General features: G+C 39.7%; 1 protein-coding gene across 3 annotated transcripts; it reads left to right on the forward strand.

Moving 5' to 3' along the window:
- The first annotated feature begins 32,438 nt into the window (after nt 1–32,438).
- Nucleotides 32,439–103,663, forward strand: NECTIN3 (nectin cell adhesion molecule 3). Of its 3 annotated transcripts, XR_012621546.1 has the most exons (10): nt 32,439–32,741; nt 61,694–62,032; nt 69,158–69,454; nt 71,268–71,385; nt 74,194–74,345; nt 87,530–87,668; nt 89,025–89,106; nt 100,065–100,127; nt 100,656–101,022; nt 102,515–103,663. XR_012621546.1 is itself a non-coding variant. In XM_074811908.1 (9 exons), exons 1-9 carry the CDS (start codon nt 32,504–32,506, stop codon nt 100,830–100,832), a joined length of 1,605 nt encoding a protein of 534 aa, XP_074668009.1. In that variant the 5' UTR covers nt 32,439–32,503; the 3' UTR covers nt 100,833–103,663. The 3 variants fall into 3 exon arrangements, 2 of the variants coding, with proteins under 2 accessions (XP_074668009.1, XP_074668003.1); XM_074811908.1 differs by having other exon boundaries at nt 100,656–103,663; XM_074811902.1 differs by lacking the exons at nt 87,530–87,668; nt 89,025–89,106; nt 100,065–100,127; nt 100,656–101,022; nt 102,515–103,663 and adding an exon at nt 82,382–85,203.
- The last annotated feature ends 40,516 nt before the right edge of the window (nt 103,664–144,179 follow it).

A 144,179-nucleotide genomic window follows, 5' to 3' on the forward strand; every position in this document is an offset into this window, starting at 1 on the left:
GCCCTGGCATTTTAACATAATCATTTCTATCTAGTTGTGATTCTATCAAGACTGGTAAATGTGTACACATTTTACAAATAAGCAATGAAACACTGGTGAGAGCTGATGAACACAGTGATGAATTTATAATCTAAAGCCAAGCTATGGTGTACTAGTGTAACAAGAGTTCATAATTCTTTCTGCAGGCTAAGGAATGTCAATAGGCTGCTTTATAAAATAATGAATGCTTGTAGTAATAATTTCATGGGTTGACTGCAATTTAATAGCCTTTATTTCCAATATAAGTTCATGAAGAATATCAGTGGTAAAGAGGTTCTTATGAAATATGTTCTGTCAGAATTACTATTAAGCTGTTGTTGGTGTGTATGTTGAAGTTTTTACATGCTGTTACTGTTTATGTTATGATTCAGTTTCATAAAACTTTACGCACCAATTAAAAGCTGGACATTTGCAGTAAATTGCAACTGAATATTCTGATCGATCAGATAGGAGCTGGCATGACTCTGGGTTGCATCAGTTTTATGCTTGTCCAATATAAACTACTTCTGAGTGGCTTTTGATTTACGCAGCACGAATCTATAGATGCTTTGCATTCTTTTCCTCCATCCGCCTGTGTGAATCTGTGGTGTCGGAAGGTGTCACATTCACTACCCAAGGGATTAATTTCCTAGTTATTCAACAGGGACAAAGCGAGCAGCAGCATCCTACACACAGACCTGACAACATGCTCAGCCCTGACCTGCCTCTGGGGCAGAGCGGGTAATGCATTCCCTCTGCTGTTACCTCTTCAGTAAGAGCACTGAGAAAAGAAAATCAGTGCTATTAGCACTCTTCCACTAAGAAACAGACCTCGGATCTTTCACTTGTGATTTGAACTAGCGAACTAAAGATAAAGACTTTGTCTGCTTTTATTGAACCTTTGAGATACCCGGGTTCAGCAGTTAAAATACGTAATTATTTTATATTCAGTATGTCCAGGACGCAACAAATTCAGTGATATATTCATGGATTTTTTTTCACTTAGCAAAGCTGGCCAGGGCAGTTCTCACTGCTCGTTGCCACTCCCTCCCTACATCCCACTCTCTCCATTGTGTATCAACAACTGTTTGTGCAGTGAACCAGATTTTGAAGTGGAGTGCCATGAAAAAATTATACAAGAGAACAAAGTGAACGCTACGTAAGCCAGTGCTGATGCCAAAAGAAAAATATGTGCTACTATGTTCTTTGTTCATCCTCTACTAGTTCTGATGAAGCTGGCCCTAAGTATTTATGAATTAACTGTACAGGATGGTACAGAAACTATTTTTACATTCCAAAGCTTGCAGGATAAATCTATATAATGAAGTAACAAATTATTCCGCAACTGCTGTAAACTTATCCTCTGTAGGCAAAAAACAAAAAGCAAACAATAAACTATTAAATTGGTAGTGAGGAGATTGCAGCAGCGCACAACAATGACAGCAGGAGACTGACCTGAGTTCTGACTCAACTCTGTGCAAGTTATTTACAAGTGCTTCAATTTTTCCTTTAAAACGTAAGTGAAGAAAAAAATCACCTTTCACTGTTAAGAAGCTCTGAGCTCTGGAGGAGATGAAAGGAGTTATATAAGTGAAAATTACTGTGCTTACTCATTTATATTAAGAAAACGTCAGTTTTTCATTAAACGTTTTGCTTTGTTCAGAAGAATGAGATCCTATCTTGATGTAACAAACCTTATTCAGCCACTCCAATGACCAGGAGGTGTGATTCATTCCCTGTGTGCAGCAGCATTAAGCTTTGCAATAGCTTTGTCTGTGCCCCATAGTGAGATGGGCTATGATCTCAAAGTCTGGCAGCCTAGGGCATGATTTGAGCTTGGATGGGAGATCTTTATGAATGCATGTTATATAGTCTTTTTACTTCAGCAGGTGTCACATTTCCTTGAGTCACTACTGAATTAAGACCTTAATTTGGCATTAGAAAGCAGTGTGCTTTTGGAAGTGTCCTTTACTCGATAATAAAGTAATGTCAGGAACCCGGCCGCATGGGCAGACTTCATTTGCTACGGTGGTGTTTTATCAGGGATACATGTAGGGCTTATAACCCTTATTAGCTGCAAAGCAACAGCACGTACTTGTTTTCTTTCAGAGAAACACCAAATATTACAAGGTCTTATCTTAACTACTTTATCTTATCTTAATCCCCTTGGAAAAAAACAGGTTTCTACACCTCCTGGCTGTAAAACCAGCCAGACTGCTAATTCTTACACAGTGTGCCTGGCCAGCCTGTTGCTCAGTGTTTCTGAGGTTGATATCCATTCTTGCTTGGTCTATTCCATTTTTATTGCTGTCTCTCATCTCCGTTCCTATCGGCAAACTTTAGATTTCTTCCTCCCTAATCCACTTTGATGTAACACCATCCACTAACTGACTCACCATTTAGCAACCACTGTCAGATAAGGTCCTGTGTTCAGGGCAGCTGTTTCCAGCTGTCTGAAGTAGGATTATCTGTAGGGCCAGCCCAGAAACGTTTATGGACTGTGCACTCCAAGTAGTTGCATGTTGCCTACACATATATCTTTTAATTTACTATTCAGCATCTTCTAATGTGATGAATAGTAATATTGCCAACAGTAAAAATGAGCTGTATGTACTAGAATGGGGACAAGAGGTTGAAAAATTGAGCAGAGAACTCCACACCAGTTACAGAGTGCTAAAGACAGCAGGAAGGGGAAAATAGTCTCTACCTGCTTAAAGTAGGTTTGAACTTATGTTGTGACCTGCCCCATCCAGATGCTGCTCTCAACCCTAGTGCATCAGAATAGCCTCAGAGCTGCTAACATCAGGAGTGAATCTACCCTCACTGGCGACATCCTGCTAACTTAAGATGTGTCCACTGGCCTTGAGACAGAAAAACAATCTAGAAGCAGGGTGGAAGTGTAATGTATTCTCATTTTTCTGTTGTTTATGTTGTAAAGGGTATTGATGTGCTCGGTATGCTAACAAAAGTAATTAATGCCTACTTGTCATTTCCAGTGACTTGCTTCCGGCATCCCAAAGCACATCCATGAGTTCTAGTAAGTGTATACATTACCAAAGACTTCCCTACAGAAAGCTTGTTTATCACAGCAAATAACAATTAGCTGTTTAACAGTTGCTGTGCAAGTTGTTGAGCTTGCTAGTTCTTTCATACAAAGCTCAAGAGAGATCTAAAATTCAACCTGACAAAGGCCAAACACCTGCAAAATGTTCAGTGTCTGTTAAACCAGTGGTATTGATGTAACCTCTTCTGGATCCACTGGTGAAGCCTTTGCAAAGACATCAGAAATATGGCACTCCTCACTTCTCCTTCCTTAGGCTTGTGAAGTATTTATATGCTTACAGATGATGGCTTTCTTGAGATGCTTAGATGAAAATTAACAAAACTATCCATGACATGATTTTCTAAATTTTGTGTGACTGTACGTCTGTACGGGCAGGGGATTTATACTTGAGCTTTGAACCCAAGTATGGGAAATTATGTTTGGCTGTGTCAGTGATGATGTATGTCATCACAAAGGATTTTGAACATCAATTACACCAGTGGTGAATGTAAACAAATCTTTCAAAAGGATATATGGAGATAAATATACGAAGGAGTACATACCTTAGTCGCATGGAGACCCAAGTCTGGAGTTAAAAATGAGGTTCTGTATCAGTTGACACCTGAAGTGGATTCTGAACTGAATCCAAATCTGAGAGAAGGTTTCATCTTGTCCACCCCCATGTCTGCTTTCATGTCTGAAATTTTGTGAAGTCAAAAAGTAGGTCTCTGCATCATTGAACCCAAGGCTATTTCCTGAATAGGCTTCACACTCGGACTCCTTACCCCGGCAGAGCAGAGCTATGCATGCTGACTCCCTGTGCCAGAAATATCACCAGGGCTGGGAGCGAAGTGGGATTGCTTCCATCAGCCATGGGGCTCATATATGGCAGTTTAAACTGATCATGAAATTACAGCATTTTTCAAAATTCAGTCTTTAGCAGTTGTAAAGTGAAATAATTGTATTGCATGAGTCAGGTAAATGGTTTAGTTATGATCTAAATAGCTGAGCTTTGGATCAAGACTGTAAATTCTGTTAACAAGTTCCAGTTCAGCAGGGCAAAACAGGTATGAGTGAAAACACCTAAATGAGTCCTAGAAATAGCCCCGTCCCAGGGCAGGAGCTGTAAGTCTTCATAGGCCAAGTGAATCACCAAGCAAGAAGTCTGAGGGTCTCCTGTCCATGACTGAAATTGCTGAATACGTTGATAGTTAAGCACAGTTGCAAGTTGTGAAGCTATTAAGTTGATCCCTCTGCCAAATATTTTGGACACATTTTGGGCTTACAAAATAGTCATCCTTAGAAGAGAAGCCTGAGGCCATCTGACATGGTTAAAAAATGGTTTGTAAGCATATGCACATGCCACTTCACTGACTTCTCTTTTGTTCTTATTGCCAGCAGGAACTTGTCAAATCAATATGATTCAAACATATCAGCCCACAGACTTGTTGGGTTTATATTTTTATTAGGAATACATATGTGTGCTCCTTTGTCCTCTCCTTAGCTCATTTTTTTCACAGTAGGAATTCTCTCAGCATATCTGGCGTGGAGACACATCAGCACAGTACCACCTCCAGTGAGTACCAAGAGCCTTTCCAACGTGAAGCTGATGAATCCGCAGGACTGGAAAAAATAGACGTGAGAGGGGAAGCGTGGTTCTGTTTCATCGTGCCGCTCAGTTTGGAGACCATTTCCCAGGCAGCTGTTTCCAAGAGGCTACTTGCCCCATCTGCCCCGCTGCCGGAGTGCCTGTGCCAAGCTGGCCCTGCAGGTCCTGCAGCACCAGCCTCCTGCCGGGGCATCACTGACAGCGGGCTGGGGGGCTCCGGGGGACAGGGGTAATTACTCAGCAACAGTAATGGAAATGTCCACGGAGAGACTGCTTTGCAGCAATTCTTTGCCTTGGGGATGTCCTGTAGCAGTCGCTGCACTGGAGGCCTAATTTATTGCCACCCCTAGGATAAGCATTTCTGCCCCTGGAATGATGTTTTCTCCCTGCAAATCCCAAGAGAAAATAGAGAAGATGGGTACCGGCTTCATCTTTAGTCAGTTCTTTCATGTGTCACCACACTCAATGTGTGTTTCTCTGCCAAAAGAGTCCTTGGGCACTTCTGATAATTCCAGTCAGTCACTTTTCCATGCTTTGCTGGGTCTTTTTTTTTGCAGTCTGTTATTGCTGCTTCATTCTTTGTACTGTTTTACGCAGTCAGTGGCAAAGGCACGTTACCCTGCAAGCTAAAGGTGGCGCGGGCTGTTCTCAACAACATCACTTTAACATAAACCTATACAGATAGAGGTTTTGTTATTCTGTTTTGAGCTGCAGGGAACTTTCCTGGTTACGCTGCTGCTGCTGCTGCTGCTACAAAGTGTGCACCTCCCTGAAATGGCTGACTGCCTGCTAGAAGCCTGCTTTCAGGAGACAGGAACTGGCATTTAACACTCATTCCAGTACAAGACCTTAAAGGAAAAGGTGCTTTTTAGTCTCATTTTCACATACAGCTTTTTGTTTCTCCTCCCAGACTGAAGAAAAGGTTAAAATTAGACAACTGCAAGGCAAACATTCCACTTCATTTGCATGAATGCTGTATTCTGCTTCCATCACTTAGAACAGGCATTTTTCTGTTGACCACTTCACATAAAGACCTACTAGAAAATAAATGACTGGCTTTTTTTGATTGAAACTGTAGTCTTTTTTTTGTTTTGTTTTGTTTGTGTTTTCCTCTTAATAGGGAAAGGAGGATAGAAAGAGGGAAATAAAATTGATGAATGACATCGTTGCATGGGAAAGTTAGAAAGTTCCAAAAATAAGGGCACTGAATTAGGATCACATGTGTTAAGAAGTAAGTGTAATAGAATTAAAGCAAGATGTAGATTAGAAGTTCACATTCCTGGGGTATAACACAAAGGAAATGATAAGTGAAACAAAGATTTGAGGAGGCAGCAATGTACGTTAAAGTTAATAGTCGTTGAAGAGAGAGAAAATGAACATCTAGGCTGAGTTTGTTTGGACTGAGGTAAAGAAAGAAAGTGGTTTCTGATTGTGGTATGCCTTCCACAGGAATGCAGACAATTGAGGATCTGAAAAAGCTGCTACACTGATGACAAGGCAGGAGGATTAAAAAAAATTTGCTGTATTCTACTTGCCTGTCTTTGCCACTGAGTGCATAAGCCCTGGCTGATCCCTTGACGGCACAGCTTCAACGCAGCGGTGAAAGGTGCAGGAGGAAAACAAGCCTGGGTTCTGAAAACCCATGAACTGCTGAGGGGGCACATGCAAAACAATGAATCAGATCTTTTTTAAGTGAGAAAAAGCAACACTGGTCAGGGCAGGGAACGATTTTCATTTATTTCATTGCTGGCTGACAGTTCTATTTAATCTATGGCTAATGTAAAACCTTTAGACAATATTTTCAATCCTAGGTACTTAAATGAAGGCTTCTAAGTCCATTTTCATCCCAGAAATGAAGGAGGCCTGGTTTTCAAAGGTGATGACTTCAGTGAGGTTTATTGGTGCTCTGTCAGGTCCCAGCTAGCTGCCAAAATATGGATTTAGGAGCCCAGCCATAGTCAGCCAAGTATGAAAAGTCTGGCTGCAAAATCTACTGTTGAGTCTGGGTGGGTGCCTTAAGTTTAGAGCAAATCTTTGGAGGGAAACACAGTACAACAACTTTTTGTTTGTTGTTGAACTAGCTGGGTTGATTTAGACAGTTATTTCATGCGTGTATTACACCACTGTATCAGTACGTGGGTGTGCAACAAAACTCTGATTGTTCACAGTCCCTTTCAACTGTTGGGTCTTCTCCCACCCCCCACTAAGTCACCTTAAAGCTTTGGCTTTTTAAAAATCTAGGATGCATCTATCTGTGAGAAAAATTAGTCACTACCATGCCGCAGACCAACCCCACCAGCGAGTCTCAGGGCAGTGGGGGCAATGCAGGTCCCTGAGCAATGCTGGGTGGAGAAGGCAAGCCTTGGACCAGTGTTGCCCAGTACCGGGCTCCATCCGCAGCCCAGCCTACTTCTCACACAGCTCTCATTTCCCTCTCCTCATGGAAAGCCTGTTGAGGTGTGTCAGCAGGAAAGAGAGAAACTCGTCCATAAAATGCAATGTGCTGAGAGATGGTCAGAATGACTTACTTATTCACTGCCCTTGCTCTGTGTGGTGTCTAGCATAGGCAGACGTGTTGGGGGGCAGGAGAAGGGAGGGGAGTGAAGCAGAGGGATCTGTAAAGTTTTCACCTATTTGAAGTTTGTGTCCCTGGGAACACAATGCATGACAAATCCTAGGATTGCTTACATTGCTTCTTTTTAATATATTCCCTTGAATATTCTTTTGTTTGTCTCTACACAGGCAAGGCACAAACAGCTCAGGGAGTAAATTAAATGGTTATTTTGTTTCCTGAATTTCATTTTATTTGCACTGCTCTCTGGAGAATAAAATTTCCTGTAGGCTTCCCTTCTAATCAGAAGGCAAAAGTCTTTTACAATATTGAATCATTGACAAATTAAGTGAAAATATTAAAAAAAAACCCCAACAATCAGAACAGAGGAAGTATCATTTAGTTCTTCTGAGACAACTGTCATTAATTTATTCTACCCCATTAGACTCTGGCTTGCTAAAAACCTAGGATGCATCTATTTGTGTGAAAAATTAGATTATCGCTCCTTGTTGACTCATGACTTTTTCACATCATTGGCACAAACCCTCAGTTGAAAAAAAAAAAAAAAAATGAAGCTTTTTTAGTATGCATTTCTAAGGTTTATCTGAAAGCAGTGTCCAGTTCAACACTTTTTCATATTTATCAGTCTGAAAATCATCAAAGAACATTCAGCCAGTTAAAGTCAACTGTAGGTATGCTGAGGGACCAAAAAAGAAAAAAATAATTTGGTCCTTGGTAGACAAGGAGCATTGTATGCATTGTTATTCTCTGGCAAATTACGAGATGATACCTTACTTACAGGGTCCTAGCAACACTATCAAGGACCTCATGGGAGTTATGAAACCAGCTGCAGAACTGCCTTATTGAGCATGATGTATTCGATCAATGAAAAGTTGGCAAACTTCATCCTATGGATTACGCTGGTGCTGCTGCATCTGGGCACATCTTCTACAATCCTTTAAAGGTCCAGATTAGCATAGTCCAGATTGCTTTCACATACCAGCATTTGGACATCTCTCCATGAAAGGGGCTGGCGAAAGTGAAAAGCACCAGAAAAAGAGAACAAAGTCTGAAGAGCAGATATAATTGTCCTGTAAATAGCTGATAGAGGCTTTTGATAGAGACATTGTCCTCACAAGTGCATTAAAAGCCATGCTGAATATCCTTCAGTGTAACTAGCTGCAGGATGAATTTAAGTACCAGTTGAATAGACGGTCAGCCAGGACGTGACATCCATGTTTCAATCCCTGGATTACTCCTGCAGTTTACACAAGGCAATCCCTGAGGTTCACTTTGTAACTGTTTCTCATCATCCAAGGATTTCCTTTGGATTAATTAAACGATTAATGTCTGGAAATCCTTTGAATTTCCTTTCAGCAGCATAAGGAAGCAGTGAAGTTATTTGCCCAATTAAACATCTCTGTTTGACTTTCCACTCTAATTTAAAAGTGGTGATTTGACAACTCAGATAAATTAATATTAATGACAGTTGTCCACCCTTCCTTCGCTTATCTGTGCTTCATCCTCAGCTGCTGCTGTTATGATGATTTGGGATTTTATCTGTATTTAAACTTATGTAAATGGAGGTGCAAACTGGACATGATGTTGCAGTTCCTGACACACAGCCTATAAAACCCTCATTCCAGAGATACTTCTTGTTAAATGTACAAATGTGAACTTTTTTTTTCACAAAGTCCTCCCTAGACAGTGAACTACTGCTCTCCTTCACAAATTTGTATCAGAGGATCTTTCAAACAGCTGACCACTTTAAAATCCTGCTATTGTCCCTACCTCCTACAAATAGTTTAGCCAACTTTGAACCAAAACCAGCGTCTTTTCACTGGATTATGCATTGCAAAAGGCTTTGGATTATTTTATATGACTGGACCCCTTATTTATAACAAGAAGATTATAGTATTAAACAATAAAGAATTTTTGGACTCATGAGCGTTCAGATCTTTTAATTAATTTGTTAAAAACTTCAGGATAGAAGGCTCTTGATAATCTTCTAATGCAATTGATACCACAGTAATTGGTACATTTCTGAACACTCTAAAAAATACTGCGCACAACACCTCTGATACTCTAGGTGGCAAAACAAGTCCCACTCATGCTGTGTAAACACTGGCTGCAGCACTGAGGCTTGTTAACTTGGCTATTAGTTTAAAAAAACACTGGAGAACTGATAAATTTCAGCACTACTTATTATTATTTTGTTGTTATCAGCATTTACATAGGGCTGGCTGTCTCACAATCTTTCCATTTATTCATGGTTCTTTACCCATAAGATGGGTAAATCAGATGAAATTCACAGTGACAGAAGAGGGTCCCCAGTGAGAAATCCATCACACAGGAGGTTCTACAAGCACCAGACTGATGAAGCCTCATTTTCTATGAAGTGTTGTCTCATGGTTGACTGTCTTTGGCTTTTTCATTCTGAGCTCAAGGTGAAATTTCTGCCATGGACAGACATTTATCACACCCTCTGATGTGTGCATTCTCATGTTCATAATAAGATAGGAGCTTAAATGGTAACATTTACCATAGAAAGGCACAAAAAGGATCTTGTTCACCTCTGTGACCACTTATTCCCTTTACATTTGTAGGAATTGAACTATCTTTTAAGACTATCTCTCTATCAAAGATTACTGAATTTGGCTGACTAGTTCAAATCTACTCAATGGAGGAAAAAAAAAATGCAGTGGGATTATATTATCCTGTTTCCATAGGAAACAGAGCTAAAAATTAAGTGGCCTATATTATACCAGTGGTACAGATGAGGCATGTTCCAGGACCATGACCCTGATGAGGTAAGGAGTAGAAAGGACTGGAGTCAGACCCGGTGTGAATGAGGGGAGAGGAGGAAATCTGCAATGGCCCGTATAGGCAGGCTTGTACCCACCCATGTGACTAAGGGGACATGTACAGGTCTCTGAGGCTCACACGATCTTTGTGAACCAAAGTTTCTCTCTGTCTTTTCCAGAGCATAAACTGTCAGAAGAGATGTTAGAGGAAGAATTAACAGAGATCAAACAGGCAAATGAGGAACCAGTTGGGAGTGCATGCAGTCAAGGACTGCTTATACATAACGTGATTAAATTGGTACCCACACAGGGATAAGTACTTGAGCAGTGGCAGGAAAAGATTTCTTTTTCAGATGGAATAAGTGTAGATTCCCTCCCAGAAAGCCAACTACTTTATTTATACCACTACTGAACTCAGCTCATGACCCCTTGCCCCATAGCAGTTTTGGTCCAGCCTTCGTTTTAATGAATTTGGCCCACACAGAACAGTAACCTGGAGAAATTTCTGTTTACTTGGAGCAACTTGCTGCTAAACTGTGCGATCTGCATTGCCTCACAATGTCTTCTCTTACTGTAATAGGCAGTGACCTTGGAGGGATTTGAACTGTAAATAACTTCTAGGGCTTATCAGACAAGGAACGGTGTGGAGAATAAAAAAACAGTTACTGTACTTGATAGTCTGAGAACTCCAGGTTAGCCTCACCTCCAGTGAGGCCACTAACTACCTTCTCATGAAAAACAACAGCAGCCCCCTTCCCTGAGACAAGGATCCATGCTTTGAGAACAGATGGTGCTGCTTTTTATGCCAAGCATTCTGCACTTCACTATTTATTAAATTGGCCAGAGAAGACTGAAGACCAGCTCTCGGATAACACACGTGAGCTGTGATATGTGCAGTGTTCACACTGAACCCCCGTTTACTCTGAGGACCTCTTATGCTGTTAAGGAGTGGAATACTCACGTGACTGGAAATCAGGTCCTCTGTGATGTTTCCTCGAGCTGATTTGTTTTTAACTCTGTTTCTATTTTATTCCTTGTTTCCTTTTTATTTAAATAATTTCTGGAATTGCTTTATTATGCCCCTAGTACAGATGGTGTCAGTGCCTAAAGCTGGTGGAGGGGAAGCACTACCGCTTTGACTTCATGTCTTTCTGGCGTCCCCTTTGATTCCCTCCTGTGACTTAGGTACATAGTTCTTCATGATTGCTCTACTTCCTCCTAAAATAAAGTGCCAAAACTCCTATGTCTTCAATGCTAGCATGCCTGTAGTTTCCATCAGAGTAGAAAGCAAACCTCCTAGCTTTCCTTTGACTCACCTCCCCAGTAGTGACACAATACACTGGGACACCCCGCATGGGTTACAAATATTTGCTGTTCTAGAGGGAGAAATTGAGACATTTAGATGCTTAGTATTTCTTAGGATTCCGCCTAGTTGCTACCGTATTAATCTTCTCAATTTCAGTCGCCTTGTCAGCACTGTAATATACCTCAGTATTATGATCCGCACAAAAAAAGAGGCCAAACTGAGCTAATTTCTGTGAAGCTGCAGTTTCTGGAAAGAACAATTCCTGTTATTGATTTTGGCTATTTGATATTCTTGTGTTTTAGAGATTGCTCTGAAAGGAAAGTAGGACCCTGGAATAGAAGTTTAAAGCACTTCACAACGGTGTCAAGTACTTGACAAATGCAGTTATGCATAGCCTATAATCACCGTCTACAGGGGGGCCTACTCTGCCCTCAGATGTGAAAAATCACACACCGTGTTTCTTTACGAATGCAGGCAATCACAGTGGCAAAGCTCCTGAGAGAGGCAATACGAACCACAGGTGCTGGAGCTCTGGCCTGTGCGTGTTGACTGCCAAAAGATGGAAGTTGTTTAAGAGAGCCTATTCCCTCTGACCATTTTTGCGTTCACTGCCTAGGCTTCTCTTCTTTTTCCTTTTTTTTCCTTTAAATAAAAAACAATTCTGCCTTGTGTTGCATTAAATACCATGCTTGTGTTTTCAGTCTGAAGACTGAAAACGGATCTCGTTACAAACAGACGTATGTTTCTGGACAACCTAGCTCCTTAAATAAAGGGATCCCAAGCCTGCAAAGATCAAAGGGGCTAACAAGTTGGGGAAGCTGTTTAGTGGTCAAAGTCCTAGATTTACAAGCTGTCTAACCAAATCAGGTCTCTTACAGTTGGTTCCAAAGTCACATCAGCAGGCGGGTTTGAGGACCTGCAGGATGGGTTTATTGAAACTCCACCACCTCTGGAAATGGCACCCAGCAGTGGGAGGGCATGGAAAAGGGAAACAGCCGAGCTGGCAGGGAAGCAGCAGAGGAGCTCTGACTCAAGAGCACTCACTTTGCTTTCTGTGTGGCTGGAAGCTATGCTTATTTCAGATTCATTAGTCCTCACTAGCCAGAAGACTTCAGGAGATCAGTTCTTTCCTTCTTTATTCAGACCCTGACTAACGCACAGACAGAGCATTGGACAGTATGCTTGTTACAAGGGAAAATTACGTACGGGGATCTTGGCATAGGGTTGGGCTCGCACAGGGAATCAAATCTTCCAAACAGGACAATCGGGCACTGCCCAGAGGCAATGGGGGTGTGTCTTGCATGGGTCCTTGCAGTGGCATCTTCAGCTCAAGCAGGAGAGACCCCTCAAACCACTGTTTTGCTCAGTTCTCATAATCCAGCAGGTCACAGTTCTAGCATACCTGTTTTTTCCTCTACTTTGAGAAAAGAAAGAATTGAGAGCATGATGTGGACTTCCATTAGGCTGCTTTAATTAAAAACATATTGAATCTTTCAATTCTCAGCAAGGCTGAAAGAAAACTCAAATTCAGTCTAATCATTTTTCTATTGGAAAAACGATTTATTAGGATGAAGTTAGCTTCTTCCTATTTGAGAATTACAGTATCCTATAAAGTCTATTACTCTTGATACTCATATTTCATAATGAGTACCTGTCTAAAAAGAGCCATCCAGAAAATGGTCTGAAGGGAGGAGGAGAGGGAGAGGGAGAGGGAGAGGGAGAGGGGGGAAGGAGAAGGGAAAGGAGAGGAGCGGAAGGGAGGGCAGAATGCATTTTCTATATATTTCGATGTAGTATCACTTATTCCAGCAAAACCACACTGTTCTACACTGCATGAGAATCTAAACTGACATAACTGAATCAGCACCTAAACCCCTGACTCAGTACCTAAAACCCCAAAAAGGAGAGCACCCATTGATTCTGGCACTATCTCTTTCTTTATGCATGCATGTAAAACAATCGTTAAAGGTTTTTATGATTGTGCATTTACCTCTTCCTCTCAAAATAATGACATTTCCATGGTAATCTTTCTTATCTTCAAAGCTTTTATCCTAGCTTTACAGGATTTCTACTGTACAACAGCAGTGTTCACCAAAACCTATCAGCAATGCTATAACTCATCTGTAGATATTCCAGTAAATGTTCTTTGGGACAGCCACCTTCTAACATGAAAGGAAACAGGTAGTGAGTGGGAAAATAATACGAACCTTTTCCCTTGGATCTGGACTCTGCAAACTCTTAAACACCCGCAACAGTGACCAGCTGACACAGGAACATACAATACTTGGTTCCCTGGTGGAAAAGATCTGCAGCTTACAGAATCAGATACCTTGTTTTAATATTAAAGTGGCTCGAGTAATACAGATGCAGAAAAATAACATTCTCTATTGCCAAATTATATGACTGCCTTTTATCAAAGCAACATAAAATGTTTGCTTACAAAGTCCTAACAATAGGTATGCAGACAGCTTTGTCTTTTTACATGAATGTTCATCAGAATGTCCAATAGCTTTCCCAGAAGATTAGTGATATTTTACTCTATGGTTAACTAATAAAGCATTAAAATAAATTGCTGAACTCAAAAGCAAGAATAATTCTCTAGGGGAACACACTTCAGTGAGAAGCATGTCATTTGACTGGATGAGAAGAGTTCTGATACAGTTCTTGGGGACTAACTCCATTCCCTCTTCCTGCAGCCGTCGCCTTCTGTGCAGTACACCAGTCTGTGTACAGTGTTACGTGCGATTTCCCAGATCATGACATCAGCTTCTTGTTTTTACCTGTTGCCAACGCCATATGATGGGATCCATGCATTCACTGAAAACACAAACATATTGGAAGTGATTCTTATCTCACCTTAACCATCAGCAACATAGTGATACAAGAAGAAATCAGTTAAAGCTATATACCTCACCTTCTAAACACATCTGCATTTGTCCAGCTATGAATTAACTACATTCAGCAATTTATTAAGTCACTTCAGGTAAAAAGATGAAGTTTGCTGGAACAAACAAACACGATATCAGTAAAACACAGCAGACCTTAATGTGTATCTGAAAAGACACTTTATTATTTTAGTGTTTGTATTCTATGACTAAACTTTGTTCTTATTATATGGTTTATACTCAGGACTGGTGTAAGTCAAGGAGATCAGAGCCCTAGCTAGCTAGTTGTCTTAACTAACATTCTTTCACCAAGCTTTTAGTTTCTGCTTTTCTATCCTTGTTATAACAAACATCTTCACATTTGAAGTAATAAAATGCCATGCATTCCCGTGGACAAAACCAGAGCTTAAAAAAAGCTCAGAAAAGATTTTGCACAGTTCACATGTCAGACAAACTTGTACAGGCTCAAATTGCAACAGAAGACAAAGATCAGAAATTCCTAGTGGTCTGTACATATGCATTCACTAAAGTTGTCTGTAACTCTTGAGTAATATTGGTACAATGTTGTACAGACACAGAGAAAACACTGAGCAGTTTATAAAAACCTCCCTTACTAGGAGTTTGAGAAGACAAAAACAAGCAAAGACAATGAGAAGCCTGCATTCATATTCCAAGGCTGTTTCAGTCATGGGAACACAAACATGGGTCAGTCTCTTGTTTTGCAGTAAGATTTAATGAAGTGACTCATAATACAGAGAACAAGTAAGAATTAGCATGGTATTACAATGACATGGATACTGAGCATGTGTGAATTATATACAAATGTCAGAATTATATACAAATGTTACTAGGTGAAAGAGAAATCTCAAATTACGTCAACATTATCTACATAAATAAATGTATGTGCATATGTGCATCATGTGCAGCCTCCCTCTGCCTGACTTCTAGCACAGAAAAGTTTAAACATAATTAATTTTTTCTTATGTTCTTATACTTTTTGTTACACTGGGTCACTTTGTGATCCCCGACCCCAGAATTCCCACAGAAAGGTGAAAATGGAAGCTCCATCAGAAAATCCAGTCACATTAAACTGAATGGTGCATAGGAGTGATTATCATCTAACAAAGAATTCACCTAAAAGGTTTACTTTCCGTAGGCACCTGTTCTGCAACAAACATAATTCAAACGATAATCTGTAGTGTATGGGGGGATACTGTCTTTTCAGTGACTATATTAAGTTGTAGGAGTGCTTCAAAAATACGGTCCGTTGTATGGCTGAGGTCCTAGATCTCCCTGCTTTGCTTGGTCCCCAAATTTATGGCTCTCGGAAAGTTTCACAGGATGGAGTCTTAAGCTTTGGCTCTGTTCTGGCCCTTGGGTGTCAGGCACCCCCTCCTCCTCGCCAGCACCGCTGGGTAAGGTGACCTGCCACGAACTCCCATGCTTCCATGCTGCAGGAAATATTGCAAATATTATTGCTGCTGCACACTGTGTAAGCTGCTTTGTACATCTCCTGGGTCTCAGTGAATAGCGAGATAATAAAGTGTTTCTCTATAGAGTGCTTGAGTGTGCACTTATATTTCCTGCACTTATTCTGAAGGCCTGGACAGAACTGTGATACAATTGATGGTGATGGCAATGTAAATTACAGTCTGGATAGAACTTAAAATATCCAAGATAGAGATTAGATTTATTACTGATGTGGCTTCAAAATTATATCAATGTGGTTTCAGAGGTATGATAAATATCAAGACTAACTGTAACACGGAAACGCTAATGCCTGCAATGGCTTTTTAGGTCTGGCTTTTTAGCATAGGGAGTGCCAAAGGAAAGTAAACCGAATTCTTGAACTGCATTTCTTTCTCTCATACATATGGACATTAAGCCGTACCAGACACTGAATTTCACTTTCAAACTGGTCATTTTGTAATTTGGCCACATACTACATCAACATGAGGAACATCAATTAGACTCACAGTTTCGACACAGGTATTCACCATAACATTTGTGATTAAAACACTTTCTTGTTTTCACTTACCATCGCCGTGTGGAACTTTGCAATTCTATACAGTCAGTACTTTGAACAATAAGAAACCATTTTAAAAATGCTTTTTTTTCAATGAATATCACTTAAATAATAAAGATTTTAGCTGCTGTGCATGAGAAGTAATGACCCAAATTGCAATAACAAAAATAAGCATCTGGGGTGATGCACATAACAGAATGATTTTAATGTACCTTGTCACTATACTGATTTAGCATGAATTTGGGGGGAAACATGGCATCTATTTAACAATCAGTGTTGTCTCTTTTTTTTTTCCCTAGTTCAACCTTTTAGGTTCCAGAGTAAGCAGTGACCATAAGTAGTAATGGGATAAAAATTTTTAGAGCATACTTAAGTAGCTATAAGAAATTTAGCCAAGATGTCTTTCTGACCAATATTTAATTAATTCTTAATCATGACAACAGGATATCTTCTCTGCTTAAGTTGCCATGCTCTCCAGACAAACTTGCCCAAAGAACTTAAGCTTCTGGTCACCAATTATGTTAAAAGTACCTAATAAATTAATTACAAGCATAAATCTCAAATGGTCAAATACTCTTTTAGAAAAAATTTTTCCACTGTCTTCTCAAATTTTCCATTGGATTTCTAATTTTCATTACCTCTTTTAAAATATCTCAACCATGTCACCACCCTTTCCAAAAGTGTAGTCTTAACTCTGCTAAGTTGATCTCATAACTTTGAAGAAAACTGCTGAGGACCTAGACACCTGTGAAACACCACCACGTTTGATGGTAATTTAGTAAGTTTTTTAATTATTATTTTGCTTTCTGTTATTTTCTTTGGTAGTTAGTTCTTCTTCAACAGAAAATGGTTGCACTCTATCAAAATATCAAGACATTCCGTTGTTCATTTCAATATAAATCTTAATTGAGGTAAAATGGAGAAAATGTTCCCTTTCAAGTAAATCCAGAAAAGATGATAAAACAGTCAGTGAAGTCAGCTGGTAATGAATCACTACGGTTTGGTATGGATATGAAATTTTCATAATAACCTGACAAGTGTTCATGGTCCAGGTTCAGGAAATACAACTCAGTGTCATTCCAGAAGTTTTTGTGTATGGCACTAAGCTGAAAAAGAAATCAGTAGGAGGTCAATAAAAAAATACTGTGATTGCATGTCACTGTGCATAGGTCTCCAAAATGTTAATCTCATGAGCTTCATCCTCCAGTGGAACTAAAGGGTTTGTCATGTGGATTAAAAATGTAGGGTATGTTTTGCAAATTACTTCCCTAGTGGGGTGCCAGAAAACAGAAAACACCATCCAGATTTCACATTTGAGATGGATGCCTCTAAAGGGAGAAGTCTTAGAGTGGAAAATGGGTTTGTAGCACCATTTTTATAATCAGTTAAGGGCAAATCTCAGGAAAGGGTGATTTTAGACATTAACTCATGTGCACACGTATGCTCATGTCCTCATACACATGGATAGAATAGTAACAACCCACACCATTATACCAACATTCAAACAAGCCTGTGTGTCCTTTAGAGCCTGACACTCCTGAAAGTGTGTCATTTTAAAAGATGCATATACAAAAGCTGCATATACATAGTTATGTCAGAGAAACCCTCAGCATGGTAAGAAGACAGATGGTTATTACAGCCTCCAAGGTTTCAACGCCAGGCTGTTAGTGTAGTCCATGAAATTGTTGTTCTCAATAACTTCCCTGGATGCTTACGGTGTTTATGCTCTAGTTGGACAGCAAAATAAGAGAAACAAATTGACAGGAATCTAACTTCAGTTAAGTGGAAATAAGTAAGAAAACGTAGAGCTTTCAAAAAGTAGAGCTACTGCGTTACTTGTGCATCTGAGAAAACAGGAGTCACTTCTGGCAATTAGTGGAGTTGGTGCTCCACTATGGAGTTGCTCAAAGATTCAGCGCTGCGAACCAGAGGGAATGAAATCCTGTACTTTCCCTTCTGCAGCTGTTCTGAGTCTGGGCTGGTTACACGCATGGTGCCTACCACTGGCATTATAGCACAGTCAACAATGCGCGTACCTAGAAATGACCAAAGAGGGTTGTAACATAGTTAGTCAAAGGATCTCTTCTCTTTGCCTTGTAAGCTATTGCGCTAGTTTTCAATTAAAGTATGCTCACGTCTCAATTTCCTTTTCACACCTGTGCAAAGGGCACTAAGCTCATCTCCAGCCACCTAAGTCTGCTCAAGCGAATACTTAGAAAAAGATGTAAACTTCATAGGTAAATGACTTACAAAAATTATGAGTCTTAGTCCCAATTATATTCATAAGGACTGGACTTCCCTTTTCCTAATTTATATGCCTATAATGCAAATGCCTACACCTGAGCTAGGTTACACCTGAGCTCAGGTTTTCTAATTGTTCAAAGTGAGAAGCAGACACTTTTAAGGGTATGTTCATTCTACCCTATTTTAGTTGTCCACCTTCTGCACCACAGAATTGCCTTTTCCTCTCCGTCGTCTATGAAGGAAATCCAGACTGGCGATAACAAATTTACATTTCATCAGATTAATCCCCCTATGCTTTTCAAGTCCAAGAACACCTTGTACAAGACACTTCCTCTAGGTGTCCATGGTGTCATCCTGAGCCTTGGAGTTTTTATCTACAATCCATGTGACAATTTAGTGGCCTTAGCTGGGTTTTTCTTATCCCGTTGTGACATTTTTTTCCTGGAGGGGTACATTGGGGGGGCACTCCTTGTTAAACTACTAAACTTTCTAGGAAGTTATCACCTGCTACATGACTTCCATGAAGCTATATAATGTACTTCCAAGGGAAGTTGTCATAACCTTCCAAAAAGAGGCTAGCCATAAGCTGTGTCTGCATTGCCAAGCACCTTTCCAAGGTTTCCTAGCGGCAGATGGATATGCCGTAGGGTGCAGTCCATGGGTGGGCAAGTGCAGTTTCTCTAGCTCTGTGCTTAGTTTCACCCCAGGAGGAAGAAGCTGTCTCAGCCATTCAAAGGCTGAAACTGGATCTGTTGTGTTGCTGGGGCTCCATCCATTAATTACCCCAAGGATTATGAGTCCTTCAGCTGGCTTTGCAAATGGTCTGGAGTCAAAAGAAGGAAAGAGGCATGAACCTCTTGCATTTGCAAAAGTCTGAAGCTAGTAGTAGAAGGTGCTACACTTTACAACACGTGAATTTGTCATCCTCAACTACAGCTGCAAATTCTGTGAATTATAGTAACCCTACATGGAGGTCAACAATGCAAAAATCATTGTTCTACCTTTTTTTGTAACTAGTCCAGTGAATTTTACTCATATAAAATATCAGAAAGTTACACATTTGCACATACTTGGGTATTTTAATATCATTAGTTATCTACTCTGAATGAATCTGATTAACTACCAGCTGAATTTTATATGGAGAACAACAAAGAAGTTCTTCCTGCTAGCAGGAGGGTTGGTTTTGAATGTTCACATTCTTGTTTGGAGTGATCTATGGATATTCTGGAATCCTATAACAGGAAGGATTTTGTAGAAAATAGCTGGCTGCCTGATGGAGTCAAAAAGTAGCTGCTGCAGCAGTAAATCTCTGCCATAGTTTTGCATAAAGGCATATCTAAATGGGGAAACTGAGCATTATATTTTAGAAACACATAAGAGAAATGAAAGTGTCACAAGTGACAAAAAATGGCTGTTTCACCTGGGAAGGGATACATATAAAATCAAAGCATGCTATGAAAGTGAATTCTATGATACATTTCAGAATGGGGAAAAAACCAGCAGATTAATGTTGTTTGTATATTTTCAGCAGTCCTGCAGTCACCTTGTACTTAGCATTGGCCATGAAATGATGGCAGAATCAAACTTAGTAAATATTTATTTAGCTCTAAGGTATTAAGACTAATCCCCTTAGTTTTCCCCTCTGTTTTCCTTTTACACAAATGTGAAAAAGTTGGCACATGCAAACTTTAATTCACTAGTGATAACCCAAGAGGATATAGAGCCATTTCAACTTGCAGAGATGCTTGCATAAGTGGTTAAAAAATCAATATATTTTTGCTGTAATATAGGAGAAAAGGTTTAAACTTTTCAGTGTGGTGGCTCGTAACTGACTGGTGGAACAGAGGTCTTCTGTATAAAGGCCTGAACGCCATCATTTCATGGCGAGAATTTTGTACTGAGGATTTCTGTGCTGCAACCAGGAGCCAACAGATGCTTGGTGGGGTTTCACTGGATCAGCTTTACATCAGTTCAGAAAAAAATAAGTGAAAGAACACAATCCAAATCTTTTTTTTCTTTTGCATCAGCACAGTTTCTTTAATAGTTAACACTTGTACACCCTGGAATTGGGCCACGCGTCTTAATTCTTTGCCCAATTTATGAGATATGCGTGTTGCACTTCCATGCCAAAGCTCTGAAGTGGGGCTCTGGTGTCTTTCAAACATGTCTTCCAGATATCCACTTCTGAGTGCAACAAGCTTTCTGCTCCCGTCGCTGTTCCATTCTGCTTCTTCAGCAGATCTCCACGACCTGAGGAAATAAAGCAAGCCCACGCCTTCCCTTATATCTATCTAGAGAGGATGGCCTTAAGCCAGTCTTTCAATGACCTCTGTGGGCTCTTGATGAGGTCCTTACCATGACAGTTTTTTCCTGCAAAGCTTCTTCATCATACCCTGTACATCTTACAAAGGACATAGTGAATTAAGCCAGATCTCTTCAGAGCCCTGGGTCATTTCTTGCTCTAATATACTTCAGTCCTTAGGAGCTAGATAGGCTAGTTATGCATTCACACATGGTGTAGCCACCTTTACTTCATTGTGTTACCTGCGAACATTGAAAACCATATTAATTGCATTTTCACACAGTTAGGGGCTTTTTTTCCTTCCAAAATGTAACTGGATCTAAATTGATACACGTACACTGAGTTATTGACACCTACAGTCATTACTAATACAACAGAGCAAATTACGATTCTTTTTAGTTAAATAATTGCAATAAAAAATAAGAGGAAAAAAAATCTTTTGGTGCACTGAAATCAAAATGGACTTTTTCTGTGTATTTTTCATTGAAATGTTGCGGTTTGTTCTCAGATTATGTGCCTATAATTATTTTGTCTTTAAAAAATATAGAACACTCGCCAATGAAAAATGTTGTCTGAAAAGAAAAGACAAAATGATTCATTAAAAAAATGTCAAAATAAGCAGTTGGTGTTTCTGAAATGAAACATTTCAGGTCTTTTTATCATGCTTCCGAATTTTTTCAGTCGTAATTATTTGCCAAATTACACTCATTGCTGTGAACAATTTCGGTCACTATAGAACCGTACTTTCACCAACTTAATTGAAAAAAAAATTATCTATCCCTGCTGTTATAACAATAAAGGATGTAAAAATATTCACTGTAAAATGGAGCAGGAACAATAGACACAGTCATAACAGCTAAATAAGAAACAGTATTTCTGTTTCATGAAAGTAATCCAGTAGGCATTTTCCAAGCTGTCTACACTTAACAGTTGTGAGTGGTCTATAGCTATATCTAAAAGCAAGCCTTTTAGCACCTCACGTAAAACACTCCTTTACCTCCCAGGTTGAGGTTCCTCTGGCCTGATTCTGCATTTGGGTCTCCAACAGCATATCCCCACATCAGTACTTTAGTGACTTCTTCTTTTATCAGTGCTCCTGCCATCTTCTCTGTCTACTGAAGATGTCTAATGTAGTAAACATAACCCAGTAAATGGAGTTTTACATGTTTCATCTAACTTTTAGTCTTAGAGATTCTCACTCGCATCAGAAATTCCAGCTCTTCTGAAAATGGTGTATGCTCTCTTGTGAGAAAATCTGATTTAAATTCACCTACATTTTCTGATTAAAAAAAATAGTTTTGGTGAACTTTCCCAACTCACTGTAATCAAGTCAGATCAGGACCTCTATATTGCTAAGGTTAACACACAGACTGAACTCTCTACATGTGTTTGGGTCACACCAGCCATATAAAATAAAGCATATGCATAAGTCTTTGCAGGATCAGGTCCCATAAGACAAGTTGAATCTAATATACCTATTAAGATAAATATATCTGTACGCAGGTAGATAAATGCTACACATTAGAATGATGACTGGATTACAACCATAATTTTATTTTGCTTAGAACACAAGAAATGTTCCTCTAGTAACATATAACTCAAAAACCATAAATCACTGTCTGTCTTCTACCTCTGTGCCCTTAACTCTTAAAAGACATACTTATGTATTACTGGTCAGGGACAGGATCAGATAAATATTTAATGGCATAAATCTCTGCTCATAATACACTGAAATTAAGGACTATAGCATTTTTCATCCTGGAAAGGAGTTGCACAGTACATAATTTATACTGTTTTCCACACATATGAGAGAGGGTGCAATGTCTTCTGTTTATCAACCAAACAGGCAGAGAGAGCACCAAAATCAGCTTTTCTTCTCATATTACCTGCCAGACTGCCAACACCCCAGTTCTTACCCAGGGTTCATATCCTTACAAGTGAAATTGTTTATTACTGTCTCATGTAAGTTGGGTTCCTTCCTCATTTCTAAGATTACTAATAAGAATATTATCAATAAGAATACAAGTCATTCTGATTCTGGAGAAGCTTTTTTATTCATCTGACTTTCCGAGAGCTTACGACCTTGACGAAGGCTTCTCATGGGAAACTGAAGTGATACAACCAATAAACGATGCAGCTAAAAATGGCTGTCAGGGTTTGGACTGAGTATGCTAGATCAGTCTCAGCCAAGGATCCATGGAAAATTTGATTACAATTGGTTATGCATTTTGTGCTACCGAAGTGTGAATATTTTGTGTCCTAGTGAAAATGCACTTGCTTTCTCCTTGAAATCCTACGTGTTTGGGGGGGCTAATTTTTATGCTGGCATTTATTCTTGAACACCCACCTCTCCGAAACAAGATCAATTAGAATCACTATGCTACTCATATAACCACAAATATTTATGCAGTTTATTTAAACCCTGTGCTAGTAAAACATTTCTAAATCATTGCACCATTATTCAGCTCACGGAAAACCATCAGTTTTTGAAATGCTCAAAAGAGTCAGACTTGGGGTGGCAGGGGTTAAGGATGATTGGGACTACCTGTTACTTCTCTGTATTTCCTATTTTACTTATTGTGAGTTTCATTCAAGTGTTTGAAAGCAGAGGAAGAACATAACGGATAAAATTAAAGAAGCTCTAAAACGAACATAAAATAGCCATTTCAGCTTGAAACGATTAAGTTAAATATACAGCCCACTCAAGGCTAACAGCAGAAGTCTATAGTGGGAACGTGGAGTCTTCTCTGAAAATGCAGCTCGTGAACTGGATGGTGCCCTTCCTGAACCATGTGAATTCACTTATATAACCAGACTAAATATTAACAAATTTCTGTGTTCATATAACTATAAACAGGTAACAAAATGGAGAGACTAACAGAAAAATCATGCAGTTCCACGATCTTGCTTCTAGCCTTGCAGAACCATGAGAAAATGGGGCTGATGGCTCTGACTGCCCCAAAAGGGAATACAGCCACTGTTGTGGTGCTTCACAACTGGGTAACTCCAGGAGAAAATCCGAAAAACAGGATTTGTCAGGTTGGCATCATTCTTCATGCTCATCAAATTGTTTAGAGAGCTTAGCTGAAGCAAAAAGTGAAACAGGATAGCAGCTGGTGCAAAAAGATCCTTAAACAACATTTGATAGACGATGTACGTGAGAGAAAGCATGGCTCTTTGGCTGAGGGAGGGAGAATTGCAACAAAGACCTCAATTTATTTTTGCCATTCTACCTATTATACCTAGGATTACCACAGAAAACAATGAAATAATGGCGTTGTTCCTTTCAAGTGCAAAGCGTGACTGACTGCGTTTCTTTCTGCTCTATTCCTTCTGCAGATTAAAGCCCAAGAGTTACGACTATGTTTTCACACCAAAATATAGATACATGAATAAATCAGTAAATAAAAATGATCATCTGCTGCAGGGCAGATGTTAACAAAGCACTTGTGGTACAGAAGTGAAATTGATATCAAAAACATTTGCAAACAACTCTAGGATTGGCAACCGTCAAAAGCCAAGAGATTCATATTTAATGCTGGTACTTTTCTCTAATTCACATGTATTAAAAAAAGAGACACCATATGCTCAGGGGTGGGAACAGGGTGGATATACCAAAGTAACATTATATAGAAACTATAATAAAATCACTGTTGAAGAATTGATCCCAGATGACATGCTGTTGAATGTACTTGGATGTAGATGAGCTGACAAAAAATAGATAATTAAATATATAATTAGGCCTTGGAACTTGCTGTTGAAGGATAGTATTGAGGATGCAACTAATTTTAAGAGGCATTAGCAGGTGTGAGTTTGTGGGCAGGAGAAATATGTTTTACAGCCTTTGTTTCTCAAGGTATTTACATGTACATGCAACTTAGAGCAAGTTTTCTTTCTTTTCATTGGGTGTGTGTTTTACCAGTTAAGCCTGTATTCTTCCCTGATTGTGTCTGCTAAAGGATGACACTAGAAAAACATCAGGTGTTTCAGTATTGCACACCTCATGTAAAATATTCCTTTAAAACTGATTTCTTTTGTGTAAACTGAAAAGAGGACTTTTGTATTTCTGTTGCAGGGTGGCCTGTTTTAGATTACTTAATCCTTTCTGAGTGGATTACTATAAATTAAGGGGGAAAAAAAATCTCAAGTCTTGTGAACTCTTAAATAAGGCCTAGGTGTACCCTTGCTCCCCTCCTTCCCCACGCTCACCCCCCAAATAATATTACTCCAAACCTCATTTTTGCAGAATCTGAAAACATTTGGGAATTTGGGACAGTTTCCAGCAAATGGCAGAATGTATCATTCTGGAGGACTGAAACAATGAGACAGTAAATATTTCCAAAATGAAACATTGATACTTCACATTCAAATGATGCTTTTCTTTAGACCTAATTTGAAGAGGTCAGAAATGTATATAAAAGCCAAAAAAAAATGAGGAACATTTTTTTCGGCACAACTGAAATTACATTTTTCCCATATTTTGGCTGGACAACCAAAGAAGAAAAATCCACTATTCATGTGCCCTTAATCTACACAGATTTTTTTCTTGTTATATAACAATTTTGATCATGAGGTGATTTCTAGGTAAAACAGTTACATAATTGCAATTTAGGTGTACTTATTATCAAAAATGTCCCCTTACAGGAATAAGGGTACTTATTTCTTTATAAATACAGCTTTCTCTTGTATATGGGAATGGTTGAAGTGCTGCAAGATATTTACGTAGATGAAGACTTCAACCTCAGTAATACCTTCCGTGTGCACCAGTGCATTTCTCTTTGGGTAAAGACACACCTTGGGACAGACCAATGCATGCTCAGGTTAAAGCAGAGCTTTAGATATTTTCTGTATGCTTCTAACAGCATCTATTAAAAAGCTGTATAGAAATGAAACACTCTTTGTGCAGAGAGACTTGTTTTTAAAGTTTAATAAGGTTCCTTCCGTTTACATGTTTTTTTTCAAAGGATCAAAAGCGTGTAGGTGCATTCTGGGCTACTCTTTTCAGGCTGAAAGTAGAAGGGCAAATTCTGAATTCAATTATACATGTAAAAGTGTAAAAATAGCTGTCTAAAATTAATACGCATTCCTCTTTGCCACTCAAAGTTTTAAACTACTTGATCTGTAAGTGACTTAAAATGTGCACAAAAATCATTCAGAGACGGAAACCTTCATTTAGTTTCAGGCTGGTAATAATTTTTAGAAATAATCAAAAATGGCATCACAGAAACTGCAATGTACACGGGCTTCACACAGCAGAAACCTACAGATACAATAAGGTGACTTTTTCTTAGTGAACCAATGGCATGTTTCAGCCTTACACTGGTTTTTGAATTCGCAGAAGTTAATATGGTTTCAAGTACAAAACATGGATGTAAGCAGCAGGAATACAGCGTGTTACTGCAGTTACCTTGTGACTTTACCTTGATGCATCTTTCATATATTACATATCCAAGCTGTACCCCTAGGACACAGGCAGGCACAACCTTTGGGTTCGTGTACTCCACTCATCATACTGTGGAAAACCTGCTGCATTTAACAATCAGTCCACAGAGGAAAAGACAGCGGAGAAGAAGAAAAGCAAAGTAATAAGATTACACCATTTATAGTAGTTAAAATCCTGCCAAGATGCACTCATTTCTAAGGGTAAGAATAAGCACTCTCAAGAAAAATGAAAGGACTAAGGGAGGAGCAGTTGAGAAGATGAAGAGAGTAAGTCTGAGAAGAAAAAACAGCAACTTCCTCCGGGGAATTCTAAACCTGCTTCTTCTTCCATAATTAAGTGAAGCTGGTGTAACAGTGCTGATACTAAAAATGAATAAAGGTTCCCATTAAAATGAATGTTAAAACTCTCTTTTCCTTGAATCAAGAACTAACCTCCTGCTGGGGCTGGGATCATGTCAGCGAATCGGGGCAATGAAAATATCATCATGAAATGTAGGTATGCACTATAAAATTGTGACCTCATTGGGATATAAATTTATTTTTCCAGAAGTCATCTTTCTTCTTTCTGACCCTGCAGAAAAGCAGATTCATTTCAGTTTTCTTTAGTCATGAGAGAAACATCTACCAGGACAGCAAGAATCCTCTTACAGAGCTGAACCAGGACTATCTTCGGTAATTATCCCTCCTCCACCACTATACCACGCAGGGGCTGGATGAAGCGGCAGGTCAGTGGCTCTCTCTTGTGCAGGGAAATCAGCCGAACCGTGGAGGTGTGTCTGGGGGGTGTCTTTTTGGCCACTGGAGAGACCACTGCCAGGGGCAGGGAAGTGGGACTGCAGTACAGGGATGTCCAATTGGCACCCAAGCAGGCTGGCAACACCCTTGGCTTCTGGCTAATAGTCTTGGCTAGGGAGCAGCCCCAGGGGGAGTGACACAAAAATTGAGATTTAGCATCCTTCCTCTGCTACACCAGCTACTCCCCAGCTATAAATCAGGGTACAGTCCTTTGGGTTTCTTCCTCTCTTTCTAACTGTACCAGTACACTCCTGCTTCTGCAATATCATGGTAACAGCCCCTGCTCGCTCATTCTCTCTTTTTCCTCTCTTTTCCACCCGTTCCCTTCACTTTCCTCTCTCTCGCCTTCCTGTGTTCTCTTTCTGCTCCTCTTAAGTATCTAATACTTGTGCCTAGAAAGAAATGTGGCAGTTACAGAACAAAATAAGCAAACCGTGCATTTGTCCATACAGACACGTACAAATCAAGGGTGATTTGTATTTATTAGTATAAAATATCACAGTTCAATATAAGTATACATAAACAGTTAAAGAGGAAGAGGGAAAGGCAAGAAAACAGGCATACAGGAGAGCAAGAGACTACACTAAAGGGAAGCCAAGCAGAAAGAAAACAGAGGAAGCATTGTCTTGCAAATACTCTTCCAAGAGGAATCCTTGAGTTTTCTGTTCTCTTTCTCAATGAGGTAAGTGGCAACCAGAGAGATCTAACTGAAAACCATACCGTTTCCTCACCTATTATTTTTCATCTGTCAGAAATGCATGAGGAATTTACTTAGTTGGCTGGGAGTCTTAAACCTCTTGGCTGAGACAACGGGAATCTCAGTTGCATTGTAGACTGGGTGATATGTACTCCTAACCATGGTACGAAACATAACGTTGGAGGGTGATTATTGTCAGTAACTGCATTACTCTTTTGTGAAAAAGCATGAGCTTTGGGACTTTTCTGAGACATAAAAGTTCTTGCACAAACGTGTGAGAGCAGGGCCACTCTGTGTGCAAGAGAACCAGTTTTTTAATTGTACTTTGCAATAAAGAGGGAGTCAGTCACTCAGGTTTCTCCTTAAAGGGATAGTCTTTGATTAAAACAAGACTTAAGTATGTCATCTTTAATAAGCAAAGTACTGGGCAAATGGATTTTAAAAATATCATATACCATGTGACTGTATGTATGTTATTCTTGGCTAAGCTTGCTTATGATCTGAATCAAAATATTATGATAGACTTTTCCATGAGATGACAACCCAGATCATTTTGCATTATACTGTATGCAAAGAGCTGGGAAACATGAGAATAATCCAACTTTACAATATATTCTTAATCTTAGTCATTTCTTAATAACAGTCAATGTTTATAGAGCATCCTTCCCCCCAGAATGCCTAAGTGTATCCAACACTATTAAAAACATAATTTACCAGCGATAAGCCAAACTCTGTGGATTGTGGGATGTTGTCTGAGCCCTTCCCTAACACATTCGTGGACAATCAGAGCACCGAGTCGACCGCTGGGTCAGGAGACGCACGCACATAAATATGCAGCCCACGTTCTTTGGTCTTGCTGGAACCGCTGTCAATCATGCCTGCTGCAGAGCCTACAGAGATGCTTTTCTATGGCTTTCTAGACGAGGAATTGGACAGGCACCTTTCTCCATACAGCACAGAAAACAGCAACTCTGGCTCAGTTTTGCTGAGGCACACCCAGAGACACAGCTATTCTGACTTCAGCTGGAGGAACAATGCAGAAACACAACCACCTGTTAGCAAATTGCAGAAACTCTGTGCAATAACGGCTAAATGTCTCATCCAGCTGGAAGCGTGCGGAAAAAAAAGGCAGGTTTTGTTTGGGGTTGGTTTGGTGTGGTTTATTTTAAAGGGTCATAACGGGTGGTGGTACGCAAGCATCGCCAGGGAGGCCCCGTCCCATCCATTGGAATGGAAGCGAGAGTTTTCAGAAGAGCACATTGTTCTGCTGCAAATCTATTTGCCGATTCCCACTGAAGTGAATAGCCCTTCATTCCAGCGGGAATTTGTGCCGTCACTTCAAATGTTATGCATATAAGTTAATTTCACACTGCTTCAGGACTTTGTTTTCAAATGACCAAAAGGGTTAAGAACGGAGAAGTAAACGCTTGCCAAACACTCCGCTCTAAATTAAGGGTAAGGGCTTTTTTTTTTTTTTTTGGGGGGGGGGGGGGGGAAGGGGGAGGGCAAGTGGGTGGACAATGGCCAGAAAGAGAGGGAAATATGGACTGGAAAAAAAGGACAGTCTTTTGTATTTCTACAGCTCAAAGATGCTTTTGAACAGGACTGCTGCCAACAGTGGAAAACCATCTTTTTATGGAAAAAATATGCCAGTAACAACGGGTTTACAAGAACCGAGCCAGTGTGTCCTATATGCATTTATTCAATATTATGCAAGATTAATTGTTTGGAGCATCATGCCTTCAGGAGTGTTCTAAGCATTGGGGAGCCAAATTTAGCCTCAATATCATGAAGTCAAATTTCCTTTTGTATCACAAAGTCCCCAGGACGCCTGATTACAACAGCGCTGAATCTGGCACTGGAAGGTGTTACCTACAGACTGGGCACAGTTCTATTTAAATATGACAAACTGCATTTGCTTCCTTAGCCTGCATGAATCGATGTACATATTTTGGTCCTAGATCTTCAAAACATTTTATTTTAAACAGATTTAATGCCTTTTGTTGTTTTGGAATGAGAAGAAATGAAAATATTATAGCAGATGACAATTTGATTATAGTTGTCACAAATAGGATTTTAAGGGTTGCACTCTCAATTACACTATGGCCCCATTATATTTCCTGCCCATCCTAAAAGTGCCTTAGACTTGGTGTAAATGTAATTATGAGATGTAATTTGCTTCGACTGTTAACTGTAAAAAGGGATTTATCTGTATAGGACTCATCTATACAAGGAAATGGAATAATTACAACCAATTAAAACATCTACCTGGAATGTTACATCAGCAAAGCCATATCACTATAAATTATTCTCCTACAATTATGCGCATTAATTTTCCCATGTAAAAAGGCTCTTAGCATAAATAAAATTGGGCTCTAATGATTAATTCAGCACTATATTTATCCAGGTTTATTGGCATGGTGGAATATATCGGTTTCCGCGGAATCAAAACGGCAGAGTCTAACAACAGAGTATCGGACCAGGCTTCAAAAGTATCAGCAGAGTGGGAAAACCTCTTTTTTCTTTTAAAGAAACTGTCATACAAATCTGTTTACGCACTTTTGGACAAGATCCTGTGTACTACCTGAGCAACCCCGAGTCCCAGTCGCAGAGGAAATTGGCACGAGAACAGTTTTGTACTAGCTGAGGATTAGACTTATGGAATTAACATTGATTTCACAAAGCTTTGAGACTCTTCTGAGTTCTGTTGGTTTGCATAGCAAAATGTTGACGAACGTCGAACGTCCATCACAACTAGCAGTTTGCCTCTAGTAACTCTTCGACTGAATTCTGCTTTGTTTCATAGTTACAAATTAATGAGGCCAGTTAATTGGCAAACTTTCAGTGTAGCTGAAGACCAGATGAACATAGCATTGCGAGCATCTGATAAACTTAGCCATGCGTAGCTTTGAGAGAAACTGCTGTTTGTGACCACCATTGAAGGAAATTATCAAATATTACACTGTATTGTGGAAAATGTGGGGCTTATACGGAACCTGCTCCCAGCAGTTGTCTCAGCAGCAGGTATGGCATAAACAGCTATTCACTATTTTCCTCAAAGTTTTGCAAAGATAGTGCATCTGAAAAGATTGTAAAGAACGAAGACTCTCAACCCAATTCCTTTGAGAATCTTTTGCTATCGAAAATCTGATTTGAGGATACATCCACTGACACTGTGCCCACAACACTGACGTCCAGATCAGCGCTGAGAAGCGGCCAGGAAACTGTGTTTCCTAGAAAAGTCACCTCCAATTTGGTGACCTGGTTAGAGCCTGCTCTAGTTCCGACACAGCCCTTGGCTGGACTCCCGCGACCCTGGGCAAAGGCACGAGTCCCCCCTTCCCCTCAGAGCGGCCACCGTGCCTTGCCGCCTCACACACCCGTGGTGTGGCACCGCCGCTCCCTCGGGAGCAGCTCTGCCCTCCCCGACGACAGCCTCCCCCCGAGCAAAGCTCCGCTCCGTGCCACAGCCAAGGATCGCTGCAGGCCTTGGCGCGACAGGGCCCTCCCGCTGCCCCGGGCCCCGGCAGGCCCCTCGGGAGGGCTGCACGGGGCCGTATTTGGTGTTCCTCGGCGATGCCTGCGCAGCGCTCACACGGCTGCCAGAGGGTTCCCGAGCCCTCAGCCCTGCCAGCGCCTGCCCTCGGGCGCAGCCATCTCCATCCCGAGGATGGGCTCTGCCTCTTCTCGCTCCCGCGCTCCCCTTCGGCTGCCGAGGCCGCGCTGGGAGGCGCTGGGGGAACGGGTGCCCCCGGCCGGCACCCCGCCTGCCCCTCCCTCGCCGGGGGTTTGCCGAGGGCAGCGCAGGCGGTGAGGGGGCAGCGGCGGGAAAGTTGACTGTTGTAAAACCAGGGGGCCACAGCCCAGCGCCCGCTGCCAGGGGTCCGCCGGCCCAGCGCGGGAGCGGGCGGGCGCCCCCGGGCAGGAGGAAAAGGCCCGTCCCGCCGAGGCGGGAGCCGCACCGGCCGGTCCCCCGCGCCTCCGGGGCAACCCTGACCCACCCCCCCTCCCCGGCGGCCGGGCGAGCGGGAACGCCCGTGACCGCGCCCGGCGCCCGGGGGAGCGGGCTGTGGCCAGTGCGCCGCGGGACCCCGGCCGGGGCGCGCGCCGCTGACCGGCCCCCCAGGCCGCGGGGCAGCCGCCCGGCCCGGCCCGGCTCCTCGCTCCCTCAGCGGGGCCGGCGGCCGGGAGGACGCGTGGCGGCGCCTCCCTCCCCTGCCGGGGCGAGGCGGCCGGGCCGGGCCGGGGCAGCGGCGGGGCCGGGGGCGGGCGGTGAGTCAGGCCGGAGCGCGCGGCGCCCCCGACCACGCTCGGGGCGGCGGCGGGGCGGGCAGGGGGGAGGAGGCGGGGCGGGCCGTACCAACAGCCCCCCGGGGGAGGACATCGTACCACCCCCCTCCCACCAGCTCCCCCCGCCGTCCGCGTTGCCAAGGGGAAACCCCCCCCACATCCCCCACCCCACACCCCCCTCCCCCCCCCCCGCATCTGCCCGTCCACACAGCGGGCCGGGAGAGGAGCGGGGCGGGCGAGCGAGGCGACTTGCCCCGGGGCGAGTGGAAAAGGGGTGGGGGGTCGCGGTAGAGGCGCGCGGCACACGCCTCCCTCTCCCCCCCTCCCCGCGGCGGGGTGGTGCGGCCCGCTCGGAGGAGGGCGGGGAGCGGCGCGCGGCGCCTCCCCGCTCAGTGACACACGCACCGGGTGCGGGGAGGCGGCGGCTGGGCGGTGAGCGGGAGCGGGCGGGCGTCGCAGCGGCGGCGGCGACTGGGAGCCGAGCCCGGAGCATGGCAGGGGCCGGAGCCGCTGCGGAGGCTGCGGCTGGTTTCCCCCTTTCGCCGGCTCCTCCCGCCCGTCGGGAACTTTTTCCAGCGGCCGGCGGCGGTGCCTCCCCCCGGTGGTGGTGGTGGTGGCGGAGGCGGCAGCAGCAGCAGCAGCGGCGGCGGCGGCGGCGGCTCCGCTCGGCGGTGCCTCCCGGGCCGGGGCTGGGGCTGCTGGGGCTGGTTTTCTCTCGCTTCTGCTGCAGTAAGTGAAACTTTTTCCCGTTGGCGGCCGGGGCAGGGCGAGGGGCCGGGTGGAGGAGGAGGAGGAGGAGGGAAACCCGAGCCCCGGCAGCGCCGGGGGACGCGGCCGAGTTGGGGGAAACTTTGTGTGCGCGCCCGGCGGGGCGGGGGGTGGCGGTTGCCCGCCGGCCGCCTGCGGGCGGGGTAGGCGGGTGGGTCGGGGACGGGGTCGCGGTAGTCTCCTCCCCCATTCCCCCCCGCCCCGGAGCTGGAGGTGGGGGCGCCGGAGCCCGCACCGCACCGCGGGGACGCCCGGGCGCTTTTCCCCGAGAGCCCCCCCGCTAGCGGCGGCAGGAGCGGCCACCGGGAGGCCGCGGCGGGGCCGTTGCGAGCGCGAGGGTCCGTGTCCGCGGGCGGGAGCCGCCGCCCCGCCGAGCGCCTCCGCCAAGTTTCCTCGGCCGGCGGCTCCGCGCCGCCCGGCCGGGCAGCAGTGCGGGGGGGGGCGGGGGGTGACCGCAGCCCGGGGCGGGGAACCGGGGAAGTTTGTCCGTCGGTGGCGGGGCCGGGGCTTCCCCTTGCGGGCGGCAGGTTGTCCGCCGTGATTCCCGGTCTGAACGGCGGGCTCGCTCTTGTTTGCGGAAATTGGCGGCTGCCCGCCCCGGGGCGCCCGCAGCCAGGGGGAAGGGCAGAAGGGTGGGTCTCGGGGCTCCGGCTGCGCCTCGGGGGGGCTGGGGGGGCTCGTACGCGCTTTGCCTCTGGCGCTGCTGGCTTGCCTCGTTGTGCCCTCTTAATTAGGGTGAAATCGGGGCTGGTTGCTGCAGGCTTATGGTTTTACATCGCTTATCGTTGCTTGCGAGAAGGGATTTGTGCGCGCTACATCACCCGGTTCCTCCGGAGCAGCTACTCCGGGGGAGCACTGCGGTGCGGGCCCCCCCCGGGGGCTCGACGTGACCGCTCGTAGGAAAATACCAGCAGCCCCACCACCCACCCCCCCGTGCCTTTGGCTGTGGAAAACAAGCAAGCGACGAAGCAGTCGGAAACTAAGTCAGAACAGGATTTTATTATTTGTTTTTCGTTATTGCATGCAACGTAGTGTCATTTTTACAGCAGTGGAAGATGAGGGAAAAAAGTGGACTTGGGCAAGAGCACGTCGAAACCCATCATCCTGCTGTTGTGTTGTATTCCCAATGCAGTAATGAGTAGTTGGCAAGGCAGTTTTATTATAGGATATGCTGTGTCCTTTCCCTCTTGAAGGAAGGAGGAACAAGTTAGAGGAGGTAATCTCTGGAGGTTCATGTGATAAAAATACCCAGGAACTTGCAAGCCGTGCCACCATAAAGCCAGTTGTATAGTATCCGAGAAATGCTTTTTCAGGGAGGGAGTCAGGCACTGCTTAAGATTGTGCTCTTGCATGTAATAGTCTCCCCCCTCTGGCAATGATGTAGCTTTCAGAAAAGATGATTAATACTAATTTAAGCTTAAACACACGCGTTTGCTGAAAGAGAGCCCTGTTAAATTGTGTAAGTTCTATCTGTTCCTAAATAAAGGAAACGACGGGAAAGAGAGAAGGGTGGGTCTTCTTGTACAGAGGACTTATTTCGGAGGAGGAAGAGTAGTTCACTGTCACTCCTCCTTCTGGTGGTGAACCTGTTACTGTTTCAATGTAGTGAGAGCTAATGTGCTCACATAAATTCTGTTGAGAGGACAGCTTTGGCCCTAGTCAAGCTGAACACCAACTGCAGTACTTGCTACAGCACAAGAGTTCCGTGGGACTCGGCGACTGTCGCCTTAGCCGGAGATTACTGGGATGCTGCTTTAGAGAAGATGAACTGGATGTTAGTGGACCGGTCTAAAAGTTGAAGTGCTCTTGCAGAAATTTTTCTGTGTTGCCTAGAGTGTGTCCTGGCTACAGGATTAAGTCTCTAAATTGACGGTTTTCTTATTTTTTTTAATAGGTCTAAACTAAATTGCTGTTGAAATAACTGAAACAAGATCTATTGCCTTCTTGTATATTCTCTAGAGATACTTGGCTGAATGTTTTAAAAAGTATTAAAAGACCTATTTTTCTTCCTCCTTAAAACAGATCCAGCAGTTTAATTTCCCACGCATAAAACTATGGAGCTCTTAGTTGATAACAAACACTTACTAGGCAGTATTTGTTTTTATTAGTGTAAATCAACTTTTTCAGTATTAAGAAGGTGCCACATTTCAAAACCTTAAGGCTTGAGGACTTAGTTTTCATAGTGTTGGCAAACTCCTTGCACTAGCTGTTTTTTCCCCTCCCTTTGTTCAGGGTGATTTCTGCTCTTTTGTGATTAAAAGGTGAAGTTGCAGCTTGACATAACCTTGCCAAGCTATTTTTACATGTAAATGTGAAGATAATAGTAACAAGGAAATTAAGAGCATCCGTGTGCCGTGTCATGCGGTGGCTTACTCTTTTAGCCTTGATGAGTGTAATTCAGATGTCAGTCTTCCCAGATTCCTTTTGGCATATGTGAACTTGACTGATAACACTTCAGAACGTCTGCCAAAAGTGAGAATGTTTTGTTGAAATAATGTTCTTTTTCAAGTTCAAAATTTTGAAGTACAATCTATGGATAAAAGGAGAAACTTAAACTACTAGTGACTTCTGGACTGTGAGGGAAGCAGCAGGGGAAGATGGTTTTTCACCAATATCATAGTTTTTAGATTACTTATTTTTTGCTCCTGAGATTTCCCACAATTGTTTTCATTATCTCTGTAACTGTCGTAGGTGACTGTGGATTTTAAGAGTGCTTGTAAATACATTTTGAGCGTGATTAGATGTTGATGGAACCCAAAACTGCTGACTACTTTTGGTCACTATTCTACCCACTGGTCAGTCAATTCTGATACTGCTAGTGAAAGGAAGAATTGAAAACGGCACAAAAAAAAAAAAAACAAACTCTAGTAGAATAACTTCACTATAAAATCAAATCGATTTTTATGCAATTATGTTGTCTGATTGCTGGAAATGATGATATATTTGATCTATAATTCCTCAGAGAAATACTACCAAAAAGACCTCAGCACTCAAACCAAAGAACTGAAGGGGGAAGGAAGAGAGAAAATGTATGGAATCTGAAATAACTGCAACTTTTGGTTTTTTTCAAATAAAAATAGACCTTTAATAAATACTGCTCTTTTTAGGAAAATGAAACCTATGAGGTTCAGCTTCCATGCACAAGTAATTCTTCCACTTCTCAGTCGAACAGTGTGTGATGCAATGAAGTATGTACTAAACTTAGATCAAACTTAGTGTAGCTTTGAACTAGGGGAGATGTATGGCATCCATAAGAAACATCATAACCTTCCGTCATCCGTAAGAAACATCATATACCTTAGTATACGTTGTGGCAAATATTTTTCAGATATGCTGTATATAAGGACCTGTGCGTTACAATATAATGAATTCCTCATAATTTCAGTGCCACATCAGTTTCCACACAGTGATAAGTTTTTTGGAATGTAAGCATGAGTTAAAAATTAAGCAAAATTGTAAAATGAGGCAAATAGAAAGCAAGAATATACAAGATGGATTTTTCAGGGTCTTTGTTGAGGAAATAATTTTTTTTCTATTTGAATTGTTGGTTATGCTGAGCTTCTCAGGCTAGGAAAACAAGTGTTTGTGGGGCATATGTTTTTCAATTCCCATTGAAATTTTTTTTTCCTTAAAGCAGCCTGGAGTACAGAACTCCAGACTGTAGTGGAGCTAGAAGGGTTGGATTATAAAGATGTGGCTAACAAACACAAGTATGCAGTATACCATATACAGAAATGGAGTTGCAAATAAAAAAAAAAAAAAAAGGAAATTCCAAAGTAAGTATTGACCAGAACACTCTGTTTGGCAACTTTTTTTGTTATTTTCAGGTTAAGTCATGACCAAAATGTGAGGTCAAGCAAACCAGGTTACTAACTTGGAAATGGGAAAATGTGGTAGTCTTCAAAAAGACAACAGAATGTATTTTTTCCTCATTGTATTTAAAAGGCAGTGATAATAGTTTAGAAATTCATGTCTGAATACGCATTTATTTTTTGGAAATGGTATGGAGGGAAATGCACTTTTGAAAAGGTGTTAGGTGAGCCAATATGACAATAGTAAGAGGAATGGGAAGGCTATAGAAGGTATTTGAAAAGTTGGAGAGAGTGAAATGTTGGTGAACTGTGTAGTAGGTAGGGCAGTGTGTGAAACTGCTGTGTGAAGAAACAGAGCAACTGCGCTGGTAGAAATAAGAGAGTAACTTCAAATAGAGGGAGAGTTAAACCTGGATTATTTAATAATTAGCATTAAAAAATGAAGGCAGTAGTCTGTCATGCCCATACTTCAGCATAACTCAATATAATAAGAGGTGGGCTGTTTCGAAACAGTTCTTGGCTCTCTTTTGTTGTGGTAGATCTGTCATGTTCAAGATCACTGTGAAACTGTGGTGCCCATGTAAAATAAAGAGAAAATAACAAAATGTAGATGCTAACATTTTAATGAAATATACTGCATAGGCTTATAATTCTTGACTGCTCTTTAAATATTAGACAAGATAGTTTCAATTTATCTGTAGCACTGCATGAAAATAGTGCAAGTTGCAGTTGCTCTGAAAGAAGTGGTTATGAAACTTGCATGGACAGGGTGAAAGCAGGTTACAGTAATCATATTTTAGGATGAATGAAAAATGAGGATGCCAACCAACATTTTGGCTTCTAGTGTGCAAGAGCTCCCATATACATGGAAGTGAAGTGTAATGTTACTTGAGTTAAGATCTGAACGTTTTGAGTATTATAAAAGAATTGTGATGGTTGTTTAGCCACTTGTGCTATATACAGGTTGAACGTTTTCTTGATTTAAACAATGTGTTTCCCCCTTGCCTCCTTAATTTTATGTCATGGAATATGAAGATTGTTCGATATTGAATGAAAGAAGGCTCTAGCAGGATTTATTTCTTGTAACGTTAGAGAGTCGAGTATCCTGTTTAGAAATATGGTCAAATCTAGGTTGTTTCTTCCCATCCCCTTCATGTAGTGTTGCTCCCAGAATGATATTGGGGAACAAAGGACTGTTCTGTAGCAGGAGAAGCAAAAATACCTGTGCTTTACAGAGCATCTGTTCCAGCTGATTACCCTTCAGGTGCTGGTGGTAGAACTTTTAAGGTATGCCAAATCACAGGTGTAAATGCATCTGCTGGGAAAAGGAATGGGGGCTGTGTTACTTCATTAAGCAGTGCGTGGGGCTAATGAGTAGCATTTGTGGAGCTCAAAGAAAAATCAAGTTAGAAGCTTTAGAATCAAAAGTCTACATTTCAATTTTTAGAAACAAAAATCAGGTAGTGAATGGAAGTAGGATCAGAGAATTACAAAAAGTGGCATACAGACTGGTAGAAGGTAATCTTGCTAAGTGCCAACTACTTGCAGTGATGTTAAAATGTTGTCCTTTTTAGTGTTGATTCAGTTATCTGTTGAAGAGCAATAAACTTGGAGTCTTTACTTTTCATCCCGTGTTACACCAGATTGTTGCTGTGGCGGTAGCTTGACCTGCTGTCCTGTGGCTGAATGCAGCTTTGTCCAAACAGAGTTCTTTGTCAGACTGTATGGCTGCAGACTGGTCAGATAAGTCTGCAAAGAAGTGAGAGCACTGAGACTGCTGATGTTGTCTGCTTGCTCTGGAGTCCTGGTACACTGCCTCTTAAAGATGAGCTGTCTGATGACAGATTACTTTGCTCTGGCACTGTTTGTGTTTGTATTTGTGCTTCTTATTTCCAACTTCGAATGAATGTCTTGTATTGAACCAGGATTATTTGAATGGGTTTTTTTTTTATCCTGATGACTGGTATATAGATACTAATGCAGAAGTTCCTTTGAGGAATTTTCTTAGTGACCTGATGATTGGATACTAACTGAATGGCTGGATTGTCTTAGTGAAGAATAACTATAGGTGCAGTTACTTAATTATTTTGGTATGCCATGTGTTGTTGGTTTTTTTTGTTGTTGTCAGAAGAGGAGGAGGTGTATATGATCTTTAAAGGTACCTCCTAACCCAAACTGTTCTATGTGGGGCTTTGTATGGGATTTTTTGATAGGGTTAGCCTATCTAAAACAAGATTTTTCTGAAGTACTTGAAGGATAGTTGCATTCAGAGCCTCAGAGATCATAGCTATTTGAAATAAGTAATGTGTTTCTATTGAGAGGATGGAGAAGATGATGATTTATTTGATTAGGCATGAGATGGGTTGATCAAGCTTTCTTGTTAGAGGTGAAGGGGCCATTAACACTATTCTCTGTTCCTGGTTAGAAAGCAGATGGATTGCCTGGAAAAGTGTGTCATGTGAGTATGGGCAGAAAACCCAAAAACAGCTAAGAAAGAAGAGGTGAGAATAGCTGAATGTGGATAGAATACAAGGAAATAGAGGAAAAGCAATTAAACAATGACACGTACCATAAAGAAAATGTCAGGGAGGATGATTATTGTGTTTCCATCTACAGAGTGAGGAGAGATGAAAAAGCTGTTGGGTGAGAGGTTGTCTTACTCCCCTGGGTGTGAAAAGACAGTGAGGGTGTAAAATAGTGGGTTAAAGTGAGGTGTAGGTATTTATGAGTTAATACTTTTGGGAGCTCGTGGCCAATATTTACCTTGGTTGTGGAAAAGACAGGTCAGTTGTTGCTTAGTACACAGGCTCGTAGTGAAGAGCCTCAAGGTGTAGCACAACTTCCAAGTCATAGTAAAAACACCAAACAAACTTTTTTTAATTATCCAATAGATGAATGCTTAAAGAGTTATTTTTCTCATCATTCTTTTCAGGTAATTAACTTTTAGACTTGGGGCTGTTTCAAATGTGAACTCAAAAATTGTTTCTTATGTCCTTGAGTTACCAATAGAATAAAATTAATAGCAAGAATAAAAAAGTCTTGAAACTTCCATCTCTCTCCTCTATCCTTTTACCTCTGTTTTCCTAAGTGTGAGGAGCTGAGTTAGGTAAAGTTTGGACATCAGCATATTATCAAGAAGGTCATTATTAGTTCAAATAGTGAAAAGTAACAAGCTTCCAGACTATCCTCTTTTATTATTACTGCATTCTTCTGTTCAATATTTTTGCTTCTTTTCATTCTTTTCCAGAAATGTACAGAAGTAAAAGCAATTTTAATTTTGTAATACCTTAAAATAGCATGGTTTTGCATTCTCAACATGAAGGCTAGTCAAGTGTAGCTGAATCAACTGGTACACTAGGATTACCTGCAACAGTAGATGGGTCTTGCTGATTTACCCCCCCCCCTCTCCCCCCCCACCTCCATCAGATTTTCATTATCTGGTATTTAAGATACCTTTGTATGTCTACAGGGGATCATTGTATTCTCCTTTTCTATTAGTCAAGGCTGGTATAACATAGCTTTTAAACTCATCCTTAGTATCTTCCAGGGATTAGTTTGAACAGAATGTTTTCCTTCAGTGACTGTTGCCTTATATACTTAGAAGGTGCTAGTGCTATCACTGTGATGCAGTGGTACATGCAGAATTTGGAGTTGCTGAAATGGCAATCTCCTGCCAAAAAACCCATACTCCCTAAAAGGTAAGGGCTAGTCAAACAGGTCTCTAAAGTTGATGTGTGTGCAGATGAGCAGAAGAAACAAACTGAACTAGCTTGACAAGTTTATTAGTTACTTTTGGATCTGCTACTTTCACTAACCCTTGAGTTAGAAGATTACAGATTAGTGTTTGATTTAAATTTTCCTTAATCCTGTTTTGCACAGGCATTCTTTGCCCACTTCTGTTGCTTCTTTTTTACTTGCAATACCACCCATGCTGCATATGGTTAAACTGAAAGCTAATTATTGCTGGGACAAGGGCACTTAACAGCCCGTTGGATGAAGGTATGCTGGAGACAGAATGTGAAAAAGTGGAGATTGTTAAAGTTGGGTAACTAGCTTTACATAATTTCTTTGCAGTGTACATAATCTGGTAGAACCATAGTTTAGTCAAGCCCAAGTTAAATGACATCAAATGCGAGGAACTTCTTCAAAATAAGAGTAACTGAGGGTGCAGAACTTTTTGACTTGTATTAATGAGGTAATTTTTTTTCCCCAAAATTCCTTCTTTAGTTTCTCCTATGTCACCTGTGGCCGTTGCCACAACAAAAATATACTTAGTTAACTCTGCTAAAGATTATTACTAGAGGTCAGAGAAGCAAAGATCAAGAGCTGTTAAGCTTAATTCAATTTTTGAACATATTTGTAAAGATTGATAGTATTTGCATTATAAAAACCCACTGTTTGACCCTTCACCAGTAATGCTACTTCCGTGCTTCAAACCAATATACTTCTAACTTCAAAAGGTAAACTTTCTTGAAACAGAAGTTATGTTGTTATGACTTCATTAAGTTACTTAACATTTAAAGAGGCACTATAGATCTAAAGAAATCAACCATGAGAATTTGATGGTTGTGACCATACTGTTAATCACTTCTTAGGAGATTTAAATGCATCCTGTTGAAAGTTTTAATGTGTTAGTGGTAGCTGAGGTGTAGCATAAAATAGTCTACCTCTGGTAACTAGTAAGTGCAATATATCCATTTATCCAGGATATCCTGTATAGGAAGAAGTATACCAAGTTCTGTGTATATCAGAGGTAGTCCAAGCTTCTGTACATAGCTTGTGTGGCAGGGGATTGGAACTAGATGATCTTTAAGGTCCCTTCCAACCCAAACCATTCTGTGATTCCTGAAGACAACTGTTAAGTTCAATGGCCATACAACAGTAGGGCTTTTGACTAACCAGATCAGCTAGCACAGTTGATGCATCAGTGTTTTCACATGAACATTTAATAACTTGTTACCCTCTGACAAAACAGAATGTAGTCTGTTGAGAAATAGTTTTGTGTAAGCTTCATGTGAGATCTTTTTAAAGATTCTGCTGAGTGTTCTGCCTTACAGAAAGAGGTGAGGACTATGGAACTTGATGGAACTGTTAGTGAAAGTTCCCTGGTGATGTATCTTGAGAGTCACTCTACAGCTGTGTCTTCCAAGAGTCAAAAGGCATGGCTTGGGTGTAATACATTGACGTGGCTGCAAATAAGGTGAAAACTGAAGTGAGGAGCAACTGTGATGTCTCCACAATTTGAGACTTCTCTGAAAAGAGGTCCTGAATTGATTGCTGTAAGTACATAGAACAAGACTGGACAGAGGAAGAACAGTGAGTATTATTAACCATGAGAGGCTTTTAACAAGGTTTCTTAAGATGTTCTTGTAGACAAATTGATGAGATATGGTTTAGGTAAGTGGATTATTAAATGGGTGAAAAATTGTGTGTACTGCTGGACTCAGAAGGTTCTGATCAGCTGTACAAAGTCCACCTGGGGGCTTGTTACTGGTGGCATGCCTTCAAGGATCAGTGCAGGGACAGTTTGTCTGCCTTTCAACCCCTCTTCCAGGTTGGTAATGCACTTTCAGCAAGTGTGTGGATACTACCAGATTGTGAGGGGCAGTTGATATGCTGGAGACTAGGGCTAATTGAGCCAGATGTCTAAGGGCTGGAAAAATAGCTGGCAGAAACCTCATGAAGTTCAACAAAAGCAACTGCCAAGTCTTTCTGGGGCAGAATGACCCCATGCAGCAGCATAGGTATGGTGCTAACTGGTGAAAAGCAGCTTTACAGGAAAGAGCATAGGGGTCCTTGTGCGCCTGTATGTGCCTTTGTGGTGTAAAAGGTGAAGAGCATACTGGGCATGGTCAGCCGGTTGAAGGAAGCCATTTTTCTCTACTATTTGGAGCTTGTGAGATGGCACCTGGAGTACTGTGCCCAAGTTTGTGCTCCCAAGTACAAGGCACATGCTGAGGTGTCTGTGTAAGGCTACTAAGATAGGGAGTCAGCAGCATGTGATGTATGAAGAGGAGCTGAGAAATGAGTTTGTTCAACTTGGAGAAAAGTCTGAGGTGGGGGATACTAGTTGCTAGCTATGTTTAATAGGAGATGGGAGAGAAAATTAAGACCGGCTCTCCTTAGATATGCACAGGGAAAGGATAAGAGGCAACAGACACAAACTACAAGGGAAATTCCAATAATGTGTTAGCAATATGCTTTCCCACACAGGGAATGAAGCACTGAAACAGGTTGTGGAATCTCTGTCCCTGAAAATATTCTGAACCTGACTATGCTATGACCCTGAGCAACTTGATCTGACTTCAAAGTTGGCCCTGCTTTCAGTTGGGGATCGGATTGGATAACCTCCAGAAGTCCCTTTCAGTCTAAATGAGCCTCATTTTGTGCATGGGTAGGCAGGAGCTAGTGTGCTGTAGTCTAGCCCTGGAAGAAAAGTAGCAGTTGGAAGTCATTTTCCATTAAGATTAAAATGTCCAAGTAAAGTCTGAAACAAGTTTTTCCTATAAAGCAATTTGACTGCTAAAAGCTTACTTTAATGGATCCTGTTGTTAACTCCTAATGTAAGTAGTAATTTTTAGAGAGTTTCTTAAAGAAAGACTGGCCTTCATGTTTTCTGTTACTTGAATAAGTAGCCAGTGAGACCAGTCCCTTACAGCCCAGAGCCGAGTGACACTGTGACAGATCCTGAAAATGTAGTCTGGCAGTAAATCAAGCAGCTATTATACAGCATTAATATGGTTGGCTGTTGGTTACCTAGACTTTCTGTCTTGATGCAGATCCTGGACAAAAAGGGGTTAACTTCCTCGAATAGCTTGTGCTAGAGGGTGGCCTGAAGAGCTAAAAAAAAAAAAAAAAGCCAGCAGTGTCAGCAATGCAGGGGGCAGCAGGCATCTGCATAACTCTGTAATGTAACTGGGAACTCATCAGATCTTGTCACGGACAGCTGAGATTTAGGCATTGCATTTTTGTGATTTGCTGCTCCTGACAAACTGTGTTCATTTTATATTTCATAATATGGCTGCAGTTGTTAAATACTGGCAGGTAACAGTCAAACTTTACAAGTAATTGAAAATGTGAAGTTAATGTTTAGCTGTCTTCTTGAACTTGCGACTTTGCTATTTAATGTAGCGCAAAGTACAACCTCCCTTCTCCTCCCCCAGACCTCAGTTCTTCCTACAGTAGGTGGTACGTGGGAAGACAGCATATAAAAAGTGGAGGAGTGGCGTGCTTAAGGGAATAGGGGCTTTCCTAGGCACTGAAGGTCTTGTTCCTTCATCTAGGACATGACACATCAGAGTTCCTGACCAGTTTTTAATGGTTTTCTAATTTCAGTGTAGGAGGTACAGTTGTGGGGGCAGGGAACGCTGTATGCTTCCAACTGTTGCTGTCTGCTTAGCAGAATTTTAGGTCTGTCCTTGAAATTGATTTCACAAAACCCACTAAAAACTAAGACACACACACCCCACCCCACCCCCAAATCCTAGATGCTTATTTTAAGAAATTCGGAAGTTTTTTGCTAACTTGTCCTTGAACTTTCTGTAAGAACTGTGTACACTCACAACACCAAATGCAGTGGGCAGTCTCTGTGTACCATGTTCCTTTCTCCATTTAAAGATGGAGTGTTGTCCATTTCAGCTTGAGTTTAATTTTTGCTTTAATCTTCCTATGTAAAAGTAATATCCTATTAAAGATAATTAAACACGTTAATATAACAGAATTTTCCCGTTGGTCTTGTTCCCCCCAAAATGGCTGAAATGCCTGATGTAGTTTGTTTTTTTTAAGTTACTCTAAATCAGGAGTTGTTATTTGTACTTAAAACTTAATTCTTGGTTAAGTTTAATAAGTGTTTAATAGACACTGTTTTTTAGTATGCTCCTCCTTTAAATGACCATCATTTTGGCTTGTTAATACCAGCCAGCATTTCTGATAGTATATATTAAATGTTGTTTGGGGGTTTTGTTGGTTTTTTAATAAACTATTTGTGTTTAAACTGAATGAACTTACTTGCCTAAGGAAAGCAGTCTGTGTACTTGACTGTGTACAGTTTGACTTGATTGGCTGTTACTGACTAAACAGTTCAGAAATCCTTCTCCCTCCTACCCCTTCTTTTGAGTAGGTAAAATATGGCTTAGTTCCAGGGAACTTGAACATGATCAAATTGGTGGCTGTTTCTTGGAGCCTATAGATTAAGGCAAACTTAAGCTATTGTTAATAATGTATGGAGAAGTGCAGTGTAGCACGGGAAGAACAGAAAGTACATAGGTGTGGAAAATGAAGTTGCTGTAGAACAAAATAATTAAGTACTGCTGTAGTACTGCACATGCCTATAAATAAGGCGTGGAAATATACTAATTCTTGATGTAGATCTTTATTGCTTGTTATAGCCAGCTGAACTGACTGTCATTCCAAGGAGTATGCTGTGCAGACTGACAGTATGTAGATTCTGGCTGACCACTTCATCTTGCTTGTGCTGGCTGGTTTAAATACTGGGAAATGCCTGAAGGATCAGGTATTAATTCACGATCACTAAGATTTCAGCAGTTGCAGCCCAGCCCAACTACCCAATGTTACTGGATTGAAGATATCTGCTGTAGGATTCCCTTAGTTGCAGTGTAGTTTTATAACGTTGCTAGGCATTGAAACATTTGCAAATGGAACTGAGAAAGAAAAAAAATTTTAATTTCTGAACCTTTAAGTAATATTCTACTTGAACTAACAGCAGAAAGACTTGCTTGTGAAGATGCCTCAGTCAGCTGTTGCTTTTGGTAACATGCAGAGTCAAATTCTGGTTTGCTAATTCCATAGGTCATGCATTTGCCAGTATCTGCTAGGCCTGTCAGCATAGTAGTACCTTGACTGTCTTTCAGAAAGGTGTCAACTGAGAGATGTTGTGACAGAGCACTTTTTTTTTTTCTATTTAAGAAAGCTTATTAACTTATTGGCTACTAGCTGGTATTTTGTACTGCTGGGGGAGTACCTAAAATGGTAGTCTTAGCACTTTTAATTATCAGACAGAGGACGTAAATATTGCTTAGCGGTTTCATCGTATGTTGGCACCTAGTTCTGTGCATCTTAATTAGTCTCGTGTTCTGTGTGAAGGACCCAGTATTGTTGGAAAGAAAAGGAGGATGATAGTTGTCAGAGTTTCCTGTGAAGTTTGAAGGCACCCCATCTGCTGACCTGACTTGATGTCTTGAGTTCTTTCCCCCTTTCAGGGCCATCGGATCCAGGATGTTATGGAGAGACTAAGTCTGGTCTTTTGACTGTTTTGCATATGTCCATATGGTCACCAGTGATTCTGCCAAGGGTAACCCTGAGTATCATCAAGAGTGACTGAAGAACTCTGAGGGCAAAGGTGAGGGGCATGAGCACAGAGCCCACAAGCTGGGTGTCTATACCAGTGAGGGAGGAAGACTCAGCTAGGAGTGAATGCATCTGGCTGCTGTTGAAGGTAGGACTTCGACTTCTCTGACCACTGAGCTGAGGAACAAGAACTGCTGAGCCAGAGTCAGGGTCTATCTGACAAAATAAGATAGGAGTTTCTTTTCCAATATTGTTGCTAACTTGTGAGAAGGGCTTTAGGTATGTTGGGATGTCCTCAGATTTTTCTCTCATCTGGAGAGAAGAAATGAGGAGTAATAAGTGTCTGAGGACTGTGCACAACTGCAGACTTAGGATCTCATTGGGATTCTGGCAATGTGGTGGGATAGCTTGCATGACTGGAATAGTGCAATTAGCTGGATTCATGCCTTTCAGGAACAGCAAGCTGGCAAGGTGAGAAGTGCAGTGCTCTACAGAGGAGTGGACAGAACGCATGGACCTTTGCCCTTGAGCAGGTGACAAGCCAGTTAATGTTATCCATAAGATTTTAAGAGGACAGACTAAAACAGTTGACACTAAGTGTCTGCTACTCCTGGCCTGATCAAAAGGTAGATGAAGCCTTCTTTAGGCACCTGGAAGAAGCCTCATGATTGCAGGCTATGATGATCAAGAGAAATTTCAGCCACCATGGCATCAGCTGAAAGAGCAATAGGGCTGGACACAAACCATCCAGGAGATACTTGGTTTTGTTAAAGACAATTTATTGATGCAGGTGATCATGGGCTGACTGGGGAAGATTCTCTAATTGATCTGTTATGCGTAAACAAAGAACAACTGGTTGATGATGTAACAATCAGTGGCACTGTTGGCTGAAGTAGCTTTGAGACTGGAGTTTGAAATACTTAGGAAAGTGATCAGGACTGATAGAATCATAACCCCAACTGTAGAAGAAAAGGTTTCACCTTATTTGGGGATCTGCTTGTAATGTTTTCACGGGGAAACTGCTGTGGTGGGTAGATGGGCTGGGGACAGCGGGCTAATCTTCAAGAGAAACCTCTTCAAACTATAATAAATGTCCCCTGCAACGTGCAGGAAGTCCAACAGATCTGGCAGAAGTTCAGCATGGAAGAACAGGGAATTCCTCAGCAAGCTTCAAATGTACAAAGGAAGTCTGCAGAAGGTTGAAGCAGGAGGAACATAGATGGTATCTGAGAGCATAAGGATAATGCTGGGAAAGCTCAAGCCCAGCTGCAGCTGGAACAAGTAAGGGATGTTAATGGTGACAGGAAAGGCTGCTGTAACGACAGTCAGCAAAAGAAAAACTGAAGAAAATGTGTGCCTGCTGCTCAGTGGGGCAGGGAGCCTAGTGAGGAAGGACATGGGAAGTGCTGAGATGTACAATATCTTGTGTTTGCTTTGGTAAGGTCTGCCCTCTGGCTTCTCAGTTACTTGAGTCTACTAGCAGAGTCTGTGGGATGTAGCATTACCCACAGTAGAGAAAAATATAGTTTGAGACTACTTAAGCCATTGGACTGTTCAGAACCATGGGCCAAAAAAGATGCTTCCGAGTGATGTGTGTGTGTTGGCTGACGCCATGTTCTGTCACCTTTGAAAACTCATAGTGACTAAGGGTTGTTCCTGATGAGTGGAAGAAGGCAGACATCACATCCATCTTCAAGAAAGGAGAATCCAAGTTGGAGAAGACCCTTAAGATTGTCGAACTACAGCCTGGTCAGGCTTGCCTCAGTCTCTGGAAAGATAATAGAGCAAATCTTCCTCTAAGCCTCCTCTGGGCACGTGAAGGGCAAAAAAGTTGGTTGGGAATGGCTTGAAGGGTGAAATTCAGTTGTACAGAGTCCAACTGATGGCTAGTTGTTAATTGATAGTGAGGCAAATACCATTTCACATCTTTGAAGGCAGAATATAGCGCTCTTAGTAAGTTTGTGGATGATACTGAACTGGGGTACAGCTGATACACTAGCAAGCAGGACTGCTACTTCAAGGGACCTCAGCATGCTGGAGAAACAGGCTGGCTGGAACCTCGTGATGTTCAGCAGTGGCAAGTATGAAGTCCTACAGCTGGACTGGAATATCCCTGTGCAACAGCACAAGCTGTGGTCCAGCGGGCTGGAAGGCAGCTTGGCAGGCACAGATGTGGGGTCCTGGTGAACAACAAATTGAGCATGTATCAGCCATTTGCCGTTGCAGCAAAGAAAGACTTGCCTCATCCTGGGCTGTGTTAAGCATGGCAGCAGGTTAAGGAAAGGGATCCTTCACTTCTATTTGACACTGGAGCACTGTGTCCAGTTTGGGGTTCTCCAGTACCAGAGAGACACTGAGGTACTGGAGCGAGTTCAGTGGTGGACCACCATGTTGGTTGGGAGCTGGAGCACAGGATGTGTGAGGAGACTGCAAAAGCTGGGCTTGATCAGCCTGGAGAAGGGAAGGCTGAGGGGAAGGAGATGTTATTGCTGCCTGATGGGAGTGTGTCAGGAAGATGGAGCCAGGTTTTCTTCAGAGGTGCAGCACAAGAGGAAATAGGAACAAACTAGAGTGAGGGAAATTCCAAGCCCATGTAAGGAAAAAATACTCGTCTGAGGGAGATCAGAGACTGGAGCAGGCGCTCAAAATGGTTGAGGAATCTCATTCTGTGGTGATACTCAAAACCTGACTGGATGAATCTCCAAGCAGTCTGATACAACTGGACCTACATTAAGCGTGACTAGGTGGCCTCTAGAGGTCCTTTGCCTCTCACCTACATTAAATCATTATTCTCTAAATCAACATTAGAGCTTGCTTGCCTTTGCCGATGAGAAATGCATTGTGAAGAAACCTGTACTTAGGACTTCACTTGTATATGTGGTAATTGGTAGGTGTCTTGCTTGGGAATTAGGAATATAGTTTATACCTGTGTCAGAGATGACCTGTTGAACACTTTGGAGACATCACAGGCTTTCTGTGAATGCCTTTTCTCTACAAGCTGGTGCTGACAAACAGATTCCTGGTACTTGAGCATTCTGAATGCCTGGGTCTGACAGATGAAGTCAGAATGATTGCTTGAAGAATGTCTTGCTGCTAGTGACTTATACCCTGGGGTAGACATGAGCTTTCTAGGTAGTCTAGCAAGATACACATTGCGGTTACCCTTATGATTAGTATGGCAGTGTGTGTATCTATCACTGTGTAGCAGAAAGGCAACAAACAGCAATGAAAAAAATCCTATACTGATTGCTTTATATTGCATTTTTGAATTCAAATTGTAGTTGCCTTGTTGTATTTCTGTTAGTCTGTGTAATGGCAAGTTTATCATATGGTAGTGCTGAAACAACCATATAATTTGGAAGGGAAGTTGTTTGTTGGACTTAGTGTGCAACTCCTGGAATGCCAACCCACATTTTTTTGCAAGTTTATGGCTAGGTGGAGGAGGCTATGCTGCTGTGTCACTGGTAACTCCCAGATTTTTTGAAGTGAAGCACAAGTGATGGGCAATAACTCTTCCGACTTCTGTGATATTGAGTGCCCGATCCCCCACCCCCAATTTTCTTCCTCCCCTCTCAAAAAAAAAAAAAAAAGCAGCTGTTGGGTATTGTGATAGCATTAAATAACATTAAATAGCTTTTCCAAATAGAATGGAGAGGGTTGTAGTCTGGAAGGAAGTGTGGGAGGAGATTTATTTGACCAAACCTTCAGTTAGCAGTCACTGCAGTCTTGCTAGGACCTTTTTCTGGAGAGTATTCATCTGGTGGAAGCTATAGTTTTGGGTGGTTCTGGAGGATAGAAGGATCTTGTATATTGGATTTCTTGGAGTATGAGGTGCCCTAATTATACATAATTACTTGGTGCTGGTAGGAAGTTGGAATAATGATGAATTACAGAGTTACGGAGGAGCTTATGAAACTGAGTGAATAATGAAACAAGCTGAAGTGTAGATAAATGTTCAGTGATGCCCAGGAGGCCTCCTTTGTGGAGGGGAGGAGTAAACTTTATATATATACACAAATGTATAATATTTATAATATATAATACTTGGAAACAAGACTTTGAGTATGTGATGGTCAGTTCTGTGAATTGATGATTTTCTGTGTCAGTCTTGGGGGCGGCAAATCAAGTGTTGGACTAAGAGAACAGAACATGCTGTTCTAATGAGGGAATAGGTTGGTGTTTTTTCAGATACTCTGTTCACTTTTGGTTGCTTGATCCTAAAAGTAAACAAAAAACAGAAAAAAACTTAGGATTCAAGTAGGTTCAGAGGAGGGCAGCAGGGATCAAAGATATGAAAGTGGACTTCTGAGTGAAGTCGGATAAGACCTCTCAGTTGAGAAAAGAGGCAGTTTCTTGGGACAAGAGGAGGAGAGGGAGGAATATGGTGGGATCTGTGAAATCATGAGTGATATCAACAATGTGTGTACAGATAAAGTTTTACAGTGCAGAAAGTAGGTGCTCATCAGATGAAGCTAAAAGGAGGTGAGTTGCAAGCAAAGAAGGTGTTTTTAGAACTGCTGGCAAGATATCTGGCACTGCTTGCCAGAGGATGCTGTGGATGCAGAAGGATTGTGAAGTCAACAGGAGGTACGTAAAAATCAACTGAGGGTTAAGCTGACAGGTCAGATCAGGTTTGGAACAGCTGAAAGTATTAGGAGTAAATGCTGGTCTTGACAAACCACCCTTGCCCCTGCATGTTATTGCCTATATTCCTGCATGTGACTACTCTTGGTAACTTTTTCCTTGGTGAGAGCACAAATTTTTTATGACAAGCTATGCTGTTAGGTTTCCAGGTGATGAGGAAGTATGTGGAGTGCAAGGAAGCAATCTCCATCTAGAACTGCCATCTTGAACAAAGTGTCTTCCATTTTTTGATGTCTTTTATCTAAGTTATTGAAAGGTGAAGCTAGAGGTGGTATCAGTGGTTAACACACTCTTCTCTTCCCTCTCCCCCCACCCCACCTCCTGCCCTGTCCCCCCTGCCCCAGTCTACAATAACTTTATATAAAGTGTTCAGGTCACACGTTTGTTTTTGTAGACAAATATCAATCTTTTGATGTCATCTTTTGGTCTATACAGTCAATTGTATAGGCCGTCCTGTGCAGGTCAGGTGTGTCTTTGACTTAAGTGCTGCTCTCTCCTGAAGGAGAATCCTCCAGTAAGCCTTGCCTCCCCTGGATTGGCCTTCACTGGCACCGCTGAGCATCTCATACAGTTCTGAGTGTGGTAGGATAATGGCGTCTTACAGCAGCTTGAATATCTTGTGCTTATCTCTGAAGTTTGGACTGTGGTCTGGAAGCTGTGTAGCCTTCTGAATTTTACACTCTTAAGAGGAAAGATTGTCCTTGTCAGAGGTCTTGCACAAAGGCAGCTGCACGTACTAGGTAGCGTACTGCTTTGAAGCATGTTCTCTGTCTTGGGTATTATGTTGGCATCTGCTTTAAACTTTCAGTGTAGTAATGCCAGTTTTGGAACTTCTAGACTTAGCTCTGAAGAGCATACTAGAGTTGAAACCTTTTAAGAATTAACTGGTGTCCAGAAAGTGATGATTTTTGTGTGATGTGTGCAACTGTCTCCTTGTATCATGAAAGGCAGCTGGTGCTAGGTGATGGGGCTGGCTTAAAGGCAAATGAAGCTCTGTGTACTTGATTTATAGAAGGTAGAAAAGCTGAAGCACTAGCTGACTTAAAACTAAGTGATTAGGTGTTACTCTATATCTCCTGAGTAGAATTTCTGTCATCACCTTCAACTCACAGCCCTGCAAATAAATGAAGAAATGGAGCTTTTAAGATAAATTTTAAGCAGGCAACACTTAACTTATGTCTGAACATCAGGTTATAACATAGCTTATTAATCAATATTCTCAGAATGAGTTACTTTTCTCAAACCTGAAGGCTGGCTGTTGTTTCTCCAAGTCTTATTTGTGGCTGAGAACAAGAAAGCTAGTCTCTAAGGACTGATATGAGTATGTCACAGTAACTCAGTTGAGGACAAACTGATGCTAATAGAGATTTTGTGGATTCATATATACAGCTTTGAAGAGTTAAAAGCTTTTAAAGAATACATAACAAAAGTTGAATATCTGCTTGTGGATCAGAATACAAGAAATAAGTAATAGAGAAGACTGATTACCTGCTGTGAGCTGGCTGTCCCTCTGAAGAGGAAAACCTGTACTGACAAGGAGTGACTGGAAAGGATACAAATGATGAAAAACATTTGGTGAGAAAACAGCTAATTGAACAGGTTGAATATAACATTCAAGTTAAACTCCAAATGCAATAGACCTGAGGGGGGAAAAAAGTAATTGAGTGCTCTGTCTTAGTAAGTAACTATGTGCTAGCTAAAAGCACTGGTGCTCTTGAACACAGAACTTTCGGTTTTATAATTAAGTGCTACTAACAGTGTTAAAAGTGAAATGAATCGGCCATCCTAGATGTCTTGTGAGTTAATGTCTTCTTGCTGGATTTGGTAATTCCTACATGTGTACCTGTGTTAATTACTTGATTTGCAATGCAAGTGAGGACAGTCTTGAAACACAGGTGGAAAAGGTATGAATCAGCAGGTTGCTAGTAAGAGGACTGGGAATGAGAAGACTTCTAAAAGCCATGTAGTCTGAAATCTTCTCAGAGCAGTGAGGTCTGGGTGAACCAAATGGTCATGAGAGAGCAAGTGTATGGAATGGATTGTTGCAAACATGCTCATGAAAGGAGAGCTTTTAATTGAGTCCATCAGCATGTGTGTTAGTTAAGAAGAATTTGAAGGAAGACCAGATTACTACTAAAAATTAACTTATTAAAAATGTCTGTTAATAATCTTATAGTAATTAAGCTGACAAAACCATTGAACAAGAGATCATGTCTCTACCCTGGTGCAGGATCTGCTTGGGTTAGTTTGGGTGTGGGGTTTTTTTGTAACTAAACATCAAACATTTCTAAAAGTGTTTACTGTTTTGGCCAGGATGTTCGTTTGAGGAGTTTGCTTTCTGTAGCATCCAAAGTTTTCTTGATTTCAGTGGGTTTTGTTGTTGCTAGTCTTTGTGGTGAGGTTTTTTTGTGGCTTCAGTTTATCTCCTTCCTAACCTCTGCAGGCATATTCAGCAGTTCAGACATTCTCTTTTTGCAGTGTAAGTACTTCAGGACCTTTACTGGGTTGCCTTCTTTGAGAACAATGATCGGTTCTTCCAGTCCTTCCTTATAGATCATGTTTTTCAGGCCTTTGAGCACACTTTGCTTTCAGACTCTCTAGGTGGCTAATATCTAAACTATGATGTTCAAGCTGAACAACTCCAGATGGAGCGTTACTGATGTTGGCTAGAGCACAGAGTTTACGTCTACATTAGCATATTCTAGAGTGGCACTTTGAATTCTTAAAATATAATTACCATATACTTGCTGTAACTTTCAGAACAGTTTTTGCTCTCTAACCAGTTACTTCAAATCCTGTGTCAGTTATTTATACTTGTTCCTGCTGACTGTTTTCTAATTTGAACCCACTGGAACTTGAAGCTTTTTTCAGGCCCACTGGGAAAGACTTATGTATAACTTGACTTGGTTTTTTGTATCTAATGCAGTTAGTTGGCAGCCCCACCAAGATGCAGAACGGAAGCACGATGCTCCTTTTGACCTCCCGCTATATCTGTTAGATATTTTGGTTATGTGTTTAAACAGGATACCACATACGAGGAATTTAACCTTTTTCTCAAGGTCAGTTTGTCAGAACCATTGACTCATCTTCTGTGTTTCAGAAGATCTTGAAGATCGTCTGGAACTCTTCAACAAACTTTCCAATCAAAGGTTTGAGTTACATGAATAATTGCTATTTTCGATGCCATTTGCTGTTCTTTTAGTGTATTTATATCTATTGCTCTGGTACTTGTTAACTTAAATTTATTTAAATGGGAACGTGAAGGATTTTGTGATGTTTAGGGGGAGAGGAAGTGGTGTATATTTGTATGGATAACTTGTGAACTACTTGTTTACTCTTAGTAATAGTTTTCTGAGGGAGTGGGACTAAAGATGAGATGTTCTCCTCTGGTCCTGCTTTTGAGCCTGACCCATTTGTTGAAAAAAGAGTACCTTGTCTCACTTGCTTCCTTTTAAAGAGAGTGGGATTGGGAGGTTTGTCTGGTTAAACAGAGTTTGGAATGTTCATTGCAGAAGAACTTCCAGCTGCATCAAAGCTGGCCTCATTTACTAGTTCAGTATGTCTTGTAACTATCTGAATGCTTAGTATCAGGATAAACATGAATGTATTAATTTGCTGTGCGTTAACATACGTAGAAGATTGTAATGTTAACAGAGTGTAAAACAGCGCTAATACGGTTTAAATTGAAATTCCAGATGACATTTTTAAATTCATGGGACTTTGTAAAGGTTCTTGGTAAGTAGTTAGATTTGAGGCTTTAACCTTAGAAAATTGTCTTTCTAAGTGTCCTTCACAACTCAATTGGAATCATGAGCCTAACCTTTTATAAACTTTCCTCTAGTGTCTTAGATTGTATTTGGTTTCCTGCTGCTTGAAGGTCTGTGCAGCATGGTAGGAAGCAGAGTATGCAGGGACACAGTCTCTGCTCTATGTGGAGGTGGTGAAACTAGAACAGAAGCACCAGTTAATGTGTGAAGAAAATGGCATTGTGAAATAAGAATAGTGGGTTCCAGCCATGCCTGACTTCAAGTCCAGAGGTGCAGAGCTTTTTTGAAGCTCCAACTCATGATTCTGAGTTGGGCTTAAGCTATTTTAATGATCGTCTACGTTTAAGTACTTTCTTTGACTTTGTGTCGCACTGGAGTAAAATACCTCTTTCTAATCTGTCGCCTTGTTTTCTGTGATAAAAACTTTAATCTTGCCGATAATAGGTGTTTATTGTGGTGCTGTAGAGCTTTGCATACTTTATCATCTTGACCCAGTTGTATTAGGATGAGAGTATTTTGTCCAGTATTGCATTATCTGGCCTTTTAACAGGCAGTATGCATCTTCTCTCCATGGGATCTGGATGCTATCTTGTGAATGGTAGCTGTAGTCTTCCCCACAAATATCAGTATTCCTTGATATTTAGATGTATCTAAAAATATACTTGTTGTTTCAGCAGCTAGGGGAAGATAATTGACTGTCCCTTCCACCAGCTGTGGGGAATGAAGGAGTTCAGTAACACGAGCCTCGTGGTGGAATGGTGTTACATGTTGTCAGCTCTACCCTTTGGAGCAACAGGTGGGGGTTCAAAGTACTTAAAAATTCTGCAGAACATCCTATGATACCCCTTTACAGAGAATTTCTTTCTTGAGCTTGATGTTTTGAGTAAAACCCCTGCTTCAGCAACAGTCAGCTTTTGAGACAGTACTGAAATTAAGAGACTCATCTTTTCATGTATTCTCAAACTCAACCAGTTCTTGTGGCCAGTATCTTCAACTTCTAGGTTGCTTGAAAAATTCTACCTTTGTGGAACTTCTTTTACGATTTTCAACTAGAAATGGTGTTCCCCTTACTCTAGCCTTTGTAAGCATGTAGGCTATAGTCACCTAGAGGAGAGCTGCTTACATGCTAGATAAAGTTAGGACTGGAACCTAGTTTTGGTCCACTTGTAGGTGTAAAAATTTAACATTCAGAAGTTAATAGATGCATTTCCAAGTGATGAATGTGCATGAGCCACAGTGGTGATATATCAGTGCAATGGGAGAAATCTAGGAATATGTCAGTATTTAAACAATTGTCATCATAATGTTCCTAGTTTCCTTTTCATATCAGGTAAAGTTGACCTCTGGATTCAGAAGAGTCCCTTGAACATTAATGAAATGAAAAAGCAGCCTGACAATGCCTTTCTCTGCATTTGCCAGCTAAGAGGATTTCAGTAGTCTTGGCTTCAGACTGTTCAGTTGCTACACTTCGTTTCACCAGAATTTTTTGCCTTCTGGTAGGCTTTTGTATGCCTGTTACACCATTGTGATAAACCCTGAACAAGGTTTTAAGATGGAAATAACATACCTCTGGTTTGCTTTTTTAAAAAAGGCAAGTGCCCTACAGAGGAGGGAACTTGAGCTGAGTCCAGTAAATGTAATGCTTATAGAACCCAACCTCATGCCCTGTTTGTGCTCCCAGCCCACTTCCCCCCCAAAAAACTTCATTGACAAACTAGCATTCCACTTCAGGTGAGGACTGTGATAAAGCAGATCCTTAGGCAAGAACATTAGGTTATAATACTATCTCTTTGATGTAAGTGCAGGTGTTGTTCCCTAAGTGCTTAACAATTCTAATTGGAAGCTAGTGTTGAAGCATTTTGTACTACTTAATCCTGAATCTCTTCCATTGCTTGGTTCTGATCTTTTTTTGACACAGTAATTTGATCATGCTCTGGTACTCAGAAGAAACACACACACTTACTTCCCAGTAATTTAAGCATATATTTTTATAAAGCCTCAAGTTGAGGTTTCAGACTTGTTTTCTGCAGTGTCCTTAAGTGATTTGATTCTCTAGCTAAAAAAAAATCTGAAAATGCCACTAGAATGTGCAGCTGTGTTCCTGTTGCCTCTGTTGCATTGCCACTTGTGATTGACTGAGCAGAGAATGAGCCAATTCAGAAGGCTAAATCAGGAAGAAAACGAGTTTTTGTACACTGGGCTCTCTTAGGTACCTGATGAGTGCTGATGCAGGAGAAGGCGGACTGGAAGAATGAGTCTAAGCTTTCTGATGTTGGCTAAAATTAAACTGACCTAACAATAAGGCTTAGCGTGACCTTAAGAGTATTTCATGGGAGTTCTGCTGACACAGCCACTTGCTGTCACCAAAATGGGATGTTCCTGTTGTTCTGCTCTGCTCTTGATTGGAACTCTTCTTAGTTCCCAGTGTTAGTGTGTGCTAAGGCCAGATATATCCATGAGCTGAATAACTTGCTGATATAGGGAAAAACTTCACTTTTTCTGCTCTTTTGCAGTTTGGCTTTATTGTCTTGTGGAAACGGTTGACAGCTAGTGCAACATAAGTGGCTACAAGTGTCAGTGTGGTTTCTCTCTCTTGCCAGTGGTGTGCTGTTAAGCGGGGCATGGTTCTAGAGCAGGTAGCAAAATGGATTGCTTTTATAAATAGGCTCATGCATGGCTGGTCCATATAGACGAGTCTCTAAATCTGCTGTTGATTAAAACAAATATTAAGCCTGGAAGTGTAGAGAGTACTCTCTCATTTCATAGCATGAGTACTTTTTTGTATGCCAAAGGCCATTATATGTTCAGGAACCCATAGTTCCTCAGTATCTTTTTTTTTTCAGTTACTGAGTGAGGCTTGGTTAAGAATTACTAGTGAACAGCTTCTGTTACCATGGTCAATATTTGATAGTTCCTAGTACTGTGGCTTTTAATGCTGGAAGTGAGTTTTAGGGATTTTTTTGTTTTGTTTATTCTCCAAACTGCTCTTTGACAGGTTAAGTGAGAATGGTCAGTGCCTTGCTGTTTTGAATAAGATTCTTGCAGTGGTCTAAAACTGGAGGGCTAGTGAACGCAACATAAAGCTGATGAAAATCTTGTTTGAAAAAAAGGAAATTAGGTGTTTATTTGAAATAAAACAATAGGTTGTACAGTTTGGACTGAGATACATTTGCAATACTGGGCCTTGAGATCTGGTCTGTGTGGCGATGTGAGGAAGGGTGGGAAAATGAAGAGATACTGCAGCTCATTTTGGGGAGGGAGCAGGGTGTGTCAGAACTCAGAGGGCCAAAAACATGTTCCTCTGGAAGGTGTTTTACCAAAAATGTTAGAACAAGAAGCTTATGCTTTCTCTCCCTGCACTCTCAAATGAGATAATCAGCTTTGAAATTATTTTAAAATTATTGAGGTAGAACAGTCTCATGGTATTAATATGTAAGTGTGGAGCCATGAATAGTAAATGACTGCTTTGTTACCAGTCCTCTCAGTTGTTAAAATTAGGAATAGAGAGGAACTCTTGCAGTTTGAGACACTGAGATGTGGACTGTTAGTGTATGCATGCAACTAACAGTATTATTGGTGAAATAGGTGGAGAGTCTTAGAGCATGTTTGCAAATAGATTGGAAAATAGGTGTGTCAAGTAGGTCATCTAGGAGGAGCATCCACCTGCTTAACTTCTGTTAGCTTTAGACAGAAGGTGGTTTTGTGGTAGACTTGGCTGTGAAGTATTACCGGCATGGATTGGATCGCTGTGTGATCAAAAAATCAGTACATAGGGACTTAGCTAAAATTGAAACATCTGAAGGTACTGGAGATAGCAATTAATAGCAGGCTGCATATGAAACAGTACTGGACAATCTCTTGCTGATCAAAACAAGGTAAATCCACTGTCTGTTGCCTATGCAATCTGAACAGTGGTATGAACGGTTTCGTTAAAGGAGGAAGTCTGGCTGACTGGTACAGACAAGTTCTAAAACATTTGTACAGGTTGAATGATGAAGTTCAGTTAGGTTTTAAAGCTTTGAAATGAATGGGATTGGGTGCCCTATCACAATACAATACTCAAGTAATTATTGTAACCCACCAGTAAAAGTCATCTGACAGTGACTTTAATTAAGCGGCTTATGTGAGAACCTCATTCCATGTTTCAAAGACATGCTGGAACATATGACCTGTCAGCACACATGATTAGGAAATGAGAGGGAAGACACAAGCTCTTTTTACTGTCTTCCAAGTGAGCAAAAAGGGAAAAAAGATCCACAAAACATGTCAAATCTAAGGAGAAATGTAAGAAGACTTCATGATGCTGCTTTTGTCTTGAAGCTAGAGTAAGATCTTGATTAGTAAGTGAATACAACTTGTTTCCTTAAGGGATGTCAAGAATTATGATAGTCAAGGCCTTCAATGTTGTAAAAGTGTGAGCGAAGGCGGTCACGTTTCAGTGTTAGATTTCAAGAGGAGAGCTAGACTTTATTACAACAGTAAATGTGTCTTATGCATCAGTACCTTGGATCAGTTAAGGAGATGAATAATGTGGCCTTGAAGTGTCTTGCTCTTTAGAATCTTGTGCATTGTACACCTCTAAAGCTTTATTTTGTAGTAGACATGTAGCTGCTATTCATTATTCAAGTACAATCTTTGAGCAAAATACTGGTTCTCAAGTGGAAGTCTCTATGTCAAAGGAAATACCTATCTTGGAGTGGCACAGCAATTAGCTCACTAGTTTGAACTGTTAGCTTGATTGCTCAGCAACCAAGAGAAGTTAGTTAAATAACAACTGGCTGAAGACTAAAACCAGAGACACTATTGCAAATTAAAGATGTGGTTGTTCTCACTTGAGCTTTAAACTACTTTTAAATTTTTAAACACTTTGGAGTATATATACTGTTATATAAACTATAGCTCAAGTTAAATGATTAGCATAGATTAGTGTTTTTTTTTGTCTTTGAACATGTCAGAAGATGAGATAAACATGTAAAATTTGGTGTAATGATCTGTTGGTTCTATTTCATTTCTTGGAGAAGGCGAATGAACAAGATGTAACTGAGTAATGTTCTATAGCTGCAAGTAATGTTCTATTGCTGCAAGTGTATGTACATGTATAAATATATATGAGGCCTGCTCAGTTCAGTCTGTAAATCTTGAAAGTAGCAGCAATAAAAAAGTTAGACTCTGAAAATATTCATGCAATTCATGTGAGAACACTATGTTCTCATGGCACAAATGAGCTGTTAGAAGTATTCCTTGGTGGAAAAAATGTTTTCTCACATCTTCAGAAAAGGGATAACTGTTACTTGAGTCTTGACTGACTTTTTAAATGTAGTCTGGTCATCTTTATGTAGCTAAAGCCTCTAATTACTGGAAGTAGAGTTGTCCAAAATAAAAAATTGAAACAAAACAGCTTGTGTTTTTCACTAACTAGAATGACTTTCTAAGGCAGTTCGTTACCTTCCCAGAAATCCAAGCAGCTTTTGTGTAAGTTTACTTGTAGGGCTTTTCTGTACTAAGTTTGTTGGAGTTACATACAGCTGGTCATTATGTTAAGGTTCAGTACAGGTTGAGATGCAGTAGATTTAAATACTGCAAATCGCTGATTTCTGAACAAAACTGGTTTTCTTAAATGACATTACAGAATATGTATATTCTGTACATTCTGAAATACGTTGCAGAAGTGTAACTTGTGAGCCTTATTTATATGTAAGGTAGAAAGCAATAGTTGAATATTTTTTTTAAGAAATGTTCCACCTTATGCTTAAATATAGCAGTGGCAAGTGGAGACAAAATTTGAGCAGAATTCTGTGCATTTCAGTTAGTGTTCAAATAGTTGGCCTCTTTTCAATGTCTGTCTCAACAGTGTGTATTAGTTCAAGAGGCATGAGGAGACTAGGCATGCCTTTCATGACTTGTGGATTAGTCATGGTAGATATTCCCTGTATGAAACTTACTCAGTTTGTTGCATTTTCTGGCTTTTTTTTTTTCCCCCTCACCAGCCCCTCTTAGTGACTGGCACATGAACAATCTTGGTATAAAGTTCTGGCTTAGTGTGATTTATTTGTGCAACTTAATGTTTTTGTACTATTGGCACTAGTCAGTAGTTTTATCCTGAAGAAATCCATAGCTGAATCTTTAAATCGCTTGTTTAGGTGACTTCATTGACTTAGTTATGGTTCGAACACTGAAAAATCAATTGGTGGGAAATGGGAAGCAATGAACTCGTACATAAAGGCATATAGAGAATTTTTTTCCTGAACACATGGTTTCTCTTTTGTGGGAATTTGTTGACTGAAAAGGCAGTTAATGTCTCAGGTTGAATGACCTCTTCGTGCTTGTGAAAATGGGGCTACTAAAATTTAGACTTGAATCTTGTTCCATGGGTAAACTTTCTCGGTAACGGGTTGAGTACTGATTTGATAACTGAAGACAAAATCAGAGCAGTTGAAATGTCTCTGTTAAAACTTAAGCACAATAAAAAGAAATACAGTATGGATTAAGACTGATTCTTTTTCATCATGTTAGTTTACTCCAAGAGAAGGAAGGATTGAAGTAGCTGGAGCATCTGTTTGGCAAAAGAAATTGCGAACCTGTGGTTTAATGAACTGCTTTGTCCTGGTGGATTTCATCTCTTGGAAGGAGGTGGTGTAAAATGCTGAGCTCAAAATGCTACTGTGGGAACTATTTTGGGTTTTAAATGGAAATACATTGAATCTTCAGCAAACACTTGACTATAGCTACTCTTGCACATTTACTGTATTAATACGGAGGGAAGATCCAGTGTGAAGACGCCACACTACAGTGTAGCAGAAAGATTGCATATGTATTATGGTACATATCTTTATTGGAAACTAGGATACTGAAGATAAAATTGAATTCTTAGGTTGACTGTCACTGTTAAGATGGAGTAATTTGTGGGGGTTTGGGTTTTTTGTTGGGTTTTTTTTTTAATTGTTGCTTTCAAAAGTAGAAATAAATGCAGTAATTTAACTTAAATTTTTACCTGATGCTCTGGATCAGTAATCAGACTGCTAAAGTGCCATGTCTGATTACTGTTTTTTCAGTAAATGTGAATACATGCAATGGTCATATCTAGTATATCAATCTTTCGGGAATTTAACTATTTACACAACTATCAGGTCATTTTTATAGAAAGGTGTGTATTGGTGGTAGTATTCTCTGAAGAATGGTAGATCAACACCTAGCTTTAATATTTCTACTTGAAGTATGTTTTTGTAGTGTTTCCATGCTGCTGTGAATCAGCTAGAATACAGTTATTCAGAAGAAAGTAGGAATTCCCTTTGAAAAAGGCAAGCTCATTACTGAAGAAGGCTTAATGTGAAGACTTAGAGGTATAACCTTCTTATGTACCAACTAACAATTGCTTTGTTTTTAGGTGCCTTAGCTGGACCAATTGTTGATCCACATGTGACAGCAGTTTGGGGGAAGAAGGTTGCACTGAAATGCATAATTGATGTAAATGAAACAATAACACAAGTTTCTTGGGAGAAGATACATGGTAAAAGTTCACAGACTATTGCAGTTCATCATCCCGAATATGGAATATCTGTTCAAGGAGAATACCAAGGAAGAGTGTCATTTAAAAACTACTCACTTACTGATGCAACAATCATCTTAAAAAATGTAAGCTTTTCTGATGCAGGAGAATATATTTGCAAGGCAGTTACATTCCCACTTGGAAATACACAGTCATCAACAACTGTAACAGTACTAGGTAAGTCAATTCCTTCGTGAAAGGCGGTGAAATTAATACCACAAACTTGTTAGTGAAATTCTGCAAACTTACGAATATGTTTTATTTTACCTTTTAACCCAACAACAATACAAAAAAATGTATTTGCCAGTCTTTTGTAACAGGTGTTTTGGTATTCTTACTAACGTCATTGAGGAGACTTCTTTTGCGTCTTGCTTCTTTAGAATTTGCTCTTCAATTGTCCTGATATTAAAAATAAATAAGAAGTTCCTGTTTAGGCATTGTACTAATCTAAACATTTGAACAGTTCTTTAGAACTTGGGCCTGGCAATGCTGATACTAGGGACCTCTGTGTGTGCTGAGAAGCTGCCAAACAGCTTTAGCTACCACCTTGGCTGAATTCCCTCATAAATATGTTGCTAATATGATGAGTTAATGTAGCTGCTTGGGGCTGGTGATGTAAACTGTTCTTTGCACAGCATAAATGTAAAGCAAAACTGCCTAGACTACTACTGGTAGATCTGGGAAGAAAGAGACTATTTAAGCCCTTGACTGGTTGTGGATAGTCATAATGTGAACCTTATGATCTCAGTTTTTCACATAAACTAATTTTGTCTTGTTGAGGGTTCACTCTTGCCTGTCGTAAAGGACTAGTACTGAAGCACAGGTAGACTTGGGTGATAATGCAGTATGAGGTAAAATGACTATTCTGAAACTTTGAAAACCTATTGACTTGCCCTCTCTTTATAGTATTATACCTTCTTAGAGTAAGTTACTCCTGTATCCATTGCAAGTAGTCAAGTGATATTTTCTACAGCTGAGGTGGTCCTCAATGACTATATTTTTTTTAAACAATGTGCTTTTTTGGATCTTCTTAGTCTTTGATCTCTGCTTTCCACAGTAGTAGAACACTGAGATGAATCAGATGGCTGTAGCACAGTACATAAACTGGTTTTCACCACAAGGTGGGGCAAAATAAACACACGAAAGCAAGTGACTTAATCCAATTTGAAACAAATAACTTGACCAAAGAGGTTCTATGTGATACACAAAGCATGTAGCCTTACGGCTCTCTTCTTCATCTGTCTTCTGCCTGTACAACAAGTGGCTATGTCTGTGGCTATCGTAGCAGTCTTTTGACTTCAGGTTTCAGCTATTGTGCTTTATCAACATAGTCTGGGAGGTTCCTACTGCTTTCCCTCATCTCTAGTGAGTTCCTATTTCTAAGATTATTTTTTTTCAGATCACATTATTAGTTGTGTCCATTGTACCCTTCAAATTTTGGGGTTTATGGAGAACCTGAGGAGGAACTTGGAAAGCAAATGTATGGCCTCTGTTTATTATTCTACATTTGAAAATGTAGGATTGCGACTTGCTTGGTAAGATATACATTATCAAAAATTGTAGCTGGAACAGGTAAAGTAGTATTTGTCAGGCATACAGTGATCCTGATCATAGGTTTTTCCATAGTTGATGTAGATGGTTGCTGATAGTTGTAAGCCTCTCAGTGACTTGGTAGCAACCTCTGAATTGCAAAACACAACTACTACTTTCAAAACGCATTTCCGTCCCAGTTAGCACTGCTTGGCTTGCAGATACAGCTGGATAGCCAACCTTCTGTTGGACTTGCCTATTTCCTGTGGCCTCAGCAGCACATTTTCTGTCCTTCTGAAAACTTTTTGCTACACTGACATCTAGCCTTAAACAGTGAAAATACTGGGAAAGTAATGGTTTTCAGAATATGCATGTAACTGAATAACTTTTGAGCTTTACTGGCCTGAGCTCAGCAGTTCCAAGTTTAGTAGAGTCTTCAGGCATGGAATAGCTCCAATCAAAATTTAAAATCTGATGTAACTTAAGATCAGTTTTATTCTGAATGCATTCTCCCACTGTTCTAAAAAACTCTCCCTTAAGTGAGGAGAGAAGTTCATGTCCTTAGTGCTGAAACTATTTCCAGTCCAGGCAGCATTGCCTTTTTTCTAGTCCCAGTCTGTTCCTGTTTGGTAAATAATTAGTTTCCTTCCTGTGTGTAGTGGGCATACTTAATTGTGTAGTAGATTCTTGTACGCTGTAAGGCAGAGTCACTGAAAACAAATGGAGGAATTACAGGATAAAATGTCCTGTATTTTGCCACAGTACACTGATCAATTAAGACCATATTTAGAACCTCTCTTATGCTACTTAAGCTTCACAGACTTACCACTTTTAATGACTTTGCTCACTCCCAGTTTGCTTTGCTTAGTGTTTCATGTTGTCGTAAGGAAAAGCACTGTAAAAGAAGAGGTTAAGACAGTGAAAATATGAAAATGCTCTTTGGGTCAAACAGGTGTGTCTGTCTTGTCTCAAACTTCAGTTCTTCAAACTTACCTTGTTAAACTAGGGCAAAAAATTGCTAAGAATTTTGTCAAGCTGTTTAAGTTGCTCACTAAACTGGCCAAAATAGTGTTTGAAGGCAGAAGATGTGGTGTGTGACAAGGTAGCTTGCAGAGCTAACGTAACTTTTGTTACTAGCTTGAGCACTGTACATGACTTTTTTAAATACTTGATTCAATCTGACTCCACTGTCTTGCTAAGCTAGATTTCTCAGCATGGGTATTGATAAAGTAGACCTTGTTTTTCAGGCTAGCTCTTACCAATGCTACAAGTGTAAGGATGAGCTGCACAGATGAGAATGTCAAAGGTCTGTCACCATGAATAGATCCCAGACACACTAATGTAGAAATTCTTACAATAAGGAGTTAAAGGAAGATGGATATCAGACAGGATAGAAAATGGATCCTCTCAGACTGTTCTGATAAAGTAATGGTGTTTGAAAAGTGCTAGTTGATGAGATGTACGCATTCAGGCCAAGAAAAAGTATCAAGTAGATAACAAGTGAGTGAACTGACAGGTCTTAAGAAGAAAAAAAAAAAAACCCACAGCGAACAAACAACAAACCAACCAAAAAAAACCCCAACCCAAAGTCAATAATCAATGATTAATTAGCAGGCAGGATAAGTTAAACAGAAATATCAGGCTGCTGGTTTTGAGGGGAGAAAAATAAAAAGTAGAAATACTGGTTTGGGAAGAAGTTACTCAAGTAAATGTCAGTTATGATGAAGAAGGGGCAGACAATTCCCAGTGTTCACGCTGTTGCCAAGGAATTAGTGAATTTAATGGCAAGTGGAAATAATACTGTTTGTATTGTAATCATGCCAATTTCATCCAGACCTCCTGTGCACAGTGGCAGAAGAAAACTAGTTTTAAAACTAACAGAAGCAGTTGAAAAAAATCTTATGAAGTATTTAAAACCAAGAAGAAACTTTGAGGCCTGGAAACTTAATGAATAGGATTTAAGGCTTTTTTTCTGGATGCTTTATTATGTTGGTTTTCTACAAAGAACCATAGAATTCAACAGGTCTCTGTCGTCCTTTTGTTGGAGGCCCTGGAGCTGAAGTGTAAGGACTTCAGCAATGAGAAATCTCTGTCCATGTGATTGTAAGGTGAGGCTAGAGTAAGTAGGGTTAAATTAAATAATGGTCATGAATCAGTAAAAGGGCTAGCACAGACATGCAAATCAGCTGAGACTTCCTAAACAGCTGCTCATCTAGCTTCCATAAGTCAACCACCATTTCTTATAACTCGAATATAGTTCATGCTGTAATATTGCTTTGGATCTGTGTGACTCTTCTCCTGTGAAGATAAGATGATCCACTGACCTTTTGATAACTTCTAATTCAGTCAGTGTATCTACTCTGATTATGTAGTGGGTGGGGGAAATGGCCACTGCCCTTGAACTCTCACATTGTGGGAGCAGATTCCTTATGTTTTTGGATCTTTGTAGGATCCGTGCCTTTCTTTCCCAAACTAAGCATTGTCCCCACCATCTCCTTCATTTGATCTGAATGGAGGATAATGTTTCTACTGAATGGGTGAAGCAGCTTCTCCAATGCTCTCCCAGCCTCCTTTGTTTCCACCACCATCACCACTGTGAGCAAAGAAAGTCTGTAGGGCATGCTTCAGTATGATTCACGTGGCACACAGAATGGTCCTGGGACAAAAGAGGGGTGCTACAAGAGTCCGTGTATATAGAAGTTACACTTTCAGAAAAAGGCCAGCCAAAAACCCACAAAAATCCCCTCCAAACTCCACACTTTGGGTAATCTTTTTTCCAAGTTGAAAACTGTAAAAACTGTTTCCCGTTGTGAGAGGTCGATGCCAATGGCCCCTTGTAATTAGGACTTCATTCAGAAGATAGTGATTTTAATTCATGACTGAAACAGCTAGAAGGGCTGTAGAATGAGCAGCTGGGTTTCTGCTGGTTTAGCTTCAGTTGCTGGGACAAAGTAATCCTGAAGGATAGACTATAGAAGTATCTATCATAACAGCAGTTGCTTTCCACTTTTTATTATGTGGCTTATTTAGTTATCTTGTAGTTGATGTGTAGTCCAAGAATCATGATTTATGGGAAGATACGACACTACAAGCCTAACCATTTGTGAAGTATAAAAAAACCTAATGCACCAAAATACATTGGACTGGGAATAAGTATTTTATGAAGTGAGTAGTTTTGAGTAGTTGAGCTTTGTGTCTTTGACAAGTGTAAAACTAAGAATTACACAGTGAACTGAAACTGGCCAATCTCACAAATTTCAGCTATCACTTGAGTAAGCAAAGTATACTTTTTTCATAATAATGATAATTGAGGAGAAACTATACTTTTTAAATGAGTCTATATTCTGTTCTCTGGCTACTACCACTTACTACTTGAAGACATGTTTTTCTAAAAGCAGGGTAAGTGAAGCAGCATAGTGAGTACTCAGCTTTGGGTCTGGAGACCTTTACTGCCTTAGTCAAGACTTCTTGCTGACTTACATATCCCCTCAGGGGTGGAGAAAACATTCTGGGGTTGTGTACTGGTTTTTTGTTGTTGTTTTGAAGAAAATTCCAAGGAATGGAATACATGAAATCTTTTCCAGCTGAAGTGATTTGGGTCTATAGGTTCTGGCATGAAAAGCTAGTGATGACTGCTAATTTAATTGATTTCACTGTGATGAAGATTTTGGGGGGGGTGTGGGGGGGATATACAGGAGAAATTAGTATCTTTATGCTTGTAAGATACTAATTGTAAATTTGGGTGATGACTTCTGCATTTCAGTAATACTGCAGAAGCTACTGAGAAGGTTACTACTAGTGATTTGTGGGGAACAAGGGGGTAATGTTTATATTAAATCAGGGAAACCGAGTTGTGGGTCAAATAACAAAGCGATATAATGTCAAGTTCTCTGTACTAGGTTTTAAAGGCTTTTTTTTTTCGGATGATAGAATGCTTCATATGTACATCAGTTTAAATATCCCAGCGTATTGTAGAAAGCTTTAATTGTTGCTAGTGTTGGAGAGCAAGGAAAAAAAAATGAAAGAAACTGTGTTACAGGTGCTTCAGCTCTAGAAAAGACAAGTTAGGACTTGACGGAAAACCCCCGCTGTTGGTTTATTTACAGTAGGGTTACTAACAAATCACAGAGGGTCGGCATTCAGAGAAACGAAGTAGAAAATAATCCACTCTCAGTATCTGCCCAAACAACCAACCTTCGATTTGGTAGTGTGATATATTCTTTAAGTATTTCTAACCATAGAATAGAAAATACATATTTTTATAAGATTATCCATTTAGTAGTTGCCTTTCCTTTTAGTGTAATTGAGCAAATAATAAACCACCTTCTTCAGATGTGAGCAGTGTCAGACTGAGCAAAAAACAATCAAAAACTGATTCTGGCACTGAATTCAGTCAAGCTGAAAGTATTTGTTACCCAGTATGTCTCTTGAAAGCATAGGTAGTTGGAGGAGTATCTGGCCAGATACTGTGAACTCTGCTCTATCTCATTTCAAGATATGTGAGTCACCTTCAAGTTTTCGAAAAGAAATTCTGTGAACTATACTTACAGGATACTGAAAGGCACAGAAGTTCCAAGAGTTGTGTCTGCTTTGTGATTAGTGAGGGCTGGTCCGCTGAGGTAGAGTGTCTGAAGCATTGTGGTGTGTAGTGATGACTTCACTTCAGAGGACTCGGATAGCCTCATTAGGTCAAAAGGCAAGGATTATGGAATAGGCTGGTATGCTACTGGAGAACTCATATCATCAATACAAATGGGCCATCCTAGAAAGGAAAACCTTTGTATCTGAAGCACTAGGTAGTATTTCTGACTTAGGCTGCAGCTGGTGGATGGCTCGTAGAGGGCTGACACAGATTTCTTAAATAAGGAGGACATTTTTTTTAAAAGCTTCCCAGTCTGTGGCCCTCAAAAGTAGACTTGTACATCAGGAACTCAACTTCCCTTTAGAAGGAAGTGTGTTCTCCAGGCCTCTAAAATTTTGGGGTGAGCAATGGGTTTACAAGGAGGTAAGATCCTTCCACTTGTGGATTTTTTTGAGTCTCTGACATAGTATTGAGTTCAAATTTTTTACTTCTATAGGGATTCATCCATAACAATATATATAGACATAATTTTATCTACATATAAAACAATTTCTTTTTATATCAAAAGCATATAAAGATTTTATGAAAATTATCTGTATTTGTACATATTAGATTTTATAGATTATGTGTATATATAAAACCACTTTTTTAGAGGTTAACTGTCTCAGCATGGAATCAGTTTGTATTGTTGTACTGATCAGCAGAAGCTTAAACTCTTAAGCTTTAACACTTGGGTGTTAAAACATGGAATTAAGTAGCTTTGAAATGACACAAACTGACAGTATAGACTAATACTTTAAGTATAACGCTTGCAAGTGCAGCAGAATCTTAAGCTTTTCTTAAAAATCACGGTATAGTTTCAACCTAATATTTGAAGCTGTCTGTTGTCAGACACTGCAACTGGAGCACTGTAGTTGGAGTTTTGAACCTAACCACGTTGGAATTCCATGTCAATGAATTAAATTTAGTGAATGAGCAACATTAAACTTTGAGTGGACAAAGGTGAACAGTATCAGCAGGCCAAAGCTTTGTAGAGATGTTATCTCTGATATATGGCATGATCTTATTTCTAGGATATCTAGTTAGTATGGGCTTTTGCAAATGGATTAGATCTTGTCTAACTTATGTAGCAACAGTTCCAAATACATGGAGTCTTTCTTGCTTAAATTTCCTTTTTTTTCCCTCCCTAGTTGAACCTGTTGTGACCTTAATGAAAGGACCAAACCCTCTAATAGATGGTGCAAACAGGACAATAGCAGCCACTTGTATAGCAGCCACTGGAAAGCCTGCTGCAGAGATTGACTGGGAAGGAGGTCTTGGTGAAATGGAATCCAGCTCCACTGTGTTTCCAAATGACACGGTGACAGTTGTAAGTCAGTATATGATTGTCCCTACACGATTTGCAAGAGGAAGACTTATAACTTGTATTGTGAGACACCCTGCTTTGGAAAAGGAGATGAGATTCCCTCATGTGTTGGACATACAGTGTAAGTATTCTGTAAGGTAGTTACTGCTTGGTATCTGTCTTAAAACCACCCTTTTTATTGGTGTGTGCCTTCCACAGGAAGGAGATGAGCACTTACTGCTTCAGGAAAAAGAGAAATTAAAACTGTATAGAAAAGCATGTGATAAAAAGGTTGGGCAGGAGTAGAAACCTAGTGTCTCTGTATTAAAAAAAAAAAAAAAGTCACAAAGCTAGAATACCATTATGTTTCTACAGTTTGTTTTGGATATTGGCTCATGGGTAAACATTATTATTCATATTTACCATTGAAAAGATTACAGACTAAATAACAAACTCAGTTGATCTGTGAATGGTTCATGGTGCCTTACAATTTCAGCTGTATTAGAAAAGAATTCTAATGAAGATTCATGTTTGAGATGACTAGTTGAAAGTAGGTCTTATGGGAGTCACTACGTTATTTTCAAATTACTCACTAAGCTTTTTCCACTCTAATTTGCATAAGGAAACAAAAACATAATATATACATTCCTAACATTTGTTATTCAGCTTCAGATTGCTCATGTAATTCAAACCTGTACCAGGCTTGTTTAACAAATTTGTGGCTTTAAAACACGTGAATATGAAGTGAGATGTCTTGCAGTGCTGCTTGTCTAAAACCAGTTAAGACAAATAAGCTTTAGGCATGTGATCCATTTTTTTGTTAAACGGTGCATATGTGACCAAGCTATTTTCAAGTTCTTCCTTTGGTATCCTGTCTCAGCTGTGTGCTGCTTTAAAGATCCTAAATCATAGAAGTCTGTCAGATCAATTAGAAGAAATGTGGCTGGAAAAAGTGAACTTTGCTGTTTTGGTTTGACTAAAATTTCTTGTGGGTTTGTTTTTGTTCTGTTTGGTAAAGAATCGCTTATTTGGGCATAAAATAGTGATTAGTACTGGTTTATTTTGTCAGTGTTGAAATTAAGTTCTAGATTGAAGTGCCATTGATACAGAAACGGAAATAAAGATTACTTGCTCCCATTACTGTCAGAAACGGTGAATAAGAGAATGAAGTTCTGTATTTAAAGTGAAATGAGGGGGCAAGTTGGTCTTAAACTTGTGTTTATCTGAAATTAGTGCTAAGGCATGTTTCAGAACTTCTAACAAAATCGCATAGTAAGCAACACAGCAGCAAATGAGAAGCAGAGACTTCATGTCTGTGTTCTCTAGTCTTCCTTCAGTCTTCCCTTACGCTTGCCAGTACTCCTCCATCTCTGCTGTAGGAGCTAATACCAAATTATACCGGTTGTTCTGTTCTCTCGGTTCTGAATATTTCAGCTAGGTGTCTCTGGCTTATCTGAAGTGACCTCCTTGCTTCTTAGAGCCATAACAAGATAATTCTACATCATGATGCCACTAATAGCTGTTAACCTTTTCAGCTGGCATCTGTGAACTTCTTGATGATTTCCTAATTATCTATCTGGCTTCTCAAAACACTGTTTCTGATCCTTTGCTGTATCTTGATATTGAAAAGTAGCTCTAAAAATTACCATTGCTCACTTGAAAAAACATTAAACTGATTGTTTTCTTCTGAAATCCTCTCACTTCCCCAAAGTGCTGTATGTTTGCTGAAAACACACAGTAGGAGAGTTGCACTGATTAAAACAACTTACTGTTCCTGATCTAATCCACTGTTGTGTATTATGCTGTAGCTTGGAACTGTATTGGTGTTCTCTGTGTATTTTGTTGTTGTTGTTTTTTAAATTAAAAAAACAACCTTTGGCTCTAGTGAGCTCAGCATCACAGTTTATGTTTTAAAGAAAATGCTGTGATTGATAGGTTAAATCTTCTTTTGTCAGATGCTCCAGAAGTTTCAGTAACTGGCTATGATGGAAACTGGTTCATTGGAAGAGAGAACGTTCAGCTCAGATGCAATGCTGATGCAAATCCATTACCTATGGAATTTATGTGGACCAGGTAAATATTTATAAAAAGGGACTTGCCACATCATTGAAGTGGTATAATCTTAGTTTACTTGTAAACACCTGTTCTGAAAACAAGCAACATATGACTTGTATTGGGTTGTAAAGGAGGATACAAGATGTGTGTATCTGTGAATATATGGGTGAGTGGATAGCTTGCAAATTTATGAGCCTGAACAATTTGTCATTACTCTCAGGTTAAAATCTTTATAGTTACTTAATAAAGTAGACTAAACTGTGTATGTTGCAATATATAGCATAAAACCTAATAAATCTAGTAGGGATCCAACTACTTCATTAGTTCTGTTATTACTCAGAGTAGGTTGTAAACACTGAAACAGACTTTTCTCTGTCTGCATTTTAAAATCTGGAAAGGAAATAACAGTTGAGATGGTAAATACTGCTTACTGAATTATAGAATTTGTCATGTTTTTCAGAAGTGTTCAAATAGTTGCCAAGACAGATAAATCCAGTGTTTTGCATAGTGATGGAAGCTAGGTTTTGGACGTATGTCGAGTAATAAAAAAAAAATAAATTACATAACAGCCACATTTCATGAATATATGGATTCGGTGGGCCCTATTCTGAAATTTACTGCTTTGCTTTTGCAGCCATGGATGTACTTTCAGCAAGAGACAGAGGAAGACAATAAAAGCAAGCATAGATCAAAATCTTTCCTGTGAAGCAAAAAAAATTAAACCCAGCTATTATAAATTGATTTGTTACCTGTAGAAACAAGGGAAATAACTTTCCTAAGGACAGTGTAAATTTATATGTAGCTATGTTCTAGTGTTTCTATTTGTAAAATCACAGGAATACTTACTGATTTGAAGCTGTAATCCATTTCCCTGCCTTCTCAATGGTAGATATAATTTAGCATGTAGGAACAGACGACATAATGTGGTTTGAAAATGTTGTATTGATAAGTTTGAAATTGCTTAATGGCAGTTTCACAGGAAAACAAAGCATTACTATAACTGACTCAATCCTAAAAGCAGACATTCAAATGTTGAGTCAGTATTGCAGCTAACTATACTGTAGCCATGCCGTTCTGACTAAACAACCTACGTGCTACAGTAGGCTGCCATCCCTATCCCATGCTTAGCTCAAAATCAGTGTGATAAGAGATTTCAACTCACAAAAATTCTTATGTTTCAAAAAGCTTGCCAGGATCTCAATGGCAGTATCGCTTGTTTCTTCAGATGAACCAGGTTCTTAGTTCTCTGTTTTGTATTTGAGATGTATGCATTGATTAGTTCTTACAACCTCTATTTCCAATACCATTAGAAATATACATGTTTAAATATATGTAAAGCTCTTCAAGATTCACAGGTCACTTTTAAACTTCCTGAGGTTAAAAGTGAACCAGCTTTTACAAGTGAAGATTAATTTTCTGGAATAAAACTAGTGTGTACCTTTTTGAGGAACAATAAAACCCATCCAAGAAGCTCTAATACTGGTGAATGAGGAACTCCAAGGGCAGCAGAGGAATCTATGCAAAAGAACAATAGCTTGAGTGTTTAAGGAAATGGAAACTAGCTCTGAAATTTTGTGCTATCTTACTGGTTTCAAATTATAATAGCTTCTAGAACTACCAAACCAAAAAATCTTTATCCTTTGGAAGCAAAGGTGGTATTGTATTTGTTAGGATAGTAACATTTCCATGGTCAATAACATTTTAAAATACTGCATGTATGAGAACTTTATTAGAGTAGAGCTTTCAGACCAATTGACTCTTTTTTAATGTTTTTTGAAATAAATACTTCTGGTACTATGAATTACCAAGTACATGCCTAATGACTTTTATCACCTTTATGTGGCTGAAGAAATTCTGGGCAATAATCACTGTCAGCAAAGCAATGGGAATGTTTTTCAATCTACATTTGTTGGAGATCATGTCTACTGTTAACTGTGGGGTTTTTTCCATTTGAGTACCTATTTTTAAGTGTCAGGGGTGGCTTTTTTGGTTCGATACTACCTAAAATCATACTTGCTAAATGGTTCCGAGGTACTGAGACCTGGTGATCACACATTTGAATATTGACTTAGTCTTGCTTAGCTGTTAATAGATACTTAAATAAAAGGAAAATGAGATACAATGGCATGAAATTACACAGGTGTTTAATGGGCAGTTGGCAGCTCTGTTAAAATAGTTCCAGTGCCTTTGGCCTTTCCCCTTTCTCTGTTGTGAACAGCTGTTACTGTAATCACATGCAGGACGCTACAGGGAAATGATAGATTTGGAAAATCCAGTGGACTGGAAACAATTTCTTTTTACCAGTTGTTTCCCCAAATGTATTCAGTTTGTTCTGTAATTTAGATGGAAAAGCCATGGGGGGGGGGGAAGGCAAGTTGAGAGGGAATAAACCGCTTGAACTCTTGCTCAAAAATCCTAATCAAAATCTCCTGTAAATAAGTGTGTACTAACAGAAATCCTTACTGCGATAGCTCAACTGGATGTGAAAGAACAGGCAGATAATTCTGATAGCAGTGTAAGTGCTGCTTAGTTTGTTAGTTTTTAGAGCTGTAGTTGGATTGTTCCTCCAAGATCTTTTGAGATGGTGTTTTCTTAGTTGTAGTAGTGGTCATTTGTAGACAGCTTGCTAGTGCCAGCAGGTTTGATATTTAAAGGACTTGGCACAGAAATTAAATACTAACTTTCCAGGTGGACGCTGACAATATCCAATAAAAGTCCACTGACAGTGTCAGAGCACTGTGAAAACTTCACTCTAGATTGTTGCAACCAGTTCTATTTAGACTTCAGTCATAAAGATTCATAGCTGAAATAAAACTTTTGTTTTAGGTTGGATGGACAATGGCCTGAAGGATTGCTATCTGTCAACAATACTCTGCAGTTCAGCAGCCCGTTGACTTACAACTACACTGGGACTTACATCTGTAAGGTGACTAATTCCCTTGGTCAGAGAAGTGATCAGAAGACTATCTACATATTAGGTAAGTCTTACTTCTCAGCCAAGACAGTATGTTAACTCAGAATTTTTTTTTGTCGGTAGTTGAAATAGCAAACTGAAGAGCCAATTGATGCATAAAATATTTCTACCTTTTAACTGTGAAAACCCATTGAAAGTATGAATTTGAGAGCTACAGTAAAACTTGGGATTAAGCTGCCTCTTCAATAATAGCAACATACAGTGGAAATTCTTAAGGTTGAAGTAGTTCCCATAGTGCTTCTGAGATTATTACTTTCTCCTGGTAGGTGAACTTTTTATTCTCAGCGTTAACCTGTGTTTGACAATGCAATAAACAGTACTTTGTCTGTAATAAATTGAAAAAACACATCTTAATGGCACAGGAACAACTACATTAAGAAAAGCCAAAGACACTCTGCTTTAAGCAAGTTAGGGGTATGTTCTGAATGTGTGCGTGGTACTCCAGTTACTGTCTCCTTTTCTTGGGAAGCAGATATCCAGTAATCATAAAGTATCTCATACAGAACTACTGCTGATCTTAGTATTATATAGCAAAGTTGTGGTTCTGTTTAGCACCACTGCTGTTGGAAGAACATCCTTGCATCTATTAACACAATGTAATTAAAGTTTTAGTATGATACCTTCTTTGTGAAGGAACAGCATGACTTAGAGTATATGTGAATAGTGCTGTACAAGTGTGAAAAAGCTCTCCAGATTTCCATAATGGATTAGCTAAATTAGCTAGTACTTAGCTTGATCATTAAGTGCTAATATATTATCATTTTTTAAGGAAAATAATAGACATGAAAACTAAAACATTCTGTTGTATGGTGTTGCTGCTCTTCAGTAAGACCTTGACATGAGTTATTCCACCGTATGAGTTGTCAGAGTGCATGTTGGCCAGTTACAGGATACTAATATAGATTACTGGTTTTGTAAGAACTTAAAATGAAATATGAATGTTTAAGGGTTGAGATGGGAATGAAAACTTAAGGCTAAAACTGGAGGTACAGGATGTTTAAAGCCACATCCTTCAGAAGTCATACTTGATAGTTATCTGCATCTGTAGAACAAAGGATGGTGTTTCAGTCAGGCTGACATAACTACACTGCAGGCAATTGTAGAAAACTAGTGAGTTATAATTAACTGTCTAGTTAATGAGCTAGTTAACTGGAAAGTTCTAAATAGTTCGAGACAGTGGACTTATTCTTTAACAAATTATATCAAATTCTAGCTATTCTAAGACTATCAAGTGCTGCAAATTAAAATGAAAGTCACTTCTGTGAGAAGCTACTTCCAGATGCTTGGTTCTAATGCTTCCTTTATGGAGAAGAAAACACATGGCTGTGTAACAGTCTCAAAACAATTACAAAGACAGTCACACTGTAAGAAGCATCAAGTCAAAAAAATAGCATCATTAAATAGGATGAAATACTCTCTTGGAATGTAACATTCAAACACTCAGAAAATAATGATACAGCTTATAACTCTATTCTTAGCCCTATTCTTAACTGTAAGGAGGTGGGAGTTTTTTTCAAGTCCATCACTTTTTAAGTTGTCAGTTCTCTGAATATGATCTGTTGTAAGTAGAACTCATGCTTTTTATGATGACTGTCATGCATGAAAACATAAGGCTATCATTCAAATTATGTTTGTGAGTAACAGACTAAAATGGACTAACTAGGGAATCATATATGATGTTTTCTAAAATGAATCAAGTTTCTGAAAAAGCAGAATAGACATACGTGCTAGTTGTGCTGTGGGGATGACTTATGCCTGAGCCTATAGCAAATGCAGCATAACTTAAACTAGTTTACTGCAGATAATTAAGCTGCAGTAGCTTTTGGTGTGGACTGATGGACATGTGTGCTGCTGTTCAGCTTTGTTCAGCAACTTGGTTTTGCTGCAGTAATATTATTGCAAATAGCAAAACTTAGCTGGTTTTAGAGAGTGCCAAAACTGAACCTCAGCTAGCTAAAGATCTTACAGGGTCATGGTTCTACCAGTTATGTGCACCAATAAAAACAAATAATTTAATTGACATTAATTTCAGTTTTTAAAAACTTCGTGTTAATCTTGGAGTATGTGGCATGATCGAAATGTAAGAAAATAGAGAAGATAATGGCAAACTGATTAAAAGTGCTGTGTATTAACTTTTTGTATTTAGGAGATGATTAAAATGAGAGGTGAGGCAATCATAAAGTATAGCACCTCTATTGTTTTCAGAAATTAATATTAAGCATATTTTATTGTAACTCTAAGAGTAACTCTTCAGTGTGGCTGGCTCTTTAGATAACTGAAATGACCTTAAAATGTTTCAGGGTGGGTAAGTGACTATGAAAGAGTAAAAATTTCCATCTTAAATAATAATCATTCAGGTGACTCTGTAGAGGGAACATAGAAGCTGATGTCAGGAGTAAAGGAAATAAGACTGAAGTAATAAACTTTTAAGTCAGGCTCATTACCATCTTAATATTTGACTTAACTGAGCAGATATTTAGTGATAGAGAACATGGCACTGCTGTACTATAGAGCAATCATTTAATTAGCTGATTTTTCTGTCTTGGCTATTTTCCACTGTATAAAACTTGGCAAAAACATAAAGTGAAACTCTGAAGCTAGTAGATGAAGCTGTATGATCATACCATCTTTCAAATTCTGATTATGAAGCTGTCAAAGAGGATTGATGAAGTTAGTTTCTGAACAGTTGTGATGCTGGTAGTTGTAAAGCTTTTAACTGCTAGGAAAAATAACTACTAAGTTGAAATGTGTTGTAGGATTGAAATGTAAGCTGAGCAAAAAATGCTTTTGGTCATAATATGCATTGTTATGTATTATTAATACAGTCTGTTGTGCTCCTAACCTTTATGTTAGCACTCTTGAAGTCCACTTCAAGAAGTCTTGAAGTAGTTGACAAGGGACTAAATGGTAGATTCACCAGGTTTTAATTACAGTAGGTAATACATCTTTATATGGGTAGGGAAATGAAGTAGTGACTTTTTAAACATTGGTTTTAAGGCACAGATATCTTCACTATTTCTTACTGGTTCAGTGATGTAAAGTTAAACTTGGTTTTTATAGTTGTCCAGCAAAAGTAAATCATGCTCCTCAGGGAGTTCAGAGGCAACCAAGTATTATTGAAGTTCCTGACTTAGTCCTACAGCAACAGGTTTTCTGAAACAAGTTGTCAGCTTGGTATGTAAAGAACTTCATCTTTTAATATAGATTTACTCAGCTTTTTTACACAAGGAATTGAACGTTATTTTCTTGGCTCTGTGTTCCCTCATCATACTGTTTTTTTCTGCTATATAGAAAAGGGGGTCCCAGGATACCCTAACTGCTAATTTGCATGCTCTCTGGTATAGCAGGCTTTGAACTTTCAATGTTGTTCCTGAGTATTGCTTGCAAGCTTAAGGTTATGTTAATGATAACAGTTTTGCTCTTGTCCCAAAGAAATGCCAAAATGTTATACTTGGTGCATGGAAACCCCAGCTAGAAACTGCAAAAGTACACTGAATTTTGAAAATGGATAACTGACTCTGAAAGAAATTGTTGATTGCTTTAGGCGAATACCAATCTTCATATCTATCATGCTGCCAAAATGAGGGGGAACAGACTGAAGATAATCCTAAAGATGATGATTAACTCCCATGTACAACCTGTGTACACAAGACACTTTGGTGGGTTACACAGTGTCGTTACCCACTACTTGACTTTAGAGTGGGAATGGTTGGAGAAGCAATGATAAATTTCAGAATCATTTAATCTCAGACATTCAGAAAGCCTTCTTTGATGGAAAGGCTACTTTCTGTGTTGTTATATGGAAGTTGCAACATAAGCTTTTCAGCACGTGAAAGAAAGGGCTGGTTTTATAATGCTCAGCTACACAGTTATCAAGTACTTCAATTTTTAGCTACTTATCATCTAAGGGAAATTCAGCAATACAGGTTAAGAAGCAGAGGTAAATATGTTTCTGTGCAAACATACACATAACACATACAGGCAGACACTTTCCACTTGGGAAAATGAGAACTGCAAAGAGAGACCTTGTAATTTGTGCCAAGCCAACTCACTTTTGGATTATAATTTATAGCAGGTCCTTGTCTTGCAGAAGGCAAAGGAGGGCATGTGGAAGTCAGTGTGAATCTTGAGTAGTGAGGTTTGTGCTTTGTTTTCTAAATGGGGAGAACTAGACTTTTGTCTAGTTTCAAAAAACCATGATAGACTTTGTCTCTATTAATACACAACAACTAGCCAAGGCACCTTCCCTTCCAAAACTTAGTTTCTGTAACACTTAAATGAAAATTTAGCCAAAGGAGATGTGTCCCAGTATTGAAATTTCTTCTTCTTTATTATAGAGCTGGTGACCTTACCCCTGAAATACTTCTTAGTGGGCTAAATCCAAATTGGCTTGTAGTTTAAAAATACTGCGTTCTCTAGTTGATTTTTTGCAATGTGTGCTTGTTGATACCAAGACAGGACTTAACCTAATGTTTTGACGCTAATGGGCTGGTTCTAAGGATGATCCATGCATCTCTTTGCCTATTTATTTTTCTGACAGTTGGCTTCTTGTTGGCTTTGAATTACGACAGAAGCAAAGTGGGGTCCTGGACATTTGAATGAGGATATGCTGCAGGGAGATTGGGGGGTGGGGAGATGTAGTGTTTGGGGACATGAGATGTATCGTGTAGTCAGATATCTCTACTAAACTTAACTGTAGAAACTCATCTGCCCAAGATAAATTGTATTGCAAGAGCTGGGAAAACTGCATCAAGAATAGTCATTTAAGGGAGAAGTAAAAATACCAGACTGAAGCTGTTGAAAGTTGGTACTGACTTTCCTGGGAAACATCTGGAAAATAAGTAATAGAGGGAAAACTAAGCATACTGTACAAGGATCGTGGTGCTTTGTGAAGGTATTAGAGTTTCATTTGAAGTAAAGAGCAAATATTACTTAGTAGGAAACCATCAAATCTTTTGAAACAAACTAGGAAAACTTGGCTTCTTTTTATGTATGGAGGGATCTGATGGGTTTTCTCTTTCATACCAGAAGATAGGTTTCTTCAGTTATGGCTCATATCTTATTTTAATGAAGGTGGTAACTATGTAATAATAGAAGAAATTTTTTGTGAGTCTTCACTTGTCCTCATCATTACTACAGTGTATATGTAATAAGGATTTGAACAGGGCCCAGAACATAGTAAGAGACAAAAAAGGAAATTGAGATGCATTTACCCTAAAACCAAAATTTTTCAGAACTTCTGCCACTTTCAGTTTCCTAGCCGACATGGATACTTCGATATGTTATTGTGGTTTGTGCAACAACACAAGGCTACATCAGTGAAAGATATGACAGCTGTTAAACATTGAGTCATAAACAAAATGTTAAAGAAAATCGGTAGGAAATTGATGCTTTTGAACAAAGTGTCATTTGAAACAATATCGAAATTATGTGCTTTTTGCATGTGGAAAGCATTAAGAACTCAGGTATTGGTGATAACATGAAATGTTATAGTTAAACAGCTTGTTGGTACAAAAGACTATAGTCAAGACAGGAGTGACATTTTCTTAATTTGGAGATAATATTTGAGATGTGATTTGCAACCAAAATGTTACGGAGTCGGGGTAAGGAACTCGGGCATTCCTGGTCTTAATGTTGTTTTCTATTTGGGAAATTTGCTTGGTGCAGGAAATAAAATAAGTCTAGTTTTACATTTAGAAAGCTTTGGGTGGTATCAGAAGTTAACTTCACATGTTCTTAGTTATGATTGGTCTTATAAACAAGGAGGGGTGATTTTAATTTTCTCATTCTTCAGTAAAAGGTACTGACACAAATAGTTGAAGTATTCATGGTTATGTATTGTAGGAATACATACAAACAAGCACTGAATTAGTACTTCGTTTGCAATGACTAAGATTAAGATGTTAACTAGTGCTTGTAGATAATGCAGCTGGACAACATGACAACTGGTGGATGAAACAAGTTTTGAAGGAAAAACTTTTTGTAAAACACTGGTATTTTAATCTATTAATAATAGAGTGTGATTGCAACTGTTCATCACATCTGTGATGGTTATACTTGCCAGGATGCAAATACTACATACGTGTGAATACGTATTTTATATTGTGGATGTGGCAGATGGGACTTAAAGACCTCAGTATCAGAGGGAAGTAGATGAACAATTCCAAAGCCAGTTTAAAAAAAAACCAAACTATATATAGCCTGGAAGAAGATATTGCTGGTACTGGCTGAAATTGTGATTTAAGCTAACAAATCTTGTGTCTAAAGCAAATACCTTTTCGAGGAAGAGGGTTTTGAGTTTAACTTCTTGACCTATGGATTTGTGGTACATGGGAACCCTGGTAAACTTGGATTCCGTAATCTCTACTTCTTTGTTAAATTAAACTCGCTTTAAATCAGTTTTTACTAAAATCATAATCTGAATTCCTCATGTTCATTTTAGTAGTGCATCTTCCTTATTCAGTTTCCTATCTTCTGTCAAATTAATTTCATTTATGTATAGCTCCCTAACAAATCACCACTTTTACATGGTCAAGTAATATAACTGTGCTTTGAAAATCTGTGTAAAACTTTACTATGTCAAGCTTAAAATGTTGTGTTCAGCAGTGAGGTGCAGTCTTAAGTGTGATTTGTAGTGATCATGACAAATGTGGCAATTCTGTCTAGTATGAGAGAATTGTATGGCCGTCTCTGAATAGTAAGATTAAAAATAATTTTTATAAATCTTTAAAGTTACAATTTGTCAAATAACTGGAAGCTTGACAAATCTCCAGTTCTATCTATTTCACTTTTTGTGGTGGTAAATTTAGGGTGCCTCTAATACGGTAGTAGTAGTTTCATGAATCTTGCTCATGGGTGTTTAACTAAATACTATGACGTAATGACCTACTTTCTAATATTCTCTCTAAAAGATTCAATCTATAATAACATGTTTAGTGTCTGTTGCTTTACTGATTTTTAAAATTACCTTGCATTGGGTGAGGCAAAATTCAGTTTTATTCAGTGTGGCACAGAAATAGAAACTGGAGTTGCATTGTAACATTGCAATTGACTGGGATAATCTCAGGAGGCTTTCTCAGTGTCATCAGCCCATCACTTGCAACGTTGTCATCAGTACAGATGCATACATCTCCAGTATGACCTAAGAAACAAAGGAAAAAGCTGAGTGCTGGAGAAGCTTGGTATCTGGCAATCTGTTTGCTTGCATAACCTGACATGAAATCAGTTGATACTTTATATTGAGGAATGAATATGGAAACTTCTTTGTGCATAAGGGATCAAATTGTTTTTAGGAGAAATGCATAGAAATAATTTTTACTTCAAATGTTCCAGTTCTTTTAATTTTAAAATCCTGAAAGCTCCTTGCTCAACATAAGTGTTATTTTGAGATTAATACATGCCATTTTTAACTATGCTTTCACTAATCCCAAGGTGAACCCGAGTAAGTTGTATTAATGCAACAAATGTTTTTGGAGAGAATAGCTTAAAAATCAGTAGTTCGTGTGCTGCTGACTGAGCACACAACTCATAGTTTTTCATTCTTACACTTGGTGCCCTGAACAATTTCTGAAGTGGGAATTTAATGTGGAATAATTTAAGCTGTGACATAACCAATTAATTTGATCCAGTATTCCTAACTGCTGGCTGGAAAGATAGAGGACTGCTTGGGTTTTTCCTGATAGACAGCGTTCTTCCATGGTGGAGATAAAAAATGGACTATGAACAATGAACATTCAAGCACAAAGGCTGCATCTCCTTGCTTTGAGGAGGGCAAGATGTCTGCTTAAAGATTACTTTTACTTTTCTCCCCATGCTTCCTATCCTGCCACAGCATGGCTCAAAACCACATGTAATGAAGCTAGTTCAATGCCTGTGGAAAGTGTAAGACTCTTTGTAGTGCCATGAACTTGAGAATGAAAAACTATTCTTGTAGAACATACCCATCAACTTTGCTTTCTTATAAACCTTTAACTGATTTAGCTTGCATTGACATTCTGTGCCTTTTCTGTGTCTTGTCTACTTCTTTGCTCTTTCCATTAGATCCTCCTACTACTACCACTCGACTGCCCACGGTTCCCTGGCATCCTTCGACTGATGGCATCACAGGTTTAGCAACAGAACCTAGAATAATAGATTTCCCAACATCAACCTTGCCAGCAATGCAGGAAGACACTTGGGGTACCGTCATCGGTAGTGCGGTGGGTGGGGCTCTCTTCCTCATACTTGTCAGTGTTCTGGTTGGAATTATCTGCTATAGGAGAAGACGGACGTTCCGTGGTGACTACTTTGCTAAGAACTACATTCCACCATCAGATATGCAAAAAGAGTCTCAAATAGATGTTCTTCAGTCAGATGATGTGGATTCTTACCCTGACAGTTTAAAAAAAGAAATAAAGCATCCAATGAACAGCTTAATATCTAAAGATTATTTAGAAGACCCTGAAAAACCAGAGTGGAACAATATAGACAATATTAACAGGTACCAGGAACGTTATGAAAGACCAATGGATTACTATGAAGGTGGAACATTGGGAATGAAGTATATGGGTGGTGAATGTTACGATGACAATGAAGAAGACTTTGTTTCTCACATAGATGGCTCGGTAATATCTCGGAGGGAGTGGTATGTGTAGTAACCACTGAAAACTAAATGTGTACCTACAGTTCATTTCATTGGCTGATCACTTTCAGATTGTTTATACTTACACAAGAGGAGGAATAAACTTTTTGAAACTGATTTTTTTTTTTGAAGGTTTTTATATTGTGACTTGACACAATGGAAATATTGAACTAGGGAAAATATATTTGAGCTGCTTTTTTTCCCAATGCTGTACTACTGTTTAAGATTTGAGTTTTAATGCAGAGTGCTTATTGGTCTATGTCAGAGGCAAAAAAGGCTAAATTAAAGTTGCCATTCAAAATTGTTGAAGAATAAAAAGTGGCTGTCCTGGCTCTCTAATTTAAAAAGAAGTTTACCGAAGGCAATGATCAAATATAATCTTTTGGGGCTTTTACTTTGCAGATTAAGTGAATTACTCCAATCTAGATACCATCCACGGTAAACTTACTGCTTCTGTATAGCAAATACTTTACCAATTAAAATGAGTTACAGCAGAATCAAAGCTTTATTTTTAGGTTTTTCTGCACAAAAATGAATACCTCTTAGCATTTTAATGAGCCTTCTTGTAACTACGTACTTAAAAGAAGTCATTGCACTGAAACTAAGTTATGAACAAAATTCGGAGGAGTAACTGTGTAAACAGGTCAAAGCCTTGTCTTTGAATAAGATGAAAAAATTATTTTTTATAACCATTGATTTCTAAAGCTTATGCTAGTGTCTGTATATATACATACAGTAAGATATTTTGTTAGGCCTGTGATTGGCAGGATGTGAAAACTCATTGATGAATACAAGACTCTTTGCAAGTACACAGGGTACAATTTTGCAGACCTGTTTCTGAGGTTTTGTGGGAATCTTACCATTGAATTTGGAAGCTGGAGAATTGGGTGCAAGTCAGAGGAAAACTCTAATAGATTTTGAAGCTGGAGGCCAATGCAGATTTGCTTATTTTTCCCAGGTGCCAATAAACATTAAGCATGCTAAGAGGTGTCAAAGCATTTGCTAGAACTTTTATGGCCAGAAGTTAAAACAGCGGTTTTACGCTGCTTCTGAATAAGTTACAATGCTAGCTTTGAAGAGGGTAACTAGAATTTCAGATTATTAGTAGGGAAGTGTACACTTGCATTGCTACATCATATAGTGAAAACACACTTTCCGATGGTGCAACTACAGAATATGAAACAAGAGTTCAGATAAATTGTGCAGTCTCTGTACCGCAGTGGATTTGTTTTCCCTGCAAATAATTGATACTGATTTAACAACATGTTCTTGTTCTTCAAAATTGTATGTAGGACATCTCGTTTGACATCTGAAGTAGTTCTACTTTGTCTTGAGCAGGTTCACCAAACTAATTCTGCTGACTACGTAGGGAGGAATGAAGTAAGTTTTAGATGAATTACAGAACAATTATAAACTCAGAGTAGTAGGTCCTTTGAAGTGCCATTTTTAAGTGTTTAGCTTGAGAAAATGAAGCTGATAAGGCTATTAATATTTGAAACCTGAAAAGGGGAAAAAAATCTCTGCTACCTTTGAAATTAAATAGGCTGCATAATTACAGCTGCTTCATGAGCATTTATGCTGGAACTTCTTTTCTATCCTCATGATCTTTGGTAGCTTACAGCATTTAGAGCTTCACAAAAATAGTTGTATTGAGCGTTGTAGACAATACACTGTGATTGCATATGACTGCATGTCTTTAAAAAGGATTAAGACAACAGCTTTATTTGAAATTCAAATGGAAAAGCATCCCTAAATAACTTAAGTTCGTGTTTGGATTAATGGAGTACTGATACGTGATTGACCAAAGTCTCAAGAACAATAGCAGATGATATTGTGTGTATCTGTAGTTTGAGTGCAAACACAAGGAAAGGAGTTCAATTTCTACCAGAAGGTTCTGATCCAAATTATTTCTGGAATAAAGAGATCATACCTCTCTTCAAATAAAAAATACTTTATATGTCATCTTTAAAAGATGGTGTTACTTGGAAATAAACATAACCATAAACCTGTTCTCCACATGGGATATCTTGCTTTTGTCTCTGTGGATTTTTTGTTTTGATTTTTAAAAATATATATATATTTAATTCCTATGGGTTAAAAAGTTGAAATGTTTTGAAGTTGATAATAGGGATAGGACTTACGCGTGTTGCAATGTTTTGTACATTATGTCTGCTGTAAAAAGAATTGATTGTAAGTACAAATGGCTGTTGTGTGAATAAACTTTTTGTTACATTCTGGAACATAGATAGTGTTCAAAAATGTTTGACAGATATGTTCTTAAATTGGAGATGAAAAAGCATAATAAAACCAGAGGCTGGGTAGAAGGAGCTAAAGTTTTTAAGCTGTTTAAGATGGGCTTTTTAGCATTTCCTCTTGGAGACCCTAAGCTTGTAAAACAAGTGTCTTCAGAAACTATTTTTAGAAGTATGAACCTTGAGAATGATAAATAGGGATAGCTGCTGTCCAAACAGTTTCACTCTAAGCACAGATGATACACTATCTAGCATTCACATTCTTTTTAAAAAATTAAATCCTTTTTTGTTTTCAGTTGCTGTAGCTCTGTTTTAACAATATTTCTTGGAGTGAATCAATTCCCATCTGTTTCTGACCAACTGGTGGTTAAAATGCTGTGTAGCTGGCACCACACGTCTTTGGTGCGCCCTGGCTTGTTCAGCATGGCATGGTAGTCTGGGTTTCTGAGTATTCCTCTGGTTAGACTGATAGAATTTTTGTGCCTACATTTTTGCCAAAGCAATTCAAAAAGCAAATTGAGTCCTGTGGTAATTGCACTACAGTTCAGTTCATGTGTGTGGCTACACTTACTGGGATATCGCTATTTTTCATGGTGTTCAGAGGTAAATGGGTGGCTATTGTCATTTCACCCGAAAGGAGGGGATTCAGTGGCTGATCTTACAGTGAAAGTATACTACTTTATGATGTTTCAACAGCAGGATTTATCGGAAGAGAAGGCACTGTAAAGCTGGCACAGTATGAAGCAGTCAAGAAACTCTTCTGGTGTAATCACAAGACCAAAGCGTCTTCATAAATAAAGCGTCTTCATGAACTCTGGAGCTAACAGCATATGTTAGTTACCTGCAGTTTCTCACTTAAACAAGAGGACACCCAGTGTAAACCAAAATTAAGCCAATTAAAATGCAGTGGTGAAGTGAGTCTTCCACTGATTCATGTGCCCATTCATCAGGAGAACATGGGAATTATGGTTCTTGCATACATAGACTGGTATCGAACAGATAAGTAAAGCTTATGTCAAGAAAGCTGTCTTGTAAGGCAGAACAGTGATCACTGAAGGTGGTATGTTATGTTTATCTTCTGGAGTGAATTAGCTTCCTGCAAGTTGTTAATCTATGACTTTATTAACTTTAAGAAAGTCACAAAAAATGCTCATTTCAGTTTTGGTCAAGGTATTTAAACATACCTGCATGAGTGATCCCAGGGGAGTATTGCTGTCAGGTCTTTCATACGCAGCGAGAAGACAGGAATCCCTTTATCGGATTGGCAGTAAGGTGGTTTGTTTTGGTTGGGTTGTTTTTTTCAAAATAAGGGATGAGTAAAAAAAAATTACTTTGTCCAACTTTCCAGCATACAGGCAAAACAGCATTAGATTTATGAGCAATTGATAAAACATATTGCATAGGTTTTGGGTTTTGACCTGTGAATAGAATATACAGCTGAAGAGGCTCCTAAAATTTCCTCTGGTAAGAGGTTAAATTGAGGATGGTTGTGTGGTCTTTGGAGAAACACAGCATGTTATTTCTGAAGGAAAATAGCTGAAGAAAACTACGTTAGAAATATGTTACAAACATAGAGCTGTGTTAATTTTAAACTCCTTTGCTGTTACCTTTGTGACCCAGTGTAGATCAGAGCATTATTTCTGTACGCTACCTGTATTTTACAGGCAGAAGTTTTAGGGAAGCTAATGTGAATTATTCAAATTTTGCAACTTCTTGTTAAGCCTGTTGGTGCAAGTTTGAATCTGAGATTGATGACACTGAATTAAAGTATCCTAGCAGGTTTCAGAGTTTTCAGATTTAAAACTTACTGAATTCCGAGCATAGTGAAATGGGTGACCTTTGAAGACTGACAAGTGTGTTAATTCAGCATGGGTTATTAAACATTGGATTTGACAATGCTGAGGTCAAAAGAAAAAAATTTCTGCAAACTTCAGTGGCTTTAAAGAAAGATTGCCAATAAAGCCCTAGCGTCTAGCTTTTTGAGTTAACACCTCATTTACTCATGTAAGTGCAAAGCATGTGTTCTGTAACTTCAAATTGCCTTAAAATCAGAAATAAAAGCATGCAGCTAGTATTATTAAAAGTAGTCAATGAAATTTTTTGAAATCATATTGATGATTCATGAGCTCTCTTAATTCAACCAGTTTTTCACTTGGGTGACCGGAGCCAATAGTGCAAGAATGCTAGTGCAGGGCAAGGCATTCTGTTTGGCCATGGAAGGAGGAAACATTTTTCAGAGCAATGCTGAAATAGCTTATCGGAGTATTGAAAGTATGTGAACTTCTTAAAGGTGTAATCTGTGCTATCACATTGCAGATGTGCCATTTAAGCAGACATCTTCTGTTGCTGTAGCAGGGGCTGTGATTGGAGCAGTCCTTGCTCTTTTTATCATTACCATCTTTGTGACGGTGCTGCTGACCCCAAGGAAAAAAAGGCCATCTTATCTTGACAAAGTGTGAGTATGTGTTGGTTTTGTTTTTTTTAATTGAAAACAATATGGAGAAAGTGTTCTATACAGGAATTTAAATGTCTGAGTTTCCTTAGCAGCTGTTCAGCTGTCATAATTTTAGGGCTGTATTTTCAGAGTAGACAAATACAAAATCACTCCCATTTCTGAAAAAGAAATGAGGAAGCTAAGAATGACTTCAGAGGTAGTATAATTCTCTTCAGAAGTTTTCTTGAAAGGAGACTGCTCATCAGTTGAACTGGAGGGCAGGGGAGATGTCCACCTTCACTGATGCCATAGACTACTAGTTTATCATAACTATAGGTCTAACATGAGAGTAAATTGATCAAGCTTTGCAGAAGTGAAGGTCTGCTAAGCTTTATCCTGGTAGGTACGCAAAATGAAGCAAGCACCCATGGCCGTATGTGCATAGAAATGACATGACTTAATGTCTTTTCTGGAATGTTCGTTGTCTGAAGTCCCTGCCCAGACGTGCCATTTACTTTTTTAAGCATCCAATATGGTCAAACAAAAACAAGCAAACAAAAAAGTCTGAGAAGAAGATCTCAAAGTGGATGATGTCTAGACCCTGTTTGGAACATGCATAAAAAGTGATGATGGCTTTGAAGATTTATAAATACAAGTCTTCACACATGCCGTATACAGTTAACACTTAAACTGAAGGAGAAATGAAAATGTCTGTCATGTCTGTATATACTTAATGAGGAGTAATATACAACAACTTAGTGCTCAGCATAAAATAAGTTTTCAGCATTTGAGTCTTTGGAGCTAGCAAGACAAGTGTTTTCCTACAATTAATTTCTAACACGGTTAGAAACATTCTTTATGTTTCTCAAGTTCTGTAGCTGAAGCGTATTTATATGAATAGTCTTAAACATTTAATTCTTTTATAACTGTTTGCTTTCACTGAGAAAGTTACAACAGGGAAATCTTGCATGTAGTAATTGATCGTAAGGCTTTCTCAAAGGCTTTTCAAAGAAAGGCTGTAGTAGTAAATGTTGCTCGAGCTGTATCTCATAACCTAGAAATGCTGATAGATACCAGTAGTCCCTAATGTTACTTAGCTAGAGTGTATATGGGGAAGTTCAGTCTACTTAACACATTATAGGATAAATAACAAATTATAGGAGGTGCTTTTGTACAAAAAGCGTGTTGCTGAATTACTGCCAGTGGTGGATGTGTTAACGTTAGTGTATTTTATATATGTATCATTGCTGACTGAAGGGTGTGTTTGTCCCTCAGTATTGAGTGTTGGATGATTGGTAGCTAAAATAAATAATAGCTGACCATTCAGATAGACTTCACAAACATGATGTGTCATATTTCATTCTTTCTTTACTACAGCATTGATCTTCCACCCACTCACAAACCATCCCCATGTGAGGAGAGAGTGTCTTCTGTACCACAGAAAGAAGCTATGCTTCAGGTGAGTAAGTGGTTATATACATCTTAAATTGAGGTAGGAAAAGTGTTAACTTTATTTTATAATGTTAATTTAGTCTGAATTTGCTTTCCTGGTAATATATGGAGGCTTCCAATTGCTGACTCACAACCAAGAGGTTTCCCTACATACGATGTCTGAATTTTACATCCTTGATGTTAGTCATTTAACTTAAGGTCATAAAGACCTTAAAGGTCAGGAAACTGGTAGATAGATCCTTTTTGTATCTCTAATAGTGTTTGACAGACTCTGCTCCTCTTGAAGTAGAAAAAGCTATAGTTGAAATTCTGTGGTGATTAAGAGAACATACATAGCTTTAAAACAATCTTCATATGGGGGAACAAATTGGTAAACTTAACAAGTGACTTCAGCAGCAGCATCTTCCTTGCTAGTAACAACTACCATTCTTTTAAGCTGTTAAGATTTGAGTGGTGGGGTTATATTTGAATTTGGGCTTTGGCATGGCTAATCTACCAAAGTATGGTTTTGATTCCCAGTGAAGATCACTAAATCACTTTTTAATGCTTGCAATTATGTAACTTCTAATTTTATCATTTTTCTTGAATTTATCAACAACAAAAGACTCTGTACTAATTCTGTGACAAGTACTTGAATTTTTAGCATGCTTTCAGGGGTAGCTTCTTGTGATCTTAAGTAATGCTGTCCAAACAAGACAGCAGTAGGCAATGAAGTTCCTTATCAGCATTTAGCGTTTGTGTGGGTGTGGTCTGATACAACAGATGATACACTGGAAAGCTAATGCTGGCAAATGAGACAGTTAAAATGAGGAGCAAGGAAGGATAGGGCTGCCCTTCTTAGCTACAGTATGGCTTTGTACTGGATCAGAATGTTTGTGAAACGCCAGGTGAATTCAGAAGGTTTGTTTTGCATGGGGCAACACAGAAGGTACCTGTTCATGGGAGATGGCTTCAGTTAACAGCATTGATTATTACATCATATAAACCAGTTTGTTCATGAAAACTATAGCCCCTAAAGTGTGATTTTGATTTTTTGGTATATATTAAATCAGTCAGACTTTTAAATATCTGCTTACACTGAAGAAAACTTTAATCACCTATCAGTATTAGTGAGAATTCGATTGTAATTGTTCTTAACGGGATTTTTGTTCCATCTTAAATCCTTTGTAGAAATAATGAGATTCTAACTGCTGATGTGCTGAATTATAAGACAGGTAATTCAGACAATCATTTATTTATAACAAATACTGGTGTTTCCAGTACCTTTGCAGCTTTAAGGATCAATAGAAGCCTTTTTTTCTGATAGAGGGGTGCCCTAGGAAAAAATCTTCACCCACCTTCAAGATGGATTTTGTTGGAGTTCTTAGTAATACTGAAAAAATTCTTGTGGATTTTCTTAATGTGATTGCTGGTTACTAAAGCTCACCAAATAGGAGTTGCTGATTAAAAATTCTCTTTCTCAAGAAAGTAACGCATTAAAACGCTATTGTGTATTAGAAATATTACGTTCAGTAATACTTGCTAATACTGTTGCTGAGTGAAGCAAGAAACTTTTCTGAGATCCCTGCTACTTTAATAGCAGCCTGATGATTATAACGTGAAGGTATAAAACATTTAGTTGGCAACAAGCATAACAGGCTTTTGTCCTCTATTTTGGAGGTGGTATAGCACATAAGATGATACAAAAGAAACAATGCTTTTCTGTGCTCAGCTTGGGCATCTTGTGCTAACTATGCAATAACTCTTCTGTCACTACAGTACTCAACAAATGCAATGTTGATGAATCATGCTTCTGTTAATACATTCCTATGCTTTAAGTATTATGGTAAAAGATTATCTTGCTTATAGAATCAGAAGATGTGGACTGCTGTGTTATTTGTGCATCTGTAGTGCTGCTAGATGGCAAAATGACAACAAAAGGAAATACAATTATTTATTCTTTATAGGGCTACTCATAAAGTGTATGCTGTACTGTTTGCCTCTGTGGAACTCTGCTGTCTTTGAATTCTTTCTTGATATTGCTTACTGTGGCTTCTGTTACTGAATGCTTAAGAACTAAGAAGAGCTGAAGCTGACTGTAGACTTTGCTGAACATATAATAAAATGTTTTATCTAAATATATTTTGTAAATAGAGAAAAGACCCTAAACAGTCTGAATCAAATACTTGTTTCCCTCAAGCTGGATAAATACACTTTTAAGTTGTTTTGGGAAGGAAGGAGAGAGATCTCATTCTTTTTCACACTAGATGTTAACTATGCTTTATTTTTTTTTAAAAAAAAAAAAAGGATGGTGGCATAGCATTGTTAGTGTACCTGTTCCTTTTCAGTTCTGGAGTTCTACAGAAGAGAAAAGAACTGGAGCTGGAGGCTGACTGTTCCTAGCTGATACTACCTCTAATCAACATGTACTCTCTGTTATGCTTGAGGCAAGGGCTTCTGCTTTATCTAATAGAAATAAGTGTCAAAGTACCAGCTTTAGCCAAGAAGTGATTGGTTGCATTGTTTTGGTGTAATAAGCCAACACTTGAACATCTGTAAAGAGATAAAAGCAAGTTAGCAGCCTGTCACAGTGTCTTGTCCTGTTTGAGGAAAAGTCTGTACTAGCCACATAATTTATGTTCCAAATGCAGTTTGAACTGCATTGTCTAGTCATAAATGGGAGGCATGCTGGTGAGCCTCTCTAGATAGTTCAGGTGTAAGCATCTGGTTACACTGAAAAGAACTGCAGGTGAAGTGTCACTGCATTATGAACAGCAGTAGATGATCAAATCCAGTCTGAGCGGAAATGGTAGACTGCACGAAGGTGCAAAGTTAAAGGAGAATGAACTTAAATGGTGTCTTCTGCATACTCACAGTAACCGAGGGTTGAAAGTGAATTGATACAATTTAAGCTGATTCTGGGAAGTTGTTATATGTAATGTGCAAATTTTTCAATCATCTGTGTGGGTATTGTTCAAACCATGCACAGGAGCTTTTTTTTTGGATCTTGTTAAGTATTCCAAATGCAACTGTATGAGCTTAAATTCTCCTTTTTGTATCCCAGCAGTCAGTATTTAACTAGATTTTATCCATCTCAGAGTATATGGGTGTTGGTATTAAAATGAAGGGGGATGTTGGAGATGTTTGATAGTACTGGATAGCCAATGTCTTTCATAGTTTCTCCTTCAGACATGGAAGCTTTAAGTATACTTTAAGTATACACTAGAATTTACATACATGTAGCTTCTTATTTAACATTACCATGTAAGTACCATATAATGGAGAACTCGGAATAGTTTCTCTGTGCTGGTATTTGCAGATACCAATTTATGTATTCATTCACTGAAGAATTGAGAAGAACTGGTTCACTTACGGCCCTAAAAGAGTGAGGCAGGAGTCCAAAACATGGGAATATTAGGTGGAACAAAGGAGAAATGGCTGTGTAAATAGCTTTATTTACTGTGAAGACTGTAGGTTCATCTTTAACTTTTTTAGCAACAAAGCTACTGCTTTTGTCTGGGTGGCTTTTTTAATAATTGTTGTCATGGAAATACTATTCTGTTACTCAGAACTCTTTTTTTTGCATGTAACGTGAAAGAGCCTGAAGGTTATGTCCTTAGCAAGAGAGGGATCTCTGCTTAGCAACTGAGTTTTGGGGTGCAGCAAGAGGAAGTTGAGCAACAGAAGAATTCCAGTGGCTTAAAGAGGAATTTCTCTGTTGCATATATAAAAGGAGTGGGAGAGGGGGCACTAATGCAGGCAGTCCTTTGAATCAGTATGTTTCACTATATTACAAAGAAGCAAAACGTCTTTACTTGCTTAGAAACGTGACTGAGATGAACAATAAAGGTAAGTCTAGCTTGACAAGTGTTTCTGAAGGAAAGAGGAAAAAATGCTGTTCTGTATGATGCAATACATAAATGTTCAGAGTTTTTGAAACGTTCAGAAATTAATAGGGCTTTTTTGTAGCAACGGAAATAAAAGTAGAGAAGGGAAATACAGCCCCACAGGTAATTCTGTCTATGAGAAGACTGACTTTAGACTTGCAACTTGTAAGAATACCTCAGATACTTAGCCAGGCAACCCTGTCAAATGCTAAAGCTGTGTAATGATAATATTTGTATTCCTGTTCAAAACAGGAAAGAAGATGGTGAGATTGTATTAGCACAGTTAAAAGCATGTAAAACCATTTACTGAATGATGATATTTTTGGATCAAATTTGAAAAGATAACCCACGTTCCTTTTAAACCTAGCATAATATTGATTCATTTATAGATTATGGTGCTCTTGCACTCTTCTAGTTTTTTCCTAATGGTCTTAATACAGGTGGGAATGTCTCTTCCTTGATGAAAAGGGAAGCATTATTGTTATAATTTGCGTTAGACTGAAGAGTTGGTTAGGCAAACGAGATTGAATGGAAGGAAGCACAAATGTGCACAGATAAACTCATCTATTTTGATAAAGGATCTTACAGTAGAAAAAAAAACATTAACCAGAAAGGGACTGCAGTGAGGCACAAGCTTTTTATTAGTGGACGCTTTTGTAATGGGATTTCGAAATTGGAAATGATGAGAAAATGTAAGATGAAGATGTTGCTGAGATAATTGGTTTAGGCTTTCAAAGACCTGTTTGAGGAGGAGCATGTTTAGAGTAAAACTCAAAGCTTTTATGAAACTGCAAAATGTAAAGGTAAGACGGTGAAAACTATTGTAAGTATCAAAGCACAAAACCCCATAATATACCATGCCCTCCTGCATAGAAGCACTGTAGCTCAGCACCAATTTCTTTGACAGAACCTAATGATTTTGGTTCTGTCACTTGTTCCGTGGCAGTAAAAGATACAACTTCTTTCTCTAGCAAAGGTGTTGTGTTTTCATGCCATGTGAGATGAGTTCCTTTGTCTCTAGTTTTAACTGAGTAAATGAGCCCACTGGGATTTCCTGTTCTGGTGTGCAGTGTTCATCTAAATCACGTCTAAATCTGCTGTTGGTAAAGAATCTTGAGCAGGCAGACTTTTTTGTTTTTGCTCACAGACCATTAGCCGTTGGTGATGATGTGGGGGTTCTTGTTCCCCACGTGTGTTTTGCCTTCTTGTGTGGTGAATTCACGCTCTTAACTCAGGTACGAAAGAGCAGTGTCTCATTATGGTAAGTGGTAAATCACATATTCTCAGAACTGGTCTGCAGATTTCATTCTAGGACTTGAGAAGCAAAAGCAGTATGACTTTAAGGGCAGGGGAGAAAAACTTTAAAATGGAATTACAAGACAGAAAACATGAGAAAAGTTGAAAAAAATAAGCCTGTGAAGACAATAGAAAATAAGTGCTGGAGGAGTGGAAAAAGTAGAAAACAAGATTTTTTTTTTTTAACTCATTTTGCAATGCATGTCCAGGTCATGTTAAAAGTTAAAACTCAGAATTGCTTAAGAACTTGAACTAAACAAATGTGGGAAAGTAAAAAGTTAAGGGGAGGAGGATAAAGGAATGAAAGATTAGTGAGACTGAGTTCTTTGTGGAAATGTTTTTGAAGGTAAGAACATGGGTGTATGACCACTGCAAATGTTACCTACCTGTATGAACACTTGTTGGGTGTGGGGGCATCGGTTCTGCTGTAAGACCAGCAAATTAGCTACTTCACTGCTGCTGCTGTGAGGCTGTTGGGAAAAGCAGGAATCACAAACCAGAAACAAATATGCAATTGTGTAAAAGCTATTGCTTTAGCCTGTTGTTCCCCATACTGTCAGCTAAGTGTGGCATAGAGAGAAGAACTTAATTAGAATCGAGTGATGATACCATAGTGTAAGCTGTGTCCTAAATCTTAATTTTCAGGTAGTATTGTTGCTTGGTATGATTAAAATTGGCCATTCTTTAACTCAGGCATTTGGTGATTAACTGCATGTTTGGAAATAGCCCATTTCACTAACAAAGTTACTCCACCATAATGGTGACAAAGTTTTTGAAATGAGGTGTTTCAAAGCTTCTGTGTGAAGTAACTGACATTATAATCAATATAGCTCTGTCTAATCTAAAAATTGTGGTGTTAAAACTTTTTGTAAGTAAGCTACTGCTCATGTAGAATATTGTTTATAGTTAAACTGATTTTTAGAAACAGAATTATTACCCAAAATTTACACTAGTATGTCTGAAATGGAATATTGATGTGTCACTAGTATGGTTCCATAAGTCTGAAAGTTCCTTGAGGTTATGAAGGGATAAGTGAGCTCACTGGTGGAACTGGGCAAATGACTGATCACCACACATGTGTTCATTTATTCTGTGGTGGGACTCTGAGGGCTTGTTTCCACTCAGTGTGACTAGGAATTTTTTGTTACATGGGAAATCCATAGGGATAAAACATATTCATATGTTAAATGTCAACTTTTTAACTGGACAGGATAAGAAACACCTTATTAAACTGAAAGGAAGCAGGGATCAAAGTGTTATTTCTGAAATGATTTTATTGTATTAACTCTTGATAATTTGATAAATACACCACATCATCTACTACAGTATTAGTGCAATACATTCAGACCTCTGTTTACATTGAAGACTTAAGCAGTAGGGGTTTTCAGATGTTGCATCTAATATTCAGGAAAAGATTTATCTACATTTGTCTTGAATGAGACTTTAAATTATTACTTAACCTTTTTTCTACTGAACAGGAAGGGGAAAAAATTCCTAGTTTGTAATGTCTCATTTTATGAAAGTCTAGAATGGACAGCTAGTTACAGTTGTTCTTCCATTTTCTCCCTATAGTGCCATTAGTCGCTAGTATAACTGTAAAAATATTGAGTTTACACTATTTTTAGTGAAGTGTTACTTCCTGAAAAGGTTTAAACAGAAAGTGATTGGATCAAAACTGACACCTCTGACAGTAAGCTGACTCAATTTTAGGAAGGTTTTCTACTCATGAGGAAGTGTGTTTAGTTGTGCTAAATCTTCCCTGGAAAAAAATACCTTTATTCGCAGAGATGCAAATGTATAGCTGCACTACAGATTTTCTTTTTTAAAACTAAGGTTAAGAAGAAAAACAAAATGCAACATTTAGATACTCTTCAACCACTTTTGATACAGTTTAAAACCGTAAATACCTAACAAAGAACTGAGTTCCTTGGGATTTGAAAACACGTATTCAAGTGTGCTCTCTGTAGCATGTGAGTGTATTTATTAGATGGAGTCCAGAAAAAGGGCAAGGAAGCATTTCTGCCTGAAATGAGTAGAACTTTGTCTCCTAGATATAATCATATTAGAGGTAAGTGTATAAACATACACAAAATGACAAGTTACATTCTAATTAATGGTTTTAGAAATAAGTTAATTGAGTTTTAGTTTAGCTGTTTGGTCTGTTTGGGAGGTTCTTGTATTGCCTGTCCTCTTGAGGATACAGTGTTCTGCTCTTGTTTTGTGCTTTGGTTGTTTGTTTAGGGGAAGATCCGTGAGACGGCTCCAAGCCTGAGCTTTTTTGCTTAGTCCAGATTCTAACTTATTTTTCATGCTCAAGATGTGTATATAAGCTGACCAGTGCTGTAACTAATAATTGCATGGAAATGTTCAGCAACTTCATGTATGTGGGCAGGTGTTGCAAATTATGACCTATTTGACTTCAGTGAAGAAAAGATTACACCCAACTATTCTTAGTCTGAGTAGGTTTATTATGAACTGTACACAGTTTGTATTCTGTTCTGATATGAAGCCCATTACAGAAATGAGGTCTTCTTGATGTGGTGGTTAGCCTTGTTCAATGATTTTTCTTCATGCTGTTGCTCTTAATGAAGTGCAACTGCCCTCTCTTTTTGGAGATAATTACAGGTACCATATGTTCATCTGCTCTTTGTCTTCCATTTTGTCATATAATCTTATAACTGTTAAGACTGTTCTGCTTCTCCGTAAAGCTTCACCTTTCAAGTCATCGCTCAGACATCTCAGACCAGTGACTGCATAACCTCAAGGTACATGTTTGTTCCCTTTGGCTATACCTGAGCCTGTTGTCTTCAGTTGCTGTAATGTTATTTCAGCTTTTTGCTGATGGCAAAGCAATGGTGAAGCTGTGAAATCGGCTGATGACAGGCTGGAGCTAAAACAAGCAGTATTAAGGTGCAGAGTTGTCTGTTTTCTGAATAAATCTGATACCTAGTAATTGAAGGCTCCCTATACTTGATCTAGGTATACTTTGTTTTATGTTACTATGAAAAAAAACTACTTTTACTTACCTTCTTTACACAGCATAAGCAGGAATTACTCATTTTCCAGGAGTTGAGCTATCTTTTCCAGACCAATCCCAGAGGTTGGTAGAGGGTTGATTCTTTGTTTAGAAAGAAGATGACTGATGGAGGAGAATGGATTGGAGGTCTTGAGCTTTACAGAGTAAGCTTTAGGTTGGTGGGGGAAACTGCTTGTTAGTTGAGAAATGCTGCTAGTGGATCATGAGTCAAGCAGTAAAAGTCACAAGATACTGGTAGGGAGCAAAATCTAAATGCCTTCTGTCTTCCATTGGATCAGTGTGGTGAATTACTCGGACAAGCATCTATTCTTGTCTTCCAGCAGCTGCTGAATTTAGCAGTAGTCTGCCTTTTGAGGTTGGACCAAATTTCCACTTTAAGCACTGAAAATATCAGAAGGTATGCAGGGCACTTTAACAGTGTTTATCATGACTGGTACATGAGTAATGACTGAAGGAAACAATTGGCCATTCTGAAAAATATTGGAGGACATGACGATCCTCCTACCAAGTGAAGGACCGTTACGAAGAACAGAAGATACTTGCTCTCTTTTGGCTAAGACCAAGATTTTTGTGTTGGGTATTAGGAAAGCTCGCTAATAGAAGAACAGAGAAGATAATAGGCTGCCTGGGAAAATTATTTGTGGTCCAAGCTGCTTTTGAATAGTATCTCCAAACACTGTTCAGGCAAAACATAGGTATAGGTGATTCTACTTCAAAATGTCTGGATCAATTCCGGCAGAAGTTCCTTTCTGCCGTATTCTTCTAGCTCACTTCCAAGCGCACAGTAAGTGTGCTGATTTATATGCCAGTAGTGCTGGTTTTCTAACAATAGAATGTACCAATAAATATTACTTCCTCTATATGTGCATGTTAACCATACATTGTTAAGTATAGATAAGCTGCATGTAGCTCTTTTTTCTTCAGGCATGTACAATGAGCAAGACTTCCATCTGGTATTATTTCTTAAAGTTAGATGATTTCAGCCTAGCTGGTTGTGAAGCATTTGTGTACTTGAATATTGGTTTAGTTGCCATTAAGTAAAGCATATACTAAATAAGCCACAGCTATGGCCTCCTTAAAACACCAGGAGTACCAGTATCAACCAACTGTTTCAGAAGTGATATAGTTGACAAGATAAAGAAGCTTTCTACGATATTTTTTGTCTAGAAGTTGTATGTCTTCACTCTTTAACCCATACATATTCTGATGGACAGGAGTAACATCTGTGTTATGTACGTCTTTTATACTTGTAATTGATATGCATTTGCTCTCTCAAATTGAGGGTGCTTCTGTCAGGCCAAAGCATAGTCCCACTGTTGGGAATGTTGGTGTTCACGGTGTGTGTTCAGGCTCAACGCATTAGCTCATAAAGCTGTCACAGACCCCTGGATGTACAGGAACAGTTTTGTTAGGAAACATAAGAGGTATAGGTAGGGCAGAGAGCAATGACTGTCTGCTACCCGAGAAGCTCTGTTTTTATTACAGTTTCTGGGAGGAGGCCTGATGATGACTTAAGTGAGAGACACCTCAGATGCTTTGATCAGTAGATCACCATCAGCTCTAAGGCCTTTTTGTTACCGTAGTAGCTATGTGGTGCTACTAAGTTTTGAAACTCAGTGTTAATCAGTGTGTAAAAACTGTGTTGATCTTGCTGGTGGGATTGTTCTTTGGGAATCAGCAAAGGGCAAAGAACTGCAAAAGAAAGTGACTTTCTAAGGCTACTTTTTTAAACGGGAGAGGGAATCGGGCATCAGGACCTCACAGGATGGTAAATTGGGGTTTTTTTCCTGTTCTAGCATAGACTAAATGTTCTAAAGGGCTAGTGGGCTTAAGGAATCAAGCAATGGTCTCCTATTCAAATTTCAGAACTTACTACTGTATATAGCTATGTTTTTATTGGCAAGCCATGCTGAACAGTAGGAGCAGACCTATAGTTGACTTTGAGATGTAGTGCGTTCATGCAATGCATGTTTGGGGGGATTTTCCTTGCTGTTACCTCTTGTCTTGTCCTGTGAATAGAATGCTAATTAGTTCCTATGTGCATCTAGCTATTGGGCCTTGCTAGACTTCTGAAACAATATTTTGGAGAGTTATAATTTGAGAAACAGGTTTAGTAAAAGCTAGTAGTAAAATATCTAGGCAGTGTGGACTGTCAGTTGGAAAATCAGTCAGCAAAATAAACTTTTGTAGACAAGTTGTAAATGGCGAGCATAATTTTACTGAAAAGCATTTCCTTTGTTTTGGGTAGTCTCATTAGATGTTTTTGAATTTTCAGTAGGAAGTACTTTGTTTGATTTTATCAAATTAGGAAACAGAAACACTCCCTTCTGCTCTCGGTAGTGTACAATTAAATTCATTTTCAGTTAAATACTTTTGTTCAATATCAGACTCAGCATTTATCCATATGCTTGTGCAAACTTTATACTGTATAAGTGATTTGGGGTTTTACTTTGTTTTAAACCTGTGGCTTATCTAAAATCAATGTCATGTTAAAATAAAGGGCTTTAATCTTTCTCATGATTTCACATGCTTATGATTAAATGAAAAAGTCAAAATTAAATATGTGTAAATAAGACTTCCTAAATTGACAAGAGCATCTGTTTTTCTGCCAGAGATTAGCTTGTAAGTAGTATTCTAAATGGTAATCGGTTAAGACAGTTCTCAAGGCAGAGTGTGTTTTGTGATCACCAGCGTTTTTGTATAAACCAAATCTATTCTGCAGTGTTGAATTTTGACTTGTTGCCACTGTAACTTTTCTTCTTTCAGAAAGAACATTTTGCTTTGCAAAATCAGTACAGAGAGAAAGATGCTGGAAACTTGCAACACATGGTAAATAGTATGGCTTGGATTCCTCGGTTTCATCTTGTTCCTTAAAATAAGCTTATAAGGGTGTTCTTCATGAAGGGCAAAGCATTCGTCCATCCTAGTCAGTAGCCGTTGAATGTGTGAGTTTGCTATCCATGAAGTGGAAAGAGTCAATCTCATTTTAATATCCTGTATTTCCTAGGTAGTTTTGTGGATTAATTTATATACATAAATACTAGAGCTTTGAAGTTCTAGTTGAATAAAATAGCAAAGCACAGGAGTGCTGACAGACTTTGTGTTTTGCTTTCTAGATTTCTTCAGCCTTAAAATCTTAACTTCCTTTGAAACAAAAGTTTGAGCTTAACTCTGAGTAGGTACTACCACTTCTGTCGTATGTCTGTCAGTGACTGAAATTCTTAAGTTCATGTTTCTTGATTCATAGGGCTGTTTTGGAAATCATACACCTTTTATTTTGCTTAAAGCTTTAACAAGAATAGGAATTGTAGGTCTATACACGAACTGTGAAACTGATTACTACTTGTATGTATTTAGAAAGCTGTGAATGGAAGGCAACTTGCTTGTGAGGCTGAAGAGCCACAGGAACAAGAAGGTCTTCAGGATATGTATCCTGTTTATCAGCAAACATACTACAAAAATTGGAGCAGCAGATACCCGCAAAACTCAGGACCTGGAAGAGTCTACATCAATCCAAGGGAGCATTATGTATGATTCTATGCCCACATGTCTTAACTTTAAGATATGAGGGTTTTAATACCTATTGACTGTATGACCCCTATGTCTTGTTGGCTTTCATCTCTAAAATATTTTGTCTTTTTTTCCTGTTGGAAGAAATTGCATGGAGATTTTTATATAGGTAAACCCTATGGAATTTAAGACTCTGCTTGCTTTCTAGCCTTTGGTATGTATTTGTTCTTGTAGTAATACCAACCTGCCAAAAGAGTTTAGCTTTATTAACCTTCATAGTCATAAGATGTATAAATTAGATGAATTGGTCGACACATTGCAAAAGGTCATGTCAGCTGTTTCCCTGATTATTTCTGCAAGCATTCTCTCACTGAATGGATATTTTACAATAACCTCCACTATGTAAAAGTGAGTAAATATGAGCACGACAACTGAATCCCTGGTGACGTAAGCAGTCTCAGGCTGACAGTAGTTTTTTTTCATCTTAGAAAACTTGGGATAAATATCATTTTGACTGGCTTTAGCTATTGATTTCTTAACTAGCTCTACCTCTCCCAGTCAAATGAGCAACGAGACTACCTCTCAAATACTGACTTGCTATTTCATAACCTATGTTGTGTCTCTTCCCACCTTGTTGAAAGTGAAGCAATTTCCTTACACCAGAAACTTTTGTTTTATATTGATCCTGGATGTCAGTTGATGTACTTGGTGGTTGTAGTTTCACAACTGGGAAACTTAGTTGCAGGAAGTAGATGACTAGACAGTCAAAACTTCCTGGAAGTGTCTTATGTGTAGCTGCATCTTACCTACAAGTTGCTATTTAGCCATTTTTCCAAGTATGACTCCCGTGTTAAATGTTGCAGAGTTTGTTGTTGCTTGGTAATAAATACATTTCACGTTCTTTGGTTTATTCTCATTTTGCAATAATACTGCCTATGATGTGTTCTTATGTCTTAGCAAGAAAAGGAAAGCTTCAGTAGACTTCAAGTGGTTTTCAGCACTGTCGTTTAATCTTAACCAGTAGTGTGAAGTAACTGGAGAATGTTCTGATATTACCAGTGCTAACAACAGTGCTCATGAAATTTTGAGTGTGGTAGTGGTTGAAAAATGTGGTCAAGATCTTTTTAGAAAAATAAGTTTTCCTCTGGAGTAAAAAATAAATATTTAGCGACTAAAAAAATTTGTTTATAATGTATTAGTGCTGAAATGAGCTCACAGGACAATCTGAACATATTTTAAAACATCAGGAAATAAGACTAAAATTTGCTGGAGGAACTTAAACAACTTCAGTTATTCCATACACCCAAGTACAGAATAGTGATTTTCAGTCAGATAACCTGAAGACAAAATGTTGGGGAGAATGTCTGTGTCATACAGAACTAGCTATTTTTACAGAATTAAACATTACTTCTGCGATATTAGTGTTTTCTCTGCAGATGATTGGATTTTTCAGAGGAAAGTGTTGTAGTTGTAGAAGCAGTAGAATTGAAAGCTAGTAGAGTGTGCCACAGGCAGGATGCTGTTATAAAACCTGAATTCAACCTGCATTCATCTCCACCATGGGTAAAGTTAATGAGATCACTTTCCACAATAGGGTTAGGTAAATATTTCTGATTTGTTATAGGTAGCAGACAGAAGATTATGCCTTAGGTGCCCATGTTATGGACCCTGTACAAGTAGACGTTAACTGTTCTCTTGCTAAGCAGCTTTGTTATATGGCGTGGATGAAGTTGACAGCTGAAGCAATGGCAAAGAAAAAGGTTGGAGAGAACCTGTTTCTATGGAGCTTTCTTTGAACTACTGTCAACTTGCTTTTCTCTTAGGGACTGAGCATGTTCATGTCAATTGAGCAACTGTTTTCCACTTTAAAACCTCCTGCTGTATTTGAGATCTAAAGAAGGCATTGTGTGCCCCAAAAATATATTTTCCAGTAATGTCAGTTTAAGCACCTACCTCTTTCCACAAGTGTTGCTTCAACTATCCTTATATCACTGCACCTCCAAAACACATCTCTTACCAGAACAGAAAACTGTGTTGGCCAAATGTTAAAACAAATAGAATGACAGAACATTAAGATGAACTACACTGCTTGAGATAATTTGACTAATATCACCGAGCAAAACTTCATGCAGAAACTATTTGGGTATACATTATAGATTGGTTCAAAACAGTGTTATTGTGATAATGCTTCCACTACATTCATTAGTACAATGTGATATTGAGCAGGTGATCACTTCAGTTCCTATTATGTTGGCAGATGATGTAAAAAAACAATGATTTTGGGTTCAGACCTCTTCTACTGTTTTTTATTCTTATTTGCAGATATATTTTTGTTTGAAGAGTTTAAACTTTGGGGGAAGGAGGGAGGAAGGAAGAATGCTATCAACAAAGCTATAATTGCTTTTTTGAATTTCTGAAAATAGCTTAAAAAGAAAAATGTAGTCCAACTACGTTCCTCAAGCTATATATCAATAAACTATAGAAAGCTTGAATTGCAAACTATTAATCAGCACATAGTTTGCCCTAAAGTCATTAGGGAAATATGTTATTGTGGTTATTAACTGTGAGAAATGGGGTTTTTGTAATCTGTTCAGGGATGTTTAGTGTTAGGTTTTTGAAGTTTTACTTGTAGTCCTACACGTGGCTGGATTTTGGGGGAGGGGATTTGGCTTAGAATGCTCTGAAGAGAACAGAAATGTCTGCTGATTAGGATTTCCTACAGAAAGGAGTATGCATATAGAAGTAAGCTTGATCTGCTTTTTTAAGATGTAGAAAATGGGTTTTTTTTTTTATTTTTGTACATCTTCAAATGTTTGTATTTGTATATTGGTTTAAATAAAAACATTCAAAATAAACTTTTCATATGTTCTTTAGATTTAAGATTGCTTAAGGTACGGAAAATGCATCCACTTCCTTGGTGATATGTTTCTTCCTCTCTGGTTGTGTATGCAGAGCATGTGGTTTTTTCCTAACAGTACCACTTCCAAATATCTGTGGTGTTGGATGTTGAAATTAAATGAGATGTCCTTTCAACACTTCTTTTATTTAAGAGGGGGCATATAATACTTTGTGAAAATCCAGCATGTACGTAAACTGAACACCCAAAATCACTGTTGAGGAAGGTAGGAATTGAGGGGACAGTAGTAATTCACATTTCTAGCTTTGATAAATATAAATTGTACTCTGCTCAAGTATATTTAAATTCTACAAGCTAGTCTGATTATAGAAAACGTAATTTTTTTGGTACATCCAAAATGTTTGTGAATATAATACAACGAAAAACTAAGAAAATGCACTAACTAAAAGGGAAACAGTTAACAGGAGATTATTAAAGGCCTACTGCATTGGGTATCCAGCTTGAGGAAAGCCCAATAAAAAGGTGTGATAATTCATGGAAGAGTGGAGCGACAGTTTTCACCTTCAGAGTTCTTGACTTTAGCTGCTTTCTGGCAGTGCAACTGCCCTTTCCTTCTCGGGGTGATACAGATTTGGGTGCAGAATGCTGTACTGTTTTATAGGTAAGTGCTCAAAATACAGTATAGTAACTCCTTTGATGCTACAAACCTGAAGTTACTCTTCTTTATATCTGAACCACTGTGGTGTTTGAAGTCTCTGCATGCAAGTGCTGTAGTAACAGAGCAGATTAATTTGTTTTGACAATTTAGGTCACTTCAGAGATTACTGACTGGGAGAGCTAAAGCTAGAAGCAGCAAAATGGCCTTGGTAGTTCTTAACTGCTCAGCTGCCTAGTGGGAGATGGCCTGGGGTTTTTTATCCACTTGTGGTGTGTGTCCAGAGTTTTGGAAGACTTCCAAACTCAGACTTTTGGAAACACATTTCATTCCAATAGCAAAGCTAATGTTTCGTTTCTGCTTACACATTATAACATGTCTTACCAATGTCATCAAAACATTGAGATTAATCAAGCAGCCTGCATTTTTAGTGGGGTTTCAAAGCTGTTGCCTGGTTTTATTCAACTGGTGGTATAGATCCTTTGAATACTGGGGAAGCTTAGAACCACCTGCTTTGTACAGAAGGACATAAATGACCTGGCCAGTTGTTGTGAAGGTAGGTAGATAGTGATGTTCTAGTGAAGTGCTAAAAAGTTATGTAAAAGTTATGGTAAGGTGGTGACAATTGGTAAAAAGCAAAAGCTGGAGAGTGGCTGAATCTCAACAGGATAACACATAATAAAGTTTTTGGTTTATTCACCTAAGGACGTAGATGGGTTAGAAAATTCAGTGGCATTAAAACCTACCAACCTTGTTTGGGTTTTTTTTTTCTTGCTGTGCAACTGAGGTGATCTGAAAATATTCATGAGCAGTGGAAAAATTGCTACCCAAGAATGACTTTGCTAAGAAAGGACCTAATTGGAGAGTGCTTTCTCTAAGAACTTTGGCTTTTGTAGTTTAGGCAATTTTTAGGTTATGCTGTTCAGCTCTGCTTTTAATATCACCAGGTGTGTTGAAAAGTAGAGGCCTATGATTTGATCCTTAAGCAAAAACTGGACTTGTAAAGGAGCCTACCTGTCAAAATACTGATTCAAACTCAGAGTTCCTTTCTGACAAAGTAAAGATTTGTTTCTGCTTTTATTGAACAGTCTAGTATTGTTCTTGGTCGTTAATACCTTTAGCTGAATTGATACTGAATGAAAATGCATGAAAAATAGATTGTGAATCTTAGTAATAATTATTCAAATAACATGAAATTCAAGTAGTGATGTGTGAGGCATTTTACTCTGCACTGACAACACTTCAGTGCAGCTTTTCCTAATCTTTTGTGATCTTAGTTGAATTGATTTCATGCTGTATCTAAATCTAGATCCTTCAGTTGCCAGCAGAAAATAAATTCTCCTTTGGAGCCTACAAGTCAAGCTGTGATTCTTCTACCCTTTGTGACTAGTAATCAAGACTACAGCTGGAGTTTAGCTCACTGTTTTGAGACCAAGTTGGGAACAAAGTAGACTCGCTAGCTCACCAGCTGAGATGAATTTGAATTTACTGTCCAGGGCCACACGCAGAATGTATAGAGTATGTTAAATGTATTAAAAAGTCACTTTAATTTGAGTTTAGCCACAGACTTACTATATTCCAATGTGAAATGTACTCTTCCACTGGGATAAATTAGAACTGTTGTCTAACACAGACTTACAGGAAATAACTTCTTTTTAATGCTGATTGCCAGAGGAAGAAGTTTAAATATTTGCTGTTGTACTGCACCTGAATTTGTTCCTGTTCTAGTAAAACCTTTAGTGGTTTCTGAGTTTTTATGCCTGTGACAGTATACCAGATACTCTTACTGGTCTTAATGTAACCTCATAATTTAGATGTCTTTGACTAAATCCTTGTCTACCACTTTTGCCTCTGGTTCCAATCCAGTGCCATGTGACTTTGGTCTATATGCTGGAAAGTAACTTCACTTTTGCATCTATATGAAAATAATAATCTGATTGAAAAACTTTGCTTACAATCTTTAAGTGATAAAGAGATGCTATAAAAAACTCAACTGTCTTTTTTTTCCACTTGTCCTTTTCCCGATGTTCAATTTTATTTCTCTGTTACTATCTTGGATCTCTGAAATCTTGTTCTTACTGATCTTGCTGCATTAGATCCTGTCTGTAGGGATGGTGTGCCTGCAGTTTCAATCTTCGTGACATTTAAGAAGTTTCTTACAGTTTTCTGTATGATTTGAGATAGTCTGTGCTTGAACAGCTTCTTAGTTGACAGCAAAATATTTTGGGCCAGTATTTGTTTGTTTGCACCATTCAGCTCATAACAAAGTTCAGAAAGTGAAGTTTTTCTTGCTAATGTATGGCTGTATGCAGTATTAGGTCATGTGCAATGCAGCAGTGTACCAACAAAAGGTGCTTCAGTCCTACTGGTTGCTTGCTGACAGGGGAGAGACAGACACCTATTAAAAGATGAAGCGTGCGCTCTCCTGTCACCAGAGTATATTGTGCTCATAAGAAAAGAAGAGGCCACAGATCTACATAACTTTCCCGAACTGCTGGAGTAATTTTGGAATAATTACTTTTAGGTACTTTTTGTGACAAAAGCTGAATGTCTTGTCAAGTATGGTAGATAAAAACATAGAGCAATTAAATTTCTGTCTTCTGTTTGACTAAATTGACTTTCAAGACCAGACTTCAGCTAGTGATGTGACTGCTCCTATTAAATATAAAAACTGAAGCTGCCAGAGTTTAATCCCACAACTAACAAAGTTCTTTCGTTCTTTGGCATGAATTGAGAGGAAGGAGAGAAATTGCTATGTGCAAATGCATTTGTATTGATCCAGGTAGCTTTAAAATTCAGATTGACTGGATAGCATCATTGTAGGTTGGTTCATCCAAGTAGGCTAAACAAATGGAAAAAAGGCTTAAGGTTTCCCAAGGAAGACTTGCACCATTTCTGGGTACAGTGCTTTGTTACTAATGTTTGTGACTTGACTTAATGTGTCACTTACTGTCAGCTGGATCCATTTCCTGTGGCCAGGAATATTGCTCGAAGCCCTGGATTAGTAAAAAGCAACAAATATTGGGTAAGGCAATACGTCTCACATGTTTGGATGTGGTTTGTATTGGCTCTTCAAGCACTTTTAAATTTGGCTGCTAAAAAATTGTGTCCTAAAAGTCCCACTAGCTTTAACTAAAAAGTCAAGCCATCTGCTTTACACTCCCCCCTGCCCTGGAATTCAGTAATTCTTCCTGCTGGGCTCGATGCCTCAAGCTGTATGGCACAGATGTATCTACGTACAACAAAGTTGAGCAGTCTAATTTTCCAGAGTTGGCGTGGCCATTATCAAGGCTTGTATCTGGACAGAAAGATGACTTCCAGAATCTCTCATCATGGGATTACTCATTTGATCAGCCAGCAGAGCTCCTGGTGTCCTCTGACTTTGTACACTGGGTGGACTAGCCTTTACATAAACCAGAACCTGCAAGTTCTGCTGCCTGCCCTCTGCAACATGGATCTGCCTCGTTTCTATTCTTTAAAATGGAGACTTACAGATTCACAGTGTGTTTCATTCAGTTCCGTTCAGGGTTATTCATTAAAGCAGTTCAGACTGAAAAGGTGTCAGACACCTTCAAAAACCCTGTTTTGTTAGTTCTGCAGTTTGTCTCCTACACCTTTGCTCCTTCTGCATCTGTAGGCTGGTTCTTTACCCAGTCATCTATCTCATTTTTTTCCATCAGAGAGAGGCAACAGTCTTTCCCCTAGGTTTTCCTTTCTCTTTTTATTCTTAGCTAAATATTTCCCACTAATATATCTAGTTAGGGCTCTAGTTACAGTTATGGACTGTAATAGCTTGGAGAAAACGGTCCTCTGCTTGTACAAGAAGACATTATCATTTAGACTACTTGCCTATTGCCTTCTTGAGGCAGGATAGCTAGTGAGGTAGCATGTTCAGTAGTGGGATTTCATGACAAAATATCTTGATCTCTTGATGGTAGAAATGAGCTCTGTGCCTCTAGCATAATAAAGTAGTGCTACCAGTCAACAGCAAAATACTTATTCTCTGCCAAAGCAGTGATTGACTTTTCAGTTTTCTGAAACCGTTTTAAACCCAAAGTGACAACTGTCTAGAAAGCTCCTCAGTTTCAACAGTAGGAGGAATCTGGGTAGTTTGGGTGTTGATGGTACTTAGCTGACTGTTGTAGGCTACAGTAGGTTATCCAAAAGCCACAGTTTTGAGACAAAGTGAGAGATTTAGAATTGTCACTTTCAAACGTGTTACTATGAAACCATCTGTTTAAGATTGGATCTGTATACAGATTAAATAGCTGCATAACTCTCCCCTACTCCCTCAAAAGATTAATCTAGAAAGAAAGATAATTGAATTTCTAGTGTCACTGATCGGGCTTGAGTGCATGATTTGCACAGCAAGTGTAATTGACCCCATGGATATCTATGTGAAATAAAATGCCTGGTGGATACTTGTATCTAAAAGTGTTGATTATACAATAAGTAGTTGGGTTATTGTATTGGAAAATAACCCAGTAATTTTGCATTAAGACAATGAGTTCTCTTAAAAAGACTGGGGGAGTAGCACGAGGAAGAAGCTGCCATCAAGATCCCAAGACTACAAAGTGCGACTTAAAGTAGAAAACAACTACAGCTGAATATCCATAGCAGGTAGTGACATTGGCTCCTCTTGCGATTGGAAGCTTCAGGTTTCAGGTGAGTCTTTGTCTTGCAAGAATACAGAGATCTTCTCTGAGGACGATTCAGAACTTTGCAAGCCTTTCTTTGAAAATGTTATCAGCCTTTTGTTTCTAAAGACAAAGCCGTGGGAGTGGGAGGTGCAGAGATGGAGGTGAGTGAATGCTGTAGATGCTCACCGTGCCTTTGACGTTCAGCTCTCACCGAACTGTGTCCCTCCTCTGCTAGGCTGCCTAGTCACTTCAGCAGAAGGACGGCTGCTGTTATTCAGGTTGTCTTGACATCAGCAATTGTAGTTGGTACCAAACTTAATTCGGGACTTTTCATTGCCTGTCCCCTTGCCTCTTCCCTCACCCCATCCCCTTGCTGACACCTTTAGCAGTATTTTAGGGAAATTTTTTTAGAATGCTAATGTTCTAGAGTTAAAGTAACCGATGTTGGTGCACTTCTGAGATGTTGATTTAAAGAAATTATGGTAGACCAAAGTATGATCTAGTAGGCTAATGGAAGCCCTGAAAGAGTTCAGAGCTGCTTTGGACCTAGTCTGGCACCATTAGACAAATACCACCTGAATTAGTCCTGCTTGCCTTAGAAGGAAGAGCTTCCTTTTAAAACCACGTGGAGTCATAAAGGTATGAGTGGTTTTTCTGCTGTTGATGTTCTGTTACAGTTCACAGCATAATGTTAATAGTCAGATAGCATCTTTATTTGAATACAGTCAATTCATGTCTTCCCTTTCCTGAAAATACTTTCAGTAAAGAGGAAAAACAAACATGTAGGTGATACGCAAGTAAACTCGAATCTGAAATGACTGCGTTAAGTGCTATGCTTAGTTAATGCAGTTTATATGGGGGCTCACTGTGTCACTCTCGGGATATTTTAGACAGGACTCCGGGAAGCTGGGCACTTACCATTATGTGCCCAGGTGTAGATATGTCAAACCTGGCAAAAAGTGGGAGGGCACTTTTTTAAAATTATATACCTTGAAGTTGCCCTAGGTTGCTGCTAATGCAAATAGAAATATTTCATAGCACCCATTGATACAACACAGTAATAAAACTTCTTTTAAAAGATGCAGGGAAATAAGTGAAAGTTATTCTAAGCTTCCTACCCACAATTTGCATATGACAAGGTTCTCTGCCCTTTTGTGTATGTTGGTTGATGTAGGTCAAGAAACCATCTGTTCCCTGTCACAAACTCCATCTTTGCATTTCTTACAAGTTCAATTGTATCAAAAATAGCACACTCCAACACAAAATATTTGATGACTCTTATACCTGGTATTTTGAAATCCTTTAGGAAATCTAAACATTTTTAATATTTTCCCTGAAACTTATTTACTACTTCCTCTTACAAAGATAAGCTTGCTATTCCTCTGAATAAAACTGAGCATTGTTTTCTTGAAGATGGAAATTTTATTTTGAAAGATGAGATGTTGTTGTTCATGCTTGACTGTCATAACAAACAAGTCCTAAACAAGAGCCCTCTATTTAGGGATTTTTAATAACCCCTCCCCTTCCCTTTATGCCTTTGAGTCTGAAACGTTTTTACTGAACTTTGCATTTTCTGTATGTCTGTGCATTTAACAAGTGTATTTGTTTAGAATGACAGTTAACTTGGACTTATTGGTGCATGTGATATTTTCTGAAGATACTGCAATATTTGGTGCAAACTGGAAAGAAAAGGGGAAAAAAAAAAAACAAAACCAGAACTGACCAAGTAGGAAGCTGATATGTGCTTCCACACAAGTGTCAAAAGCCCGTTTTAAAGGCTCTCACTGAAGTCCCACTGCGCTTTACTGGAGCACTAAACAAGGGAGGCCAAAGTGAATAGTGATTGCTGAGGGCTACTGTGCATCTGGATAGCTTCAGTTCTATTAAAGAGGTTGTATCTCACCCTGATTAGTATCAGGAAATAATTAAAATATGATCTGGCTGTCTTCATTAGGGATGTTCTTGAATCCTTTGACAGGTGTTAAATGACTGTCTTTGGTACTGAATGTTCCCATAAATAAAGTAACAGGATAATATGGCCCCTCATATTTTCTTCATGCATGTTGGACTCTTAATACCAGCCGAGGCACACACTTGTTTTGTAAATGAAGATAAATGAAAAGTTCTGGATATTTATACAGACTCACAGGCCAGCTCTTTTGTAGGCCTGGAATTCCAGACTGTCACCATTTGAAGTCAGCTGGTGAAGGGATAAAAGATGGAATTCAACCTAATTGTAAAATGTATTTAACACTGAGTAGTTGCTACATTAATACAGGTGAGCTGTTTGCCATCCTGTTTGGATTTCCCCTACCTAGTCCCCAAACTTAAGTCTTTTATTCATACAAAAATATTAAAAGTAGCTTTTTGTTTCCCACTGTGAATTGCTTTGCTGATATTGAAATGCTTTTTGTTCAGAAAATGTAAGTGAACACATGGGGCTAATTGTTCTAACTACCTATAATATGTTTTATTTATCTTCAATTAAAATGATAAATATCAGGACAAAGTTGTTCTCTTTCCCAGCAGGCCCGTACAGGTAGTTACAAAAGGAAGCTGACAGTTACTGCCAGGTATGTGGTCAATATTCCTGCCATCATTAGGTCTGTGACTGCCTCTCATAACTATTGAGGAGTTTTCCATTTGTGTGGTCAGTTATATAGAGGAATGGAAAATCATCATGATGCAATGCTGCTGCACCCTTTCAAGTGAATTTTGCCTCTTTGAGCATAGCTTTTCCCTGCTTTTTCCTATTTGAGAGAACACTGCATATACTGTGAAGTTGCTTAGACCAAACTGAAACACCCTTTTGTTTCCCAAATTGCCAACCTTTGAAAAACCACAGATGCAGATGAAATTTTAATTTGAGCTGTTAAAATTTTTTCAAGAGAACCTAGGCTTCTTTTTAGCCGTCATGAAATCTGAAGATGCACAGTTTTATTGTGAAGTGAAGCATTGTAGCATCTTGGCTCTTGTGCAAATTCCACATATCAGATTACAGGGAAAAAATTGTCCTGGAAGGGTAATAAGTTTCAGTTTTATTTCTGTACTGCTTCAAGTTTGTGTTCTTCCTCAGTATCCTCCCTCACTCATATTTTTGCCTTTAATAGCTGTGTCTTAGAAACGTATTTAGCTGTGACATTTCTTAATAAGTCAGAAATTTTTCTGAATTTGTGGATTTTTTGCTGATAAAGTAGTAGTTTAGCCACAGAATAGATCCCTCTTTAATTATACATCTGTTGATAATTCTGCTGCTCTCCATTTTTGTGTGAGTGCATCTTAGGATGGAAGGGTGAACCAAGGGAAGAAAACAAGCTTTTTGCATCAGGATGGAACACCTTCAGCAGCCTAAAATGGTATTGCAACAGATCTTTGTGCATTGAAACATGCTCATCCGTGTGGTGTAGTCTGTCACAGGTATAGTAGCTGCGAGTCAGCCCAACGAGTCTCTCTGTACACAGTTGATAGGATAGCAGGTGTGTTTGGTTAGTATGTCACCTGCGTGTGCTGTACTGAATGCATATTGTGCATCCCACAAGTCCCTGCTAAACACTGAGAGGGACTGTCAGTCCTGAATCTACTCTTGTGCTTTTGAAGCTAACCATATGGGGTGTGAATGTAATTAAAGGACTACTTCTTTTGCAGCTGCCTGCAGTGACTAAAAATGCCCTGAATGCTTAAGGAATTGCTTAAAAAAGAATGAAGATCATCTTAGTGAACACAGGAAAATCTGATAGGATGCTCTTCTCAATTACATATGGTGCCAGAATTGCCTCTGGAGACTGGACTGATGGACTGATTTTACAGATGGGCAGATTTTCTGAAAAATGTGTCCTACTTCAGTTTCAACTGTATGCTTTCTTCATTTTGGAAGTCTGGAATTTTTTTGTCACCCTTAGTCACAGCAAGAGACTTGGCAAATGCTGTCTTGTAAGGCCAGTTGGGGGGCCAAAACTACACAGAGTCCTCCACATGGGGCTTCACGAGTCCAGAGAGAGGGAAGTAATAATTTCGCTTGACCTGCTGACTACACTCTTGGTAATACATCCCAGTAGGCAGTTGGCCTTTCTTGCTGCGAGGGCAAGCTGCTGACCCATGCCTGAGCTGTTACTCACCAGGGCTCCCAGATACTTTTCTGCAGAGGCCAACACTTAGTCTCTGCTTTCTCACTTCCTGGGTCTTTTAACATACAGATCAAGTTAAGCTTCTGTAGCCGAGGAACTGGATCCTGCTATGTACTTGGTTTAATACATATGTGTACTGTGCATATGGTTATGAGGAGTAGTGATCACTAAATGTTGACCTTAATAAAAATGTTGACTCTTATTAAGTGAAAACTTGCTTTGTGTGTTTGGTCATACTGTGGGTTTGTGGTTTACTTGTTGCACTGCAGGGGCATGGTTCACTCTTTGCTGCCATGGTAATGAATCAAAGGTTATCTGAAAACCAGACAGTTATAGTAGGTGCGGCTTGAGATGAGCTCAGTCTCTTAATAGTGCCTTTAATACTACTTAATCACCTCCAGAGTCCTTCTCCAGCTAAAATATTTTTTAAAAAAATAAATGATCTACTTATTTGTGGATAGAAAAAGGAGCAACGATGCAGTCACAACTTATTGCCTTTTTCTTCATAAATGCAGTTCTAAGGACAGAATCACTTTAGCAAGTGATCACATAGTGTGGCTTATTGTAACATGCAGCTTCATAACATAGTAACCTCTAGTAAATATATCTATTTATGAATCTAACTGGTCTTTTACCTTAATTCAGAATTTGGGTAACTAATAAGTAACTAAGACTTTTTATAGAACTTTTTCCAGTTTTCAGGAAGCCGTCTCTAACTTGGTAGGCATGGTAAACTCCTCGTACAATAAAATCATCTTTCACACTGCTGTCTTGGAATCTGCTCGATTACTGTTATGTTCAGATCTGGAAGGGGGAGATACTTGAAAGGCAAACCAACCTGACACAGGGAACTGTCTGTCCTGCAGGCATCCTTCCCTGTTGGCAGAACTTGAATGCAGTCTGGTTTAGGTTAACACACAGGTGGATTTTGCTCTGAGTCACTGGAGCACCCAGATTCAGGGGTTATGGAGAAGTAAGTCATGTTGAGGGTCAAGGGTTATGAGTATAAAAGGACATAGCTTGCTATTTGTCAGAATAAAGACTGATGTACCTCTTTGCCAAGTCCAGATTTAAAAAAAAAAAAAAAAAAAAAAAAAAAAAGCAATGTGCTATGTACACACACATCCTCATGCTCCACTCCCTGAAAACAACCCCAGAAAGCAGCATGGTGGGTTTTGGTAACAAATAGTAAATTATTTGTCTTCAGGAGTAATTAAGTCAAGGGGGAGGCATGGTCCACTTCAGACCTGTATAGTTCTAAACAGTGCTTTTCATTTTCTTAGCTGTTGATCCACTCTGCAGTTTCTGACAACACAAGATTCGATCTTCTTCTGTCTTGACCAGCAAGGAAAAAGAAAGTTCAAAAGTGCTGTTTGTTATTTTTGGTTAGTGGCTCAGTCTGAAGTAGACACATTCATCCCATCTGTAAAGCTAGCAGTGGAGGATTGCTGTTCCCAGGCTTTACTGCCTGAACCTGACAATGCAAACAAGGTTGTAAATGGTGTGATGATCAGTGAAAGGGGGACAAGGATTAGTTTTATATTGCTAGTTAAACATCCTAATATCCAAGCAGACTTCTGTTGGAAACTCACTTAGATAACATTTATGAACCTGGGGAAAAATGCTGTCTGAATTGACAGCAGCAGATTAAAGCATGGCTGCTGAATTACCCAAGCTATAAATGAGATCAGAGAGAACACAGGCTACTTGTTGCTTTAGGTGTAACAGATCTCACACTATGTATCTCTCTCAAGTCTTACAAAGTGCCAACTGCAACTCTGAATTTTTTTGTGTAGTCCCAGATATTTTATCTGTAGCAAACCTAAGTAGTGGCCACGCTTCCCAGAGAGCTGAAATGCTTTCATCTTCCCAGTTTAGACGAGGGGTAGATCAAAAGCCTAGAAGGCAAAACATTTCCCTGTTTTTACAAATGCTTGACCTCCAAGACATTGGTGGCTGGGGGAGGTGGGTATGTGAAAAATGTCTCGGTGAAATCTGCTGGGACATATGGAGCGCTTAAGAACTTAAATGTAAGACTAGAAGGGTATGTCAGGCTGTGAAAGTAAGCTTCCCCACTGTCACATTTAGTTGCTCTTATATTCACTTTCACAGACTGGCATTGCTTCATCTGAAAAGCTGTTGCTTTGTGAAAGACTATTTAAACACCTGACAGCTCTGCTGACTAGGGACCTCCTGATTTCCAGCTTACATATTTGGTAAATCCATACTATTTACTCTTAAAATGAATTGTCTTCAGTTTGAATTTTTCCTTTCTTGTGTCATGGTTATCGCCTCTTAGTGCATCAGTACACAGCAGCTGTATTTTCTCCCTTGCCCTCCACTGGACTGGGTTGGAGTTGAGCTCTCTGTCAGTAATGCCAGACAATTGGATGTAACTGCCTCAGAGACAGACAATTCCTGACCGTTCCTCTGTCCTGCTTTGTCATGAACACTTGTTATTTAGGCTTTCAAATAACAGACCAAATATACCATTGAATCTCACTCATCCATGTTTTAGTTAGAGGTGTTACTTATTAAAATGTAGACGAGGGGTGTTTTTTCCCATCCAGACACATGGGAAACAGCATGGGGTTCCTTAGCTGCATGTGGTTCCTTTGCCACATGTGGTGGCATTGTAAGTGTTCCCAGTGGCTGGCAGAGTAATTAACCTGGCTTTAATTATTTGAAATGCTATTTTTGTAGGAGGAGAATACAGAAGATGAATGCTGAGGCATTAGGATGAAATTAATTCCATCAGAGTGGCCAGGAAGGCCTGTGGAGCAGACTTCTAGGGCACTTGAAATCCTACCAATTAGTACTGTGAACTCTCTGGGCACTGCTAGCATCGCTGGCTGGTAAGCTGCTAGTTGAACAGAGCACCTTAAATAAGTCAGGATTTGCTGGAGCTGTAATTGCCTGTTTGCTCCCACCTGACATTCTTCTGTGGCCTATTCAAGGGACCTGCAGCCTGGGGGTTAGTTAATGATCTGTGCAGCTTTTAAAGCCTGAAGACTTTTGCATCTGAAACAGATAGCTGGTGTTCACCAACAACAGGGAGGGGAAGCTGGTAGTTGTAACAGCAATGATGTCTTTGGATGAGACTTTACTTCAACAGCATGTGGCAAAATCTGATACCCTGTTGTTTTACTGTAACTCATTTAGACAGTTCTACTGTTAACAGTGCACAGGGGGACCAAATGAGCTCCGCCCCAGCCCCAGCATTTTGCACATTAGAGGTATATCCAGTGAAGAGCCAGTTAACACCTGCGCTTCGAGGGTCTGTAGGGGTCCTGTGGCCCCCCTGCCAGGGGCAGGAGAGAAGCCATAAAGCCAAGGACCTCTCTGAAATGAGACGGTTTCTACTGGCGGAGATGTGTTGTCTTATGCAAATAACAAGGTGTTTGGTAGACAGGGGAGAGAATCCAACGCCCTTCTTAAACTATATGGTGGGCAGAAAGCAAGGTTTCTCTCCCTGCTCTGGTTAATTTTTCAGAACAGAAAAGCTTCAGTAGGGGATGTTGAGAGCCAGACTAGAACAGAGTAGCCATTATTAATCCCCATGCTGAAGCACCCTCATACAAGAGTAGAAAAAGTTCCTTGAACATGAAGATTTGGGGTTTGCTTTTTTTGACTCCACAGTAAATATTCTCATTTTATTAATTCTCCTGAGGTTTTGTGTCTTCATACAAAATAGCAGTAGGTCCCTGTTTCATTGAAGAATGAGGAAATACTAACAACTTACAACTTTTTCAGCATCGATAATCCTTTCCAGCCCAGGTATAGTCATGGTAATATTGTCTGGTTTTGCTATGTCAGTTTAATGCTTTGTGGTGGCTTTGATGTCTGCTGCTACGCATGTGTCACTGCAACTCAGAGGTGTCAGTATTTCACTGCTGGGCAAATTATTAGATGTCTTGAATGTGCTTCACCGAATGTGCAGACTGTCTTAGGATCTTCCAACATAGAAGCCTAGGGAGTATTTCTTATTATTACTACAAAGTAGTAAGTGTGAGAGGCATGATCGAGCCAGGCAATGGCAAAATTTAAAACAAGTCCTCCTGTAATGTGGCAAGAAATAAATGGCACCTCCCCAGAAGCCCAACCCTGGTTAGATGAGCATGGAACCTGAAATGCTAAAAAGCCAATGCCATTCCTTTTGGCTGGTTTTCTAGTATGTCTGAAATGAGTCAACACATGACTAATGAGCTGCAAGCCCCATAGCAGAGGGCCAGCTAAGCACTGGGCAACGTTAAACCTGCCAATCGCTGAAGCACAGCAGAAGCGAGACAAACAGCTACTGTCCCGTAGGATTTGCAGCCCGAGCGCTCTTGCTGCTGGTGTTTCTAGCTATGTTGAAATCTAAGGGTTTGTGGGCTTCTTCTCTTTCGGAAACTAAACTCTACAAATCAGTGTTGCCATGGAGAAGTGCCATCATCAAGGGCAGAAGATGAACTAATTAACTGTAGAAATCTGACTGCAATAGTGATAATACCCCTGGGATATAAAACAGTTACCATTAAATTTAAATAGCCATTTTCAGGGAAGCGGTATTTCCTTCAATATAATGTACTGCTGGCTGATCAACTATGACACATGAAAGTTTAGGCAGTGATGGATGCGTAACCAAGGATGTGGATGCTCAGCTAGTTATGAGTGAACAGACACATCCAATTTCTGCCTTCTTTTGTATAAATGTGGGCATAGAAAAGTGAAGAAAATGTCCTTTTATGCACAAAAGCATGCATGTACTTGGGTCACAAACTCATCAACTGAAGATATGTAAAACATTTTTGTTGTTTTTTGCCATTTTATAATTGGTCTAAACATGATTCTCTTCTGAAAGGAACTTGCTGATTGCCATGAGATTTCTATGTAACTGTTCTCCCTCTTTTTTTTTTTTTTTTTTTTTGTTTACCCTATTCAGTTTTGTCTAGGAAAATCCTTAGTCCTGTCTTCCTGTCCTAAGCTGCTTGCTGAAGAGCATTATTAAGGATCAGCATGTAACATGCTTAAATAAAAGTGTTACTTTACTAGAAGTGCTGAAAAATAGATAGTTCACAAAATGTATAAAGAAGTTAAATTAAAAAATTAGTTTGGCAAACTGGATATAAAGAGTGAATTCTAAGGTTTTTAAATCTTGCTAGCATGAAGACACTGATCAGTCTCATACCAAGGACACATCAAATATCTCAAAAGGCTGGAGAAAGGTAAAAGATCAAGTTGCCTGCAATTTGAAAAGGAATTTTAATTATGGAAAGCAGTTAGGCATGGGAGGCAGCCAGCCTTACTCTGTGATGGCTGAGGGAAGAGGAAAAAGGGAGATGCCACAAACAGTGTATGGGCTAGTATGTCAGAAAGGGAGCTGGGATGCCTGTTCAGTGTACTCTGTGCAGCTCAGAACATGTGAGCTCATCAGTCAGTGCAGGAAAGGGCAGAGAGCATTTCTTTACCTGATGGTCAGAAATGCCTTTGAAGCGAAGACCTGGGCTTTTTTACAAGGATGCAGGGATGTGTCCTTTCTGGATATAAATCTAAAATGGCACATGTCGTGCTTATCCAGGCCTGGTTATGTTCCCTTCACCTCAGTAACAAATGTCAATCTGTAGTTACAGTGGACCTGGAGTGGGAGCATGGTAGAACCTGGAAAACAAGCATCTAGACCCATTACCGAATAATAAAGAAAATTTCAACTCATCAGAAGGCCTGAAAGAAATAATTCACAGTGCCACGGCATGTTGAGCAGGATGTTTGTAAGGCTCTTCCAAGCGCTGGGTAAACTCAGAATTTACCCAGACTGGCCAGAGATGCGTTTCTGCAGCTGCTTCAGTGTTTGAGCTTCATTTTCAATTCTAAAGGCGGATTTGTAAATGCCTAATGAGATCTGTCTGGTCCCCAGCTGTGTGTGCTGTTACAAGCAGTGCTGACCTGTCTCAGCTCTCTGATGGCTGTGAGGAGGAAAACAGTGTGCTAATGAGGGGCCTTGGCTGTGTTTCCCGTCTCCATTCCCGCAAGCCGGGGGGCTGCCCGCTGGGTGAGCAAGGGTGCAGGAAGGCAAGCTGTGGGTGCTGTGGGTGGTGGTTGCTGTGAGCATACAGAGACAGGTGCTGTGGGCAGAACTTGGATCTTAGGGAGGAGGTTGTCCTCCTGACTACCATCTCTAGCAGGTGCTCTGATTAGACTATTGATTTGGGGGAACCATATTCAGCAGGGAGGGCAAGTCTGCAATGTGTGGACACTGCTAGGCTGCAGCTGTGAGCCCAGGATTGAGTGCACGCAGACTGACTGGCTTCAGGTGGCAAACCTCTTGTGCTTCTGCATGTAGCTGAAGTGAGAAGACCTGGCTGTCATTGCAGTGAAGTTACTGGGCTGGATTAACCAGTGGTTTGAACTGGTGAGGCAAATGATGCTTTCTCAAGACTGTTTGTCATACCAGTGCTCGAAAACCTAGTGGATTTGTAGAGAAGAGGGCACATGAGGAGAGCTGGCATATGCAGAGCAGCAGACCTTCCTATTTGTAGGTCATCTTACTTCTGATAAATTGCTTTGATATTGAAAAAAAACCCAGCAGATGCTTCTTTCTCGTAGTTGTCTGCTTTTTCTTCCCAGTTGTTGCAGCAGTGCTGAAGGGAACAGTGCCAGTGGGAGTTCATTTACACAGGATTCCTGTTCCTTATCTTCTGCAGCAATGAGCTCAGATATTAGAATATCCATTTCTGGTACAACACTGAGAAGAATGCTACTTGGGAACTAATGGAGTCATTGAAACACTTTGGGGCTATTTTGATCACAGGCAACATTTGAATGCAGATGAGTAAATAACAGAACAAGAAATCTGCAAGAGGCTCCTGATTGTGGTTAAAGAACAGTGAAAAGTCAAATTAGCATAGAAATGAAAATGAATAGTTACAAGGAAATGAGGAAACTAAAGTTGCAACTGTGGTAAACTGAATTGGTAGGGTTGAGTGTTTCTATTGTCTGTGAAATAAATAAATCAGAGTTCTAGCTAAGGTGGTGTTGGAAAGCACGTACCTAGAGGCTAATACAGCCTTTGTGCTGCCAGCGTGGCTCTGTTGGATTCAAGGCTAGGAATTAGCTGCCCTAGGTGAGCTCCTTATAGAGAACAGCAATAGAAATGCTGAACACAAAAGTCACAGTGCCACATGGTAACAAAAGGAGGGAGCAGTTGCTGCTGTTGTCTTGCCCGCTGTGACTTCCAGAGGCTAAAGCAAGCTCATCACTGTCTCACCGCACACCATAGCAGTCCCGGCAGCTAGTAATGTCACAAAAATCTTCCACAGGAGCTGAAAGTCCTCCAGTATGCTTTAGATCTGGCCTTGCATCATATATGTTCTTCAAAGATTGTTCTCTACACAGAGTAGTTTTGTACCAGCAGGCAGGAAAACCTCAAGAGAGTCCTGGGATAGTTTGTATTAGCAAAAAGAAATTCTTCACAGGAACAGGAGGAGACATGTTATGGTATAGATTTTTTTTTTTCCCCTGTTAACAGATGAATTATTTTGTTTCTTGGCATAATTTTCATACTCAGGTAGCATCATTAATTCAAGTATAATTGACTTCTCACCTCTTTTCATGAAAAGCAAGAAAAGCTTCTTCAATAGAGAGGAGAAAGATACTCAGGTGGTGTGTGAATAAACTTGAATCTGAAGCACTGAGGCCTTTGTCTCTGTGATGAAGTGGGGGTTTCTGAGTTCTGATGTTCACCCATTAATACATCTACCCTGTTTCCAAATTCTGCATATTTATGACAAGATACCCTCATCTCATTTGACTGTGGGATACAGAAGTTGCTATTTTTTCATTTTAAAAAATGCTGGTTTTTCTAATATAGAATTTCTCACATGTCAAGTGCAATTGTGATCAACTCCATGGGAATACTCAGGACTTAGACAATTTCTCCAATGTTTTTATTTCATGTAAGAGGCTTAGACCAAAATTAAAGCTAACAGGTTCCTCTCTTCCTGTATCTAACCCACTCATTACAGATTCTTTCATCCTCCTGCTCTACATCCTCCCTACCATTTCCCTGTTCCAACAGAAAACCAAGCAAACTTCTTCATCAAGTTATAGTTTTACTAATCCTACTGCCAGGCCTCAAGGCCTTGCCACAACAAGATGGAAACATCTTCCCTTTCCTCTCCATTCGGTGACTTAGCACGATATGAAACCACAGTTTTAACTCAACTGTATAGCAGCTGATTTTGAAAGAGGCTGTACAAGTCTCCCAGCTGCTTGCTTCCAAATCCAACAGTTCATCTTGTCTCGCTGTCAGGAAACTGGCAGATGAGTCAACTCCAATCTAATCATGGTTAGTTTAGGGAGGTGTTATTTTTTGGCTGGATCAAAGACTTGCACTGCAGCCAACTGACTGCTCAATCCAGTCAATGGGAAACAGTGGGAGTATTTAGGTAGGAATGGCCATACTGGGGGAGCCAGACCACCCTTTTGGCAGTAGCCTCCTGTTTGGCTGGATTAGGCAGGTTCAAGTCTGAAAGCTCTAACCACTGAAACTTAATGCCATATATTCACCTGAAAATTAAAAGATATTATTAGTAAAATCATTTTAATAAGATACTTCATTGCTGCTTCTTGACAAAGACCAGACGCAAACTAATTAACCTCATTGTAATGACTGGCCCTCAAAATCTTTCTTCTAGGGACGCCAGTAATCACTGAAAGAAAGAGATAGAGTATGGACTTGAGCAATAAATGTCTACAGCGTAAATCTAGTTAGTTAATCTAGGTAAAGTTTCAGGAATTAATCTCTATCTCTGCTAGAAGTTGAAAATACTCCATAATTTGGCAATTCTTTAGAGAACTGAAAGTGAAGCTGCTTCTCAAAATAAACAAACTTCATAGATATAATAGTTTGTTTGGATTTGTGTTGCTGCACCCAAGATGAGAATCTGGCCAGGAAACACAATGCCTTGTACTAAGTACCATCAGAAGAGACAGTGCAATGCACAGACAGGTGGAAACAAGGTTATGAAATGGGGAGAAAACAGAAGTTTCTATAGGCAATTCTGAACCCTTCCAGAAGTTTTGGTTCATTTCCTCACAGGGGGTCAGTGGCAGGAAAGCTAAGCATGTGTCGGTGGCTGAGATTTATTCCCCATGAAGATGTTGAAAGCTTACTGGATATTACAGAAAAGCTCTTTAGAGGACAATAGTGTCACGAGGTGATGTATTCTGCTGCACAGAAGTTGGGTTTGAACATAAGGCTGCTACCTGTATAAGTTAGATTTAAGATCTCCTTCCCTACCAAGGAAACAAATCTATTAACTTGATTTGTTTAGGCTCGAAGCTGTAACAGTTATTATCTCGCCTGAAGCTTAGCAGAATGATGTCCGAATTCAGTGGAACCCAGTATGTGATTGCTGTTGTACAGGATACAGTGGACCCCTTGGGTGGTGCTCATGGCAACAGTGCAGCATTTTAGAAATGTGAACATGCAGCTGTGCATGTGGAAAGCCGCTTCTTGTCAACAGCACTGAAATACAAGTTAACCAATGCAGTCCTTGCACAAATCATTGGCCGGTAGAAAACCTGTCCTCCAAAAAGTTCTCCCATAATCCCCAGGGAGCCTTTTTCTTTCATAATGAAATAAATCTTAGCTGAATGGCACACTTGCCATCTCTCCTACTGAATTATTTATTCACTTCCAGCACTTACTTGCTCATTTGAAATCCTGTGCTGTCATATATTCATCAAGGAAGTCATCTTTGTTTAGTCTGAGCCACTGTTCAAACTGTCCATATCCAAGCAGCTTACTCTTCCTTGGAAAGAGGATATTTTGGAAGAGGTGGTCTTCTTCCCTCCCACTTCCTTTGGCTTCTTAGTTAGATTTGGAATTGATGAATAAAGCAAGAGGAAAGTATGGTGTGGAAAAGTGATGAGCTTGTGCTCAGAATGGAAATAACAACTGTACAAGTGTTGGATCCTGCAAAAGGCTGAGGCACTGGTGAATCCAAATGCGTCAGTATTCTCAGAAAGTGGTTATGATGGTTACCTAGAAATGCTAAAGAAGGAATATCTATGAAAGATCAAGCCTGACACATGGAAACTCATCCTGATGTCACACTTGAAATCATGGCTTGGGATTTCGCTGACACTAATGGAAAATGAGTAACAGGAAAGCCTCTCAGGATAAAATGGATGCTGTTGTGAATCCTGCTGTCCAGTGCTGTATTACTGTGAGGTCATCCCAACAACTTTTGGATTAAAGCCTGAACCCACTTTCTAGTTTTCTGCTTATTTATGACTTTATATAGGTCCATTTACTGCCATTCTGGCTGTATTTTTCTTTGTTCATTTAAACATTATCTTAACAGACGAAGTGCCCGTTCCTGAATCTGCCATTTGTGAAGACTGATGTGATGTATTTTCCCTGCACGTCAGCCATGTCCATTCTGTTTTCTTTCCCTAAATCAGCATGTGGGAAGGAGGGACAAATGTGCCATAGTGTCTAGTGGACAGTGAGTCTTGCAAAACAGGAAGATGTTCAGCCTCCCCCAGGAGTGACACTGCAGTGTGAGACCCTGGGGAAGATGTGCTGATGATCTAATGAGTAACGTGGCGTACTCCTGTGTTTTGCAGCAAGGTACATCTGGGATTGAGCTGTACCTTATTTCATCACCCTGCTGCTGAGTTCCATAGTACCATCAAAAACCAGAGTAAAAAAGGAGCTTAAATGATGTAGTTTGAAGGGGGGAGGGAAAAAAAAAAAAAAAAAAAAAAAAGAGAAAGAAACAACAGGCTCTGTGTTCTTGTTGCTTCTGTGCTGTCCTTTGAGCATGACTGATCATTGCAGGCATTTAAAACTCATGTGGGCTCAGGACACTGGCCTGGGGAAGCTGATCTGCAGACTGGCAACCCACATTTATGTGGAGACCATAGATAGCCCTGGGTTGTCGTGGTACTGGAGGGTGCCAGGGATGCTTGTAGATGAAGTTAATGCCATGTGAGCTAGTGAACAGCAAATTCTGCTACGTGAGTAGGAGTTAAAAGGAGGGCATTAATAATCAACACTGTTGAATGCGAACCGTTGAAAGATGAGATATTTCAGACTTCCTACAGCTTTTTTGAAGGTTTCCTGCCTTGATGGGAAAGGTGATGCCATCAATTAAACTCCACTGGCACTCTGAACTTACTGCTTGGTATGCTGGGCTTGCAAACAAAGATTTCTTTGTAAAGACACTGATTTAATTCCCATTTTAATAATCTTATTCTGGAAAGATAGTAGAGCAATATATTTTTCTTTTTATTGAGCTAAAAGTTATCCCCTGGTAGAAAGGGAAATGAGGGAAAATTATACTAGCATAAAAGCATCTTAAAATAGCTTCTACCTGGAGTTAGCAACCTTTTTGGTGTGCCAGATATAACAATTTGCCTTGCCAAATTATAGGTGAAGCAAGCCTGTGAACAACGCTGAAAGCTGGAAGGTTGCCTGTTGGAGGCAAAATGCCACTCAGCAGCTGACGAGCAGTGCATTGCCTGTAAAAGAAAGCAGAGCTCCTAGCTAACCTGAATTCAGAGCATGCCCAAAGCTGGAGGCTGCTGCCTCTCCCCAAATGCCACACCTGCCACTGGTGTAGTGTCTCACTCCAGTCTTCTCACAGGCTATGTTGAGCAGATGTACCGGAGCCAGCGAAGTCCAGAGATTGCTTTGACTGATCTCTGTTGTGAAGCTATAGCAAGAACAAATTGCAGCGTAGGGGGAGTTGCCAAAAATGCAGATCTCAGAGCTCATACTAGTATTGCCTGTATGGTTGCAAAGTCAAATAGATCTGCACACTAAAAGAAACTATTCAGAGGACTGTTGCTCAGGCTGGGATGATTTTTCCTGTTAAAACTTAAAATCATTTTTCTGGGAGAAAGGTAAGCTTTTCAGTGAGTGTAAATAATGATACAGAAATCACAACAAGTAATTCCAAAGTCCAGGCACATGTTAAAAGGGATGAATCATTGTACCTGTCTTCTTTAAAATTATTGTATTAATACTCAACATGTATTGACATAATCTCCAGGAAGTTTTCCAGCAGTGTTTTATCTCTAGCATTTTTGGATCAATAGCACAAAATTAGAAGTGGTAAAGCTTTTTCTCTAATGGCTACTGCTGACTGTCTCAAAAAGGATTCCAGTCATCTAATTTTATTCAGAAGCCATTGTCTCTAATTGTAAGATGCTGATCAGTTATAATAATACGCTGCTGACAATCGATGGGTCACGCCAATAGTCAGATCAAGAGGTTTGAACAACAAATCTAAATAGGCAGATACAAAGAAATGGGAGAATCTGAAGTCTGTTACCAAGGGCATTGCTGGCACAGCTGTTGGAATACATGGGGGAATATAATAAAAATTGTTTGCAATATGAAAATGTCAGTAAAGCCCTGTTGTTGCCTCTTGCAGCGACTGATCTGACAAATAACTTGGAAACTTCTTATTCAAGCGTGCTTTTACCTGTGCTATGCATGCTAGTGCCTGGGTTCTTATTGCACTCAAAGTTTTATTTTTGCTGTGGAAGGTCAGATTGGATTCTTAAAAATCTGTTGTCATCTTCCCCTTTTCTGTTTCATTTTTCCATTAGCAGAAGGGGGCATGAGTCCTGAGACTTTTCAACCTCAGAGCACATATCATGGTATCTGGTATAGAGCCACGAGCAGTTTGTAGGACTCCTTGGCTTTGGCATGGTTTAGATGTTCAGAAGGGGCACGGCATCTGGACAGCAGCTCTCACAAAGCCCAGGTATACAGATGTCTTGGCTGTTGTAGGTCACGGTCAGGTGATGGAGACTGCTGATGGATCTGTCACACACCACCTGATAGCCTCTAGCTATAGAGGAAGAAAGAAGTGCCAGCTGCAAAATTCAAGCAAGAAGTCTCGAAGAAACAAACTACAAATGTAAGTTGCCTAAGAGAGGAGGAGCAGCTGAGCTGCTGGGCCATCTGGCAAATACAGTGGAGGAGGGGCTGGTCTGGAAGGACTGTAGCTGTTGTTAGTGGCAAACTTGGGGTGCAAGAGGCTGGGACATGGAAATGCACAACTTCCTCCTACAAAACCATTATTTGCCATTATTTCCCTTAGGGGAATCAATATATGTAAAAGTTCTGTATCTATCCACTTTGTTTTATCTACTGATACTTTAAGTGAGGGGGTTGTGTGGATCCAGATGATGCCTTTGGTTCCTGTTATTTTATACGTTTTACAGAAAAGCTAAGGGCTTCATATGGAACCTTTTTTCTTGAAACTCAGAGTGAATAAATGGGTCTTAAAGTTAATTGCACATTTTCTTTGGATGTTGTTACTGTCTGTCAACCCTCAGCATCATTGCAATGGAGACAACATTCTAGGTGGTATATGAATAGTGAAGAGAAATCTAATTTTCAGGAATCCTTATTTCTTTTCAAGAGAAGATCTGCTTCTGATTTGTTTGGTGATTTACCAACCTTCAATGTGTGAGTGTTTTCCTGGGCTTTTTGTACACCACTTTTTAAAATAATAATTAAAAAATCACAACTGCTCAAATCATAAGGTATTCTTTATTGTATCCATCTGAGCACCTTCTACAGATTATTCTGTCTTGTTGTTTTGAGGCATTAGGAGTCTCCTTTAGATCCTTATCTACAAAAGATGTCTAGAGGTTTACAGCTCTGTTCTGGAGTCATGCCTTCAGCTCCCAATTTGCCTCCTTGATTCCTTGTGCAAACTACTCTGCTGATAGTTGTTTAAGTGTTTATAATGGGAGGGGGGAAGAATCAGGTATACCTGAGCGCCCTGCAGCTGTAGTGAATTCCACAAGGCACACAGCCATGTAAATACTTCCATTTCAAGTTCTTGAAGGAGGTGCCTGTATCTAACAGCTTTATAAAGGACAATAAAGTAATGCAGAAGGTTAGTTTCCACATAAATTTAGAGCTTTAAGAAGCACATGAGAAGTGCAGCAGAGAAAATATTAAAAACTTTGCAAAACATGATAATGTTTCTTTTAAGAGTCTATATCTGAAACTGTCTTGGCAAGCAAAAATATTGCCAAACAGTCGTTTCACACTTTTGTTTTTATGGCTGCAAGAGAAATACGTGGCTGTGGAAAGACTTTGCTGTGAGCGTGTGTTAGCTCAGGTTATCTAGCATGGGCCCAGGGTTTGTGCAGCTTGTCTCAGTGAGGGTTCAAAGAAACCCCTCTGCTTTAAGAAAATATGCCAAAATAAGTGTTTGACAGAACAATGATTCTTTTAGCTCTAAAAGAAAGGGTTGCATCCTTCTAAGCTTAATTTAGAGAATGGGACTTGCCTGAATTTGAGCCTCCATTTTCACTGCTGAGAGTGGTATTTCCATGCTTTTCTTCCCTTAGCTAGAGCAGCTGAAGTATTTGGGCAGAATCCCAGATGAATAGGAATTCTGAAGTGAGCCTGTCTCTGGAAAGAGTGTGTCTCTGTGCACTGATGCTGCATAGGAGCCTGACTCAGTTACGTGAAGGTGGGTGCTCTGGAGGGCATCGTGGACTACAATTAGCTGACTGGTGCTCAGAGGGTGCCGCTCCTGAAAGGCAGAGCAGATTCTCTGAAGAACGTGTGGCCCCACATAGATGATAGTGACTGATGTACTGGAAAAATGCTACATTTTACTGTAAACAGCAGATGAAGCATGGCCCTAGGCTCTAAAGCAATGGGAGGTTTCCTTTCTCAGCCCACTGGTTACATGCCAAGTGGGTTGATGGTTTATTGTAGCTATTTCATGGCATGTTGTTCAAATTACTGGGTTATATGAGAGAGATGAGAAACGATGACAACTTTTACCAAATTGTTTTAGACCATGGAGGAATTACTTTGGATGTCATATGAAGTTAAATGTTCAAAGGACTTGTGGGTGGAAAGTGTGATAATTTCAACAGCAGAGCTCCACTGAAGGGAGAGCAACATGCTTGTTGGATAGCCACATGTCTCAGTAGGTCACAAACGTATTTGTTTAATGCAGATGATGTTTAGCTTTGTAGGTAGAAGGAAGAAAAATTAGTACTAAAATATTTTCTTTGAATGTTATATTCAGCATACATGTTGCCTTGTATAAAGAAAAAAGGAAAATGTTAAGGCAATAAGACAAATGTTAATCATAATTTTCTTTCTTGGATCACTGTTAAGCAGCTGTCTTATTCATTGCTTCATTTCCACTAGGGGCCAATGAATTGGAATTACAGTACTTTTATAGCTGCATCTGCCTGCGCCCACTTTGGAAATGTTAGCTCATTAGCAGGAAGCCACTCTAAAATGCTCCACCTTGCTTGTCTCTGGCTCAGCACAACCAGTATGCAGAGAAAGCACAGCTTTTTCTCTCAGATATACTGAAAAAAGGACTGCTGTTGAGTTTCGTGCACGTGGGTCATGAAGCATGGAGTCATAACCTCATGGCATGTGGTGGATTGCAGCTTGGCTGCAAGCAGTCCTGGAGGATATTGTCTGTGTGTGGGAGGATCCACATAGCTTGACTGGAAACTTAAGATGAAACTATTTCATAAGGTTTCTGTTGTTTGCTTTTTCCAGCTGGGCTGTTTACACTAAGATCTCTTCTCTAGTGTTGCAACATGTGTGTTTCCCTCATTACTTTCCTCTTCCACCTCTGTGAATCAGCAAAGACTTGTATAAAAATGAAAAGAGAATTAACTTGTCAAGTACTCAAAGGCTCTTAAGGTTGAAGAAATGATGGGAGGGTATGTTCAGATGTGAGTAGTCCTGCTTTTTGTCCTTTGTCAGCATGGATGTTGTCAGTCTGGTGTTGCATCTGAGGCTGAAGCATGGGAAATTAGCATAGTGTAGGCATAAGGCCATACCAGCCAGGGAAGGTTTTAGCTGAAATTCAGCCCCTTGAGGGTTCCCAGGTCAAAGGTCAAGGTGGTTTCAATTGCTGTTGGAAATTTCAAGACATGTTCTCTGCTTCTAGATCAACAAGTTGCATTATTGCACATAAACCAAGCATGCAGTCAGGCAGGTGTTCTCAGACTCAGTGAAAACAGTAGTTTATACAGAAGACTATGGGAATAGTATGTCAGATGTAAGGGAGGCTTAGCCAGTTAGTTGTGTCTAAAAGCTTTCCAACTGCTCCCTGACATACTTTGGAGGAAAGTAAATTATACAAAATATCTGAAGGACAATCAATCAACGTCAGTTGTAGTACAACATACTTGCTAATCCAGCTACCTTGTGCCATTGGCACGATGTGACATTTGCACATCTTCTGGACACAGAGGATCACTGCAAGTGCTCACAGAAACGAGGACTCGCTTTCCAGTGCGTTCATAGGTTCAAATCACAGATCATGCTGGAAAGCAGTTTTGCAGACAAGGACCTGGGCATCCTGGTGGACAGCAAGATGACAATGAGCCAGCAATGCACCCTCATGGCAAAGGCAGCCAGCGGCATCCTGGGCTGCATTAGGAGGAGTGTTGCTGGCAGGCTGAGGGAGGTGATCCTTCTCCTCTGCTCAGCGCTGGCCAGGCTGCCTCTGGAGTGATGGGGCTTCCCAGCAGAAGAGAGACATGGACATACTAGAGAGAGTCCAGCAAAGGGCCACAGAGATGACTAAGAGAAGGGAGCATTTTTCATACGAGGAAAGGCTGAGAGAGATTTGACTCTTCAAAGAGAAGAGAAAGCTTGGGGGGATCTCATCAATGTGTATAAATATCTGATGGGGGGAGTAAAGAAGACAGAGCCAAACTCTTCTCAGTGGTGCCCAGTGGGCACAAACTGAAACACAGAAAATTCAATCCAATTCCATAAGAAAACACTTTTCTATTGTGTGAGTGACTGACACAGGCACAGGTAGCCCAGAGAGGTTGTGGAGTCACCATTCTTGGATATATTCAAAGCCTGACTGGACACAGTCCTTCACAACCTGCTCTAGCTGACCCTGCTTGAGCAGGGGTTGGACTAGATAATCTCTGGTCTCCTTCCCACCTCAACAGTTCTGTGAAAACAGAGTTGGGTTCTGTCTGACATGGAAGTTTGAATGAGGACAACTTCATTCAAGTAGAATTTGGATTAAGGTGAATAGGTTTAGCTCAAAACAGAGCAACTGTTCTGGTTTTGTGAATACATGTAACAGTAGAAGAGCTCCTTACAATCTTCAGTCTTCTACAAGCTGCACTCTGTGTGGTGCTTGATGTAATGAGGATGTAGCGCTGCAGACCCTGCTGAGCGTAGAAGGGTAGGTTCTTCAATGGTTTTCTTCTTTCCTTGGAGGTCTCAAAAGATAGCTATAGGCAATTACTTGCTTTCACAAATTGGACTTTTCTGGATTGCACCAAATATTCCACTGTGCAGGCTCTTCAAAATGTATTAAGAGGTTGTTTTGCCCGAAAATGTGGCTTTTTTCTCTGCCAGAAGGTGGTAACATCTGCTTCTCTAAACTACATTATACTTGAAAAAAAAAGCCTGTTTCATTTGTTTTATGCTGTCAGGACTTGACTGACTTTTTCACAGCCTAGTAGATAAAGATCTACTATATTTAGTCTCTGTGAAAGCCAGTTAGTCTAAGCAAAAAAGAGAAAAATCCACAAGTACTTTTCAGACTTCAGATATTGTCCATGAAGCATTGTATTCAGGAGAGGAAAGTGGACCAGCAGCTTCCCTTCCCACTCCTACTTGGAGATGGACATTGAGGGGATGCTTGAAAAGTGGCATAGGCTTGTTTAGTGATCTGCTAAAGTTGTAGTTCAGTTTTTCATGGCTTATTTCAGCAGAACCAATTACAATTTTGACTGAAATTTGTCTACAAATGTGTGTAAAGTGAGGCTGCAACAAGGTGATAAAATTTATGTAGATGAAACCTTGTCATAATGAGCACAAATGATAAATGCATTGACACACTTTCAAGATCTTGAATCCAGACATCAGCAGAAAAAAAACCCTGTGTTAATTGGCTGACTAACAAGTGTAATAGGTGCACAGCCAGGAATAGCATACATCTGACTGACTTGGTGTTTCTAGAACACCTACTTTTGAGGAGTTGCACGATTTCCCCATTTCCAGCTGCTAAACTCACAATCCCCATCACTTTCAATCTGATCTACATTTGTAGAAACAAAAACAAATCAAATGATTCTCTGGAGAAAAGGTTGTTAATGAAAGAACCTAGTGCATTCACATCCATCTATAGCTGGATCTGGGGTGGTTGTGGTTTTTTTCCTAAATCATCTTTTAATTACCTCCCAAGCATTTGCTTTGCCTGTGAAGGGATGTATTTTGCCTTATGGGACTGGAAAAAAACACAGAGAAGTGCACGCTACTTTTTAATGGCTGCAACTGTGCAAAAAGCTTGAGGGCATTGAGATGTGAGTTTTGAAGCTTTGGGAAGAGTTGGGTCTCTCGGACATTACAGCCCTGTAACCTGCTTACTTTGTAAAGCTTAATCACTTTGTGATTAAGGACTGATGCTTATTAGGCTTTGCTTGATTTTGTCTTAACCAGACTAGAGCAACAACAATTATTTTTTTTTTAATGACAAAGAGTCTATTGCCTAATTTGTTTTGCTCTTGCTTAATTTTGTATAAGCATATGGAATTACCATAATTTTATACAGGCAATTATAACAAGTAGTTATTAGAATGAAACATTTATGGCCATGGCTTAATGTAACATGGGGTAATGTAGGCGTGGTATGACAGTAGAGGCCACCAAAAGTCACAGGATGTGGTGTAGAGGAGTAGAGGCACCGGGTGATAATGGAAGGGGCAAAGGGTAATACTGGAGGCCTTAAGGGCTATTGACAACTCAACCATGCTCAGTGAAAGAACTGCAGAGCTGGACAAAACCAGTTTTAGTGGTAACAAAGAGACAAGGAACAGGTGTCCAACTTAGGGAGAGAGTTTCTTACCTATAGCAAATCTGGATGTAATATTGTTGCACGTCAGTGAAGAAAGATTTATGTGTAAAATTCAGCTAGAAAATGTATAAAAGTACTCAAAGGTGGGCCCTGGAGGAAGAAGGAAGAAACCATTGACAGCATACTCCTCAGCAAAGGAGAAGAAGAAACCCCTTCATGAACATAATGCTCCTTCTAGCAAAGGACTGGGGATGCTAAGAACTTGTTGCAAGCATGGTCCCTGGTCCTTCACCAGCAGCTGACTCTTTAGATTGACTTACTGTCACACTTGAGAGCCAGAGGTGCAGGGTAACGGAGAGCATAACACCAGAGAATGCTTTTTTATAGCAATCTTTGACTGTATTACTGAGCTGTGCATTGTATTGTTTAGATAATTGAGACTCCGAAGGTTAGTATCATTGTAACTGCACTGTAATAACAGTTTATTGTATTTTAGTTAGGCTGTTAAGATTTTAATTAGACTAACAATAAATTCTTGGCTTCCTAAATGAAGCGTTTCCCCTTTTGCCCATAATGAGGCTTTGAGTGCAATAACTTGTCACATAGGTACTACAAAGACTGAAGAATGACAAGTGTGTTTACAGACAACTAACAAAGGAGTGTGCTGATGCACCAAAAGAAATCATGGAGAGAAGTAGACGAAGCCAGAATGATCTTCATCCCAATGACTAATGATAGAATACTTGCATTGTATTACTTATGTTATTTTAGCAGTCTCCTGAGAAACCAGTGGGAGGTGTTCCTGGTGATGTATGGAAGAAGCCAAAAAAAATAACAGCTGTCTGAAAGAATTTTCCTGCGCTAGGTAAAGCAGGGCTATGATGAGGGGAAAAAATTCTTCAGTTGAGATAGCTTGCATAATTCATGCCAATTTCTGCTCTTAGTTTAGTTCACAGTTGATTTGCTTCATACCGTTTGCAGGGAAGGGAAGCACTAAAGTTCTGATTCTTTAATGTTCCCAGTATATTCTTGGTAAGTTTTTTCCAGCTGGGTAATTTCAGCAATGTGATGGAATTGGGAAATTTCCATGAAGTTGCCATCAACTAGAGCCAGCCACAAATTTAATCAAAGCCAACTGACAGATTAGATACAACACTGTAATAAGACGGTAAGGAGATACGAAGGAGACTCAATCCAGCACAATCCATGTTGTTTCCGACCTCCTTGAGAAGTACTCCAACTCCAGACCATGCATCTTTCTCATGAAAGCACTATTGTAATCAACTTCCAGTAGCTGTGATATTTTAGGATGATTTAGGTCATACACATCTGTCTTTACCTGGTGCTGGCACCTGAAATTACTGAATAAACAACTATGTCAAACAATTTATAGCTACATATTGTGATGATTCCTAAGCAGCAATCAAAGCCTGTTGTGTTACTTGGATGTAATATAATGCCTTAGGCTTCTCAGAGAAGCTACTTTTATGCTTTAAAGCTTTACTGGCTTTCACAGAGACACTGAATGGAAACTAAAGATTGTTACTTAAGTCCATAAGGACTGAAAGGTTGCTTGTTTACCTTGCAAATGTTTGGAAACTATTTCTTATATTCTCAATAACTGATCTTGAATTTGGGGAGTGTTTTATCCATAGGGTATAAACTTTTTTAAAAAAAAAAAAAAGGCACAAAAAATCTGAACCAAACAGGGCAAAAGTAAACGACTGAAAACTAACGAGAATGTGTTTGCTGGTAAGTGAGAAAGGTAAATTTGGGACTGTAACTCACATAAACACTTGGACACTTCCTTGCTGCTTGTAGTTAAATGAAATATATTTCATATTGACTCTCTAAAAATCTTAGCATTTTTAAACAGTGTTACATTAAAATTAAGATTTTTTTTCTTCCTCGTGGTAGTTCGGAGGAAGACAACTTTTTTGTGTGTAATAACTTCAGTTCCTTTAGAAACAAATTTTAGAGAGAAAAAATTGTTAAATTATTTGCTTTGCTCAAATCTGCATTTCCTGTGTTCACCTCCAGGAAAATATAGTCCACCTTACCAGCGGTAGGAACCACACAGCAGTGCAGTCGTGTTCACAGCTTCAAGCTTTCAGTAAAGGTTAGCAACGCTAGAAGCATAACAGCAAGCTGTGACCTAGCTGCCAAACAAGAAGAGAAATGAGGTTGGAAATAATACAGAAAACTGCCATGGCTCTTACACAGCGTGCCGGTGTGGAGGGAACCAGTCTGGATGCTGTTCTTTGTGAGCGTTGCCTTCAGACCTTACCTTTCACTTCTTGAGCAGTGCATGGGGCAGGGCATTGCAGTGCTGAGCTGCTACCTTCGGACAAGCAACATCTGCAGCTGGGAGTGACCCGGCGGGCAGCGCTCGGCTGTCCTGCAGCGGGCAGCGGGATGTTTTCGGGATGTGTGGCAGGCTGAGGTGGAAGGTGCAGCAGGCAGTGTCCCTGGGCCTTTCCCCAGGGTATCCTCTTGAGCCAGGAGCCCTTAGCACAGGGGAAGGATGAGATGTGGGAGGAGGTGGTGCAGCAGCTCCAAGTGCTGAACTGGGCCTGTTTCTTTGGGGAGCTGGTGGGATCAGGGCTAAGAGCCCCTCCTGGCTGCAGTGGGAGGGCAGGGAGACCCCAGGAGCATCACTTCCCCCAAGATGGGGGATGCCAGTGTTCCTTCCCGAGGGTTGGGGGCATCCCAATGTGCTTCTGAATGCTGAGCCTGCAAAAGGGAGCAACTCTGGATCAAATACAGTATTTGCATTGCTGGGGCATATGGCAATAATGGCAATTAAGGGTTCTGGTGAGGACCCTTCTGCTGTGTTAGAGTTCTGCATCATGCAGCATCCAGCACCCTGCATGCCGCAGTGACCTGAGCTCCACAGGCACAATGGAGACAACACTTCAGGCTCCGTTCTTGGAGCAGGAGGGGGGCTAGGGTATAAAATTTTCCTCTTTGCCTACCAAACAGGCAATTACCTGAGGCATGAAGGAATTGATCTGATCTAGCAGCAGGAGCTGGTACTTTCTTCTGCTGCACAGAAAAAAATCTTTGTTCAGTGTGGAACAGGGTCAGGCAGACCTGCTTCACTGACTGGTAACAAAAAAGGAAAATACTGATTTCCTTTCCCTTATACTGAGCTGCATGACATGGAGGGGTTGTATTTTTTATTTTGTTGTTTGTTTTCTCCCTAATGCAGAGATGGACTACAGATTGAAGCTGTGAGTCAAGCGTGTGCTACTCTTCTCCTATGAAATGAGGTGCTGACCTCAAAGTCTGGGGCAAGGTGATCTACAGAGTGGCCTCCTCATGAATTTTCTTTAATCTAGAAAAGAACTTTTGCCTTCCAGTGATGCATATATTTCGCTTTCCAAAGTTGACAGCCATGCTGATCGAGTGTGTTATTTGGTGCTACAGGAATGCAGTTTAAGAGAAAAGGGAGCTTATAAATGATTATCAATCCCTTGGCATGCACAGGTTCAGGTAGGTGGTAATTTGGTCTCCTCCACTGCATGAATTATTCACAGATTTGTTAGAATTTATATGTAGACATTGAATGATTCTTCTGCACCCTGATGAGATAAATGATTGAAACAAACATAAAAACCAAGAAACAAAAAACCATGCCTCTGCTCCAAAGTAAAAAGTCAGTACATGTTCTCATTATGATTTTGGGGTTTATATCTTAAAGCTTTGGGTCATGATAATCTGTCTAGTGAATTTGAGTAAGGGGAAGGGGTTTAATGTGATGGAGAAACACTGATGAAAAATATAAAGAAAAATTTAACAGGAATAAATGAACTCGGTACTACTTAGAGGCTGGTCTGACATAGGTATATATTCCTCCTGCAGACAGTTTCTTGGAGAGACTGTATTTTAAAGTGAGGTGGTTAGGCATAAAGTATAGCATTAACTCTTCAGCCTTGGAGGTATCATTGATTTATTTGAAAATGATGACTGATTATGTTCTAATGATGTTTTGGAAGACATGAAATGAAGTGCATTCCACTACGTGGATGACCCTTGGCTTTAAATTCCAGCAGATGACAGTTACTAGGCACATCAGTGAGGGGACAGAGGGAAACTGGCATGCTGTGCCAGTGTAATCACTGTGAAGCTGTATCATCTGTTCGAGTTCAGTAGCAGATTCTGCAAGAAGCCAGAGGAAGCTGTAACTAAGGGGTGGGTGGGAATATGACAGAAATGTCTTCATCGTTCTTTATAGAAGTGGCTTTGATATTTTTAAACCTCCTGGTCTTCCGAGGAGAAGCTGGATCATGTGAGGTATGGAACCTCACGTGAGGTATCTGTTCTGCTCTTTGCCCATTTTTTGTGACTCATTCTTCTGGTCTGCGTTACATGGGTGGTTTGGTTATCTGCAGTTCAACTGCTGTGTCTGCTGCTAATACTGTTGTATTGTTGTAGGAGAAACTGCTTTGCTTAGCAGCTCTGTTGCAGCTTCTCTTTCCTGCCTCATTTTCTGAAGATAAAGATGCCAAATAAGCAATAGTCGTGATTCTTGGAGACCTCTGGGGATGTGTTAAATCAGATATATGCTGGAAAACATGGATTTCCTTTCAAAATAGTTGCTGAACACAGTATTAAAAAATCGGACATACATCTTATAATTCCATTCCAATAGTGTGACAGCCAGCAGGAACAAAATTTGGGAAGTCTTCACTGTTGAAAGTCATCTGTCTTCAACACAAAGAAATAGCATTAATGAATCATCTTGTGGAAATACTGAGAGTCCTTTAAAAGTGTGAGGATACGGTCTTTTTAACTTACCTCTTTATAGTGCAAGTTCTGATTTCAGGTTATGCAGATCTGTTGTGTCTTCACGTGCACTAATTGCAACTCAGTAGTGTAACCAGAAGTATTAGCTATAAAGATGTTTGATGTTAGCTCATCGCTTCTCTTACTCTGCAACAAGAGTACTCTACCCAGATTTGAACATCACGCTTTCAGAAAGAGAACGATCAATTGGAGGGAGTCTTGAGGGGGAAAATGAGAGGACAAGGTCTGAAAAACTTGTGCTCACCCACAAGCACCTCAAAGAATAGCCTGACAGGGAGTGTAATAGTAGTTTTCAAATACATAAAAGGATATTGTCATATAAAGGAATAGACATTTTTTTTTCTTCATGTCCTTGGTGGATAAGTGAGAGCATATACTACAACAAGGAGATTCAGGGTGGACTTCAGTAAAGCTTGCTAATGATAAAGACAGCAAAGCCTCAGCAAAAGAGGCATGCAGTGGCACAGCTGTGAAGTCCGTGTTAATGAAAGTTAAAAAACAAGCCAGGAAGAAGTCTGTCTGTAATAACTATAATTAATAGGTGTTGTTAACTCTGCCTTGATGCCTTCAGTTCCTTCTTAAAATTTGATATGATCTTTCTGTGTTATATATAATGCATTTTTCTGTTGGAACATTGTTAGTAGATTGTGTGTGTTCAATTACAGTCATTTGTCAGTAAATTACCCTTCCATGTTCTGTTAGTAATAGTATTATGCAGCTCTAATATGACAAGGCCATAATGCATACTGGGAGTTTTAGGAGGCTATAAAAGCCTGTAGGAAGTTCTCATGCTAACAAGCCTACAGCCTGAATTAATAACCAGGTGAAAAGTGTGAGACAGGGTATAATAATTTTTGCAGAAGGCCACATTTTCCTTAAAAAGATGTGACCTGAAAGATGTCCTTTGAATCCAGGTATCATTTCCTCTCTGAGCAGAAGGAACTTCTAGTAAGGCTGGAGATGGCAAGTTTTGCAGGGTTTCTTTCTGTTTAGTGATGGATTATAGCTTAAATATCTTAGCAAATTTGAGTTCGGAAATGATCTGTTGAGAGAGATGAGAGAAGGGAGGTTTTGCTTGTAGCATGAGAGAAAGAGAACAATGCAACTCAGCCATATGGGCTTTGTGCTTACACGTGGTTTGGCTCTGTGGGGGGACATCATTCTGCAGCCTGTCAAAGCTCAGCATACCACAAAAAGTTCTGATGTAACTGATATTATTTATGAGCAATCAACTTGTCTGGAGCCTAAGCCTTTAAACCTGACCGACAGGAAATTTCTCTATTGAGAGTTGACTAGCAGACAAACAGCATTGGAGTTTTAAGTATTTCTGATACCTCTGAAGGATTTGGGTTTCCTTTATAATACCTTAATTATAAAAGCTATGCTTTTAGGATTGATCTTAATTAAATACACTTGTTTAGTTTCTTCCTGGCATGTGGACTTCCCAACTCCAGCCAACACTGGCTAGCCAGAGGAGTTCCCTGCAGACTGAAAATAATTTATTTAGTTTATTTCATTATGTGCTTAACTCTTTGTATACCAATGTATCAGCTGATTTATTTGAATCTATCAAATGGAAATATCAAATGTAGTTGGACTTGGTGATCCTTATGGGCCACTTCCAACTTGAGATATTCTATGACTCTATCGCCTATATAGAAAGGTCAATAACAATGATGACACTTAAAAGCTGGTCTCCCAGCTCCTCCTCTTAAATGCTCTTTCACTGCTTCAGATTCCAGCTCAGAAGGACAGGAGTTAAAATTAAGATAACCTTTAACAGGAAGTATTTGTGTAATTTGCAAGCCTTTACAGTTCTGCCGAAACAGCATTTAAAGAAGGGTAAAGAAATGCAGTCTGTACTTGAGAAAAACACTGCAGCTAGAATCAAATGCTCATGGTGTCTTCCCTTGGCACAGCTTCCTCTATGCTGGCACAAACATCTGAAGAACAAATGTCTCTAATCCCAGGGGGGAAATTTCCATCCCATCTGGTGCATTTCCACAGCCTTAACTGTGAAACAGGGAAGTAAAGGTTGCTGAGTAGGAGCAACTTTGCCCGCGGAGCTTTCTTGTTACTCAGTTTACTTGTCTTGCTGCACCTTCAACAAAGACTAACCTCTGAAACATGTTTTTACAAAGTCCTCTACAGAGGAAAAAAAAAAAGTGGATTTGAACAAATGTCTTGTTGTAAGATGGAGAGTCATGTCTACTTCTTCTTTTGATCCTACTTCCTGGCCAGTTTAGAGGTTGTATGCAGTTCTGATGTATATGCTGCTTTAAGTCCATCTTAGCCAGGGAAATATGATAATCGTTTTGTCTACTCATCAATACATTGCTGATGAAAGAAATATTTGTCTGTCATGGTTGGACATGCATGCTGAAGCCTTGGCTGCAAGCCTTTTGTTCTTGCTTTAAACATGTGAAGGGAACAGAAGATGGGAAAAATAAAGTAGGTTTGATTGCATCAGAGTTGTGTGGTTTTATTGCTTTGATTTTTTTCCACAAATTGACCAAAATGGAAATTAAAACTGACTGTTGTTTTCTAATGTAGTCAGTAAATCTGAAGGATTTTTGAAGTTTCAGATTTTGGGTAATGAATGCACACAGAAGCCTTGGAGTCAGTCATTCTTGTGTGATATTTCCTCTCTCCAATTCCTCAATGAAAAATAGTAATAAAAAAAATAATCTAGAATTCAGTGCTGCTTCAAAGGCTTTTCCTTTAGTTCTGAATAGGGTACTAATTGAGGAGATTTGACAGCTCTTAGACATTCACCACTTGTACTTGCTCTTACTTTAGAGGTTTAATTTAGTTGCAAAATAATAATTCTTGAATATGTTATTGTAATAATTGCCATTAATAACCCGGCAAGGTAGTTGTCCTTTGGCATTACATCAGGGCAAAAAAGATAATAAGAGAGTTCTTGTCTGAAGATTTAGAAATCTAGAGAACATCAGGGGGTTGGGGGCACATGGGTCAGTGGTGAGGAAGAGGAATAGCAGAAACAATACACCGTGAGAGGCATCTTGGGGTATTTGCAGTTGGGATTTATGCGATAGACTTATGCAATTTGGCTGTATTTCTTTATAGAGAAAGAAGACAAGATGTCAGGTGCGAAAGAAATAATAGGGAAGATGAGGAAGATGAAGGCAGAAGAGTGTGAGATGACAGGCGGTTGGGAATATTTTGGAAGCAGCACAAGGCCATGTGCTGAATGAGATCAATTGTGGCTCATGTGACAGCAGAGCAAAAAGTATTTTTCCATAGGTAGACTGCCCATTTCAGCTAGATGAATAAGGTGTCTCCATTAAGGTGTGATGATCCAGACAGTGAAATGGGCTTCCTGAAGCAGTAAGTCTAACAATAACTGTCTCCTTTTCCAGTGATGGTCTGTTCCTGATGCAGTGACCTGGTGGAAGGCAGAGAAAGCAGCAGTGATCTTGCTCTGAGGGCGCACCAGGAGCAGGGCTGCCCAAATGTGAGAGGGACCCTGAGCTGGGTGCAGTGATGGGGTCCTTCAGTGGTCCCAAGGTGATTCCCAGGGAGCCTGCACAGGGTACCAGGGCCCAGGGCCAAGCACTGGCATCCACATGACACTGCTCAGGGCAGGCCTGGGGGCCTGGCCAAGACAAAATTGTGTCCCTGGGCCTGAAAAGAGCAGGGGGCTGGAGGGAGAAGGGGAGCCAAGGTAGGGAGAAAAGGCAGGTTACAGAAATTAATGCTTGTCAGTGCCTCTGGGACCTAACAGGATTGACTATCTTATGTTAGGAAGAGTTAAAAGATGGTGAGACCTTTAGCAGTAAATGTGACCCACAGCTACCTACTATGTTGTCTTCCTTTTCTTTCTGAGGCTAGCTCTTCCTCTGCTTTTCCCCTGATGCTGCCTAAATTGCAAATGATTTTGAGAAGCCAGCTCCAGGATGTGGTTATGAATAAAAAGGTACAGGGAGAACATGTGGGCCAAAGATAGACGCTGCTGTGCCAGACAACCGCTGCTGCAGCATGGCTGCCTACTCTGCAGCTGGACGTCAACATGACCGAGCAATAGAGACTGGGGCGGTAGGTCAGCGAGTCGCTGGGCCTAATGAGCTCTCAGGAGTTTCTTATTCATACTTGTGCCTCTGCTAATCTTCAGCCTTCTCAGGCATGGATTGACTGTCATGGCCTTTGAGTCAGCAGATACTGTTTCTGGCTTGGGACACTTGTGTCTTGTGGTTTTGTTTTAAACAAGGATCAAGATTGCTTTCCCCTCCTGCCCTTCTTGCCCTCCTTGTGTGGTGGTTAACAAAGCAGCCTGAATACAGAGAGGAGGGGCACAAGGGTCCGTCACATACACTCATTTTGGCTGATTCTTACAGCACAACTAGTACGTGTGCCGAGTGAGAGGTGAATAGAGGACAGCCTTGGCAGACTGGTGCTGCAAGCTAAGCCTTACCTGCCGTTTAAGCCTTTGCTTGCCACACCTGGCAGCGCTGCCTGCGGCGGGGAAGGGCCGGGCAGCACCTCGGACAGCGCCGGCCGCCGGGGCCCGAGCCCAGCCTGGCAAGGCCCGTGGTTAGTCCGGACCTGGCCATGCCTGGTCTAGCCTGTGAACTGCTCGAAGTCATTTCTGTCTCTTAATTAGAATGGAGAAGCATCTTTCCTCACTTTTGAGAGGAATCGGAAAAGTATTGTATCTAATTGTTCTTCTTCCTGAGAGCAGAATTTAAATGCTGTTCTATTCTTTAAAACAAGAGTTTGCATCTCATTCATAGAAATTAAAACCTTCTTTATTCACTCAGTGAGGAAAAAATTCAACTCTGCCTATCCCAAGCTGTCAAAGCATGTAAGAGCAGTATATAGAGATTGTAGGTACCATTAGAAAGCGTTGGTGTCTAATTGCTTCAACTTGGATCACAATGGAAGATGAAAATTATCTATCCTGGTGCTTCCATTGTTTCATCTGTTGATAACAAAATCAGCTTTTGGCACTCTTTTTGGCTGTGAAGGAGTAGGATTGATTAATAAATGTGTGTTCCTTTGTAGACAGTTACAGAATGTTGGAATATTTTTGCAGCAAATTCTTATTGGAGAATCTCAGAAACCTTTTTTTTCTTTACTGATATGAGTGGAATAAAAACATATTTTTACACTCCTTCTCAATACCTGGGCTGCTAAAGCCTCTGTATATCTTCTTTTTTTACTTGCAGCACAGTCATTTGAATTTGTGACCTCCAAGATCTATACAGAAGTTGTAGCTTGAAAGGAGCTATAGTGATCCAAGGGAATGGCAAGGCTGGATTACACACAGAAAGCTGGAGGAATTGATTCACTGGATTTTCAATCCAAACTGACGGCCGCTAATGCCTTCATCTGGCTGTTGAGTTTGTGAACAATGGAAAGTCAATGGTTTTGATTCAAAAAGGGTGCAATACCTTGATAAAACATGGTAATGCATCACACCTTGATGTTCTGGAACACAGTAAGTGTTTAGTATAATTTTATTCCACCTGAACAACTACCACCAATTTGCTCTTTGGACATGTGTAAGTTGCTTCTACGTTATTTCTCTTTCTCTGCTTCTACCCCACTCTACTACATGTCAAGCATCCCTTGATGAAAAGGGGTGCTTATTGAAACAAAAATCTGATCAGGAATGTACCTTCTTAAAGAATAAGACTTTATGTTATGGGAGAAAGTTTGCGGCAGATCAAATCAATGGCCTGTGTAATTGCCAAGTCAATCAAGCCGTGAAGCAGAAAGCAAAGACTTTGATTTCTACTGCTCCCATTCACAAGTACACAACAGGCTGTCATTGCCTCAGCTGTTTCAGCTCCTATCCTTAAAACCTCTTGAGGTGCCTTTCTGCTGGTGATTCATATATTTAGAAAGAACCTTGCAATAAGAGTGTTAATATGTATTTTGAAATCACACTCATCAGACCATTATTCAGATAACACAGCAAGGTTTTAAAGGAACAAAATCTTCTCTCCTGGACATCTGACAAGAGACACCTTGTGTGTCTTTGCAGGCCTCGATATTTAATCACTAGAAGAGGTACATTTTGGTTTTTTTCCATAATTTTTTTCCCCACTGAGACAGTCAATCTTAGTTGAATTCTCTAGATTATCAGGGTCATGTTTAGGTAGAGGGAAGTTTTGGAAGGAAATCTAGATATAAAATGTGCTGTTAGTGGCTGATCTATGACATTCAAATAAACATAGTTTACAGGATCTATCTTCACCTTTGGAGTGGTTCATTCCATTTGTTATATTTTTTTTAGTTCTTGTGAAAGGAAAACATGGCATGTTTGTCAGTGATCCAAAACTAGCTCAAGTCAGCAGAAAAAGAGAGTAATTACTGCTTGACTCCTGTGGTCTGTTTTAGCCCCAGCTAAGTTTTTAAGGAGTGATGTGAAAAGTCTTTAACACTGTCATGTTTTGTGATAGTAAATCTGCTCCTGAGTAATCTCACAGAGCAGACACAGACTTCTTAGTGACGAGTCAAATAAACCATCACATTGGTGACTTGACAGCTTATTGCCCCAGACTTGGGAAGGGGTAGTGTTACAAATCTGTTTGATTCATTCTCTGAGAAGAAATTGAGGTTTTTGGCTGTCAGTCTAGGACTAAACATTCTGAGGGAAAAAGGTTGCTTTCTTTTGCTGTTTTTTCAAGGGATGAGGAGGGAGTCACTGCTGTTCAAATGAGCTTTGGAAGCTGTAGATGTCTGTTGTTTGGACCAGAGTCACTGGACTAAGCAGGCAGCCTGCAACAGTGCTGCCACGTGGATACGATTTTGCCCATTACACAACATCACACAGAGAAAGGCTGAGGTTGGAAGGGTCCTCTGGAGACCGTTTAGTCCGCTCCCATGCTCAAGCAGGGTCAGCTAGACCAGGTTGTCGAGGACTGTTACTCCAAGGATGGAGGCTCCACAACTTCTCTGGTCAACATATTCCAGTGTTTGATCACCCTCACGGTAAAGCAATTTTATTTTTTCTGTTCAAGTGTAATCTCTTCTTTGTTTCAATTTGCACTCATTGCCTCTTGTTGACAAATCTTGACAAACTTATATCTTCTGATGCATCTGCCGTGAGCAATTTTTTTTAGATCCTAATTTTTAAATTTTTTTTTTTTTATACTTACACTCCTAACCTTTTATTTGATTGCTGGCTTTGCTGATTCTACTTGTTCTTTGAGGCTGCAGTCTTGTAGCTTTAAATTTGCTTTGTTTTGCTGGGAATTTCTTGGCCTGTAAGATGAAGGCCATAAGGTATCAGAAACTATAAAACAAATGTTTTCCATGTACGAGCAACAGAACTTGAAGGCCTGGGGGCTGCGAAGGAACGGTAGCATGTAGGAGATAACAGTCTTAGTTAAACTCATCCAAGCTCCTTCTTTGCCAATGTGTTGCTGCTTGGCCCATGTTTTTACTTTGTTTTTTCTTCAGTATTTGTCCCTCTGTCCCCAGT

The sequence above is a fragment of the Strix aluco genome, chromosome 2, assembly GCF_031877795.1.
Source record: "Strix aluco isolate bStrAlu1 chromosome 2, bStrAlu1.hap1, whole genome shotgun sequence".
NCBI lineage: Eukaryota > Metazoa > Chordata > Aves > Strigiformes > Strigidae > Strix > Strix aluco.

Coding starts and splice junctions, on each gene's coding strand:
- NECTIN3 (XM_074811902.1), top strand. CDS start 32,504: ATGGCAGGGGCCGGAGCCGCTGCGGAGGCTGCGGCTGGTTTCCCCCTT. Junction 32,742..61,693: donor TTTCTCTCGCTTCTGCTGCA/GTAAGTGAAACT, acceptor CTTTGTTTTTAG/GTGCCTTAGCTGGACCAATT. Junction 74,346..82,381: donor GAAGACTATCTACATATTAG/GTAAGTCTTACT, acceptor TCTTTCCATTAG/ATCCTCCTACTACTACCACT.